Genomic DNA, 144,179 nt, shown 5'->3' on the forward strand with positions numbered 1-144,179 from the left:
GTATGGTCATTCACCTAATATTAAACATTTCAAATTGTTTGGTTGTAAATTCTATATTCTAAAAGACACTAGAAATGGCAAGTTTGATGCAAAAAGTGATGAAGGCATATTTCTTGGATACTCCACCAGAAGTAAGGCATATAAGTGTTTGAATACTAACACTAAAAAAGTTGTGGAGAGTGCAAATGTGAATTTTGATGAGCATGTAGAAGTCCAGGTTGATGTGTCAAAGCAAACAGAGGATTATAGATCCTTTGTATACTTCTACAAAGGAATGATAATTGAAGACAATGTTGCAAATCAAGTTGGGAATCAATAGCAAACTTTAGTATCTGCTAAGTCTCAACCAGTGAATGTCGAGTTGCATTCAAAAGCTGAGTTGTAGAATGTAGAAAATGCACATACTGATTCTGAAAATAGTATGCAAGAAATAAATGATGAAATTCTAGATGAAGAAGAATGAAATGACTCTGAAGCTAAAGGATCAAATATGGAAAGAAGGATTGAACCTAGATTAGCCAAGTATGTATAAAGACATCACCCTGCAGATCAAATAATTGGTGATAAGGATGCTAGATCAATGACAAGGAATAGACTAAGGAATGAATCATGTCTACTGAGCAAGGTTGAATCCAAAATAGTCAAAGATGCATTACAATATGATGACTGGTATAAGGCCATGAAAGAAGAGATACATCAGATTGAGAAGAACAAAACTTGGTCTCTAGTTCCTAGACCAGCTAATAAGAATGTGATTGATACCAAATGGGTGTTTAGAAACAAACTTGATGAGAATGGTGAAATAATAAGAAACAAAGCCAGATTAGTTTGCAAAGGCTATGCACAAGAAAAAGGACTGGATTATGGAGAGACATTTGCCTCTATTGCAAGAATGGAAGGAGTAAGAACATTACTTGCATATGCTACATATAAAAGTTTCAAAGTCTACCAGATGGACATGAAGTCTTCTTTTCTAAATGGTATACTGGAAGAGGAAGTCTACATAGAACAACCAGAGGGATTTTTTGATGAGAAGAACAAGGACATGGTCTGCAAGATGCACAAAGCACTTTATGGATTAAAGCAAGCACCTAGAGCATGGTATGAAAGGTTGCACAAATATCTTGTAAAGATAGGATTTGAAATAATAGATGACAATAGCAATTTGTACATCAAACCTAAGGAAGGTAAAGACATTTTGATATAAGAAATTTTTGTTGATGACATAATATTTGGAGGAAAAGATGTTTTATGCAAAGATTTTGCTAATCAAATGAAGCATGAATTTGAGATGTCAATGTTTGGAGAAATAAAATTCTTTATTGGATTACAAGTACATCAGTTGAAGCATGGCATATTTGTGACTCAATCCAAATACATCAAGGAAGTACTGAAAACATTTGGGCTAGAAGACTCAAAACCAGTTAGCACACCAATGGCAACAGGCTATCAACTATCCAAGAATGATGAATCTGCTAAAGTAAATCAGACATTGTATAGGTCAATGGTTGGAAAGCTACAATATGTTGTACATAGTAGACCAGACATTGCATTAGCTGTTGGAATAGTAGCAAGATGTTTTTCCAATCCAAGAGAAAATCACTTAATGGCAGTGAAGAGAATATTGAGGTACCTAAAAGGAACTAATGACTTTGGTTTATACTACAAGAGGAATGAGAAGTTTGAACTGAAAGCTTACACTAATGTAGATTGGGGAGGTAACATTGATGATAGAAAAAGCACCAATGGAGGAGCACTTTTCTAAGTTAAGAGGTTGATTACATGGACAAGAAAAAAGCAAAGTTGCACCTCATAGTCTATTGCTGAAGCTGAATATGTGGCAACTGCTATAAACTGCACCAATATTGTGTGGATCAAATATTTGCTGCAAGGTATGAAGGAAGAAGTAATTGAGCCTGTGACACTTTATTGTGATAATACAAGTGTTATCAATATATCAAAGAACCCAATAATGCATGCTAAAACTAAGCATATTGCAATCAAGTATCACTATGTAAGAGAGCTGGTGGAAGACAAACAAATGAAGATGGAATATGTTAGCTCAAAGGAACAAATTGTTGATATCTTCACAAAAGCACTACCTAAAGATGCTTTTGAGTATCTTAGAGGTAAGTTACGGGTGATACACCTAGCTAAGGCTACTTGAACCAAAAAGAAAGAATGCCCTACATCAAATAAGTTGAATGTTGAAGATTCTACACATTGATGCAGAGGATGTTTACTTTGAGATCCATGCCTAAAGTAGTAGAAGTGTTGAAACTTCAAATCAGTCACAAGCAAGGTGATAGAGGGAGACATTAAATGAACCTGTAAGAGCTACATCTACATATTAAGATGCTAATATTTTTTTGGCATTGTTGTCAAAGAGGGAGAAGTGAACAACTGATCAACAACTATTGAAGATAAAGGATCAAAAAATAAGAGGGAGATAGTAGACAACTAGAATAAAGATAGAGGGAGATTTCAAAAGTTGATCAGAATAGCAGAAGATGAATAATACAGAGGGAGAAAGATAAAGATAAAGAATACAGTAGCAAAGAGGAAGAAGTGAAATGAAACAATCAGAATAGTAGTAGATGTAATGTTACAATTTACTTTTTGGCATTTGACTCACTGTTCTAACCTAGTAAGCTTTTGGTGGAATAGTTTAGTCTGATGATTGATCAGTTTGGTTTGCCATCAATGCCAAAGAGGGAGATTTTTGGAAATCTGATTGAAAAGCTCATTGTTGTCAAAGATCAAAGAGGGAGATTGTTGTAAAATAATGTTTTCAATCATTTTTTTTCTATTGATGTCAAACCTACTATTTGTAGGGATGATATTTGCTTATAATATCCAAGCACTATCACTTAGTTGATTGATGAAGAGGATTTGATCAACAAGATGTAACAAGAGCACGTAAAGGAAAGGTTGAGTTATGATGTTGTAATGAAGTGCAAGGATCAGTTAAGACAATGGTTAAGTAATGTATTGATGACATACTCAAAGATACAGAGGTTGGTCACACTTAGATACATTGGAAGAAGAAGTTGTAACAAGGTTGACTACAAAGCTTTAACTAAGATCATCAGTAGGTTCCGAGCAAGTTAGTTGAAGCTGAACAAATTCTTAGTAGAAGCTGAGTAATAGACATTTCTAGTGTGTGCTAAGTGATCTTCAAGTGCCGAGTAAAGATTAGGGGCCAAGCATAAAAAAAATTTAGTTGATGTCGAGTGATCTTCAGGTGTCGAGCATGAGGAACAACATAGTTGATGCCGAATAACACAGTATGTATCGAGCACTAGTATTTCAATAGTGTCGAGCTACTACATTATTTCAAATGATGAAGATTCACCAAATCTAAGATGACATAGTGGTTGCATTGAATCTTGAGAATGAGTTGGAAGTTAAGGATGATGAGTTGTTGGCATAGAATCTTATGTAAACCATTTTTGGGTGAATTCTAAAGGATTATTCGAGAAGTTTTTGGAGCACAACATAAAAAACCATGCCTCATGTTGTGCTCCCATCAATTTTAAAGGATTCCATTGATTATCTTTATGTGGTTGCATCATTGATAGATGTTATCATTCAACATGGTTCATAGTTAGGTGATTTTCCTTCACCTATGGCACCCCAACCATCATCAAATGCACCTTTGGGGTCATCACAACATGTGACAGCTCTATTATTATCACCTATAGCACCAGGGTCATCACAACATGTGGCAACTCCATCATTATCACCTATGGCACCTTGGTCATCACAACCTATGACAACCCCATCAAGATCACCTACACCAATAGTGTCATCTCCACTTGCACATCACTTGCACCACTACTGTCATCTTTGCATGTGCCACCTACACCACTAGTGTCATACTCACTTGTGCCACCTGCATCATCATCACATGCATCATTACAGTCTTCGATGCCCAATCAATTTTTTTATTTTAGTTGTCAGCACATGTGTGATGGGATAGATAGGAGGCATCTCAGGATGAAGTGTCATCTCATCCATGTGTACATTGTGGACATACTTGTTATTCATATGGAGGTGGGGATTTCACAATCAGATGATTTGATGGTGATGGTCTTTGGTGGATAGGATACACAAGTTTGTTTGTTTGAATTTTGACATGATATTATTTAATCACCTAAATATTGTAAAAGTAAAAAAAACTATGTTATAGATTACTCTAGATTGATATGTGAATAATATGGAATGCAGGGTGTAACAAGTAGTTCAAGAATACCACATAGTACTCATTCTACTAGAGGTGCAAGGCTAGGAGCAAGAACACTCGAGGTAAAGTTTTTTAAATATTCTTAAAAGTACAATGATACATTAGCTTTAAACTATTGTTTCTTAATTGGTATGACACTAACAACCTACTTATAGATCCTCTTCCATCTCCTACCAATTTTGAAACCCTCCCATTCATCAAATCCATCCAATTCTAATCCACATCTCTTGCTCCTAGCATTACCCAAACCCCTTCTAATTTTTGGAATTGCAAGGGGAAAGAGTAAGCTTCTTGGGTAGGGGGGGATTGAATCAATAGTTTAAACTTGGACCCATAAAATTTTTACCATCCACTCATCACATGCATTCAATAAGTAAACTGAAATAACATGTAAATAATATGCATCTAAATCATGTAAACATGTAAGCAATCACACACACAACACTAGATATGATTACCTATAAACCCTCCAAGATAGAAGGTAAAACTGGGGCGGGGATGAGACCCACAAATCTTCAATACTACAGTAATAAAGTGTATCTAATGAAGGTCACAATGTTTTAACCATGAAACATCATCTACCCTGTGAAAGGTCTGCCATGTTAAAGGCTTACAAAGATTGTTAGGTCTCAACTTGTTAGAAGATTTCAACACCCTATTAGAAGTGTTCCTTGTTAGAGGACTTCAACTTAAAACTAAGTAAGCACCATTTTAAAGGATTTCATACAGCCTATTAGGACTACTCTACTAAGAGATTTAACTAAAATCAAATGTTAAAATGTCTCCGCATAGATCCTATCGTTGGAACTTGCTTGCCTGATAACATATCACCTCTAAACAATTTCTAATTGATCCTTCACAATCAAATGTCTCAATGTTGTGTCCTTTTTCTCTATCCTTTGTTCTTCTCTAAGTGATTATGTAATTCACTCTCACTTCTAAGTCACCATGAATGCTCTACATGCAAACTATCTTTTTCACTCCTTCAACTCTCCATACCATTCACTCCTCTGTCCATCCATCATCATAAAGAGTTTAGGGCTTTGTCCTTATTAAGAATAATTTGGTGGCTTAGGGTTGGGTATGAATCTACAACTGAGATTCACCCATTTTGTTTCTTAATCCTTCCCATTTTCTGATTGGATGCATGTAATTGCATAGGGAATCCAAATAGAGATTTGTCCTTATCTCCAACATATCAAAATATAATCTTAAGTCAGCTCAAAAATGGTTTACATAATATGTCAAAATTGTGTCACTCGGCATATGAAGTCTCTAATGCTCGGCATGCACTATTATATATACTATGACTCAACACCTACATTACTTGGCATCCATGATTTACTCGGCTCCTAAATCACTCGGCATGGTCTATCTACTTGGCACTTGAGTGACTCAACACTCATTGTAACTCGACATGGTCTAATATTTACATGTGCTTGACATGTATTACTAGTTTGGCATGAACTGAGTAAATGGCTTAAGTGTGTTGACACTCATTTGTCAAAACCAATCAGAGATCAAAAATCTTAGACTTTGACATGAGTGTCAAAAACACTTAAATATACAATATTATCCTTAATTTCTTGAGCATAACATATCCATGACTCGACATTTATACAAAACTTCAAATTTTCAAAAAAATTTACTAACTTGTATACCTCAAAATTTGAAAACTCCCCCTAAATTAATATGTTTGTATTGTATCCAAAACTTTGTGCTCCTCTCTAAGTAAATGTGTCTCTAATGATACACTTTGACTTCAATGCATTGCATTATTGATACTCTTTTATCTGATATGCTCTCGCTTAGCTAATATTTTTCCCTTTTTGTTGCTTTTTCTCAAATAAAGTATATCACCCCAATGATATATCTACTGCTATGCTCACCCTTTCTTATTTATTTTCCTTTTGTTCTTACTCCCCCATATTGTATGTCTCCCATGTATCTCCCCCTTTTTCACACTTATGTCAAACGGGTTATACACCTATGGTGTGTATGCCCAAAAAGGATTTATGGACATCCATTATTATCCTTAGAGTTGCATCCTAGTTATCACATGCAACATCCAATGACTTAATTTGGATTGCAAGCTCGGAAACAAGGTGTACTAGACCATCTAAAGTAGCAAGATTGGGGTCTTTCTTCAATAAAGTCTTGACATATCCTAGCTCCTTGTGCATTATCTCCATAGGTGGTGTGAGGGTAGCTTGAATACTTTTTAGTTTGGCTCTAATATTAGTCTCATCTGCCATTAAGAAAATTAATTGACTTTGTGTTTGAAGTAATGTTCTAAAATGTTTCTCACTCTGAGATGGATTTGTAGGTATACCTACACCTAATGCAGATATTTTTCTCTCCAGACTTAGAATGTGACTTCTGGTCTCTTGGGTGAAGAGTGTAGGATTACATAGTTTTGTGTAAAATGAGAATATATTCTCAAGTAACTTTTTCACATCCTAAACCTTTGTTGCCAATGCAACTTGTTGTAGTGCTATCTCACTCGATGTTTTCTCATTTACCTTGCCTTGAAACCTCTTTTTATACCATTCTAAGAGTTTTGCATTTGTATCAAGGTCTTCATTAGTGACCTTCTCCACTATATCTATCAGTTATTCTATGAGTGGCTTGGTCTCTTTACGAGTTGGCAGGTTGAATGCATCTAAAAGATGTCCTTTATATCTTGAAGTGCTTGCTTCAGCTTGTGTTCTCTCCTAAGAATTTCTTGATGTTTTTCCCTTTATAAGGCTTGTTATAAAATGCCTATTTGTTCCAAGTCATAGTATCATAATCATACTTTAGAATAACAATGTCTTCATCAAGGCTTATGTCCCTATAATGTATTATCTTTTCTACCTTTGATGAGCTTGGACTTTGCACTGAGATTTGCAATGGAATGGCTTCTGTGCCCAACTTTTGAAGAGCTTGTGTAGAAGGAGTACCAGATGCTAGTAAGGTTACCAGTGCTTGGATGGTCACTTGTTCCTTCATCTTTTGTGTTAGATCACTCTCTTCAGGTTTGCCTTGGTTTATCACTATGACTTGGATAGCACCTTGTTCCTGTACTGTAGGAACAAATGAATCTATCTATCTTGATTCCTTTTGTTGTCCTGTAGTTGTGTCCTGCTCTTCTACTTTCTTCTCAACAGTATCATTTCTAACACTTGTATCAACCTTGGTGGATGTGTCTACTATTGTTTGAACCAATGGTTGTACATGAGTCACTAAAGGGATGATTGAAGGTGGTTCATGTGGATTCACTTTTTGCCTTGTAACATCAGTTACTACTTTTTGTAGTTCTTCTACCCTAACCAAAATTGAATATTCACAAAGTTTAGCTTGGAGTATAGACTAATCTAGTATTTTCTTCAAATCTTTTGCAATAAGTGGATTGATGTTCTAAGCCGATGCATTAGAAACATCCTTGATAGTTATAGTTTCAATGGTTTTTATTGTGTCATGGGGAGGACTGACACTCGACACTTGTGTGTCCTACACAATTTATTCATCTTGTTGCTACTCAGTTGTTGCCTTATCGTCATCTTGCTTGTCATCATCTTTATCATCATCTTTACCCTCTAAAGGGTTAGCTTCTCTTTGCTTGACAGTGGTCAACCCATAAATGAGTTTCCATATTTGTGTTGAATTTTCACAATATCCTTAATATTATTTTGGAGAATGCTAAAGGCTCTGTATTTAGGTGTGAACCTAACTGCATATTTCTTTCAACCTTAGCAATTTGTCCCTTTGTTAACTCTGGCATTACTTGGGCTAGTGTTGTTTGCCTGGTCTGTCTTTCCAAATTTAGACAATAATGCCATTTTTTCTCAACAATATCATATAAGCCTTTTGGTATTGAGTTGGAAAATTCTAGTGGCATGTTCTTAAACTTTGGCATCTATTGGAGTTGATGAAATCCAACTCTGAAGACCCCCAAGATCACCTGCATGTAAAAACCTGTCAAAGAGAAGCCAAGGAGAGAAGAGTGTGGAGCAAGGGAAAAACCCTAAATGGACATGAGAGAGAAGAAGATATTGCAACACAATGAAATTGTATTTACAATATGCTAAATGTGTTGTTATGAAATACAATGAGGGAGAGGCTGCTTATAAAGGCCTCATGAAATCTTCCAGAACAAGCTAGAAGATGCTAGGAGATAAGTGTGAAAACTAAGCATACATCCACATAAGGTGAAAATTCCTCAAACAAATTGAGAGGATAAGTATGACTTAGGAGAGAAAAAACTCTTGTATTGTCAACAACTTATAAAAAACTCCTAGACTAAAACTAATTAATTAATGCATTTTCCTAAGTAAGCTTAAGTAAATATAATAAATAATTAACAATTAATTATTTACTCTAACACCCTCCCTTAAGTGCAACTTAGGGAAATGCCTTAAGCTCACAAAACTAAGATGAAATGTAGAAATGCATAATGCATAATGGGTCCCGGCAACAAGGCCATGTTAGTACCCATGAACAATGTAAAGAGAATGCAACCTCTGAAAATGGGGAAAGAGAGAAAACCACGTGGGAAAAACCCTCCCCCAAAAAGAGGTAAAAACCTAGTGAAGAACTGAAGAAGCCTCCAACTAGGGGAACTTTCCCCTAAAATAGGAACAAGGAGTGATCATGAAGAGCATCATTGAAGCATGAAGAAGCTGCAAATCTACCATCTAAAAGAAAACTAGTGATCTGAAGAACCTCCATGGAAGAAGAAGGCATGAACCAAGTGTGTTTATATGGTAGATGATCCATCTCATTGAAATGCATAGATAGCCAGCCACTGCAATCGCCTTGTATATAGGATCAACCACTAAATACATAGCTCACACTAATATACCATCGAACCAAGGATGCATTAGAACAACAGCATAACCCCCCCTTAATGCAGACAGGGTGAGATGACAAGCAACTGAGAAGGTGGGCCAAAAATCTCCTGCAGATGAACCAAGAATGAAGAGAGAGGAAGAGGTACAAACACCTATAAAGACACGGTCACACTGACGTTGCATGGGGCTAATGTCATGGAAGGGACACTCACTTGACAAAGGGAGAATGCCTAAAATAGCAGACAACTATTCCCCCCATGGTGCTTTATGAAAATAGTGCATGTACAACTGACTCAAAAATAATGTTCATGATCTCCGAAATGCAAAAGTGGCACTTTATCCTAGTGCAATACATAAAAGTGCTTCAAAATGATAGCTACAATGATCAAAACTGAAAACAAGCTGACACAAAACAAAGTACAGCTCAAAACAAAGGAAATCATGCTAGGAAAATGATCCTCATCCTAAAACACTCAATATATCCACCATATAGCAAAAATGCAAAAAATATGATAGAAAGAGCATGGGTCAAAATCTAAGAAAAAGGACCACATTTTTGAAAAGGTGACAAAGTCAGCTTTCCAAAAATATAATGTTTTCAAAAAATTGACATGGGACGCAAAAGATATGCTTACTGGAGTCAAAAACATAACTTCAAACTTTAACTAAAAAAATGGCAATAAAAATGCATTAAAACCTAAAAATACCTACACCAATTTCTCCATCTCGAAACCAACTTTTTGGTGCTTCTTTCAAATCAAAAAAATACTTCCATATGCTCAAGTTATGGCCAAAAAATTGAAGGTAGGTCAAAGACTAACCTAGGAGATGTGCAAGCACGGTGGATGATGCACTGTTGATGCCATGCTAATGTCATCATTTCACTGTGTTAAAATTGACGGCCCAGAGCCTGTCAACTCAAAAAAAGATGTCACATGGCACGCCATGTGGCAAAGATGAGGTGGCAGGGATGACATGGTGGGTCCATGTGGTAGAGTGCCATGTGGCACCCAAGCCACGTGTCACCCCCACACACTGCCAAGTCTACAAAAATGTTGACTGTGCCTTGGAAATTTGACTGGGTTGCTGCTAAGTTGGCAAAGTGAAGCACGAGCAGAGGAATAGTGCTGCAAGAGCGGTAGAACCCGTGGCGGCGGTGGAGAGGCTGTAGATCTGGGCAGAGAGGATTGTTCAACAGAGCTGCGGGAGAAGAATGGAGAAGAGCCACCAGTGTTAGGTGGTGCAAAGGAGGAGGTGGTGCCCGGGGCAGTGCTGCCTACTGTGGCTGCTACGGGTTGCACGCAGGTGGAGTGGTGGCTGCCCCGCGATGGCACGCCCAAAATTTTTTATTTATTTTTTTGTGCACGAATCATCCATACAGCCGTACGAAAGGGCCTGCAAGCAAAAAAAATTTGCCTCCCAGAGCTCTGTCTCCAAAATCAACAAGTTTTATATGAATCTTGACTACAAACAGCCTTTTGGATCCAATGGCACCATCTGTTTGGGCTAAAAGTGCTCCAAAAGTTTTTTGATCCCTAGATTTGAAGAAAAAAAAGCACAAATAAACTAGGGTTTGTGACTTCAAATCACGGCTTCAAAAATTCTTTAACCAAGCAGTAGCAGGGAGGCTCTGACACCATGTTGGAGTTGATGAAATCCAACTTTGAAGATGCCCAAGATCACCTGCATGCGAAAACCTGTCAAAGAGAAACCAAGGAGAGAAGAGCATGGAGCAAGGGAAAAACCCTAAATGAACATGAGAGAGAAGATATTGTAACACAATAAAATTGTATTTACAATATGCTAAATGTGTTGTTATGAAATACAATGAGGGAGAGGTTTCTTATAAAGGCCTCATAGAATCTTCTAGAATGAGCTAGAAGACACTAGGAGATAAGTGTGACAACTGAGCATACATCCACATAAGGTGGAAAGTCCTCGAACAAAGTGAGAGGATAAGTATGACTTAGGAGAGAATAAACTCCCATATTGTCAACAACTTATAACAAACTCCTAGACTACAACTAATTAGTTAATGCATTTTCCTAAGTAAGCTTAAGTAAATAGAATAAATAATTAACAATTAATTATTTACTCTAACAACATCATGGCATATAATGCCTCTTCCACTTGGTTTTTCTCTTCTTTTCCCAATTTATCAAAATCAATATGATTAAAACCTGATAAATCAGCATTGCTCTTGACATTTTCACATAGGTTCTCAAGATCTAAGAGAGGATTGTGACTTACCACCTTGAATTGGTTGTCATCATCTGATTCTATCTTGTCTTCATCAGAATCTAGTTGAGCCACATACTTCCTTCTCAGTCTTTTCTATTCTTTTCCTCCTTGCTCTATCTGCTTGGTCATTTCTATGGCCTTTTGGGTAGTTGCACATGTGGTGGCCCTTTTAGTAGGTATAGTAGGCTTTGGCTGACTAGGTTTTACAATTTTCTTTTCTTTTTCCTTTCTCTTCTTTGACTCAGTAGTAGTAGGTGCTTCCTCAGCTTCTTGTCCCTTCACACCTACAATCTTCTCTTCTTATTTATCTTCTCCCATGCCTTAAGTCAAAGCTAGAGGTTCTTGTGCTTGTGCTTGTGCTTGTGCTTGTTCTTCCTCTTCATCATCATCTTCTTCTTCCTCTTCCTCTTCTGCACCTTCTCCAAAAAAATTCTTTCAGCTTCTTAACTAGCTTATCTTTCTTCTTGATTGTGGAGGCAGTTTTTAGTTTCATGGCAATCTTTGATTTCACCATCTCATAATTTCCAAAAACTTTAGTAGTCTTATCTACTTCCTCTACAAGTAAATCTGTGATGGCTACAAAGGCTTCATCAAAATTGATCTCATAACCTAAGGGTCTTAACCATCTTACCCTTGGTGTAGCAGCTTGTACAAATGTGTAATCAACATTGACAAAAAAACATACATCATTATAATGTTTCTCCACTAAGGAAACTGGTATCCTCATTCTTTCCTTCATTTACTTCTTAAAGTCTTCAAATTAACTAGTCATTATGGTTTCAAATTTTTCTCCTAGTTGCTCAATGTACTCGTTAATCTACACTACAACTGATCTATTTGTCTTCCATCCTATAGTATCTAATGAGGGAAATGTATTCTATACATAAAAGAATATACAAACCAGCATGGAACCAAATTTGCATTGTACACTCTTGGTTTTCCTTATAGCTCTAAGGTTCTCCATAAGTTGTTGTAATTAAAGTTCTGCTAGATCATATGTATGATCTTTCTTGACAATCTTATAACCAACATCCATAGCTATGCAAGGTACACTATTCAATCTACTAGATTGATACAATTTATGTGAGATTACCCTTACAAAAAAATTTATCAATGGATCATTGATGGTGTCTATAGTCATATCTCTTTTATTCGAGATTGCTCCAATATTCTTTGTTAGATTGTGGTGACTGATCAGGAAAGCACTGAACATACTTCATAAATTCTTTGGAAAAAAAAGTTTTGGGCCCTATTTTATCAAGATTTTGGGCTGACATGTAATTATTAATTATAACCCTAAAGCAATTAAAATACTTGTATAAAAGGGTTTAGGGTTAGGGATTGTTTCATAAGGTGTGATGTGAAATCGGTTCTTGCGGTAGTATTGAGCTACAAGGGAATACAGATTGTAATCAGGTTGTAATCATTGGATCATAAAATATTGGACTTGTTGTTTGGTGGACATAGCCCAGGGATTGGGTGAACCACGTTAAATCTTAGTGCCTTGTGTTCTTTTTTGTGTGATCTATTACTTTTTGTTATTGGTTATATTTACATGTAATTGTTATTTATGTCTGTGGTTTAATCCTAACATTCTTCTCAATCACTTCCTTGGAATCACTTTTGAGTTTCTTGGGCTGATCTAGGGTTAGGTAGCCAGTAATCCTATGAATTATTCTCTTGGTAATCTTGATTGGTCCTCCTTCCAGCCACAAGGAACCGTCATGAATTTGGCTTAGCACAATATGTATCCACTCAGTCTTAAATACATTCAAAACATTTAGGGCTCGTGTTAAACCCTTTTTTTCAACAATTTTGTACTCTTCCTTCAAAACACCATTTTCACACAATATGTTCTATGCACCTCTTATCTCCATGTCACCAATGATTCCTATCTTACAATTGTAGCATTTCCTCACATCTTGCACCATTATCACATTTGGTGGGATCATAGACAATGTGCCAGAAGGGTCTTGTTTATAAGTGATGTCAGGAATGACTTTAGATATAGACTACTTAACTTCACTACTTACTAGCTGAACATTTAAAACTTCTTTCCCTTCAACATTTTTTGAAATTGATGCCATTGTGACAAGCTAGGGTTAATGAAAATTTAAACTGCATAGCTCATCTCTTGATAAATACCTTGGAAATTTATCAAACTAGTGATGAATCTCTACACAAGTCTTGTATAATCACTTCTGACAAGTTTTAGGTCTCTTCTAGCTCTTCTGGCTCTTTCTCAATTTTGAAATGATGAAAAATGAGCTCAAATTGATCATATACCCTTCGAAAATATTTCATTTAATGCTAAGTATTTACACAGCTATAAGCTTAGCAATAACCAATTTTGAGTTCATTTGGCATCCATTGATATTTCCACCACTCGATAGCTACTACGAGCTCAACATCCACTAACTAGTCTGAAAACTTGGCATCAACTAACATTCCACTTAGCACATACAAGAAAATTTTCATACTCGGCAACAACATGAAAAATTTAAAGATTTATCTTGAATTTCTAATAACATCTTGCATCTTTATTCATGTTAATTTAGTCTTTTTAGTACTATCTTGTGTTGGAACCGATGCATGATATAACCTTTAAATATCAGTCCCGCATACCTCTTGTTTGCCTAGTTTGATGAGGTGTGATCACTTGACCCATTAGGTGAAGTGATCCCTTCTCCATTTGATGTGTTGAAAATATCTTTCTTTTTCCATGTCTTGTCCATCTCATCTCTGATGTGTTCAACATCTTCCTTGCCTTTACCTTTATCAAATTCACAACTTGGTGCCTTTGACCTAGTTGGACAATATTTACTAATGTGACCAGTCTTCTAACAACTAAAGCATGTGATTTGACTCAACCATCTTTTGTAATTGCCATTGAAGTGTGTCCTAATACAATTCTTAGGAATATGTCCATATTCTTGACAATAATGACAGCTATACCTTGTATTATAATACCAATTATAAGAGTTGTCATTATTCCTTACCTTTGTTTGCCTATTTGATGACCACATGGATTTGGATCTACATTCAAAAGCTCTATGTCCATACTTTTGACAATTGTAGCAATAACCTTCAAATCTTTGTTTATGCATGGTCTTGGTTCTGCATTCATGTGCCTAATGACCTTGCTTGTTGCACTTATGACAATGAGTCATGTTGCTTGACACACTAATTTTTAATCTTGCTCCTATACATATTAGTAGTATGTCCTTTCTTACCACAATTATGACAAGTAGGTTTGGAGTTCTTACCTTTGGTGTTCCTTTCTTCTGTAACTTTGGATGATTCTCCTTCCTCAGTGCTTGTGTAGCCCAATCCTGATGTATCATTGTTCTATCTAAGGGATCTCAATAATTGCTCAAAGTATTTGATGACTTCATTTGGCTTGTTGAAACTTTCTGCAAATTCTTTTTCTCTCTTTAGGTCACTCTGTAATTGTTCATTCTACAACTTCAATGTAGTTATCTCAATATCTTTAATATTTAGTTCATAGTTGGCGTTCATCATTTGACTTAGACTATCCAATTTGGAAATATTAGTAAGCTCTGTTGACTTCTCTTCCAATTTTTTGGCCAGAATTCTTTTGTCTTTTTCAATCATGGCCTTGTCTTCCATAGCTTTCTTCTTTTGTTTAGTCACCTCACATAGTAGTATAGCTTGTGATTCTTGCTCTAACTTGAGATTTCTGATTTCCTCAGCTTGGACTCCATTCTGTTCCATTAGATCTACAATTGCAACATCAAATTCATTGGAGTCACCATCTACAAATAGCTTGGTAGTGTCTGTAGACACCTAAATTTGATTACACCGCTTTAGTAATCCTATTTAGTTAGCTAAAAAGGCATTATTAATTAAATTTCTATTTAATTAATCCTTTGTCATCCCCTAGTTGATTAATTTAATTAATCATCTATAGTCCTAATTGATAAATCAAATAATCTATTATTTATTAATTAAATCCTTTTCTCCTATCTAATTCCAAAAATCCCCATTTATTAAATAAATCTATTTGATAAATGAAATCCTCAAATTCAAAAACCCCTAACCTATCTCTAATCCTCTATTTAGCCTAATCCACCCCATCCACCCATACTAACCAAGCTTAGCCACTAACTCACCCACCCTCATTAATGCCATCCACTTGCACATCTCTAACATCCCTAATCTAATCCTAAACCCAAGCCTAATCCACCCCCTAATGTTGTCACATTCCTTAAACAAGTTTAAGACTTTCCTAATCCAAACCAAAGTCTCCCCTCAAAAAGCCAAACCACTAAGTCATGAGTGCTCTTACAAAATATAAAAGACTCTTACAAGCCCACTCATGACTCTTACATCCATCTTACACACTCTTCCCTCTTTCACACTCATTCCTCTTACATCCCTCTTACATACTCAACCCCACTCATCATGATTTTAACCAACCCTTTACCCTACCCTCTCACACTCATCCTCCTTGTGACAAGTGTCACCTTCCCATTGGTGCTAAAAAATCACAATCCATGTGCTCCCCTTTGAGTGCATCTTAGCCCTCCTTAAGCCTTCATCCATCCTTGCATCTAAGCCCTCCATCTCTCTACCCCTTAGCCTATAAATTGAATCCCATCCCAAGCCATTTAATCAACAATATTTGAGCTAAAGTTACCATGCTATTTTGAGAATCAAAGCCATCAATATTACCCTTATAATGCCAAATTGAGAGCTCAAAAAGCTACCAATTTGCCATTACCCATCTCCATTGAAGCAGCTTTTGAGCATCTTGAGCATACATCCACAGCAAAAGGACACATCTATAGAATCAAGAAAGCATGGAGTGCTTTTTCTTGTGAGGTTTGCACTTCTTATTTTCTTTCTTTGTCTAAGCATATATGTGGATTTAGTTTTTGGTTTGTGAATGTTTACTTTATTTTGTTAATGTTCTTTGCATACTGATTCTGGTTCTACAGTGTCTATCTCTTTGTATAGTGTGTCATTCTCTATAATAGCAATCTATTTCCTTCTTTTCAAGGATTTCTTTAGTTCCTCTCTTGCTTCAATCAGTTGATGTAGTATGAGATTTATTTCAATCTCCTAGTTTTCAATAGTCTTTCCCAACTTGTAGACTTCCATTTCAAGATCTTCCCTCAAATCTGCAAAGCTTCTCTTTTAGAGAACAAAGCTCTGATACCAATTGTTCAAATTACAAGGGGAAAGAGTAAACTTCTTGGGGGGGTGGGGTGAATCAATAGTTTAAACTTGGACCAATAAAACTTTCACCATTCATTCATCACATGCATTCAATAAGTAAACTAAAATAACATGTAAAGCATATGCATCTAAATCATGTAAGAAATCACACATATAACACCAGATATGATTACCCTGAAATCCTGCAAGAGAGAAGGTAAAGTTGGGGTGGGGAGGACACCCACAAATCTTCATTACTATAGTAATAAAGTGTATTCAATAAAGGTTACAATGTTTTGACCATGAAACATGATCTACCCTGTGAATTGTATGCCCTGTTAAAGGCTTACAAAGACTATTAGGTCTCACCTTGTTAGATGATTTCAACACCCTGTTAGAAGTGTGCCTTGTTAGAGGACTTCAACTTACAACTAATTAAGCACCCTATTAAAGGATTTCATACAGCATGTTAGGACTACTATGTTAAGAGATTTAATCAAAATCACCTCTTAGAATGTCTTAGCATAGATCCTACGGTTGCCACTTGCTTTTCTGATAACAGATCACCTCTAAACAATGTCTAATTGATCCTTCGTGATCAGATGTCTCAATGTTGTATCCTTTTTTCCATCCTCTATTCTTCTCTAATTGATTCTGCAATTCACTATCACTTCTAAGTCACCATAAATGCTCTGCATGTAAACTATCTTGTTTGCTCCTTCAACTCTCCATACCATTCACTCCTCTATCTGTTCATCATCATAAAGATTTTAGGGCTTTGTCCTCCTTAAGAAGACTTTGGTGGCTTAGGGTTAGTTATGAATCTACAGCTGAGATTCACCCATTTTGTCACTTAATCCTTCCCATTTTCTAATTGGCTGGCCATATTTTCTTCCCAACATGAGGCTGTCCGAGGTGGAGTTGTTACTTTTCTCTCTCCTCCTTTAATTTCTTCTATTATTTCACATGGTTCTAACCCATTGTAGAGGGTGCTTTGGATTTTGTTTTTTTTTCAAAATCATTCTTTTGGTATTGTTAATGTTTATGCTCCTAATGATTTTGTGGAGTGATCACACCTATGATGTTGGTTGGCAGATAATTTGGCACGTGCAACTTGGGTCTTTTGCGAGGATTTCAAAATGGTAGAGTTGACCACTAACAAGAAGGGACTTCTACCTTTTAGATGGGCAACTAGAAAATGTGAGGTCTTGTTTTACATATGGAACAAGCTAGGTCTTTTTCATCCCAATGCTAGCTGTTGCTGCTCAGATGGGGTTTGGTATAGATGGTCCAATTTTTGAGCTAGGTCTGACAAAGTATTAAAGAGGCTTGACAGGGCTATGGTTTCTACACAATCCTTTTTCTCTTTTTCCCACAAGTATGCCCTACCTATCACCCCTTTTCTGGATGTGATGCTATCAGATCACTCCCCCATTATTTTTTCTATCACTTGGAAAATAGCTCAACTTCATCCTTGTAAAACCCAATTTTACCTTAACATCTCATTGTTGTCCCATCCTCCCACTATTGCCCACATTCTTTGAGTGTGGAATCTTGAGCCTCAACTCCACACCCATGTTGGGTGGATTCAATGGTGGAATGATTCCATTCTCTATACTGCAAGGTTACTTTGCATTTATGGTAGACAGTTGGCCAAGTACCATAGAAGATCTTATGAAGCCACTACCAAAGATCTTCATACAACTTCAGAAGCTCTTGCCATGAATCCATTTGATACAAATTTCTAGATTAGGATTTCCAATATTTAACACCATAAGCAAGTTGCGGAAAACTATGCTGCTAGAGGAGCTCAGATCAAGGCCTGCCTCCATTGGTTGGAGGTTGGTGATCAGGCTTCCAAAGAATTTTTTAATGGTATGCAAGCTTTCCATTCTACAGTTGACATCAAACACATCTGTGAAGACCATCAAATATTTACTGATCTACTAAACATTATTCAAGCTTTTGTACACCATTATGAGCAGGTTTTCATAGCCCAAGGGCCCTCTATTGTACATTACCAAGCTCTTCAAGAATTCCTTGTGATTACTCTCGATTGGCTTGCTACTAAGAAATATGCCTTTTGTGAGAAAAAATTAATGCTTTCTAACTTGAAGGAAGCTATCACTTCCATGGTTGCTGACAAGGCTCCTAGTTGTGATGGCTTTCCTTGTGAATTTTTCAAAATCCCATGGGATGATATTGGTCCTGATTTGCTTCAGGTTTACCAAGAAGCTTACAATTCGAATTCCCTAGGCAACATTATCAATAAGGGAAATATTAAATTCATACCTAAATTTGGTGATACTAAGGAAATTTTCAATTGGAGACTCATCACCTTGTTGAATGTCTCTTACAAGATCGTTTCCAAAGCCTTATCTCTCAAATTTTGACATTTTCTTCCTCAGATTGTTTGGCCTGAACAAACTAGTTTCATCAAATCCTGCTATATTTTGGACAACATTGTTATTTTTTGGAAAGTCATGGAATGGGTTGGGAAATCTAAGCAACAAGCCTTATTTCTCAAAATCAACTTTTCCAAAGCCTATGACCGGATTGAGTGGCCTTTTATTCTGGCTATGTTGCAAGCTCTAGGGCTTGGGCCAATTTTTATTTGGTTTTGCAAATGTTTTTTGGGGATGCCCCTACTTGCATCACCATTAATGGAAGGTAATCTAAATCTTTTGGGATTTATAGATCTATCCATCAAGGTTTCCCTCTTGCGCCTTCACTCTATGTGTTGGCAGTAAAGGCTTTAGCTATCTTCTTTCCAATTCCATTTCTTATAGTATAGTTCATGGTATTTCTCTTCTAGAGTCCTCTACATAGCTTATGAATGGTAATTTTTCTAATGACTCCTTCCTTACTTTAATTGAAGAGGAAGACAATATAGTCAACACCTTGCAATGCCTAGACACTTTTTGCCTTTCTTTTGGGTCTATTATTCAATGGCACAAAACCCTTTATTACTGGCATTCCTTCTTGCCAGGCCCTTAGTGGATTCAATAATATGGGTGGAAATTGGTCCAACATGGGGAAATATTTAAATTCTTGGGCATTCCTTTCACTTTTCAAGCCTCCCCTGTGGAGTTGTGGAATGTTGTCCTTGCTAGGATTGAAAAGAAGCTAAAATATTGGATCACTAAACCACTTTCCCTTGTAGAAATGTTTCAAATTTGTTCTAAAGTGCTTGCTACCATCCATGTGTACTATTTTTCCTATTGGAATCCTTCCAAAGATTCTTATCTCAAGCTGGAGCGTCTCCTCTAGAACTTCCTCTAGGCCATTGATGTTATGCATCATTGCTTTCATAGAGTTTCTTGGGATTATTGTTGTTTTCCTAAAGCCCCAAGGGGCTTGGATTTCTCTACACTCAAAAATAGGGGATTTCCCTTTGTGCCAAGTGGGTCATTCAGGCTCTCACTAGAGATGAGGCCTAGAAGATTTTATTAAGACACTATATTTCTTCAGGCTTCTCGATTAACTGACTTGCCTGGAAGGGGATTGGTTTTCAGACCCTTCCTGTAACTCTTGAACCTATTCAAATTTAGGTCACTTTTGTTGTGAAGAGCAATTGGAAAGCCTGGGAAGCCCTCAAACCATGGCCTTGTTGGGTTGGTAATGGGTTTAGGAATAGGCTCTCAATGAACTAGTAGAACCTTTGGTGGTTTCCTTTGTTTGCCACTCAAGGTATTCCTTTAGCTAAGATTCAAGTAGCCAATGCTTTGCATTTATTCTATAGGCATATTAAAACTCCCAAGGACTTATTTTCTAGAGTTATTATGAGCCTTTACTCTTGGGAGGATCTGTAGGTTCAGTTCAAGCTCATCTGTGTAGATCGATAGATAATTGATCTTCTAGTTTCTACAGTTCCTACCAATGTGTTAAAAAATCTTGGTATTTACTCATCTCTCCCTTGGTGCAAGGATTAGAAGTGGTATCTTGCCACTCCTATGGCTAAATAAAAGCTTAAGTTAGAATATTAGTGGCGGGTGCCCCATCTTTTGATGGTCGATACCCTCAATCAGCATTGGCATTTGTGTTCTTCTCATTAGACTTGGAGTCTTAGATTTACTACTATTTGGAATACCATTATGGAGCTAAAGATTGCTCACTTTTCCTGGTGTCTCCTCTTCTAGGGCCTTCCTTTGGCCTTCAGCTCTAGCATTTAGGAGTTCAAGATCCTAGATGCCCCTTTTGTGGTTAGCCTAAAAGCTTCTTGTACATTTTTTGGTTCTGCAGGCAAGCCTAGAGATATTGGCTTTGTATTCATGAATTTTTCAAGCCTTTCCATCCAGAGGAGTTCACATAGCATATGGTGGTGCTGGGAGATCTGCCCAGACTTCCTTTTAGATATTCTTTTAGAATGGAAATTTTATTTACTATTTGGAAGGACCAAAATATTGTTCTATTCTCTCACAACTTTCTTTATATTCATGTTGCCATTTACTCTAAAGTACATATTTGTAATAATGTCATGATGTAGATTCAAGTACAAACTAACAAAGTCACACTAGAGGTAGTTCACTTGTAGGAGCTCCTTGCTCATTAGGGAAATGCGTCATGTACAGTAGCCCATGTGCCTCCGGATAAAATTCCTAGTGATCGCATTCTGCCTCATGGTCCTAATGAGGTTGGAGTAGATCTACATGCCACTTGCACACTCCATGGTCACAGCCACATCACCACTCTCCTAGTGGTGTTTTTGATGGTTTTCGCCGCTCAACCTCGCCTCCATAGAGTTTGGGCTTGGGCTAGTCTCTGGTGGCTCCCCATACTACCTCTATTGCGGGTTGGTCATCTATGAAATGTGATCCAAAGTGAACATTCCCTTGGCTAGACTTAGCTATCTCCTCATCTAGGCCTAAGGGAGATCAATATGCTAATGTTGTTGCTATTGTTGCTAATGATTGGGCTCCCTCTAAGCCAACTACTAACCCCAAGGATTTCTAGGGTTTTGATGATAAAGACCCTCATTTAGCTGGCACTGCTCTTGTCGCCTGAGGCTTTATGTTTTTCTTTAAACAATTTTTTTTTATGAATAGTTGTTAATCTAGCCTTGTTTCATTTGAACTCACAAGGTCATCTTGTATCCTATATTAGAGTACTTATATATTTTCTAATTAACTCTAGTCTACTTAAGCTAAACTTTAGGCATCTAATAATTAATTAATTTTATTAAATATTATGATGCAACCTAGTTTAGACCTTTTTAGGGTTTTGATCTTCTTTATAAGAACGATCTCTCATTGTATTTGAGAATTGAGATTAATTCATTGTTGATAATAGCAACCTAATTTTTTCTCATCAAGAATGTCTCATCTATGGATCTGGCAATTCCAACCTCCATAACTTTTTGCTTCTCTCTTTCTTTGTCACAGGTGTTTGCATACAGGTGATTCTTGGGAGCTATAAGGTTGACCTTTCATCAACTTCAACATGGTATCAAAGCTCTAGATATTCATGCTTATGTTCTATTTATGAGAGATCTAACATCAGTTTTCAAATTTGAGATTTTAGAGGATTTTGTATTGGATTTGGGGGGTGGGGGGCTATTTTTCATAGCACTGTGAGTCAAAAAAGACATCACTATTGAGCTCAAAGCACTAGAAAACCCCCATTTCCATATTAAATATGTCCAATTTGGATGTTATTTAAATCTAAGGCAAAATGTTTTTGTACCCAGATCATTTTGATTTGGGCATGCAAACCATGACGAAGCATTTTTTGATTTTTTGTAAATTTTATTTTTTACAAAAGTGCATGCAGAAGTGTTTGGATGAGCATGATTGTCAATGCATATTGGTGGCTCTCTTTATTAAAGGACCTTTTTAGGAGGCATTGATTTTAATGGAGAAAAGTAGAGATTTTGGGTACAGATTCGATCTCCTCGGCCTTGGCGTGCAGTTTTTGCAAAAATTTTATCTCCACAATGTTTTGTCAAATGTTTGACTTGTGAACCTTCACGACATGCATATTTGGTACTTTTATTAGAGGCTCCATTTTTTATGGGTAGATCTTGATTTTACTACCAGCAATTTGTTTTTGGTGTGATTTGGGGAACGCATATTTTAGAGTTTGGCAACATTTTTTGATGGCATGTTTAAGGTGCCTTTGAAGGCTCGTATCTTGCCTTTGGGGCTATTTTTCATAGCACTGTGAGTCAAAAAAGACATCACTATTGAGCTCAAAGCACCAAAAAACCCCCATTTCCATATCAAATATGTCTAGTTTGGATGCTATTGAAATCTGAGGCAAAATATTTTTGTATCCAAATTGTTTTGATCTGGGCATGCAAACCATGACGAAGTATTTTTTGATTTTTTTTAATTTTCATTTTTTACAAAAGTGCATGCGGAAGTGTTTGGATGAGCATGATTGTAAATGCATATTTGTGGCTCTCTTTATTAAATGAATTTTTTAGGAGGCATTGATTTTAATGGAGAAAAGTAGAGATTTTGGGTACAGATTCGATCTCCTTGGCCTTGGCGTGCAGTTTTTGCAAAAATCTTATCTCCAAAATGCTTTGTCAAATTTTTGACTTGTGAATCTTCACAACATGCATATTTGGTACCTTAATTAGAGGCTCCATTTTTTATGGGCAAATCTTGATTTTAGTACCTGCAATTTGTTTTTGGTGTGATTTAGGGAACGCATATTTTAGAGTTTGGCAACATTTTTTGATGGCGTGTTTAAGGCACCTTTAAAGGCTTGTATCTTGTCTTTGGGGCTATTTTCCATAGCACTGTGAGTCAAAAAAGACATCACTATTGAACTCAAAGCACTAGAAAACCCCCATTTCCATATCAAATATGTCTAGTTTGGATGCTATTGAAATCTGAGGCAAAATATTTTTGTACCCAGATTGTTTTGATCTGGACATGCCAACCATGATGAAATATTTTTTGATTTTTTGTAAATTTCATTTTTTACAAAATTTCATGTGGAAGTTTTTGGATGAGCATGATTGTCAATGCATATTGGTGGCTCTCTTTATTGAAGGACTTTTTTAGGAGGCGTTGATTTTAATGGAGAAAAGTAGAGATTTTGGGTACAAATTCGATCTCCTCAGCCTTGGCGTGCAGTTTTTGCAAAAATCTTATCTCCACAATACTTTATCAAATGTTTGATTTGTAAACCTTCATGACATGCATATTTGGTACCTTTATCAGAGGCTCCATTTTTTATGGGCAGATCTTGATTTTACTACCTGCAATTTGTTTTTGGTGTGATTTGGGGAACGCATATTTTAGAGTTTGGCAACATTTTTTGATGGCATGTTTAAGGCGCCTTTGAAGGCATGTATCCATGATTTACCCATGCATTTTTTGGAATGTTTCACCTTTGTCCATGTATGATGGATGTGATTCAAGGGCAGACTTTTTCTACTGTGATGGATTGTGATTGCAGTGGACTCCTTACCACTCGTTGCATCTGCACCTCTCCAACACTAATTTGGAAATAATTCTCTACACATTTTTTGTTTCTCCATGTGCTAGCTTTTTCCTCTTCCCACACACATTTGTAAAACCTAAGTGGGGTTTAGGGATGGTAGAGAATAAAGGACGATGTCACCTGCCGGAGTCATCTATACTGAATATGGACTCTTGATTAGCAATCATTATCCATGATCTCAATTTTTACGAATGATCTACATCCAAACCACCATCATTTATGGCTAGTTTCCAAGTTTGAATTACGAGCTTTGTCCATGCTTTGGGATCGATCCACTTCAACAGAGTCAACTTGTTGTCCTCTTTCCAAAAGCAATGAGGGAAATTGTTTTGGCAGCATTTTTTTTTAGGTCACTGATTGTTTGGAGCAGCTCCTTCATTACATCGACCTTCTCTCCATTATTTTTTGGAACCCCTATCAGTGGCCTTTCTTGGGATTGGCATCTCTTTTTGAAGGCATCACATATTTTTGTTTGATTGGGCATGTAATCAGTGGAGGAAGCATTTCATCCAAGCCAAAGTAGATCATAGAAAAAGAGATTTTTATGTCTTTTGATGGTCTAAGGATTTCAATCTATTGTTCAATTTGTCAATGGTGCATTGTGAAAACCTTGAATGTGAGGGTAGATGAGGTATTGATTACTATGAGAAGGTTATTGTAGAGGCATGGACATCCACAAGTGATTTTCCCTCATCTACAATCTCCATCATGGCATGATTTATGGGTTCTGATGGGTGTCATGCCTAGCTTCATCCATGTAGTTTGAAAACATAGGTGATGTTGGGTATTTTATCTTCATATGTCTATCTTTTTGATGATTAATGCTTGGGCCTCTATCTCATAATAGGCAAGCACCTTTTTTATCAACACATGCACATGTTTTGCATGGATTTTTTTCCTTGGAGGTGCTCTTTCTCTTACACCACCCATACCCCTTTTGAGGTCCATGCACTACCCATAGCCCTTTGTGTGACATTTGGTAATGTCTTCTAGCTTGACCTCTTCCATGTAGACCTACCATGTCACCTCTGGTAATTTCATTGATTTGTGCATGCTTTATTGAGTATTCAGTGGTTTTATTTTAATCATAGGCATTTTTTGAGATATATTCAGTGGTTTCTTCTAATGATGTTTTTCAAATCTCTCTTGGTAGTATTGCATTCATTACATGAAAAATTGGTGTTTAAATTTTCCATCGCATGCCTTTTTCTGGTGGATTGTGGACATTTTTAGACATGTGCTACATTGGCCACCAAATTTTTCTTCTAGCACTAGCCCTTTGTCCGACATTGTGTTTCTGGCGATCAAATATATTTTTTCTAATAGAGGTCATTTTTTAGACTTTTTTTTTGCCTCGATAGCTATTTGAATGTCAAATTTGGGCTCGTCACTTGCTGACATCAATGCCATGTCAACACTACATCAACATTCTTGTCACCTCCTTGGGCTCTATTTGGACCTACCTTCATATTTTTGCTCATATCTTGGGCATACACTCTCTTTTTTGAAAAAGAGATATTGCTGGAAAGATGGTTCTGAGCCTGTCATAGTGGTATAGATTTTTTTCAGTTTTGGTGCTTTTTTTATAGCATTTTTGGCTATCAAAGTCAGGAGTTCCTTTTTGCACTCTTGGAGACATATCTTGAGCATCTGATCTCTAATTTGGGAATTCTTTATATCATTGGAAAGGTCCTTCTAAGATCTTTTTAGTGATGTTGGTTGTTTTCCCAAATTCTACTCCAAGCTTATTCTGTTTAGTCTTTTGCATTTTTTATTGAGGTGGATATTTTTGTTGTTTTAGGTCCAAGGATCGATTTTGTTACTTCAGATGATTTGCCATGACTTCTACTATCTATTTTATTAGTCTTATGTCTCTTATGGTCTATTTTGACATAACCTATATGCATTCTTGAAAACACACAGAGATAAAGTTCCATACTACATCTGTATTTTCATTTTAGCTATTTTTGCCTTGTTATGCCTTATGATTCAAGCAGTGTCATCTGAGGACACTCATGCAAATAATTGTATTCTTAGGATTCATTATGTCTTGTTCCTTATTGTACATGAACTACTCATGATTGAAGTGCCATGGGGGGTTCATGTTTTTTCTTTGGTTTCCATTTTCCTTTGTCAAGTGAGCTTCCCTTTTGTGACATTAGCCTCATGCAGTGTCTGAGATTGATCACCTTAGTACACACATATGTACCCTTTTGTGCATCTTGATTGTGGTTCTTTGACTTGCAGTTCTTTTGATCCACTTTTTTAGTTGCCTGTCACCTCACCCTTGTCTGTATTAGGGGGGTTTTTCTATTGTTTATCATGCTTCCTTGGTTCGATGGAGTGAGCTATGTACTCAATTTTTTGTTCCTATGTACTAGGCAAATGTAGTGGTTGGATACCTATGCATCTCAGTGAGATGGATCGTTTAGCATATAAACACTCTTCTTTTCATTTCTACTTTGGTTGTAGCCTTCCATGTTTGATTGATCAGCTCTTTAGGCTTTGGTATTTCATGCCATCTGTATCTTCGAGTTCAATTGTTTTCCTTTGTGTGCCTCCTGATTTGATGTAGATTACAATCTTCTCTACCTAGTCAGGTTCTATTTCATTGGAGTTTCTTCAGATTAATAGTTAATTTTTACAGAGCTTTGTAGCTTCTACATGCTTTAGTGGTGTTGTTCATGATCATATTTGTTTCCTATCTTCTAGGACATTCCCTAGTTTGAATGCTTCTTTAGTCCTTCACTAGTTTATTTTAGCATGTTTTTCATCTCTTTTTGGAGTAGAGTTTTTCTCGTGTGGTTTTCTCTATTTCTCCTATTTTTAGAGATTTGGTTGTTCTTGGGTACCTCATCAGGCTTTGTTTGGCAAAACCCATTTCTACTTTCAGTAGTAGTTACTAGGTTATTAGCTACTCCCTAAGTTTATCTTAGGGGGGGGTGTTAGAGTAATTAGACATTTTCTAATCAACTCTAGTCTACTTAAGCTAAACTTTAGGCATCTAATAATTAATTTCTTTTATTAATTATTATGATGCAACCTAGGTTAGAACATTTTTGGGTTTCGGTCTCCTTTATGAAGATGATCTCTCATTGTATTTGAGAATTGAGATTAATACATTTTTGATAATAGCAACCTATTTTTTTCTCATCAAGAATGTCCCATCTATGGATCTAGCAATTCCAACCTCCATAAATTTTTGCTTATCTCTTTCTCTGTGACAGGTGTTTGCATGTAGGTCATTCTTGGGAGCCGCAGGGTTGAACTCTCATCAACTTCAACATCCTCCAGCCCCTTTTTTGTAAATATGTATCTTTCAATTATAGATTAATGGAAAAGGCCTATTCATCAAAAAAAAATTGTTTCTTAATTGGTATTCTTAAAAGTACAATAATACCTTTCCAATATCGTCCTTCAAGTCCTCCTTGTGTCTTCTTGCCCTCCTATGATATTATTGTTGTTATTGTGCCTTCTTTACATTTACAACATTATCTCATATTTATAACAATACTTTTTACTATTTTATAGGGCTTGTCGGGGGCTAAAATTTCTCAAATTGATGATGTCACACTTTCTGCCATTAACTTTGGCCATGAGAGCTATGCGGTATCATAGCTTGCACATCTATCAAGTTTAAAATTTTAGTTGAACTCATGATGTGTCTTATTGATTCCTCTTATGTTATATTTTTTTCTTCTTTAAGGTACTCGACATAGCTCGAGGTCTGGAGGAAAGGGAAGGAAATCAACAAGAACACCGAAACAAAAAAAGGTATTAAATACAAGTCAATTTATATTTTGAAATCTAATATGAATGAATGTATATACATGTACTCAATATTGATGAATATGTGTTGATTTTTTTGTTGTATATGTGTAGAAAAAAAAAATTGCAGAGTTCATGAATGCACCTAAGAGTGTCGATGTTGAGGCAATGGAAGAGGTAAAATTTCATATTTTCCTTCTAATAAATTTTAGGTTATAGTATACATTTGTTCTATATACATATTAAACACTTGTATTTACAAATGACTGCGGGTTTTTTTTTTAGTTTTATAGTTATTATCAATAATTTGTCTTATTGACATGTGTTATTTATCTTTTACCTATTATAACATTCTTTGAGACTTCGTGCAAATCCTTTCCCATTTCATTTTGTTAGGAGTTCCAAGCATCAAAGATGGTTTCAAACACAATTGAGGCTAGAGGCATGTATGTAGGGTCTTAGTTGAATCCCTCTTGTGATCTCAATTTGGATTGCTTGTGTGTGTGATGGAAATCCTTAACATCTTCTCTACAATTCTAATATTTTATCACTTACCATATAGGTTGTGCCTCATACAAGTATTGATTAATCAATGGTTGTGCCTCCTGCTAGCACGAGATATATAGCTCAGGTTGCAGTTTGTTTTTTGTTTTTTTACTCTATTTACAATCCCTAATGTCAGTCTATAATGCTGACATTTTATCGCTTACCATATAGGTTGTGCCTCATATCAGCACTGCTTCATTAGTGGTTGTGCCTCTTGCTAGCATGGGATATCCAGCTCAGGCTATAGCATGTTTTTTATTTTTTTACTCTATTTAGAATCCCTAATGCAACTATATAATGTTAACATTTTATTGTTTACCATACAGGTTGTGCCTCATACCAACACTGCTTCATTAGTGATTGTACCTCCTACTAGCATCGAAGATCTAGCTCAGGCTGTAATACTCTCTTTTTTAATTCTATTTGGACTCCCTAATGCCACTCTATAATGCTAACATTTTATCACTTACCTTATAGGTTGTGCCTCATACCAACACTAATTCATCAGTGGTTTTGCCTCATATCAACACTAATTCATCAGTGGTTGTGCCTCCCATGAGCATTGATTCATTGTCGTCACTCTATCTCATAATTTTGTTAGAAATCCCACCCATCAATGAAGGAGCCCAGATAAGATATTTGAGAGTGTATTTTAATTTTTCTTCTACAAACACCTAGTGAGCCACAAATTGTATCAAAGAGGCTCAATTTTGATGATCTTGCATAGTCATAAAAATTGGCAATGATATGCATATGTAGTTGTGGTCATCGCATGAAATTGACATATATTTGATTTTTTTATTGTTTATTTATCTTGTGTACATCAACATTTCTATTGTACACATTCAACATTTGTTGGGTATTCATTTTTTGTATTGTATATATTCCAGATTTGTATTGTGCTCATTTGACATTTCTATTTTACACATTCAACATCTGTCGGGTATTTGACATTTGTATTGTACTGATGAGACATAATATATTTTTGTATCTATATGATTGATATGACATAATATATAGCTCATTTTGATATACATTAAACTTGGATTTCTATCCAACTTGTTCAATGTATGCATGCAAACTTGTATTTCAGCTTACTTTCTTGCAATTAATCAAATACATGAACGTTCATTATTTTATATATAAAATGTAACATATTTATCAAATTCATTATAACATGTAATCATATGCTGATGTAATAAGACATGAAAAGTAAAAATATGTCATGATTTTTGTATTTGTGTCAAAGATTACAACCCGATGGTGCTAAGAGACCCTTAGGGACACTTCCATTTAGATTGGTCAATACCATTGGAGGGATGTTGAGGCTGAAATGAGGTTGGCCCTAGGCTAAACCCAACCAACTGGAGCTAACAGAGTAGGCAATTCAATCCTAGGATCAACTATTTGAAATCTATACAACCTTGCTCATTTTAACTAATGAACATTGCAACTTTTAGCAATAGGTGAGATATGGATGCCAAATCCAAACAAAGTTGAATCTCTAAAAAATGAGATAGGTTGTTGTAGGCCTAAATAACTCAATCCTATAGCACCTAATAGATCATCAATACCTCACACGAGGTTAGAGAAATGCACGATCAAATATCAATGGTGCTTAGAGACCCTTAGGGATGCTTCCATTTAGTGTGGTCGATACTGTCGGAGGGACATTGTGATTGAAATGAGGTTGGTCCTAAGCTAAACCCAACCAAATAGAGCTAATAGATTAGATGATTCGATCCTATGACCAATGGTTTGAAATATGCACAACCTTGCTCATTTTAACTCGGCAACATTGCAACTTTTGGCAATAGGCGAGATATGGATGCCAAGTCTAAACAAAGTCGAATCTCTAAAAATTGAGATAGGTTTTTGTAGGCCTAGATAATGTGATCTTGTAGAACTTAATAGATTGTCAATACCTCACACGAGGTTAGAGAAATGCATGATCAAATATCACAACCCAATGGTGCTTAGAGACCCTTAGAGACACTTCCATTCAATGTGGTTGATACCATCAAAGGGATGTTGTGGCTGAAACAAGGTTGGTCCTAGGATAAATCTAACCAACTAGAGCTAACAAAGAAGATGATTCAATTCTAGAACCAATAGCTTGAAATATATGCAACCTTGCTCATTTTAACTAAGCAATATTGCAACTTTTGGCTATAGGCGAGATATGAATGCCAAATCCAAACAAAGTCAAACCTCTAAAAATTGAGATAGGTTTTTGTAGGCCTAGATAACATGATCCTGTAGCACCTAAAAGTTCATCAATACCTCATACGAGCTCAAAGAAATGCATGATCAATTATTGCAGCCCAATGGTGCTTAGAGACCCTTAAGGACGCTTCTATTCAGTTTGGTTGATACTGTCGAAGGGACATTGTGACTAAAATGAGGTTGAACATAGCCTAAATCCAACCAACTAGAGCCAATAGAGAAGCCATGGATCATTAGGAAAATCCAAAATTTCTCATTAGGTCCTAAGTTGGTCAAAAGTTGCTCACTGAGCCAAAATTTTCTCAATAAAAGTTTTTAGAGATGGGCAACTAAGGTATTAGGTTACATAATAGGTCCTAAGAATCTTAATTAGTGTCCTAGAATATTCCTAGCTGGAATCTTAATTGCATATACATGACCTGCATTATATAGAAGGATAAGTTAATGCAAAAATTGACAGTAATCTATTTTAACCAAGTATTAAATTGATAACTTAGTACCTGGTTCAACTAGGTCAGATATATGAAAATTCGTTGATGCTTCAACCTAGTTGAGTTGTAGTGTTGTAATAAGTTGATATTAATCAATTGGATGCAAAGGTATACAATACCATTGGTGAACCCACTTTTTTGATTCACATTCATCCCAAAAATGATGCATACACGAAGAACAAAATCATGCAAGCTTTCTAGTATGAATGGCTAGTGAAACTGCATTTGAACTTTGAAATGAACGCATCTCACTTGATCCTATAAGTGTACAAAAATATTGCAAATTTTCAATGTTAGGTTCACATATCAACAAAAAATATCTAGAAACCATAGACTTACATGTATTACCTGGTCCCATCATAGAATTGCAGCATTGTACAACTATTTCAACATTTTGTAATATTGCACCACCTTTGAACTTTAATTCCTCCCTACTAAGGGCTCTTTTCACACATGCTCTTGCACCATCATGCTCTCCCTTTCCATGTCCCACCCCAATAAAATTCCAAACATTTTGTACTTCACTTGTCACATGCATTCTACTCAACCAATAGAAGATCCTAGCATTCTTGAATTGTGCAGTGCAATTGTCTGACCATATAATGTATTGATTGTATCTTTCATCTCTTTCCCTCAAATTGTCATAGAAAAATCTAAAAATTCTTGCAAAAACTCTGATAAATGAGTTTGATCATTGTTGATATATAAGTAATACTCTCTTAATACTTTTTTGTCATCCTCTGTGTTATCATGTGATGAATAAATGCCATGTGTAGAAAAATCGACACTTGTATAGAATTGTAATACATTGGTTGCACTTCATTTTGAGGTTTTATTGTATGGTTTTCAAAAAATTCAACAATCGACACAATCGTACCTGAGGTAAAAGTATCCTTACACAACTTGAATTGCTCATCTAACCATCTAGCTCTATTTTTATGACCTATGTAGTCATAAAATATTTTCTCTTGAAACAATTTCATAAAATCAGCTACACATACATCACTTTTCACTAATTCACATCTCTTAAATTCTTTTCCATCTTTAACACCATATATAATTGACTTGTACTTTCCAAGAGAAACTAGTGTCTTACCAATTTCATGTGTGTTATCTAGATGTAGGCATCTATGAAACTTTTATAAACCACCACATTGAGGGCAAAAACCTTTCAAACACATGGTCTTATAATAATTGCACCCATCATCTCATTTACATAGTACACTCATAATAAATTCTCTCAATGGCTTAGGAGATAATTGTAGACCACATTCCTACAATATTTTGTTAGTATGCAAAGTAAAACATATATAACAATAAACATCATAATGCATAGAAAGCTCAACATGTAGTGTGTGTATGATTTATCTTGACATAGAATGGTTTTTTCATCTCAAAAAACCTTTGGTTGATTTTAATTTGAGGAAATCTTTGAAGAAACATTTCATAAAATTGTGTTTGAGTCATATCCAAAAAAAGGTTTGCATGTGGCTCACGGTTTGTGTTTCCAATTCATCTTTTGACAACATCTTTTTGATTTGGTGAAGCCCTTGTGTTGTCACACCAATTTTATTTTTCTATTAATGTTCTAAGTGCATCAAAATTTTAACTTTATCCTTACATGGGATTCTACCTTGGAATGACCAAAAAGTAGTCTCATTAGAATTCTCAATTTTCTCTCACCTCACTAAGGCTTTGAGTAATGTTGTTCTACTTATCCTTAATGATTTACTTGTTTTTCTTACCATACATGTTTTTGCCATTTCCTTTCCCATTATGGTTGATGTGAGGACCCATCAACTTGTATTAGTATCTTTAGTACATTCTTTTGAACCAATGGATTGGTATGCATCAAAGAGATTTCTAACAATGCTTCTTTCAGTACTATTTTTAGATGTTAACCAAAATTCTCACTGTTGTCTGAATTTCAGATTTTTAACCATTTCAACAAGTTGGCATCTTCCACTTTGATTTAAATTTATGAAATCTTATTCCAAACCTTTTTAACAATTCTCCTACAATTTCTTTCTGACATTTTATCATGCATTGGCTTCAAAATATTTTCATCAATGTCAATTGAGAACTTTGGTTTTCTACAAATTATTCTAGGAGATGTTGATGTACACACATGCTCTATATTTTCATTACCTACATCATGTGCATTCATCATTTCAACTTAATATGTTGCATTAGGGGCATCAAGTGATGTAAGTGTATTTTTCATAATCATTTCAATTGGGGTATGTTGAAAATTTTTGTTTGTCAAATTAGGTGTGTTTGTGATGTCAATATCAATATGTAGATTTTCATCACTTACATTGGAGGCATTTGATGATGTACCTTCACATAATCTCCTCATATGCTCCCCTATTTTTGCCTTTGTTGCCTCTTGTATTTTAATTGGTCCTCTCTTGTTCTTTCCCATGATTGTAGATGCAAATTACCCTACAAACAATAACATGAATAAAATAAACAAGAAAATACTTTTTTTTTTAAAAATTCTTGATTATTTTATGCTCAATCATAAGATACTAACATAAAATAAGATCTTGGCACATGAAAAATACAAAATTTAGCATTTGCAAGCACAAAAAATCTTACACTTGCATACTTGGTATACAAATACATGTGAAACAATAGTAGAATCTAGTGGACTGCAATAAAATAACATAATAATTGTTGACATGTTGTTTTATGAACAATTTTTAACAACTCGATCAGGTTTTGTATAACCTAATTGGGTTATTGAGCTCTAACTGCACTGTCCATATGGACAAATAACCCAATCAGGTTTTGTATAGCTTGATTAGATTTTATAAAACTTGATCAAGCTATGCAAAACTCGATCAGATTCTATATTACTATCGAACAAAGGTAGATTGAATGAGGGAGTAATGGAGAGAATGAGAGAGAGAGGGTGAGGCTAGGATAAAGAGATAGAAGGGGATAGGAAGATGGAGAGGGAATAAGAGAGGGAGAGTTAATGGGCATGAGAGAGAGAAGAGGATAGGAGAGAGAGAGAGAGGGGGGGGGATATGAGAGAGAGAGAGAGAGAGAGAAGAGGATAGAAGAAAGAGAGAGGGGGGGATATGAGAGAGAGAGAGAGAGAGAGAGATTAGGGGATAGGATAAAGATAAAGGATTAGGGAATAGAATAAAGAGAAAGGATTAGGGGATAGGAGAAAGAGAGAGAGGAGATAGGAGAAAGATAGATAGGAGAAAGATAGATAGGGGATATGAGAGAGAGAGAGAGAGAGAGAGAGAGAGAGAGAGAAAGTGTGTGTGTGTGTGTTTGTGTGTGTGTGTGAGAGAGAGAGAGAGTGGAGGGGATAGGACAAAGAGAGGGAGGGGATAGGATAAAGAGATAATTAGAGAGAGAGATGATGGGATGGGGAGAAGAATTAGAGGATATGATAGAAAGAGTGAGAGAGAGAGAGAGAAGGGGATGGAACAAAGAGAGGGGGAGGGGGGAGAGAGAGAGAGAGAGAGAGAGAGAGAGAGAGAGAGAGATTAGGGGATACGATAGAATGAGTGAGAGAGAAGGGGATAGGAGAAAGAGAGAGAAGGAATGAGAGAGAGAGAGAGAGAGATTATGGGAGATTATGGGATATGATAGAAAGAGTGAGATAGAGGTGGAGAGAATGAATGAGAGAGAAGTGGATAGGAGAAAGAGAGGGAGGGTATAGGACAAAGAGATAATAAGAGAGAGATCAAAAGAGTATGGGATGAAGAGAAGAATTAAAAGATATGTGTGAGAGAGAGAGAGAGAAGGGGATAGGAGAAAGAGAGAGGGGAATAGGAGAGAGAGAGTGAGAGAGACTAGGGGATATGATAGAAAGAGTGATAGAGAGGTGGAGAGAATGAGTGAGAGAGAAGGGGATGGGAGAAAGAGAGAGAGGGGATATGAGAGAGATAGAGAGATTAGGGGATATTATATAAATTTTGTGTGTGTGTGTGTGTGTGTGAGAGAGAGAGAGAGAGAGATTAGAGGATATGATAGAAGAGTCAGAGAGAGGGGATATGATAGAAAGAGTAAGAGAGAGATGGGGAGAGAGAGAGAGAGAGAGAGAGAGAGAGAGAGAGAGAGAGAGAGAGAGAGAGAGAGAGAGAGAGAGAGAGAGAGATTATGGGAGATTAGGGGATATGATGGAAAGAGTCAGAGAGAAGGGGATAGGAGAAAGAGAGAGAGGGGATATGAGAGAGAGAGAGAGAGAGATTAGGGGATATGATAGAAAGAGTGAGAGAGATGGAGAGAATGAGAGAGAGAGAGAGAGAGAGAGAGAGAGAGAGAGCAGATGATAGGAAAAGAGAGAGGGGATAGGACAAAGAGAGAATGAGAGAGAGAGAGAGGATGGGATGGAGAGAAGAATTAGAGGATGTGATAGAAAGAGTGAGAGAGAGAGAGAAGGGGATAGGAGAAAGACAGAGGGAGATAGGAGAGAGAGGGAGGAGGGAGAGAGAGAGAGAGAGAGAGAGAGAGAGAGAGAGAGAGAGAGAGAGAGAGAGAGAGAGAGAGAGAGATTTGGGGAAAGGATAAAAAGAGTGTGAGAGAGAGAAGGGGATAGCAAAAAGAGGGAGGGGAGAAGTGGGTATCTCTAAAATAACCACCATAATCTTATATGTCTTCTTACCTTTCTAACCATATAATTTTTTCTTGTTTTGGATAACATTAACATTGTGAACTTTAATTACTTTTACCAATGCCTTGACATTCCTCATAGACATATGTCTACCATTTTTTTTTAAAAATTTGATACACTTAAGAAAATTCAAAATAAATTACATATTACTATTCTACACTTGATTATATACACATTTTTTTTTAAAAAATCAATTTTCATTCATTTTGATGTAAGTTATGCTCAGCACATGAACAAGTACCAAAATTTCAGAATGTAGTCTATTCAATAATTTATAACAAAACAAATACTCATCATAAAATTACAAAAAAATGCACAACTTCTAGATATGACTCTTAACTATCATCCTACCAAAGTGATATGCAAAATACTAAATATAACTATGTCTTTGGTGTTGCACACGAAAACAACTATGTTATGTTTTGTAAAAAAATTAGGAACTATTTTTCATTTGTGTAGGGTTTGACCCACCTAATCTTATCCATTTTGTAAAAATTCTAGTAGTTTAGAAAGTAGATTCAAATTACTACAATTTATATATTTAATGGATCTTATCATTTTTAGTGGATGACCCTCAAATGTCTCAACCAAGTTTAGGTTCACTTGGTTTCAGAAAAAAGGTGTCCACTTATACCCTCCTTTTTGTACACCATCTTGGTGCACTTACCCACATGAATTAACAACTATTGAAAATTATGAGTTGAATAGACAAGTACAAGAATTTCTTGGAAAGGGTCTGATTAGATAAATTTTGAGTCCTTGTGTAGTACCTACTGTATTGAAACTTGAGAAGAATGGGGAATGAAGAATGTGCACCAATTCTAGAGCTATCAACAAAATTACAATCAAGTATAGGTTTCCCTTGCCTAGGATAGATGATATAATGAATTGTTTGAGTGAAGAAAAGTATTGTACAAAGATTTATTTGAAAAGTGGCTATCATCATATCAGGATTAGAGAAGGAGACAAATGGAAAGCCACTTTTAAGACTAATGAAGGTTTATATGAATGGTTGGTTATACCTTTTATTTTAACTAATACAACTAGTACTTTCATGAGGATGACGAATGAAGTTTTAATGAAGTTTTTCAGTAAGTTTGTGATTGTATATCTTGATGACATTGTGATATTCAATAAGATTAAAGAAGAACACCTTGAGCATATCAGATAAGTATTGGAGAGACTAAATGAGGAAAAGTTACTAATTAAATTGACTATTTATGTTCATTCATAAAGTAAGAGATTGTGTATCATGGTTTTGTCATTTCAACTAATGGTTTGAAGATGGATTCTTAAAAGGTAAAAGATATTCTTGATTTTCCTACAACTAAGAATGTTGGAGAAGTTAGATCATTTCATGGATTGACAAGTTTCTATAAGAAATTTATAAGGAATTTTAGTTCACTTGGTTCTTCGAATTTTCTTATTAGTTACACTACCTTCATAGCGATTGATGAACTCTGAAAAAATGCATAAACAACTCCTTAGCTATCTCCACAACCTTTAAATCATGTATAGAAGTTAGCCAAAACTATTTAAATAAGTTTTTGTGCCATTCCAAATACATATACTAAAATTGGTTTACTTGGCACTTGAATACCTTGATGCTTGGTCATAACTAATATTCATGTTGTCACTTGGTCTTTGAATACTCGGTAATAACTATGTGATTTGAAATGAACTAACTCTATTTAGTTTGGAGTATGCTACCTTCTAACTTACTCGCCATAAATTGTCACTCGGTAAATACTGGGGTGCTTGACAACCTAAGACTTACTTGGCTCAAACTAAAATGTAAACAAGTCCAAAGTCACTTGGTCAAATGCTAGTAGAAATTGGAAGGTTGTTGAATGACTACAAGGAGACTATTGTATACCTAATGGTTTATTTCTAGTGAGATGAATAAGTTATTGTATGGATTTGATTCCTGGAGCTAGTTTTTGGAATAAAGCACCAAACAGATTGACACCTACAGAGAATGAAGAACTTAAGAGACAAGAGCAAGAGTTGTTGCAGAAAGATTTGACTAGATAAAGCTTGAGTCCATGTGATGTATCTACTATATTGGCACCTAAAAATAATGGAGAATGGAGAATGTGTATTGATTCAAGAGCTTCCAACAATATAACAATGAAATATAGGTTTCATATGCTAAGGATGGATGATATAATGGATTGCTTGAGTGGAGTAAAGCATTTTACCAAGATTGATTTGAAGAGTGGTTATCATCAGAGAAGGTGATGAATGGAAGATTGCTTTCAAGATAAAAGATGGTTTGTATGAGTGGTTGGTAATGCCCTTTGGTTTGACTAATGCACCAAGTTCTTTCATGAGGTTGATGAATAAAGGTCTCAAGGGATTCTTGGGTAAGTTTGTGATTTTTTATTTGGATGATATTTTAATATTCAATAAGACAAAGGAAAAACATCTCGATCATAACAGGAAAGTGTTGCAAAGGTTAAAAGAGGAGAATTTTATATACCCTTAATTTTGTCCTCCCCTCATAATATTGGAAGACCTCTTACTTGACGATATCCTTATAGACCAAGCTTTGAATCCTCTCTAAGGACACATCACCTGAGACGTCTTCTCTAAGCTCTACAACAATCCTATCAATAGATTGTTGCACGAATATAGACTTTGATCTAAATTTTTCAATAAGATCCCAAAGAATCTTCAAAATATAATGACAAATATCAATATATAGATGGTCTCAATATCTATCAATTGACTATTTGACTTGATTCATCTTTCTAGTCATAAACTAGAATATACTACCCAAATTAAGAATGTGAGAGTGGACAGGGGGTACATTTGCATGTGGTCGATGCCCCTAATATTTTCCATGTCTATTTCACTCTCCCTATCCATTTCCTTGTCCCTACCCCTGATCATGTCCATGTCCCTGGCTTTCTCCCTATCCCTAATCCTGAGGTTTCCATGATCGTGATCATGTCTCTTACATTGATCTTGTCCCTAACCTTGACTCTGTCCCAAAACTTCATCATGAAGTGTAAAATTAAGAATCTTGGGGTACATGATCTCTATCACATGATTTCATCTATGGGTAATGTGTGTGAACTAAATGTTAACTCAATTAAGTCCTTAAGTGTGTGTGTGTGTGTCTATAAAATTAAACAAGAGCATGTATTTAATAAAAAAATATTATTAAAATATAAAATATGTTATGTTTTGTCATATTAGGTATTAAGGGGTCCTACTAGATCCTAATAGGTGATATCTAGTCATGTTAGGTCATCTAAGCTCTTAAAAGGTAGAATATTGGGGCATATTAGATCATAATAGTTATTAGTCATGTTATGTTGAACAAAAGGTCTTGTAAAGTGTTATTATCTATTAATAGTTATTATTAAATGATAATAGGCCATATTAGACCTCTTATTAATAATCTAAGGTCTTAAGGGGTCTTATTATCTCTTAATAGTCATAAGTAGTCATGTGTTATATAATAATATGTTGTAGTGGGTTCTAATAGGCATTATTAGTCATGCTAGGTCATAATAGGTGTTAATAGGTGTTATTAAATGTTAATATGTCCTAGTGAGTCTTATTAGTAATGCAAGGTCTTAAGGGGTCATATTAGGTTCCAATAGGCATTATTAGTTGAATTTTGTTTCTTAACAGATCCTCTTAGCTACTATTAGGTCTTATTAGTCATCTAAGATCTTAAGGGGTCCTATTTGGTTCTAATAGTCATAAGTAGTCATGTGGTATGTAAGAATAGGTCAAATTAATAATCTAAGGTCTTAAGGGATCATATTAGGTTGAATAATAAGCGTTATTAGTCATCTTATGTCAAACTAGGTCCTTTTAGGCGTTATTAGGTATTGATAGGTATTATTAAGTACATTAATATGTTGCATCAGGTCTCATAAGTAATCTAAGGTCTTAAGGGGTCATATTAGGTTCTAATAGGTATTATTAGTTGAATGTTATATCCTAATAGGTGCTAATAAGCATTATTAGTCATGTTATGCCCTAATAGGTCCTATTAGGTTTTATTAGTCATTTAAGATCTTAAGGGGTCCTATTAGGTCCTAATAGACATAAGTAGTCATGTGTTATGCAAGAATAGGTCAAATTAATAATCTAAGGTGTCAAAGAGTCAAATTAGGTGGACTAATAGGCAACATTAGTTGAATATAATGTCCTAATAGGTCCTACTAATAATTCCTACTACAATCTAATATGACCTATTAGGAAAGAACGTGACTAATACCACCTATTATGTCCTAATAGGTCCTATTAGGCCCTAATAGGTGGTATTATTCACGCTCTTTCCTAATAGGTGTTAATAGATCCTAATAGGTCATATTACATCTTAATAGGTTTAATAGATCATATTAGGAGTTAATAGGCCCTATTAGGTCTTATAAATTCAAATAATTACACATGTGCATCAAAATAAATTAAATGTACACACATAGATTTTAAAAAATTAAATGTACATCTAAAAATGAGCAAAAAATAAAATAAAATTTCACATCTCAATATCTAAAATATTTAAACAATTGTATACAAATTAAATACATATATTAAAACATCTAAGTACAGGTATTTTAAAAATTCCTATGATTCTATAATAGATATATATATATATATACAGAGAGAGAGAGAGAGAGAGAGAGAGAGAGAGAGAGAGAGAGAGAGAGAGAGAGAGAGAGAGAGAGAGAGAGAGAGAGAGAGAGAGAGAGAGAGAGAGAGATTGTTCTCTAGACCTAGGTTTTTGTTTTTGTTTTCTAGACCTATGGTTTTCATTTTTATTTTCTAGACCTAGGGTTTTCAATTTTGTTTTCTAGACCTAGGGTTTTTTTTTTTTTTTTCTAGACCTATGGTTTTTATTTTATTTTTCTACACCTAAGGTTTTCATTTTTGTTTTCTAGACCTAGGGTTTTTTTTTTTGTTTTCTAGGCCCTAGGGTTTTCTTTTTTGTTTTCTATATAGCTATAATTTTTATTTTTTATTTTATATCGACCTCTAGGGATTTTTATTTTTATTATCTAGACCCACCTATGGTTTTTATTTTTTGTTTTCTAATCACCTAGGGATTTCATTTTCTAAACCTTTTTTTTCCTAAAGTTATAACTATGATTTTCCAATATTTTTTAACTATCATTGTGTGAAACTATCTAACATAATAAAAAATATTGATCTATCATAAAACAAGCTATGACATACAAAAGATTACATCATGTAAACATAAAACTAATAATTTATTAAAATAACTAAATATCACTAAAAATAACTAAATATTCATTAAAAAAACACAAAAAGAAGCATATTATGTACCTAGTATGTTGGATGCTCATAAGAGGTCAAAAATATTGTTGAGAATTTGATGCAAGCCACAAACATCACATGCTTCTCTCTATCACCATGGGCTCCACGAGATCCTCATAGTAAAAATGAATATGAAAATGTAAATCATTGCTTTTTTTATTTGAAATCTTGACAAGGAGCTTTGAGTAAAGCCCTACTCTTCATGTGAAGCCCCCTCCATAGTAAGCATCACACAAAGGGTAGATATTTTTGCAAAGCACCCTACATTGGGGCTTTGTGCGAAGCCAAGGCTTCGCATGAAGCCTCCACATTTTTCCACTTTTTGTCACTTTTCTTCATGCTAAAAAGTGGAAACTATTTTTATAGCCTTACCCATGTCTCTATCATTTATTTTCCTATAATATCTCAACATTTATTGAAAAAAAAAAGTCAAAAAGTTGTATTTAATTATAATATTATATTATTTATTATTCAAATATATCATGTTGTGTGTATTCTCTTGTATAAAAGATTATACAGCATCAAATTTTGGAATGAATATGAGATGGTATAATTTTGTAATATCCCTTGACAATTCGAACCTCAACTTGTTGAGTTATAGCTCAAGAAATATTGTCAAACACTTCCAATACAGTCTCTATGTTTTTTTTTTTTTTTTTTCTGAGTTTCAATCTGATTATGCTTTCTTGAAATGATATCAAAAGGAATCTAAAAGATTGTAATTGATTACTACTATATCTAAGAAAATAACTAAATGCATATGCAATCCTCTTTTGGCTTTTCAAATGCATATATATAAATCTAAATGAAAAATGTGTGCTTATAATGAATTGGTATTTTGTCAAACACTTAGCATGCATACTATTATGTCAATCATGAAAGATATAAATATGCACATTATTTCAAATATACGGGCCTACAACTTATCACTCCTTTAGTGAGATATTTTCTAATTCAACACTTAAAATAATATTCCAAGGCTGTAGGCTTTGTAACCCCTAAAATCTAAGTATAAATGACATTATAAATCTGATATAAAATGTTCATCTACATCTACCTTATGACAACCACTTTTACAATGCCAAATAACCAATTTAAATGATGCAAATTGAATGTAGAAACTGATATACAAATCACCCAATAAAGGCAATGAAATTGCAATCATAATCAAGCCAAGTACTCTAGTGCAGGTACTGTAGCGTGAGTATTGTTCATGGCACTATAGCAACCAACAATAAATGTATTGTCCAATTTAAGCATAAATGAAAGGACTAAAGAATCCCTCCCAATTTGTAACCCTTCGAAGGATTATTCACCACCTTAGTTATGCTAATCTATGGGAGTTTTTGTTCCCAAAGACCAAGTTGATAATATGCAAAAACCCTTGGCTCCACAAAACTCATCAAATGCAAATGACAATAATCGGATGATAAGAAAAGAACCTCTCATGTTAATTTATTATTTCCTTGTGGGAGCTCACTTAATTTTCTTTGCAATGTGGGATAAAATATATTCTTATATTTTTACTTTATTATAATATTATAATACAAAATTATATATCCCCAATAAAACCCTCTAACCACCATATTAGCCTACAAGGTTCATATAAAAGGCTAATCTCAATTACTAAGAGATGCCAAATGGAAGGGGACATTGTTAGAGTGGGGTTGTCATTGCACCAAAAGATTGGTCTATATATGTCTGATACAACTACTCAACTTATAGTACACATGAGGCAGTTAAGCCCTTGTCACAAATCTTGAGGGGAGTGCTGACCAAATTTCCAACAATCTCCCCCTTAGTGTTACTCAAGGGTCTGAGGATTTGAACTTGTGACCAAGCTCTGATAACACTTTGATCTATCAATTCCTGATACAACTACTCAACTTATAGTACACATGAGGCTATTAAGCCCTTGTCACGAATCTTGAGGGGAGCACTAACCAAATTTCCAACAGACATCATAGTCTACCCCTCCTGAAATCGCTTGTCCCCAAGCAATCTCAATTCAAAATGCTGCAAAATCTCCTCACTCTCTCAAGTGGAATCCTCCATTGGAAAATATCTCCACTTCACTAAATATTCCTTGATAGTCCTCCTATGAAGTTGTCTCTATCTATAGTCCATGATAGACTCAAGTACTAAGATCAACTTTCCCTCTTCATCTAAGGGAGGCAACACTACTGAAGGTACCACACGATATCCTAATGCCTTCTTGAGGTGTGATACATGAAAAATATTATGGATCTTACTATCCACTAGAAGCTCTAGCTCATAGGCCACCTCTCCAACATGTCTAACAATCCTAAAAGGACCATAGTATTGTGACATGAGATTCTCTAATCAACTCTTCCTAAGAGTAGACTATCGGTATGGCTACACCATGAGATATACCATGTTTCCCACCTCAAATGACCTCTCTATCCTTTCTTGATCTGCATACTACTTTTTTTGATTTTGTGCCTTAGCAATGTCCTCCTTAAGAGCTCTCATAATGTCTTGACTCTCCTACAATAAATCTGTAGCACTAGGCACTCTATTATCACTTAGTAGAAAATCAAGAAAACTAGGTGCCTCATACCCATATAACACCATGAATGGGGACATATGAACGTTTATGTGGTAAGTGGTATTGTAATAATACTCACATAAATATATCAACTTAACCTACCTCTTTTGTTTACCTGCTATGTAATTTCAGAGGTAACCTTTCACCCATTTGTTCATTATCTCCATCTAACCATTGGTTTTTGGGTGGTAACTAGTTCTTGGTGTAAGCTCAGTGCCACAAAATCTGAACACCTCCTTCCAGACATGACTCAAGAACCAATTATCCTTGTCGCTAACTATGCTATGAGGAAACCCATACAATTTGAAAGTCTCATAAAAAAATACCTTTGTCACCTATGTAGTTGTATGAGTAGTGGTGATCGAAAATAAGTTGGCATACTTCGTTAGCCAATCCACAACTACATATATGTAATCAAACCCTTGGGATTCAAGCAGCCCTATAATAAGATCCATCGACAAGCATTCCCACTTCTTGTCAGGAATCGGAAGTGGCAGCAACAAACCTATTGGATATGTGTTCTCCTACTTGTTCTGCTGAAAAATAGGACACTCTCGCACATACTAAAGAAATTCTTCCTTAAGCCCCTTCCATGTGAATCTCTCCCAAATCTGTCTATAAGTCTTAAAATACCCAGAGTGTTCTATCGTATGAACATCATGGAAAGCTTGAAAAATGTTTTTCATCTCTGAACCTGTAGACACCTAAAATTGTCCAAATCACATGTCTTGACCAATTAAATAAATATTTATTATTTATTTAATTCCCTTACTTTTAATTAAATAAATTTTACATTTATTTAATTATGTTCACCTTTTCTTGATTTAAACAAACTAAGGTTTATTTAAATCCTAACCCATCCCCTTTAATTAAGTACTTTGTTTACTTAATTAATCCTTGCCTAATCCCTCTTGGAATTAAATATTAAATTTAATTCTATTTGAGCACATGGCTCCTACCTTTAACCCTCACCTAACCTCACTTCCCTAACCTAACCCATCCTTCTAACTTAGGTCAATCCATTTATCCACTAATTAAACCTAGTTTCCCATCTAATCACATCATTAATCATTTGCACAATCCTAATCAAAGGATTAGCAAACCCTAGTCACATGTGACATGTGACTCTTACACACTTACAACCTTGTCCCCCTTCACATTTCATTGACCCATCACTTTCAAAGGTGTCTCACACATGTGTGAGGAAGCATGATCTTACACACCTCTTACACCTGTCATTGACATGTCACATCAAAGGTTGCTCACACATGTGTGAGCATCTTTCCCCCTTTGAATGGTCAAAACCCTAATCCACATGGAGTCTACTTGGCCTCCACCTCATGAACACCTCATTGATCCTGAGAGATCCTAGCCATCCATCTTGCATTCAATCTTAGCTGTCCATTGCATCCATTTTCCTATAAAAGGAGAGCCCTCTCCTCATTTTCACAAGCACCTTCTACCTCATTGTTATGCTGCTGGATTTGTGAGCAACCACATCCCATGAGCAATGAAATCATCTACACTTGATGGTTTCATGAGGTTTGCATAGTGCTATTTTGTTGTTCATTTACATGTCTTCTTTCATATTTTGAGGTTTTGCATGATAATGTAGGAATGTGCATTAGTTGCTTAGTGTTATTCCTTAGTTACATTTTTATGCAACACAGAACCTAGAATCAAGAAAATAATGTTCTTGTAACTGATCAAATCATTTATAAGTGTGTACCTGGTGTTCACAATAGATCCCTCAATAGTACCAATTGCCCATGTATCCTTGGCATACTCTGTCACAATCAAATGTCTCCAATCCTCTGCAATCTAGAGCATAGAACTCATATATATGTGGCATGAAAGAGAGTCAGCAAAAATATTCTGAGTTCCTTTAATGTAGGTGATATCAAAGTTTTATGCATGTAACTTACTAACCCACTTTTCTTACAGTCATTCAAATTTCATTATTCTAGGAAATGCCTCAAGTTATCATGATCAGTTTTAATACAAAACTTCTTGCTTACTAAATATTGCTTGAATTTGGCCAAGGCATGCATTATGGCCAACATTTCCTTATCATAGATAATATAACCCCTCTCTTGTCCTCTAATTGCTTCTCTCATAATAAATAGGGTGCTTGTTCTACATAAGCACTACCCCAATTCCCTCACTAGAAGCATCACATTGAAGTTCAAATGGCTTCAGAAAATCTGGCAATGCAAACACTAGACATGTAGTCATAAGCTCCTTAAACCTCACAAAACACTCCTACACCTCAGGAGTCCAAATGAAAGCACCTTTTTTTCAAAAAATATGGCATAGGGGCTGCATGGTGAATAACCATTGACAAATCTATGATAAAAGCCACATAACCCCAAGAATCCACACAACTTTGTAAGGTGCTCAAGAGTAGGCCAATCTATGATAGCACATATCTTCTCAAGATCCATCTGCACTCCCTCTTCTCTAATAATATGGACTAAGTATAACAACTCAATAATTCCCAAATCATACTTGGATTCCTTGGCATACAAGGACTCCCTATCCAAAATGTTGAATAGTGTGTCTAAATGAGCCAAGTGCTCCTACCACATCCTGACGTAGACCAATATATCATCAAAGAACACAAGTACATATCTCCTTGATTGTGAATGGAAGACCCTATTCATAGTAGACTAAAATGTTGTTGGAGTGAAATGTCATTGTGGACCACAAACTCAAAGTGTCCACAATGACAGCAAAAAGCAGTCTTCTCAACATCCTACTCACAAATTTGAATCTAATGATATCCTAATCTCAAATCTATCTTTGAAAAATAATAGGCACCATGGAGCTCATCAATAAGCTCATTTATGTGGGGTATAGGATATATGTTCTTGATAGTCCTCTTGTTTAGGACCCTGTAACCTATGCACATATGAAGAGCGTCATCTTTCTTCTTCACTAGAACAACTGAAGAAATGAATGATGACTTACTCTGTTGAATGTGACCCATAGAAAGCAACTCCTTGATAGTTTTATCTATCTCATCCTTAAGTCACTTTGGGTACTGGTAAGGAGTAATCAAGATAGGCTTGTCACCCTCCTCAAGCTCTACAATATGCTCAATACCCCTATCGGGAGGTTTCCCTAGTGGAATGTCACTGAAAACCTTCCCATACTTAACTCTCAATTGTTGAATGTCAGGATGATACTCAATCTTTTTTTGTCCCTCCTTTGTAGGCATCAAAGTACATGTGGCTTCCCACTCGACCATGTCATGATGCATAAGTCTCTCCACCCATTGGCAGAACATAGTCCTAATGTTACTATCTCAGATGGCCTTTCGTATATGAGTCTTCCCCTTCACTTCAAATGAATCTCCATGTGTTTAAGGTGAAGTGTAAATTCCTCAAGAGAATAAAGCCACTTCATACCCAAGACTATATCAATGTCACCCACATTCACCACATAATAATTAGCCTTGAATTCATAATTATTCAGGTGCAAAAGAAGATCCTTAATCATACAATCACACCTAAGAATGTAACCATCAGCTACCTTGAATTGAATACCCTCAAAATCCTTTGTTAGGATCCCATGTCTCTCCACAAATCTAACATTAATGAAATTATGGGTAGCACCTATGTCCAAAAGGGTGATAACTTTTTGACCAGCCAATATTCCACATAGTCTGAAAGATCCCTCCTGTTGAATGCTAGACAGCCATACCTCTTGAAGTTGGATCTCTAACTCTACCTCCACCTTAGGCTTTGAAGCATCTATCTCTGACTCCTCAAAATTCTCCTTCTATTTGGAATTTTCAGATTTTGAATCCTCATAATAAGCCCACATAACTCTATTGGCCTTGTCGTTAGACCATAAAGAACAATCATGATTAGCATCATAGGGTTCCTTGTAGTAGAAGAGAATCTTGTTCCTGCACAAATCATTAAGACTCTCATGATCCAAGGGTGATGCTGATTTTTCCTTTGAATCACTCTTAAAATTAGATTTCTCTCTATTTCTATTGAATTCCGCGTTGCCCTTAAATGAAGAAGTACTCCTAGGATTGAACTTGTTAGTTAGATCTGCTAGTTCCATGTTATGTGCCTTCCTCATCACTTCATGTAATGGAGGATAAAATGCTTTGATCAAACCTCTCAATAGTTCAAACAGTCTCTCCACAAAGAGCACAACTAGACGCCTCTCTAATATGTGGGGAACCATCACTAATAATTGTTGGAAGTCTCCTATGTAGGTCTTCAAGATACCAACTTGTCTCAATTGGGACAAATCTCTGAAGTAAGTCTCAGGATCCTTCTTGTCGAACTTGTGATGATCCCTTTTTAACCCCTTGTCCTAAAATCCAAAATTTAGGCATAAGTTAGGGAATCGTCCAATATTTACAAATATATGACCATCATTATTATTAAGGTGTTGAGGAGATGAGTGTTAGTCTAATGAACATAATCATTTGGAAAATTTTCTTCATATAGGGCACAGGAATCTTTCTCTCTCCTTATTATGATCATCATAAGATGGAAGACTTATAGTGCCAAAGGGCACGTGAAATAGACTACAAGTGGTTCCCTAGAGGATATCTGTCATGTGCCCAAAATTACTCTGCCTCTCCCTCTACAAACTCCCTACCTTAAGATATCAAAATGTGGACAAGAAATAGACCCTATGTACTATAATGAGAATATGTTCCTAATGTCATCATGATCCTTATGAATGTATCCTTATACATATATATATTATACATGTATCCCTTAATTCGATATTTATCTAGTTTTTATATTTCATATATTCATGTCTATACTTGTTTATACATACATACATACATACATACATACATACATACATACATACATACATACATACATACATATATATATATATATATATATATATATATATATATATATATATATATATATATATATATATATATATATATATATATATATAATGACTTGTATCATGTATTTACCTTTAATGAAATTTCCAATATAATTCAATGTTATTTCCTCTATGTAAGAAACTAATATTAATTGCTTTATTTAATTTCATTAATCACCTTTTATTTAACTACATCTATATTCTAAAGTATTGAATTGAACGAATATATATTCATACCTAAAATGTATTAATCAGCGAACTGCGGACAGTACCCGATATCAATCCTTTTATGCAAGGAATGTGGGTACCCAAGTGTACCTTGATGCAGAGGTTGTCTATACTTTGGCGCAGGTCTTTCAAGCACACTTGGTGAATATTTATAACTTGTTTCCTATTTTCTCCTGCACTTTTTTCATGCCTTTCAAAGTTAACCCTAACCCTAATAAATATCACTTGGAGAAGACGTGAGTGAAAATTCGTGCCCCAATATATATGTTTATCATTGTTTATTGAATATTATGTTGTTAATTAGATTTATGTTTATTTATTGCTTTTAGTATAGTTTATAAAAGTTATATTATATTTATTTGAAAAGTATTTATAGTTTATGGTAAGGATATTTGTAATATAATTTATATAAGAGTGATAGTATTTTCAATTGATTAGTATAATTTGGATTAGTAAAATATTTGTAATATAATTATGAGAGATGAGTGATCAACACCTTTTTCTTGGTGATCATTAGTTTAATATTAATACTATTAATTATAATTTTTATGCTATTGATTGGTATAATTTAACAATAGTGTTATCAATGATGTATTTAAGATATTAACTCAAAAAAAAAACAAATATAAGCATTATTTTTTTATAAAGAAAGAATACATTAATCATGGCTCATGACAGAACTATTCCACCAATCTGTCTACGAACTCCTAGTAAGTCATGATATGGTCATGTTGAAGTGTCACCATCCCATGATACCACTAGTCACAAGTTGCACCCTCAAGATGTGAGGTAACATATCTAATAGCATCATCCTCATCCATGGGTCACAAAGTAAGGAAGGTATCCAACTTATTGATCCAAACCTATGTTGTAATCTTACCACTGTCATCAAATATAACCAAGGTGAGCTTGTTTGTGGCTTGCTTTAGGTCACAGTTATGATGTCTAGGCCTCCTATCTTGCCTGTTACTGTAATGCTCTCTCCTCTATGTAATAAACCTATCAAAAGTAAGTCTCTCTAACCTCTAGGGTCAATAACTCCCACTCATCATTCTCTACCATAAGAGTATCAACAAACCCCTCCTCAGGCTCCTCATCTACAATAGCCCCATTAGGCTTCTATCTCATGTAAGTAGGTCGTGCAAGCCTATCTTTTGTTTGTCACATAGTCCTGGGCATCCTCTGTGAACCTACATCACTCTTGTCCTCATCATGGTGTGATGATGGTCTCCTATGTGTACTCAACCTCTATATAGCCATGGTCAACTACTATAATAGATCAGCTACATGTTGCTAACCTGCCTATAGATCTCTGAAATTTTTTCTAGCCTCTGAATTTTCATCTCAAGGACCTCAAGGAAACTTTGTTCTATCACCCATGTTTGTATCCTAAATAGACAATCCAGAAGATGAACCAGATTGAACACCTATCAAACCTATAACCGTCTCACCCGTCAAAATAAGTGGTGGTTGCCCAAGTTCTTTTGATTCCCTCTGATAATGCCTCTTTTCTCTATCACTTTGGTGCATGAACAAAATAATTTTCAAACCCCACAATGATGGCAGGAAACTGCTTTGATACCACTGTAATATCCCTTAACAATTCGAACCTCAACTTGTTGAGTTACAACTACCTTTACAATGCCAAATGACCAATTTAAATGATGCAAATTGAATGTAGACCCTAATATACAAATCGTCTAATGAAGGAGATGAAATTACAATCATAATCAAGCCTAGAATTGTAATGTGGGTACTATTCCTGACATTGTTCACAACACTATAGGAGCCATCAATAAATGTATTCTCCAATTTAAGCACAAATGAAAGGACTAAAGAATCCCTTCCAATTTGCAACCCTTCGGAGGATATTCCATCATCTTAGTTATGCTAATCTATGGGAGATTTCATTCCCAAAGACCAAGTAGATAATATGTAGAAACCCTTGGCTCCACAAAACTCATCAAATGCAAATGACAATAATCAGATGATAAAAAAAGAACCTCTCATGTTAATTTATTCTTTCCTTGCTGGAGCTCTCTTACTTTTCTCCCCAATGTGGGATAAAAGATATTCTCATATTTGCACTTTATTATAATATTATAATATAAAATTATGCCCCATCATAAAGTGCCAATCCCCAATAAAACCCTCTAATCACAATATTATCCTAATCTGAATTACTAAGAGATGTCAACTAGAAGGGGACATCACAAATTTCAAATTGTTTAGGAACAATGTAATGTTTAATACTGATGAACCTTGTGCATGGAAAAGATCCCTCTAGAACTAACCAAAGAACCTCGTACCATGTAGGTCTCCATAGATTTATCACTTCTCATAGGGACTCAACAGTAAATGTAGATTTAAACTCCATGTTCTTAGCCTTAGATCTCAATAGAGTATTTTTTTACACAATTCAATGTATTTTTATCTATCACATTCTTAAGTGGTCTCTTGTACTTTCTTTTTTATTGTTTTATTTTTTCAAGTTACATGGTAGCCATGAAGAACTCCTTTATGAGTTATAAAGGGATTCATGTTTAACATCCTTGGGATTATCAAGCTATACAGGGAGGTGCACAATTTTCAAATTGACTAAAATTTAGTAAAGAAAAAATATGATTTTAATAAAAAAATATATAATTTGAAACAATCTATTCTCAATAATATTAATTGCATGTTTTGAATTGCTATTAATATGGTTTTCAATATAAATAGTGACAATGTCATATTAGTATAATATTGTATTGTGACACTTAATATACTAAATTTATCTTTATTTTTAAAAATGTCAAAATATTCAAATTTCAATACTATGTTAATTTTTAAAAATGTATGAAACAAATTCATTGCCTCTCTCCTGCTTTCATTAATGCTAGATATATTTTGTAATCTAAACCGAAGAGAGATATTACTTCTTTGAGAAAAGAAAATCTTTATGGATTAATTTAAATTAAGCAAATAAATAAAACTAAAATTAATCAGTTAATTAATGATATTTTGTGAAATTTTATCCAGAGCATGTTGATTAACATTCAATTTAATAACTCTCACAAGATTTATAGTGCAAATATTCAAACATGTTAAGACTTTCTCGTGGGTTATCAACTATAATGCATTGTGGTGGTTATTATTATATCAGAAAAAAATAAAACATATGGAATAAACCAATTCATACCGAAAATAAATATTAGCGCTTGTTTCTAGAATGAAAATATGGACTGATCAGGTAACACTAGGGATTAAATAGAAATCAATAATTAAAAAGAGATGATTTTTTTGTCTTTATAATTTTGTATTTCTAAATTAGATGGATATAAGAATGTAAATTAATTGTTACAATTTATTCAAGAAGTATCTAATTGTCATAAGATACAAACTCAAAACATATTTTTAACAAGGAAAACATTGATATGTATGATCCCAATTTATTTCCCATATGTTATGATCAAACATAGATCAGATCTAATTTATGTGTGTATATACAAGTCTAATTTTATTATTAAGAATTATCGTGGAACTTCATGCATTTTTTTTTATATTCATTGCTAATAATGTTTGTGAATATTGGCTCATTTTACAATTGGTTGATTCAAGTTAATATTTGAATTTATGATTATAAATAATTAGATTAAATGTGATTAAGAGAATGCAATTTAGTTAAAACTTATGAGTGGAAATTGTAATCTACATGTCTAAATGTTGAAGTGAGTTTTTTAATTTAATGCATTAAAGTGTCAAGCTCTAATTATAGTCAAATAATGTCTCACAAAAAAGATATAGTTAGATCTTAAAAGTTTGAATAATGTATGCTAATGACATTGCAGTCAAAGTAAAAGATAAGGTGGACCTAGTCCATGCTCATGATGCATGAATTTTGAATGAAACTATTTCCAGGGTATTTGTACTTAGTTGACTATTGACTTATTCGTTGTTAATAATGCTTGTGAATATTGACTTATTCTACAATTGGTTAATTCATGTTAATATTTGGTTTTATTATAATAAATAATTAAATTAAATGTGATTAAAACAATGTAATTTAGTTAAAACTTATGAGTAGAAATTGTAATCTATATGTCTAGATGTTGAAGTGAGTTCTTAATTAAATACATTAAAGTGTCAAGATTTAATTATAGTCAAATAATATCTCACAGAAAATATATAGTTAGACCTTAAAAGTTTGAATAATGTATACTAGTGAGATTGCAATTATAGTAAAAGACAAGGTGGACCTAGTCCATGCTCATGATGCATGAGTTTTGAATGAAATTTTGTTTTGAGCGTACATTTGTACTTAGTTGAATTATTTGTGAATAAATGATATTATTAATTTTCTTTTCCTTTTGTTATTTATAAGAACTATGAACATGTTAATATTTTATTATGTCTAGAGATGTAAGTATTTACTAATGAAGGAATGGTATAATAATTAAAGCTTTAATCTTTATATTAGTTCTGTCAGATTTTGAACAAATATTCTAGTTATTAAAAAATGGCATGAGAATAGTGTGAAGTAACAACATGAAGTGTCAGATGTATATGATTTTAAGTATCTATACCTCGATATTAGAACTCTAATTACATGTGATAGTCACATAGATTTTACTACCTGACCTAGGTCACAACATATGCATTTTTGCAATACTAAAGAATATCCCCATTTTCAACAAATATTGGCCCAAACTCTTTTTATGTCACCCTTCTCCAATACTCACATGTAGGACAACTTTCTTTCTTTTTTATATATACACTCACAAACACCCCCACCCTGTATAGGCATTATATTGCCTTAGTTTTGGTCTATTTTAAACCTTTCAATATGAATGCATTAAAGGCCTAATGGTGATAGTGTATATATGTGTATTCCAAAATGTTGAAGTTTGTATAATAGTAAAATTTAAGGTCTACATGCATTAAAAAAATGTTTAAGTTCTTGTAAAAAGATCTAAATTATTATCCTAACTCAAGAGATAACAAGAAAATTAAATAAATGTGTGGATCTATACATGGTAGGATGAGAACATTATCTCCCCATTTATCAAGTTAATTCTCAACTCAATTTGTTCAAAGAATTAACATAAAATCGAATGAATTAGAGTATATTATTATAAAATAAAAATAATTATAATATCTTGGCCACCTTTGATGCAGGAGCATCTTGGGTTTTATTGCAATCTTGCATGTTTGGAGGGATTTTGATTAAGTGTTATGGAGCTTGGCAGATACTGGTGTTAGCATACACTAGGAGCTCGACATGGTCTGGGGACTTGGCATGGTCTTTGGTTGCTCAGCATGGTCTGGGAACTCAGCATGGTCTTTGGCTGCTCGACATGGTTTGGGGACTCGAAAAGGTCTTTGGTTGCTCGGCATGGTCTATGGAGCTCAGCCTTGCTTAGGAATTTGGTGATTGTTGCAAGCCATGTAACTAATTTTCTACAATGAGTTAGAGGATACAAATTTCAAGGGTCAAAGAGGGCCTAGAATAATAACTATAGTTTGAAGCATGAGTTCTAATTCAATTGGACCTAGGACATATCATGATTTTACTCAGATATCAATTTGGGCATTTAATTGTTGTTACAGGCTGACTTGTGGCATTTATTTTATGTATTTGTATTTAATTTATGTTTTGGGATGACTTGTGGCTTAAATTGGTATAAGTAGGGGTTATGAGGAAGTCTTTAGTCATTATTCATCCATCACAGAGAAGAGGAGGTGGTAGAGGAGCGAATTTGGAGAAGAGCTAGTAGTTGTGGCTTGGAAAACAAGGAGATTGCTTGGCGGGCTTGCGAGCACAAGTTGAGATCTTCCTTGGGGGTTTCTACTAGAGTGTGGATCTAGACTAGCTATTGTTTGGATTAGATCTTGAGGGATCTTGCAAAACTATTACTTGCTTTGTATTTGGCTGTAACTGAGAAGGCCTTACAGCTTGACACATTGCATGTAATTAGTTATATTTTATGAATATATTATTGTAATTTGGTATCGGATCTTGCATTATTGCTTCTTGTTATTGTGTTTCTGTTGCATGGTTATTTTTTGGGTACTAGGACATCTCCTTTGGGGATTCTCCTACTTTGTGTTGTGTCAGATGGTATCAGAGTGAAGTTTGTTCCTGAGTGTGTAGATAGATCACCGAAGTTGAGGCAATTTGCACCAGGACTTGGGTGGAGAAGTAGATCTGATTTGATCTTGATCTGGTGGTGGATTTTCTTTCTAGAGTTCTAAATCTCTTGGTTGCGAGGTGGTAGACTATGGTTCTAACTTGCAATTGCAAAGGGCTTGTAGATGGATCGATGGATGCAAAGATGGAAGACTAATCTTGTTGAGATATGATTGTAGAGAGTTTACGGATTACAAATCTGTGGTCCTGGACTTGTGATGCAGTTCTTGATTGTTCATGCAAGGTGGAAGGTTTTGATCTGACTTGCAAACAATTCAAGGTTATCACAAGGAGCATGAGAAGGATTTGTTGTAAAGGGTTTATGAAGATCTTGGAAGATGGCTCCAAGAGGATTGGACCCTGAGATGATTGTGAATCTTCGTGATGTGGTGGAGAGGATTTTTTCTAAGATGTCTACTTAGTTTGAAGCTAGTTTGGTTGATTGAGCTAAGAAGGTGGTTGCTCAGTTTGAAACTAGTTCAAATGATCAAGATAAGGAAAGGGTGAGGAAGGCATTCCATGGATGTTTGTGGAGTTGGAGTTTACTGATTCGAAAGAGAGTTGTTTGGCTAGTTAAGAGACTTGTTCGAGAAAGAAGATGGTATCGCAAGATCGAGGTGGAAGAGGTTGATTTTTTTTATCATTTTATGGAGTCTGATACAGAACCTACATAGAAGCTAGAGGTTATTTCTGAAGATATTCCTAACCTTGTTGATGTTGGGACAAAGGTAGGTTATCATGATCAGTTGGCTGAGTCTGACATGGAAATTGTAGAGTGCTCAGTCGTGGATGATCCAATTGTTGTTGGTGATGAGTTATGTATTTCAAAGCATCTTAGTATGAGCAATGAGATTGTTGGTGTTGTGAGTTTGGCATGTGTTGATGGAGATTTACATGTTATTTTTGATGTGGAGTTTGTTGATGTTGATATGTGGTTTTTTTCTACTAGTATGGATTCACTAGTTGTTGATGTGGATAAAGGTTTTTTGTTGAAGCATTATGTTTAGTTTTTTCTTAGGAGTGAGCATGTTGATTGCATGGTTGAGATTCTGGTGTTTAATGGAATGATACAGGTGTGGATGAGGTGCGAATTGGTTTTCTTCTCCCTGTTGGAGTTGAAGCCTTTGGTAAAGATGAATTTGGTTTTTTATCTTTCTTTGGGCATCAAAGTGTGGAACACACTTTTCTATTTACCTGGGGGCCCGTCTAATGTAGGAGCATCTTGGGTTTGCTTGCAATCCTACATGTTTGGAGTGATTTTGGTTAAGTGTTATGGAGCTTGGCAGATACTAATGTCAGCATACACTGGGAGCTTAACATGGTATTTAGTTGCTCATCATGGTCTAGGAACTTGGCATGGTCTTTGGTTTCTTGGCATGGTCTTTGGTTGCTCGGCATGGTCTATGGAACTCGACCTTGCTTAGGAATTTAGTGTCTGTTGCAGGCCATGTAACTAATTTTCCACAATGAGTTAGAGGATGAAAATTTCAAGGATTGAAGAGGGCCTAGAGTAATAACAAGGATTTGAAGCATGAGTTCTAATTCAATCAGAGCTAGGAGATATCATGATTTTACTCAGATATCAATTTGGGCATTTAATTATTGTTACAGGCCAACTTGTGGCATTTAATTTATGTATTTGTATTTAATTTGTATTCTGGGCCAACTTGTGGCTTAGATTGGTATAGGTAGGGGTTATGGGAAAGACTTTAGTCATTATTCATCCATCGTGGAGAAGAGGAGGTGGTAGAGGAGCGAATTTGGAGAAGAGCTAGTAGCTAGGGCTTGGAAAACAAGGAGATTGCTTGGCGGGCTTGTGAGCACAAGTTGACATCTTCCTTGGGGGTTTCTACTAGAGTGTGGATCTGGACTAGCTAGTGTTTGGATTGGATCTTGAGGGATTTTGCAGAACTATTACTTGTTTTGTATTTGGCCATAACCGGGAAGGCCTTACAACCTGGCACATTGCATGTAATCAGTTATATTTTATGAATATATTATTGTAATTTGGTATCAGATCTTGCATTATTGCTTCTTGCTATTGTTTTTTCGTTGCATGGTTATTTGTTGGGGGCTAGGACATCTCCTTTGGTAATTCTTGTGCCTTGTGCTACATCAACCTTTGTAAGGGTTTTAGTTTGTAAGATGAATGTCCATGATGAATGTCCAAATGAAGCCATCAAATACTTTGAGCAATTATTGAGATCTCCTAGATCCAACAATGATACATCAGGATTGGGCTACACAAGCACTGAAGAAGGAGAATCATCCAAATATGCAGAAGAAAGGAACACCAAAGGTAAGAACTCCAAACCTACTTGTCATAATTGTGGTAAGAAAGGACATACTGCTAATGTGTGTAGGAGCAAAATTAAAAATCGGAATGTTAAGCCTAAGAACATGACTCATTGTCATAAGTGCAACAAGCAAGGTCATCAAGCACATAAATGCAGAACTAGGACCATGCATACACAAAGATTTGAAGGATATTGCTACAATTGTTAGAATTATGGACATAGAGCTTTTGAATGCAAATCCAAATCCATATGGTCATCAAACAAGCCAACAAAGAAAGAAACACTAGGAACTCTTACAATTAGGATTATAACACAAGATATAGTTGTCATTATTGTCAAGAATATGGACATGTTTCTGAGAATTGTATTAGGACACACTTCAATGGCAATTACAAAAGATGGTTGAGTCAAACTACATGTTTTAGTTGTTTGAAGAATGGTTGTATCAGTAAATACTATCCAACGAGGTCAAAGGCACCAAGCTGTGAATTTGATAAAGGTAAAGGCAAGGCAGATGTTGAACACATCAAAGATGAGATGAACAAGACATGGAAGAAGAAAGGTTTTTGCAACATATCAAATGGAGAAGGGACCACTTCACCCAATGGGTCAGGTGATCACACCTCATCAAACTAGGAAAACAAGAGGTATGTGGGACTGATATTTAAAGGTTATATTATGCATTAGTTCAAAAAGGAGATAGTACTAAAAAAAATACATTAGCATAAGTAAAGATGCAAGATGTTGTTAGAAATTCAAGACAAATCTTTAAGTTTTTCATGTTGTTGACGAATATGAAAAGTTTCTTGTATGTGCTGAGTGGAATGTTAGTTGATGCCAAGTTGTTAAACTAGTTAGTGGATGTCAAGCTCGTAGTAGCTATCGAGTGATGGAAATATCAATGGATGCCAAATGAACTCAAAATTGGTTATTGCCAATCTTATAGCTGTGTAAGAATTTAGCATTAAATGCAAGGTTTTAAAAGGGTATATTATTGATTTGAGCTCATTTTTCATCATTTTGAAATCAAGAAAGAGCGAGAAAAGATAAAAGAAACTGGAAATTTTTCAGAAGCGATTAAAGAAGATTTATGCAGTGATTCATTTCCAGTTCATTAGATTTTCAAAGGTATTTATCAAGAGCTGAGCTACGTGGTTTAAATTTTCATAAACCCTAGCTTGTCACAAAGGCATCAGGTTTGAAAAATGTTGAAGGAAAGGAAGTTTTAAATGTTCAGCTAGTTAGTAATGAAGTTAAGCAGCCTATATTTAAAGCCATTCCTAACATCTCTTACAAACAAGACCCCTCTGGCATATTGTCTATGATCCTACCAAATGTGTTAATGGTGCAAGATGTGAGGAAATGTTACGATTGCAAGATAGAAAGTATTGGTGATATGGAGATAAGAGAAAAATACAACAAGTTGTGTGAAAATGTTGTTTTGAAGGAGGAATTCAAAATTGTTGAGAAAAAGGGTTTAACACGAGCCCTAGATTTTTCAAATGTATTTAAAATTAAGTGGATACAAATTGTACTGAGCCAAATTCATGATGGTTCTTTGTGGTTGGAAGGACCAATCAAAATAACTAAGAGAATAATGCATAGGGTTATTGGCTACCCAACCCTAGATCAATCGAAGACACTCAGAAGTGATTCCAAGGAAGTGATTGAGAAGAACACTGGAGCAGTCTGGAATAAGAGAGGTATGACTATAGATACAATCACAAATCCTCTTATCAACTTTGCAGTAAGGATAATCTCACATAAATTCTATCAATCTAGTAGACTAAATAGTGTACCCTACATAGTTGTGGATGTTGATTATAAGATTGTTAAGAAAGATCATACACATGATCTAGTAGAACTTCAATTACAATAACTTATGGAGAACCTTGGAGCAATAAGGAAAACCAAGAGTGCACAATGCAAGTTTGGTTGTATACTAGTTTGCATATTATTTTATATACGGAACACATTTCCCTCGTTTAGAATAGTAGGATGGAAGACCAATAGGTTAGTTGCAACACAGATTGGAGAGTACATTGAGAAACTAGGAGAAAACTTTGAATCCACAATGAATAGATACTTTGAAGACTTCAAAAGGTCAATGAAGCAGAGACTTAGAGTACTAGTTTTCTTAGTTGAGAAACATTATAATGATGAATGTTTTCTTGTTGATGTTGACTACACATTTGTGCAAGCTACCGCACCAAGGGTATGATGGTTAAGACCCTGAGGTTATAAGGTCAATGTAGATGAAGCCTCAGTAGCCATAATAGCCCTACTTGCAGAAGAAGTAGAGAAGACTGCTAAATTTTTTGGAAATTATGAGATGGTGAAATCAAAGATTGACATGGAACTGAAAACTACCTGTACAATCAAGAAGAAGGATAAGTTGGTAAAGGAATTGAAAGCAAAATCTAGAGAGGGTGCCAAGAAGGAAGAGGAAGAAGAAGAAGAGGACGAAGAGGAAGAACAAGCACAAGCTCAAGAACCTCTATCTTTAACTCAAGGCATGGGAGAAGATAAAGAAGAGGAGGAAACTGCAAGTGCCGAGGGAGAAGAATCCAAGGAAGCACTTACTATTACCAAGCCAAAGAAGAGGAAGGCAAAGGCACAACCAATGGGAAAGGAAAAGAAAATTTTAAAACCGAGTTAGCCAAAGCCTACTATACCTACTACAAGGGCCACCACACGTGCAACTACCCAAAAGGCCAAGGAAAAGTCAAAGCAGACAGAGCAAGGAGGACAAGAAAAGAAAAGATAGAGAAGGAAGTATGTGGCTCAACCAAATTCTGATGAAGAGAAGACAAAATCAGATGATAATAGCCAATTCAAGGTGGTAAGTCACAATCCTCTCTCAAATCTTGAGAACTTGTGTGAAAATGTCAAGAGCAATGTTGATTTATCAGGTTTTAATCATATTGATTTTGATAAATTGGGGAAAGAAGAGAAAAACCAAGTGGAAGAGGCATTATATGCCATGATGTCAAAATTTAAGAACACACCACTAGAATTTGTTAGCTCAATACCTAGAAGCCTATATGATATTGTTGAGCAAAAATGGCATTATTGTCTGAATTTGGAAAGACAAAATAGGGAAACAACATTAGCCCAAGTAATGCCAGAGTTGAAAAAGGGACAAATTGCCAAGGCATTCAAGAAATATGCAGTTAGGTTCACACCTAAATACAGAGCCTTTAGCATTCTCCAAAATAATATTGAAGATGTTGTCAGGAAATCGACTCAAATATGGAAACTCATTTATGGGTTGACCACTGTGAAGAAAGGAGAAGTTGACCCTTCAAACGGTAAAAATGATGATAGAGATGATGACAGGGAAGATGATGATAAGGAAGATGATGAAAAAGACAATATAGTTGGTGAAGAGACAGAAAACCAAGATGATGACAAGGCAACAACTGAGGAGCAGCAAGAAGAACAGAGTGTGCATGACACAAAAGTGTCGAGTATTAGTCCTCCCCATAACACAACCAAAACCACTAAAACTATAACTATTAAGGATATCTCTGATCCATCAATTCATAACATCAATCCTCTTACTGCAAAAGACTTAAAGAAGATATTGGATCAATCTACCTTGCAAGCCAAATTATGTGGCAATCTTGTTTTGGTTAGTGTAGAAGAACTACAAAAAGTAGTAACTAATGTCACAAGGGAAAATGTGAATCCACAAGAACCATTTTCCATCATCCCTTCAGTTGCCTACAAGCTTAATTCAAATGATAGTAGATACATCTATTAAGGTTGATACAATCGAGAAGAAAGTAGAAGAGCAAGACACAACTACAAGACAACAGAATGAAACAGAACAGATAGATTCATTTGTACCTACAACACATAAAGAAGGTGCAACCCAAGTCATAGTGATAGACCAGGGCAAGCCAAAAGAGACAGAACCAAAGGTGAAGGAACAAGTGGCCATCCAAGCACTGGTAGCTTTACCAACATTTGACACTCCTTCTACACAAACTCTTCAGAGGTCGAGCACAGATGCTACTCCACGGCAGATCTCAGTGCCAAGCCTATGCTCGTCAAAGGTGGAAAAGGTAATACATTATGGAGACATAAGCCTTGAAAAAGACATTTTTATTCCAAAGTATGACTATGATACTATGACATTGGAACAAATATGCATTTTGCAACAAGCCTTAGAAAGGAAAAAGCATCAAGAAATGCTTAGGAGAGAACACAGGTAGAAGCAAGCACTTCAAGATATCAAGGACAACTTTCTAGACGCATTTAGTCTGCCAACTCCTGAAGAGACCAAGCCACTCATAGAACAACTGACTGATATAGTGGAAAAGGTCACAAATGAAGACCTTGATGCAAATGCAAAACTATTAGAATGGTCTGAAAAGAAGTCTCAAGGCAAGGTAAATGAGAAAATATCTAGTAAGATAGCACTACAACAAGTTGCATTGGTAACCAAGGTTGAGGATGTGAAGAAGGCACTTGAGAATATATTCTCATCGTATACAAAACTATGTAATCCTACACTTTTCACCCAAGAGACCAGAAGTCACATTCTGAGATTGGAAAGTTAAATATCTACATTAGGTGCAAGACTACCTACAAATCCAGCTTAGAGTGAGAAGCATTTTAGAACAATTCTTCAAACAGAGAGTCAGTTAGCTATCTTAACAGCAGATGAGGCTAATATTAGAGCTAAATTGACAAGTATTCAAGTTACCCTCATCCCACATATGGAGGTAATGCACAAGGAGCTAGGCTATGTTGAAACTCTATTGAAGAAAGACCCCAATCTTTCTAGTTTAGATGGTCTAGTACACCTTGTTGTCAAGCTTGCAATCCAAATTAAGTCATTGGATGTTGCATGTGATAACTGGGATGCAGCTCTAAGGATAATAATGGTTGTCCACAAATATTTTCTAGACAAACACATTATAGGTGTATAGCCCATTTGACATAAGTGTCAAAAAGGGGGAGAAATATAATATGGAGAATATGAACAAAAGGGAGATAAATAAGAAAGGGGGAGCATAGTAGCAGAGATATATAATTGGGGTGATATACATTTTTGAGAAACAGCAACAAAAAGGGATAGTTATCAGCTAAGAGAGAGCATATCAGATGAAAGAGTATCAATAATGCAGTGCATTGAAGTCAAAGTGTATTAGCAAAGAAACATTTACTCAGAAAGGAGCATAGATTTTGGATACAAAACAAACATATTAACTCAGGGGAAGTTATCAAATTTTAAGGTATATAAGTTAGTGCCAAATTTTGAAAATTTGGAACTTTGAATATAGGCTGAGTCATGGATATGTTATGCTCAAGAGATTAATGATAATATTATATATTCAAGTGTTTTTGACACTCATGTCAAAGGGGGAGATTGTTGATCTCAGATTAGTTTGGACAAGTGAGTGTCAACACACATAAGCCATTTACTTAGTTCATGTCAAACTAGTAATACATGTTGAGCACAACATGTAAATATTAGACCATGCAGAGTTGCAATGAGTGCCGAGTCGCTCAAGTGCTGAGAAAATATACCATGCCGAGTGATTTAGGAGCCGAGTAAACAGTGGATGTTGAGTAATGTAGGCACCGAGTCATAGTATACAAAATAGTGCATGCCAAACATTAGAGATTTCATATACTGAATGACAATTTTGACATATTTGTATGTAATGGCACAAACAACTATGTAAACCATTTTTTAGCCAACTTAAGATTATATTTTAGAGATAAGGACGAATCTCTATTTGGATTCCCCATGCAATTACATGCAGCCAATCAAAAAATGGGAAGAATTAAGCAGCAAAATGGATGAATGTCAGCCATAGATTCATACCTAACCCTAAGCCACCTAAGTCTTCTTAAGGAGGATGAAGTCCTAAACTGTTTATGGAGAGATTATGGAATGTTTAAGGAATTGAAGGAGCGAACAAGATAGTTTGAATGCAGAGCATTCAAGGTGACTTAGAAGTTATGTTGAAAGAGTGAATAGTAGAATCAGTTAAAGAAGAACAGAGGATAGAAAGAGGGATACAGCATTAAGACATCTTATCGAGAAGGATCAATATAGCATTTTATTGTAGTTTCCTTGCTCTTTCTGCATTGTTTGTAACTTCATTGTTGCTCATCTTAAGGGGGGTGTTAAAGCAAAAGGTTAATTTAATTTCATTAATTAAATTACCTTTTATCCCTTCTTAAGATTTCTCTTTATGTGATTTTTGCATTCTCTATTTAATAATTAATTAGTAATTATTAAATAGCTTTTACCTTTTAGGTTACCCTTTGTAACTTTTTACGTTACCCTTTTTGAGTTTTGATCTCCTTTTATAAGGATTGATCTCTTTGTAATTCTACATCTTTTCTTTATCTGAGAATACAATTTGCATGTTTTTAGAGCAAACCCTTGCCTCTTCTTGTCTTTTTCTTCTCTGTGACATGTTTTCTACATACAGGTATTTGAGGGCTTCATGGATTTGATTTGCATATTTGCTCAAATCCTTCATATAAAACATGACCAGGTAGAAGACTAAGTCTGAAAAGTAGTCTAAAAATTTGATCAATCGAAGATGGAAGTTATCTTCAAGGCCTCCAAAAATAGGAATGAAATAATGTCTATATGGTAAATGATCCATCTCACCAAAATGCATAGGTATCCAACCACTGCAATCACCTAGTACCTAGTACATAGGATCAAATGTTGAATACATAGCTCACTCCATCGAACCAAGAAAGCAATAGAACCAACATAACCTCCCTATAATGCTGAGAGATAAGACATGAACATAAACTTAATGCAATATCTCCTACAGAAAGAAGAACCAAGAACATTGAGAGTGCAAGAGAAGTACAAACACCTATAATAACATGTGTCATCAACACATCATGAGGCTAATGTCATAGAAGGAACACTCACTTGACAAAGGAAAATGGTGAATATGGCCAACATGAAACTACCCAAGACACTTTATAATGTAGTGCGAGTATAACAAAATACAAAGATGTGCAAGATCCCAAAATGCAATAGAGTGGCACTTTATCTCAGTGTGTTTGCAAAAATACTACAAAAGGATGTCAACAAATATCAAAAAAGACATAAGGTTGATACAATAGATAGTACAACCCATGAAAAATCATCTGAAAAAATACAATCAATCCTCAGACCTAAAACAACCAAGATATTAATCAGAATGCAAAAAAAGAAAAAATTGAATGGGATGTGCGTGGAGCAGAATGTGGAAAATAGAATGTCTCAAGCTATGTCTCCCAAATTGCAAAATAGAACCTTTGACTTTGACTACATAAATCGACAACCAAACAAAATCAAAATTCTAAATAAATTGTACCATTGGAACAAGCTCAGAACCAGCTTTTCGGCGATATCTCGACTATGAAAAACAAAGTCTGAATGAGAAAGTTACGGACAAAATACCATAGGTAGGTCAAAAAAAGCGTTGGAATGGCAAAATAAAAAATGTATTGTCTGGGGATCCATGCCAAAATGCATCAGAAAGTGTGTCCACCAATACCATAAATTACCTTAGGAAGTGTACTAGTTTGTACCAAAACTATCACGATTTGCATACAAAAAATCATGATTTACATGCAAAAATCTTGATTTGCATGCCAAAAATAATAAAGCACCACATCGGGAAACATGCCAAAAAATCTCAATTTTTGAATCAAAAAATCTCAATTCACATCCCAAAGAATTAGAAAATCGTTATCTCGAGAAATGTGTCTAATCTAGGAGCAATTTTTTTCTCAAATTCCAACTATGTTCGGATTGGACAAATTTTATATGAAAATAGGGGTTTTTGTACACGCTGAGCTCAACGGTGATATCTGTTTGGGCTCAAAGTGCACCAAAAATCAGTGACCCCATATTCAATACAAAAATCCTCTTAAAAATGAAACCCTCTGAAAGAGAAAAAAAAAAAAAATTAAAATTAAAAAACAAAAAAGCACAAATCTGAAAGCCAAGACAAATCTCTCATTAACAAAACAGGGGCATGAAGATCTGGAGCTCTGATACTATGTTGAAGTTGATGAAAGATCAACTGCACAACTCCCAAGAATCACGTACATGCAAACACTTGTCACAGAAGAGAGAAGCAAAAGACTATGGAGGCTGAAATTGCCAGATCCATAGATGAGACATTCTTGATGAGCAAAAGGAGAAATTTTTATTATCAAAAATGAATTAATAAATTACAAAGAGATCAATCCTTATAAAAGGAGATCAAAACCCTAATAGGTAAAACCTAGGTTGCATGATAATAATTAATTATTATATGCCTAAAGTTTAGCTTAAGTAAACTAGAGATAATAAGTGACTTAATAATTAAAGGATCATTTTTCGTTGTTTTAGATGATTCATCTTGGGCTATACTTTCTGTTGTATCAAACTCATGTCTCTTCTGGCCTTTGTAGACATCTATTGTATGTATTTTTGCAAACGCACTGAGATAAAAATGTCACATTGCATTTGTATTTTTTATTTCGGTTGTTTTCCTTGTTTTTCCTTCTAATCTGAGCAGTGTCATCTAAGGGCATTCATATAAACTATTGCATTCTTGAGATTCACCATATCTTGTGTTGTATTGTACATGCACTACTCTAATTATGTGTCATGGGGTTGATGTTTTGCCTTTGTTTGTGATCTACTTTTGTCTAGTGAGTTTCCATCGTGTGACATTAGGCTCATGACGTGTTTGAGATTGATCACCTCAATACATATATATGTATTATTTCGTGCATCTTGATTGTGGTTCCTTAACATGCAATTTTATTGGCCCACTTTTCTATTTGCTTGTCACCTCACCCTTATATGCATTAAGGGAGGGGGCATTTTCTTCTATTGGTTCTTATGCTTCCTTAATTTTATGGAGTGAGCTGTGTATTCAGTATTTGCTCCTATGCACTAGGTGGATATAGTGGTTGGGTACCTTTGCATTTCGGTGAGATGGATCATTTACCATATAGACATTGTACTTTTCCTTCCTACTTTGGGTGCATCCTTCCAAGTTTGATTAATCAACTCTTCAGGCTTTAGTGTTTATGTCATCCATATCTTCGAGTTTAGTTGTTTGCCTTTGTGTGCCTCTTGATTTGAGTAGTATATGAGGACACTCATACAGATTATAGTCTTCTCTACCTGGTTAGGTTTTATTTCAGCAGAGATACTTTAGATCAACAGTTACTTTTCAACATAGCTTTGTAGCTTATGCATGCTTCAGTGGTGTTCTTCATGATCATCCTTCACTAGTCTTTTAGCATTTTTTCCATCTCTTCTTGGAGTACAATTTTTTCCCATGTGGTTTTCTCTATTTCTCCTCTTTCTAGAGATCTGGTTGTGCTTGGTTACCTCATCAGACCTTGTTGTCAAAAATTTTACTTTTAGTGGTACTTTCTAGGTTTCTAGCTACTACCTGATTTTAAGGGGGCTGTTAATAAGATATTTTTTTGTTATCTCTTGTTTTCTTAAGCTAAATTTTAGGCATACAATAATTAATTATTATCATGCAACCTAGGTTTTACCTTTTAGGGTTTTGGTCTCCTTTATAAGGATTGATCTCTTTATAATTAACACTTTTTGATTGAATAGAAAATTCTCTTTTGCACATCAAGAATATCTCCTCTTTCATGGAACTCTGAATTCGAGCCTCCACAACTTTGCTTCTCTCTTTCTATGATAGGTGTTTACATGCAGTGATTTTTGGGACCTATGGATTGATCTTTCCTCAACTTCAATACAAACAAAGAAAATTGTCACATTCCTAAGTCTAGATTGCACACCCTTAATTGTTTTGATCATTTCTTTGTTGGGAGGCAATGAGAGAATCTTCAAACCAGAAGAAGGAGACTTGCCATCTTTTCCTCCTTTGGGGTTGTCATTTTGGACGACGCTTATGCTTCCCAATCCATCTTCAAGCATTTGTGCCCCCAAATCTCCTGTGTTTCCCACTTTGGACACTATTGAAATTGCTATTGAATCCAACGTGGACAGTCAACAATTGAATCTTTTCTAAGAACTTCCCTGTAGGATGGTTTATCATCAACCTGAGTTTCTTGCATTTTATTATGTTCAATTTCTTTAGTTTCATCCTTCTTATCAATATCAATATCCATGGCCTCTTTATTACCTGCATTTAATGAATCTTCCATCAAACAATCAAACCATAAACGAAAACCTCATCAAACCAAGCAATCATACAAGAATTAAATTCATACAAGGAATGAAATAAAAGCAAGTACAAAAATCACAACACAGACAACATAAAAGAAATAGAGGGAAACAAGTATGTAAACCAGACTAAGTTGCACAAATACCCTACAATAATAGAACAAGAGAGATAGAATGTTGCCACCTCGCATCTCTGGCAAGCCTAACAAAAATCAAGAAGCCAAAATGACTCCTAGTTCGTAGAGCTTTCAGAGTTTAATCTTGTACGTGTTAACTATTTTCAATAAATATTTAAAAATAATTTAGCTATATATTATAATTTTACATTACATTTTATAATTAAATAATAAAATGCCTAGAAAACATAAATTTTAGAAGGCTTCTTCATGGGCACACTACACACTAAGAATCTCTTTACGTCTCAATCATCCATATCTCGTCTTACATATATTTATATCTCTATCTCTATCTATTTATATTTCTTCTTCCATATATTTATATTATTATTTTTAATTCTCTTTGTCACTTGGTCATTTATTTAGACTATAAGAACGGTTTTACATACCTTTTTTAAGCAACTTATCACACATACTTACGAAAAATTGCATTTTTTTGGTAACTTATCACACAAACTCAAGAAAATAAAAAATTCTTTGCATTTTGATTTGTAAGAACATTCACTCCGCCCTCTAACTGAAAATATAAATAACTCGTATTGCAACCAGCCTCTTTCACATTATTTTCTATCAATTTTTACTCGCAATATTTAATTTCAATTTGACTGCTGAGTGTTTCATCTTTAGATTCTCTATTTGATTTTTAACCGCTTGATCTTTGAATCCCTCAATTGTTTTTTCTGTCCTTATATATTCTTTGATCTTCCATCTACACGTCTTTAAAACACATAGGTTGGTCTAATCGAAACTCAAGGTTCCAAAGATTTCAAAGTACTCTGCTACAAATAATAAGAATATGGGATGACATTAATATTTTGAAAAAAAAAAACAAATTCAAATAAAGCATTCTTTTCAACCAGAATGATTATAAAAATAATATTAGAGTTCATTCATTGTTATCAAAACTATTGAATTTTACAATTCATTCATAAACTGCAGATAAAAATTCCACCAGAGTCGAAGTACTTATAGTAGCAGTCTTTCACATTACGAACCAGATAACAAAAACATTAAATGTAGGTGGTGTGCAGAGGTGGCATACGAATTAATGAGATCTATCTGCAATGAGAGCAACACAGACATTACTATTTCGTTTTCAATGACGTGAATACAAAATCCATATCATCCCATCTCTTCTGGTCTAGACATCATCAAATAATCTGAACAATCTGGCGAGTCTCTTTCAAAATAAGCCTGTCAGCTTAATTATGAGGTAACAGTAAAAGACCTCATAACGAGTGAAAAAAAAAAGTTTATCATACTTGTTGATATCTTTATATATGAACTTTTCCAAATATATATTGTAAAAAAAAAAATTCCATTCTAGAGATTAAAATTATTTATTAAACATTCATTAGATGCAATTAAAAGATATTAAATATATTAGTTTAACCAATATAAGATTCAAGTATTTTTTTAGGTTCTAAGTTTTTTTATTAACATTTTTACTATTTTTTGAAATAGGAAAAATCTATTTAACTAAAATCTTATTGGCTGATAATAGTAAAAGGGAAAGTTAATTTTTGAAACCAAAAATCAATAAAAATTTAAAGTTAATACCAAAAGTTAATAGTAAAATTTAAAGTTCTAACTTTTGGCATTAATTGTGCAATTAATATCTTTGAAAATATCATAAAAAATGATGTGACACTACATTTACTTTATCATTAAAGAATTTCAGAATTTAAATTCTTTATAAAGTTTGAACATTTTTATGTTATTTTTAACAAAACAAGAATAGTATTTAATTGAAATCTTATTGGGTAGTAATGGAGATATTTAATTTTTAAAACCAAAAATCAATAAAAATTTAAAATTGTAACTTTTTGTATTAATTATGAAATTAATATAATTATTATAAAAGATATGTCACACCACACTTTACCTTACCATCAGTCAAATTAATAATAATAAAATGTACTAACTTGATGCAGGAGCATCTTGGGTTTGCTCAGTGGCTACTTTGGAGTTCATGAGAGGAAGCTCGGTAGTTGCTTTGAAAGGTGCTTGGACAGGAGCTCAGCAAGGTCCTTGGTTGCTTGGCATGGTCTATGGTTTCTCGGCATGGTCTGGGAGGAGCTTGGCTTTGATTAGGAATTTTGTGTCTGTTGTAGGCCATGTATCTAATTTTCTACAACGAGTTAGAGAATGAAAATTTCAAGGATGGAAAAGAGCCTAGATTTCTACCTACAGTTCAAAGCTCGAGTTCTAATTCATCCAGAGCTAGGAGATATTGCAATTTTACTAAGACGTCAATTTTGAAAATTTAATTGTTGTAGGAGGCCGACTTTGGCATTTAATTTATGTATTTGTATTTAATTTGTCTTCTCGGTCGACCTGTGGCTTAGATTGGTATAAATAGGAGTTGTGGGGAAGTCTTTAGGTATTATTCATCCATGAAGGAGAAGTAGAGGAGCTTGGACGAGCGAATTTTGAGAAGGGCTAGTAGTTGGGGCTTAAAAAAACAAGGAGATTGCTTGGTGGGCTTGCGAGCACAAGTTGAGATCTTCCTTGGAGGTTTCTACCAGAGTGTGGATCTGGACTAGCTAGGGTGTGGGATTGGATCTTGCAGAACTATTACTTGCTTTGTATTTGGCCGTAACCGGGAAGGCCTTATAGCCCGGCACATTGCATGTAATCAGTTATATTTTATGAATATATTATTATGATTTGGTATCAGATCTTGCATTGTTGTTTCTTGTTATTATGTTCTGCTGCATATAGCAAGGGGCTAGGACATCTCCTTTGGGGATTCTCCTACATTGCACTGCATCATAACTCATAAAATTTTGATTCATTTTGTCATTAAAGCATTATCTTTTAAAAGAATTAAAAGTAATTTAAAACTAAAACTAAATAATGTAACAAAGAATTTTAAAATGGTAGTTATTGTACGTACAATTATGTTTATTGTTTATGTATTTAAAATTTAAAATATCTTATATCATTTTTGAGTGTCAAGTTGTTGATTAAATATTTAATAGTGTATAAAGATAACGATTGTAATTTTTTATAAAATAAAGAATTATTTAATGTTAACTATTTGTTAAAAAAAATATTTTTGTTTAATAATTTTCAATTTTTCTAGTTTTTTGATCATATAATTCTTTCTTAGAGGATAAACAATTGGTTTCTAATTTCTTACATTGCATGCATGCTAAAAGTAAAATAAAATCTATTGTACTACAGACTCTAAGACACAAATAATAAGCAATTTAAATTGTGGATATTTTTTCTATATGTAAAATTTAATTATAGCATGCTTATGCTTTTCTTAGGGTTTTGGTTGGTATTGTCTAATGTAGTACAACATCTCAATATCCATTTGTTCACAACATATTACAAGACATTTATGACAACTTTATAATTGCATTCAAACTAATATTGCAGAAATTTTATTTATTATCTCAAGACTTCTCATGGAAAAACTAATAATGCAAATAATGTGTTGCCTTGCAATGTATGCATGATTTTTTTAGTAAAATTGAACAACATTTCTTGAGGGCTTATGAAGATGCTTTCCAGTATCAAAACTCTTGAAGTTAAAGAATTCCATTTTGTTCTAAAATTCTTGCACACTTTTTGAGTTTTCCAATTTAGAGCTGCTTGTAACTTTTTTTGTGAAAGTGTTCATGTTAAAGTTCTAATGACACAAAGAAGTAATTTTGCACTTGGTAAGAGCTATCACTTATCTACTCACATTCAACTCTAAAAGATCAAAGGATATAAAGAATGTGGTTCTAATACATTTTACATTCCTTCAAATTAAAAAGTTTATTCCTCCATCTTAACCCTTTATTGTCACACTCTACAATACTATAATCATGACACATATGGCAGAAACTACAATGTGTTTTGTGTCTCTCATTTAGATTTATGTTTCTCTTACAAATACCAATTTTCTTCATTATGTTCATGTCAGCACTATTGTGTTAAATATGCATTCTCTGACATCACTTTATTATAAAAAGAATTGTTTTTATATTATATTTAGATTTTTGTTTCTTTTATATGTTGATATGATAGTCTTCATGTAAGAACTCCTAGGTAATGTGTTCTCTAGGTTTTATTTCTGAAATTATTGTAAAAATAAGAATAGACTGATTTTTTGAATCTCCTATGATTGATTTTAACCAGTAGAGTTGATAATATTAATTTATTGGTCTTGATTTTGGCTAAATCTTCTAGGGCATATTGATGCGCCCTATCACAATGGATCTTAATCAATGCATGCTTTGCAAAACTGCTCTTTTTCGTTTTCATGTTCTCTGAACTTTTCTATGGGAACCCAATTGTTATTTTTAATTAGTATAATTTAAAGAAAAACTATTAAGATTTGGCGTGTAATTTTAGAGTTGCCTATCAAAGAATAACGATTGACCCATTGCGTGCAACAAAAAAGGATGGTGCAAGAGCTCCATGCTCTATACTATATATAATCCTACTAGACAATTCATGTCAACAGAGCTATATGGCACTTGATTAAGACGATATGCCATACGCCGGAGAGGTACTTAAAATACTCTAGAAAATTCAACTACGTTAACTAGAGTCAAATTCGTTGCTCCATCTTCATTATTAGTGCTTCGCTGAAATCAACCTCTCATGAGCAAGAATGGTTTATTTGTCACTCATTGCCTCTAGGAAATGCCCATAAAAAGACTGAGACCCCCAAAATATCACCTTGAGTATACAGCTCCAATACAATGTGCAAGGTAAGCAAGCTTGGCCTTCGATGGTTTGACCCAATCAAACCCCACTTTGGTTGCAGACTACATTAGACTAGTGCTAAAATGGGTGACCCGCCATAAGGGAATATCAGTGCTTCACCCACATGAACATCCCCTAGATACGATAGTTCTAAACAGGACATTTACCCTAAGGAGATACCTTAACCACATCATAAAACATGACACACCAAATATAACTCAGAAAATAGCAGTTGATTATCATAATACATCATTACCCATTTAACAAATAGCTACAATTTCTTCACCAACCAAAATAACACAGATTAGTGGTAAAATTAAGTCTCGATTCTCCATTTTCATGCGAATTTTATAAATAGATTACAGGGGCAATCGACCAAAATTCATTTCAAACAGGCATCCCCATTGGCAGACCAAAATAAAATTTCATCTCTGTAAATTCTTATCTGCGTATCATCTTTGTATTCGCAAAAAAAAAATGAAAAAACTCATTCTCCAATCCCACATGCAGTCTAGGGAATGATGGAGACTGCCAGATGTATCACATTGTACAGAAATTTTGCCTGCATGGCATTATCAATCCTTACTGCTCTGTGCTTGTATAACAATGACATACTTGTGAATTTACTTGTCCTCTTGATATAGCTCTTCTTGGCGAACCTTACAAAGATGGCCAGACAAGTCCAGTCAAATAGTGAAATAATATCCAGCTTACATTTGTATTGCAGTGTGAGAGGAATTCTTCCAAAACCAATTTGAATTCAATACATGAATATCAAAACTATATTACTACACAAGATGTTGGGCCTTCGAGGCACCTATCTCCAAACAAAACTAAACACCACCTGTGTTCAATCAACAGCGCTTTTTATAAACAGGTAGCATCAACGACTGACAGACAATATGGTATATCGAAGACCAATGTTGGATATCTAAAGACCACTAGAAAACTCTGGACGTGTACAGTAGATGTTGCTTCCGTCACAATTGCCTTGGAACATTTATTCTAAAACCCACCAATAAAATTTGATGAATAATAAATGGATCAAGAAAAATCAAAGTGAAACAAAACTTTGGAATTTTACATAAATATTACTATGCCATTACACCACTAGCAGCTTTCTCCGACTTTTCCTTTTCAATTTCTGCCCTCCTCTCTTCAGCATGATTGACCACTGCATTTGCAACTGCTTGATAGTGAAAGTCTAGTGATTGATTCAGATTCTGAAACCTCCTTAAATCTGAATCTTTCATCCCTGATAACAGCACAGATGAAAAGTACCAAGTCACTACAAAGTTTAAAGCCAATGATATAATCAAATATTCAAAAAAATTACACCATTGTGAATTTGTCCTCAATAAAATGGGAGGTGTGCAAAACCTTTCATTATGTCAGAAAAGAACACAAAAGGATCCACATTGTCAATTGGAGACTGAAACTCTTCGTCATCACTGAAATCATCATCGGATACATCATCCTCATCATCGGTGTGTGACTGGAAAGCTTTGGCCTGAGAATTAAATCATACCATCAACCTAGTTAAATATTTGGACAGATTTAGTTATTTTACATTCCTGAATAATTTACACGCCCTCAGAAAAACATGATTGAACACTGTTTTCTAAGAAGGGGAGAATAAAATCATCAAGAACCTGGGCTGCCAATTTCTGAAGCCTTTGACTATTAGCTTCATCGCCATCTTCAGTTTCCACTCCCATTTCCTTGTCAGAATCATCCTCCTCTTCATCATCTTCTGTCTTCCAGCCATCCATGTCATCGTCTTCCTCCTCATTGTTCTTTGCTGCTTCTGCAACATTATAGATGCAGGCACATACCTATTCTAATTATTGTTCTCAAATAAATGATACTCTGGAAATTTACTACTATAACTAGAAAATACACTCTATTTCACGTGACAAGTCACTACCAAAAAAACCAATTACTGAACATCAATCACATATAGGGGCGTGGTAAATGTTACATTATATTATGCAACCATTTCTTGCTAGAAATGGTCTATCTAACAAACTAATTACGCACCAGCAACTTGTTCTTTGTATGCAACAAGTAGGTCAAGAATAGCTGTGAATATTCGACCAAAGGATTCTTCAGGTATCATTCCAGATGGAAGTGATAAGAGTGAAGTAAGACCCAAAATGCAAACTTTCTTATCATGTTCCCTGCATCAGAACAAGAAGATTAAAAACAGGACCTCAAAAATCAATGCCATTAAAAATATCCACTGAATTAAGAAATTAGAGAAAATTGATTACCTTCTGAAATTTGCTTTCTGTCCACTTTTTTTTGCTTCTTGGAGCATTTGAAACCACAAATTGAAAACTTGTGTAATTACTCCCAATTTTTGCATTATGCCCAGAGTCAGAGCTGGGTTGTAGTATAGAGCATTTGCAATCTGTTACAAAACCGACTGCATTAAAGTTTGCACACAATTAAGCCTTCTGCACAAATATGAGTAAACAGCAGCGTAAAATGGTTCGGCCGAAAAATTCAAAGAAACCTAGGACTACAGATTTTGGAAAACCCCTTTGTTCCTAAGAGATGACGGGATCTTTCTAAGTAAAACTTATTTGTCTACAGTATTTTGTAGTTTGTAGATGTTCTTTATGGGAATTATCCGTGTCCCTTGGAAGACATCAGAAAGACTGCAAACATTATTTATATAGACAATGGTATTATAAATATATACAACTCCAGGTCACATTATGAAGGGAAAAAATGATACAACTCTGGCAACTAGATTAAAGCTTTTGTGCTATTAACACAATAAGCAACTGCATTAAGGTTTTGTTCAGAAAAGTCAAAAAAACCTAGGACCCAAGAGATAATAATAAGCAACTGCATTAAGGCTTTATCAAGCCTTCGATTTAGATAGTAACAAAGCAAATACTTCAGTGTTCTCTTGATACAAAATTCCTTTTAGATCATACGAGTAAACAGTGCGGTACCATTCTTCACAAAAATCTAAATTAACTAGAACTATTTGTTTAGGAATGCCTTTGTACCTGAGAAATTGCAGGATCTGTATAATTGAAACCAAATTGTCTATAAAAAGTTTTAACTTTGCAGCTGTTCACTATATGAATTATTTGTCCCTTGGGGCACATACTAGAAAGAGTTGTGACTGCAAGTATCATAGACATGGATAATTTAAAGCTCCAAGTGACTGAACATTCTAAAAAGGAAAAATGTTGTAAAACTCTGGCAACTAGTTTAGTAATTAAATCTCAGTGATCTTTTGTTTCCAATTTAATAAAAATTGATTAGCTGCAAACCAACTTGCCTATTGAGAGCAAGGATAGCCCATGTTAACATTTAAAAAATAAGTTGATTAATTCATCAATAAAGAATTCAACACAATATAATTTGGCAGGACTTGGCATATTTCAGCAAATGCTTACATCAAACATCCAACCATAAAAGTTAATCGTACAATACAAAAGTCAAATTTCAGATGACACAAATCATTTTGTGTGATGCTTATAATATTTCAAGCATTGACAGGCAGATGATTCTCACCACTTCCATCAGCAGATCCTTCAAATACTTCTTTTCCGTTCGCCATAGCCTTTCAATTGTAATTTTAAGATATGGCTCCACCCATTCGTCGACTCGGCCTTTGCAATTCTGTAGCACTGCCTCAATAAGTTTTGGGGCAGGCTCAATATCATGGTCTTCTATATTTTTATCTGACATCACCTGCAAAGGTTTGAACCAAAATTAATGAAATTTAATAAATTTCCCAAAAAATCATAAGAAAACATTTCCTTCTCCTTAGAGCATATGCCAATTACTGAAGTTTCAATGGAAAAATGTAGCATAGATTACATGAAACTCGTCAGATATTAAATGAGCACTTACAGATGAAAGCATTTTAAAGAGACTTTGTTGATAGTCTGGATCCTTGCACGTAAGAAAAATTTCGGTGCTCCTGGATATGTAGTTATCCAAGGGAACAAGAATATCTGCAACAACAGACCTCAGAAATGTTACTAGGGTAGATAAATAAAAGCAAAAAATAGATAGCAATCCAAACTGACAAACTTAGTGAGAACAGAATCAATATTCTTCACTTACTACAAATCTTTATGATCTTGTTACATTTCTAACAAGGCATTCTAGGCAAGCTAAAAAGCAACTAAAGGTTGGTTCGGTATGTTTGTTTCAGCTTGCAATAGATTTTCTAGTTTTAAGTACAATATGCTAATTGAAGATAGCCAGTTGCATAAGGTCCCATCAAGATAACCAAGCTCCTTTCATAGCTTGGGTAGAAAAAAGCCGAGTGTTACCACGTTTATAACTTTATTGTTTATAAATTTCTAGTTTACAATTTATTTCAGATATCTGCACTATGACATTGGCAGGGTGCAATAACCATGTAAATGGAATTCAATTACCCGTATTCAGTACAACACAGCAAAAATCCAGACGCTTGTTAAGAATATTAACCAAGATAAACCTACAGGTCTGACAGTACAGACCGCACTTCCTCTTAATAGTAATATATCTCTACTGTTGGCATTTAATGATATATATCTCTCTCCTATAGGTGCCAAGTTAGGAAGGGTTATGGGTTATGTCCCTTGAGGGACATACCCTTTAGAAAGGATATATAAGTAGGTTGTAAATGCAGATTATAGAATACACGGTTATAGCAGTCTGCTCCTATAAGCATTTTATATCCTGCAATTTATATCTGAGATTCTCTATAACAATAAAAAGTTAAATATTTAGTATTGCATCTGCATTATAATAAGCACTAATTTCATCAATATTCATACTACTTAGAAGATCATTCTCAGCATATAAGACTGGATTAAAAATCTGATTAAGAAATAAGGATTTAGCAAAAAGTTTACATAGTATCAGAGCTCTGATAATCAAACCTAAGCTCTCCTAAATTTCATTAATCAGACTTTGTACACATCAAGCAACAATCTTCTATCTTCCATGGCTTACACAATTAGACCCAAGGTTTGATGGGAAAGAGCACTTTGAAGCCTAGAAGTTCAGAATCATGATGATTCTTGAAGAGAACAATCTAAAACAATTCATTGATGGAGCATCCAAACAACCCCCAGTTGAACCTCACAAATCTATTTGGAGCAAAGGAAATAGAAAAGCTATTCAAATCATCTTGGATGGAGTTAAAAATGATATTGTACTTATGCTTACAAAACATCAAACTGCCTTTGATATGATGAATGCATTACGAAATGCCTATGAAGTAAACAATGCAACCAAGGTTCTTGCACTAAAAAGGCAACTAAATCACATTCAAATAAAGAGAGGAGAATCGATAAGTTCTTACTTCTTAAGTGTTGCCGGCATTAGAGATGAACTATCAAGCATAAGAACCATCATTAGTGACACAGAATTAACACTTATGGCTATAGATGGATTGCCAAATTCATGGGAGACATTCGCACAAGGAATAAGTGCCAGAGATCAGCTCCCGGACTTTAATAAACTCAAAAATGACTGTCTTCAAGAGGAATCCAGAAAACTAAAGAAAGGAGGGAAACCAAAAGTAGAAGATGAAAAACTTCACGTTCTTAATACAAACTCCTATAAAGGCAAGAAGAAGCATTTCAAGAAGAAAATGGGAAATCAAAAGAATGGAAAGCCCAAAAAATATCTATCTAAAATAAAGTGTTTCAAATGTGAAAAATTTGGACACTAGAGATCTAATTGTCCTGAAAATTCCAAATAACAGGCAAATTGTACAAATGTTATTAGAGAAGAAAATACTTATGATCCTGAGAATCGTGTTTTGTATTCCTCTCTATCAAATGAAATTTCAAATAAAGCATAGTAAATTGATAGTGGATCTTCTAGACATATAATAGGATACAAAGAAACTCTAGATTCCTTATCAGAGAAGGTTAACGGTGAAGTTACCATTGGTGATAACTCAGCACACTCCGTTGAAGGAATTGGAAATTGTACTTTGAAACTAAAATCAGGAAATACTCTTCTTCTTAAAGGTGTACTCTATGTACCAAAGATTAAAAGAAACCTAATCTTAATTACAGCACTTGAAGATAATGGACATAATGTTGCATTCGTGGATGGCAAAGTATAAACTTGGGCTAAGAACTCTTCCATCAAAAAAGCAAAGTTAATTGGTCAAAGAAAGGGATATTTGCATGAATTGAATACAGAATCTAGTCGATCCATTCAAGCCCTAGTCCATGAAGCTAAAGATTCAAATGAAATATGGCACAGAAGATTAGGGCATCTAAATTTTAAAACTTTATCAACTAGGGAAAAGATGGTTACTGGATTACCCAAATTAAATAAAGACCACCCTAGTATTTGCAAAGGGTGTGCTCTGGGTAAAAGCAACAAAAGTCCCTTTCATGATAGTACTAGGAAAACAAATAATGTACTAGAATTAATTCATTCAGATTTATGTGGACCTATGTCTGTTCCTTCTCTTGGAGGATTCTAGTATTATATCTTGTTCATAGATGACTTCTCTAGGAAAACATGGATTTACTTTTTTATATGCAAGGAATGAAAAGAAATCCTACAAAGATTTAAAGAATTCAAAGCGTTAACTGAAAATTTTTCAAGGCATAAAATTAATGCCCTTAGAATTGATAACGAAGGAGAATAGACCTCAGACTTGTTTAAAAGGTTTTGTAAAGAATCAGGGATTAAGAGGGAGTACACTATTCCTTATAACCCAGAGCAAAACGAGGTAGCAGAAAGAAAGAATAGGACAATTATAGAAGCTGCTAGGGCTATATTTTTTACCAAAACCTAGAATATTATCTTTGGGCAGAAGCCTCTTGAACTACTATATATGTTCAAAATAGAAGTCCTCACTCCTATCTTAAAGATAAAACACCTGAAGAAGTATTTACTAAAGTAAAACCCAATATAAGTCATCTTAGATTTTTGGATGTCCTGTATATATCCATGTTCCAAAAGAAAAGAGAACCAAGGTAGAACCCTCGAGAGGAAAGGTATTTTTGTAAGGTATAGTGAAACTTCTAAAGCATATAGGATTTTCATACCTGGACAGAAAACTATTGAACTTAGCAGAGATGTAATCTTTGAAGAAGATCTTGCATTCAAAAGAGCCATAAGTTTTGATAAACCTTCTCCTTTATCTAGTTCTAAAAGAAATAGTGAATCTAGATCCTAGAGGGAGAACTTAGAAGAAATTGAAGATGAAATTCAAAATATGAACCTTGAAGAAAATTCAAAGAAAAGGCCACTTTGGGCCATTAAAACAATTGAAGTAGCCGAAGACTTTGTTGCACCTTCTACAACAGTCAGAAAAAGCAAAAGACCTAAAAGATTCTCTAGTTATACAGCTAACATAAGTGATTTATCCAAAACAAAGCCAACCAATCCCTCTGATGCTATTACACATACAACTTGGAAAGAAGCTATGACAAAAGAAAATCATGAAAAATGATGTTTGGGAAATTGTTCCAAGACCTAAAGGAAAATCTGTTATTTCTTCCAAGTGGATATTTAAAATAAAGCATGCTACTGACAGTAATATTGAGAAGTATAAAGCCAAATTTGTAGCCAGAGGATTTTCTCATAAAGAAGGGATTGATTATGAAGAAACCTTTGCTCATGTTGCCAAATATACATCCATAAGAGCAATCTTCGCAATTGTTGCATCAAAGGGATTGAAGGTACATCAAATGGATGTGAAAACAGCATTCCTAAATGGAAAGATTTCAAAAGAAGTATATTTGAAGCAACCTGAATGATTTGAAACTCATGATCCTAACACTTTTGTTTGCAAGCTCAAGAAAGCTCTCTATGGGCTTAAACAGGCTCCCAGGGCCTAGTAAGAAAGAGTTGATAAGTATCTCACCAGCTTAGGATTCTCCAAGAATGAAGTTGATCCAAATTTATTTTATAAAAGAGATAAAGATGATATGGTAATTCTGATACTATATGTTGATGATCTACTAATAACAAGTGATGATCATCTCATAGATCAGTGCAAGAAAGATCTAATTGGAGAATTTGTGATGAAAGATTTGGAACTCCTTCATTACTTTCTAGGACTGGAAGTACGACAGCATTCTAACAGTATCATACTAAATCAAGGAAAGTATACATCAGATATTTTAAAGAAATTTGGAATGTGGAATTGCACACTTATGTCTTCTCCAATGGAGACTAATCTACATAAACTTAAGGAAGCAGCAGCAGAATCACCATCCATAGATTCTACTCTCTACAGACAGATGATTGGATCTCTTATGTACTTAGTAAATACAAGACCTGATATTTGCTATGCAGTTAATGCCTTAAGTCAGTTTATGTGTGAACCGAAGGAGATTCACCTAGTCACAGTTAAACACAATATGAGATACTTACAAGACACTCTTAATCTCAGACTCAAATATGAGAAAGTTGCTTTAGACTTGCATGGATTCACTCAGTCAGATTGGGGGGGAAGTGTTAAAGACAAGAAAAGTACTTCAGGATGTTGTTTCAGTTTGGGATCAGCAATGATATCTTGGATATGTAGAAAGCAATCTTCAGTAACACAGAGTTCCACAGAAGCCGAATACATTGCAGCAGCGATGACCTCCCAAGAAGCAATATGGCTTAGGAAGTTACTTGTGGGATTATTTGGGCAAGCTATGAATCCCACGATTAGTCATTGTGATAATCAGAGTTCCATTAAGCTCTCAGTGAATCTAGTTTTCCATGACAGGTCCAAGCATATTGAAATTCCTTACCATTATGTAAGAGATATGGTAGATAGGAATTCTGTGAAATTGGAATACATTTGCACTACAGATCAAACAGCAGACATACTCACCAAACCTCTATTTAGAGTGAAGATAGAACACTTCAGGAGGAGACTTGGTATGGTTGAATTGTAATCCATTTGTACTCTCTTGATTATTAATAAAATGATTTTATTTTGTCAGGCTATTGACTGTTATGGCCTCCACCATTTGTATTCATTTGTATTCATTATTTTAAGAGGTGACAATCTCTGAAAATAATGAACACTTGTATAAAACATTATGAGAGGTAACGATCTCTTAGATAATGTGCTAAACAGTAGAATTCTACTATAAGATCCAGATGAGTTCAAGATCATATTGTGATGTTAACATTGCTATATTCATGGGTCACAAATTGGATAAAAGAAGAATCTTAGTATTCTCCGGATTTATCATGTATTCTGGTAGATCTTAAAACTTAGGATCATGTTGTGATATGGAAATACCAATTTCTATGAAATCATAACTTGGATAAATGAAGACATTACTCTTCAGATTTATCTTGTATAATATCACTAGTGGCAGTGACTTGTCATATCACAAGTTTGGTAATATGACTTTGTATCATGTGTTCTATGATACCACATACTAAGAAGAGACAGACAGATATAGAGTATTAATTCTTGCTTACTCATCTATATTGGTGTTGCTAGATATAATATCTCTCTATAGGATTATCAGGTTAAGAGGGAGTGTTAAGAATATTAACCAAAATAAACCTACAGGTCTGACAGTACAGACCGTACTTCCTCTTAATAGTAATATATCTCTAATGTTGGCATTTAATGATATATATATATTTCATATAGGTGCCAAGTTAGGAAGGGTTATGTCCCTTGAGGGACATACCCTTTAGAAAGGATACATAAGTAGGTTGTAAATGCAGATTATAATATATATATATATATATATATATATATATATATATCCTATAGGTGCCAAGTTAGGAAGGGTTATGTCCCTTTAGAAAGGATATATAAGTAGGTTGTAAACGCAGATTATAGAACACACAGTTACAGCAGTCTGCTCCTATAAGCATTGTATATCTTGCAATTTATATCTGAGATTCTCTATCACAATAAAAGGTTAAATATTCATACTAAGCACTAATTTCATCAACATTCATACTACTTGGAAGATCATTCTCAGCATATAAGACTGGATTAAAAGTCTGATTAAGACATAAGGATTTAGCAGAAACTTTACAACGCCAAGCCCAAAAACAAGTTAAATGCTTACCCAGAACTGCCAAGACTCCGAGTCCCAAGGCAATTGAAGCTATAAACAAGGCCAAAAGTCTAGTGACCAAGTTACCTAGCAAGACTGCCAGACTCGCCAAAGTCCATAGTTCCAAGAATCACGGCGATTCATGCGATTCACGCGATTCGGCGATTCGATTCAAGCCAAACGATTTTTTGTGAATCGGTGAATCGAATCAGCAATAAAGGGTTTATGAAATAAGTTACTCACTAAATTTCAAGGGTTTTTTAAATTTTCCGATTCATGGCCGATTCGATTCCGATTCATGGCCGATTCACGATTTGATTCGGCCTTGCCGATTTCGATCCGATTCCGATTCTTGTTACTTTGCGCCAAACCCAGAGTCGCATCCCTGAGACTCATCTAAATTAGGTTTAGATTAAAGAAAAAAATAAAAGGGATAAAGAAAAAAGAATTAAAAAAACACTAACATAACGCTCTACAGAAGAATATATAGTTTGAGCCTCATTACAACTATAGCTTTAACAACCGTGATTTTCTAGGGTGTGATCAACTGCTGGAGCTTTGCTAAACACAATAAAATTACCATGAGCGTCTGAGTGGTCTAAGAGGCTTTAATTTGGGAGTGTGCTGCCCCAAACCCACACTCTAGTTTTTAAAGCTAAATATAAAAAACATTAAATATGAAGGACCCTTTCCCAGTTTCTTAAGATGTCAAATGATAAATATTTATCATCTGAATCGTGAAAATTAAAACATATCTTTGACAGAGGCAATAGCCCTTATCATTCGCATGATAATTCCAAACAAATTATGAGCATATGCCTCAAAACCTGGCACCACAGCATCTCTTCCAAATGTGATCCACTTATCAACTGAGTTGCAAAAAGATAATGCCTCAGAATCCGGGACCGAAGCACAATAAAAAATTATTCATGCTGTTGTTATGAAATAATAAATTACTTTCCCAGGTTATGGCCATGAAAATATAACTTGGAGCCTAACTTTTCACCGACAGTCTAGCTTTTGTCAGCTCTTGGAAGTCAGGTTCACTAACTAATAAGATCTCCAAAAAATAAATTGTTTTCATACAAATTTTAGACTTATTCCTAACATTTAATTCAATGTACTTCTTTTTTTTTAACCAAAATAGTTTGCTAAACTTTTGATTTTGTAAGATAATTTCAGCCCATGAAATTTTACCTATTTGGTCCCTTTTCAGGAACATATTAATTTGACCATATTGTCAGCAATATATAGAAGAGTAATTAATTAAGTATACTCATAGATCAACTAACAGAAAATCCATTAGCCAAATAGAAAAATAAACCTGCAACTTAGAAAAGAACAGGTAGAGTTCAACACAACCGTTCATGCTCTATTTTTTCCATGGTCTTTTTTAGGGAGAGTCCACTATGTCTGGTTCCCATAGCTTTGTGCCATCCCATAATGTTTGGTTGATCTTTTTACCTGTCCCTGTAACTTATTCATTTATAACTTACCTTTCCAAAACCAAATCCTGTAGTAACATCCAGCTATATGCGCATTGTTCCAGTAACAGGATCATCATATCTGCTGTACAGCATTTACTCTGTCCTCATACCCAAACCTTTAGACAATGTAGAATTATATACTCGCTGCTCTATCAACAAACGGATCAGTCGTAACTCGTATCTATTGTACACCATGGATTAGGAACCAAGTGAACCGAATCAGAAACAAAGTAAAGTCACATTTTGGACAATGTAGAATTATATACTCACTGCTCTATCAACAAAAGGATCAGTTGTATCTATTGTACACCATGGATTGGGAACCAAGTGAACCAAATCAGAAAAAAAGTAAAGTCACATATGTTACCGAGAGCTTGTTTACCAATATTTCCGGGAACAATCCCAGAAGAATTATCAACAACTGCAGCTCATAGAGCACTGTACAAATACTGACCATTAATTCAATTACAATGTCTTGAACTAATGCTCAAGCTCATATGCTGCCCATTAGACAAGAAAAAAAGAAATTTCTAAAACCCTCTTATTTGCATAAGATCAATGTCCACCTTGGTGATTTTCAGGTCAACTCAGTGATTTAAGAATTTGCATGCAAAAAATATACTAGTCTGTGTGTTATATTGTGAGAAAAGTTAACCATTCGGTACATGACTTGAATTTATTCAAACAAAAGCAATGGCACTTTTAAATTCTTCAAAAATATAGTACAAAAAGTTAAGAGTTTGCAATTAATATTACACAGAAAATGGATTGGATGAGTAGATCACTTCAACTTACTTTCAAAAAAATCAATAGCCCAATCATCCAATGCATTTATCATTAGAGGCCAAAGACTCCACATTTCCAATGAGATGGTCTCGGAAAAATATGTCATGTAAGATACGATCTCCAAAACCTCCTCAAAGACCTCTGCAGGGAAAATAAAGAGATATAACTTAGAAATACAGTTACCTATTAAATTAATTATTAATAATTATACTTGCTTTGAAACCACCATGTGAACAATATAACAATCTTAACCAACATGACATTCCAAAAGTAATCATCATCGTATTTGTTCAGCTTCACATCAAAACTAGATGTGCCTACAATCAACAAACAAGAAAAAGATAACTCGACCACCCTAGGTTAATCAAAAACAATTATAAATAGCATAGAAATCTAAAATACATCCAACAGACGAGATAGCATCTTTTACAATATAGATACATGTATTTAAGATATCTATCCTAGTTTATTAGGTTTCTATATATGTGCGTATACAAGTAAGCCTAATGAATGTTTGTTGTGTCAATAAGGGTCACATTTATGTCAAGTGAGATTTTGTTGTCCAGTCACTCCTTTACAACCCCATTTTCTGCCATTGTAATTACATTTTCCAGCAACAATAAGGACACACTATCAGAAATGTGCATTAAACCAAAAAAGGGGCAGAAGAAAAAAAAAGGGAACTCAAGCTAAAGAACTGATGTTTTATCACAACAATTTTAACAAGCACAGCCTTGTTCATAGCCACTGAAACTCAGGTTCAAGAAGAAAGACCCCGCCACTATATCCACATCTTCTTTACTATTTTAAATGAAATTGATGTAGACAGCCAATGATCCCAATGAAACAACGCCTAACAATGCAGCCAATAAACTTGTCCTCACATGCCCATGCAACAAGATAGATTGGAGACACTAAGCAATAGACAACAACAATCACTACTTTCTACTTGAGATTTATATATTCATTACACTTGCAACCACCTTGGCTTCAAAATACATAGTCCACACAGAGGTGGTCATCCTCAACCTTAGCTCTGTCTACATTATTCTCCTCAAAAGATCTAACCCTTACACTACCTTTTAGAAGTCTCTATCTTGTACCCTTGTAATGACCACCAATTTCGTACTCTCAAACACTGTTACCGGACTTCCAAATTACCCACTAAACTGCCCCAAAGAATCAGCCCTTCAACATCTGCCCACCTAGCCCTATCTTCAGCCACCTCCTCGGCTTCTATAACAATACCCACAATTTTCAAAATACCATTATTTACCTGTTTGGTGCCCAAATGCCTTGGTTGTTATGTCTACTCCAAGGCCGATACTTCTTATTTTGGTCATTGATCCAACCACAGATGCTGTCCATCTTCTAACAAGAGAACCCGGTTGATAATATGAAGATTAGTTTCAAAAGAAAATGACACATCACTAGTCTTCAACCTGTCAATTTAGTTGTATCATCATCTGAGATCATTCAAAATGTGCTCAAGGTGAGAAAATAAAGTATTTAGCCTACATGCTTTCAAAAACTAAAAGTGTATCCTTCTAATCATTTTGGGCATGCTAGTTGCTTATGACTAAGTTGATCCACAAGCTCCTTAAAGAGCATTCAAAAACACTGGCAAGGCATTGAACAAGTGATTCAAAAGCTGGATATGTATCTTTTGATTCATTTTTTGTAATTATTTTGGTACGTTTTGGTTGTTTATGACTTTGAAGAAGCATAAGCACCTTTAAGTGCATTTGAAACACTGGGAAGACATTGAATAAGCGGCTATCTCTAGGTGCCTCCATACCCAGACCAACCATGTGAAACATGTCATGGCAATGACTATGAACATACATTTCCAAAACATGCTAGACCACAAAAAAGATGATACAAAAAATAAAGTCTGCTTCAAATTAACTTTTGAAGTAATCCTAGTCTCAAGGTTATAGAAGCTTATTGCTAAATTCTCATGAATTTGTTCTAGTAATAGAGGACGAGTAGAAGTTTTGAAGGTTTTTCAAAAAAATGACAGTTGTCTTGAATTCAAGTTAGTAGCCTTTATATGAGGAGGGAGAAATTTGAGCGCCTTCTTTTTTTTGGAGCCTCAGGGGATATCCAATTTTTTATTTGAAAATGATATGGTTAACTGCACTGATCACTTTCACACTACCCTGCTCTAAGCTTTCACGCATTTTTCACAGTTTAAAATACTGTAAATGATGCCACTTGCAATAGCTAAACACTGATGTCTAAAACATGGGCTAACATTAACATGGAGACGTTTACAACAGACCTTTATGCATAAATCTGAAACACTACAGCATAGGAATGGAATCCCTCAACGTAGAAGACGCAGAAATGACACTTAAGTTTGAGCAAAAGCTCAGGGATGGAATTTCCGAAGAAGAAAACTCAGAAGAAAAATATTTTTTATTTTCAAATGTCTTCAGCAATCTTTACAACGGAAAAAAAAACTTTTATCATTATCTGAAATCACTTAGCTCAAAATGATGAACTTCCCAGCTGACTCAGAAAGACTTTCAACTGTCCAACATCTGCTGACCACGTTGCTGCTGGAACCAGTCCGACTTCTCAGATAATAAGAGTCTCCTTCTGTCAAGAAGATTCTTCTCTCTTCTCTCTGCTGTGTCTGCGGTAGACTTTTTTTTGTCTCCAACTCTTCTTCTCCTCATTCGATGCTAATCACAAATATGTTGCAGAAGACTTTCTTTTGTCTTCACCTCTTCTCATCCAATACTGCTCATGACTATGTTACACATTGTTGCCTTGCCACCTCTCTACTTTCATCCAAAATTTCACTCACCACCTAAAACACTAAGCCTAAACATGGACAGTTTGGTCTAGAGCAAAGGAATGGTCAGGATAAAAAATTAGAAAGTACATGTCAGAAGGCAAATCCTGATGCACAGGGGATGGGCCCACATTAACCACTCAAAGTCACTGGCAAATACACTTCCAAGCATTCACTTTCCATGGCAAGAATTTAACACAAGGTCACCCTGAACTTCCAAAGCAAGAAAATTTACACATCATCCCACCCTTCCTCAAAAGGATGCCAAGAAAATTTTATTAAAATGTTTTCTATAAACCACACTTTTCAAAATTAGCAATATAATAAACTACTCCAAAAATTTCAAAACTACCTTTTTCCTCAGTTACCAGGTTCTGCTGTTTAGGCCTGGGTCCTGGTACTGGTACAGTTTTGGTACCGGTTCTTCCTGGGTACTTCCTGGGTTCTTTGTGGGTCCTTCTATGAAGGACCTAGAGTGAACCTAGGCACCCAGGATGTACCCCAGGGCGGTAGGTCAGTTTATGTATGTACTTCTGATTTGTTCATTAGCATGTTCTTTCTATCAGCTTTAAATACTCTCTTGCAACAGCTTGGTAATATTATTCAATCTAAAATTGTTTTTATGTAATGCGCTTAGTTTATGACAGTAGTGAACAGCAATCTACTTTGATTCATTTGAAGGTCAGGGTTTGACTTTATTTTATTTGTAGATCTAAGGACATGACTGTTGATAGATTTGTAAAAGCCAGCCAATAGTTATGTTTTTTGATCATGTTCGGATTGATGTCAATTGCTAATGCATTTAATTTAAAGCTATATCAGCAATACAATTATTTTATTTATAACTTTGTTGGCCATTATTGATTTATAAGTACCACTTTTCTTTTACATTTGTAACTTCAATGTTTTAACATACATGCATGCATACATATACGAGGAACCCAAACCCACAAGGGAGAAAAAATTGTCGTACCCACATACCCGAACCCCGTACCCGTACCCGAACCAGAACCCGTATCGGCAACTTAGCCTTTTTCATAACTTCAATTATACTATTAAACCCTAATTGTGGCGTACAAACCCCTGGTCACAAGTTTGTGCTTCAGTAAAAAAAAGGGGCTCAAACAAGTCTACAAACCAAGAATCCACAATGAATCGTGACCCACAATTTCTTTCATTAATAGAAAATCATCAAACTGAAAACGCGTATAGTACATTCCCCAGCTATTGCTGAAAAAGATCCATCCTTTCTGCCATAGCCACACTCTAAATCTACCATACACACATGGTGGAAGTCTGGTAAACAAAACTCTGCAATTTCTCCACACTGTCGGTGGTGATTTTTCTCCTTCAAATGAACTCGTAACTCCACAAAGAACAGTTTGTTATTCTCTACCCTAAATGTTGGGATTCCACACAAGTTTAAAAGAGGTTGCAACTTCTATACACAAAATCTTATGCTATCTATCCTTGCTCTAACACCAGATTAAAGTTTTTCGACTCACAATAACCAATTTCTAAGTGCTTGATAAATATTTTTTTAAGGCTAAAGTATTTTTTTTTTAATTATCAAGCATTTGGAAATTGGGTCCTGTGAGTGGAAAACTTTAATATTCGGAAATCGATTACTGTGAGTGGAATGCTTGATAAATATTGATCAATCACAAAAATCATTGAGATACAAAATGAACTGTGTCTTGCATTCCTTTGAAAGCTTACATGAAAACCTCCACAATTGTCAACTACAGCTGCATGGAAGTATTACACTATATTAATTAATAAACTTCTCTCTTGCATCAATGTTTATACTATTCAGCTAATAAATCATCTTCCGAAATAGAAATCTTAACTCACACAAGATGACTTGGAAGATAAGACTAAATGCATAGTGATTATCTAAACTTTACACTAAATTGACTCCCCCGCTGAAGTGAATTATAAAACTCGAATTACTTGCATGTTCACACTGAATTTGTACAGAAGTTCAAACAATTCCAACAGGTGCTTAATGCAACATGTGGATAAATCAAAGGTTATGTAAAATTCTAAGCAAATGGCTATAAGCTTAAAAAGTGGTTATTATGATAGAATCAATATCAAAGCTTACATAGAATTCTAAGCCAATGGCTAAAAACTAAAAAGTGATTACAGTAGTAAAATCAATTTTGTTTTCCTTGGCTTTCTTGCATCCTGATGATTGGATCATGTAGTGTAATCCGAAACATTGATGCTAAAAAACTGTTAAACAATTGAACCCAGAAAAAAGAATACATTGATAGGGTTTGTGGAAATCTGATAATGTTAGAAAAAATAAAGATATTCGAAGACACCCAACTTGAGTTAATTAGTAGCTTATTGATCAAGTGGAAGGGAAAGGGGTCTGCTCCCAAGGCTCCTACGATGTCTTCTAAGAAAAAAATGAAAGCTTCTCCAGGTAAGAAGGACAAGAAGGCCGTGGGCTATGATGATGATTACTATGATGAGGATGAAGATATGGGAACCGATGTTGAAGAGGTGGGCTATAGCAGGAAGAAGCATGGGAAGGGGTTAGAGAAAAAGCAGAAGGGTGGCCCGGCTACAAAAACCCTTAGAACCCCTGTGACCAAGAAACATGCCAATGTTGTCATCTCGTCTGATGATTACGATGAGGATGATATTGAAACTGGTAATGAAGAGGAGGGAACTAGCAAGAAGATTCAGCCTTTAAGGAAAAAAACTGAGAATTGGGAAAGGATATGATGGAGTCGGTAAGGTCTCGGATTCCCCATTAAATCTTAGAAAAGACCAGTAAAGAGATGCTTCCCCTGATGAGGAGATCAACTAGGAGACTAATGCCACCCACACTACTCAGACCCACGACACTAATGTCACCCAGGCTGCTAAAGTCTCCCCTGTTATTCCTTCTAAGGGAAGAAAGACGGACTGGAAGAATATGAGTATGAGCTCGGTGAGGCTCGGCATTGCTAGAGAAAAAATAAATCTTATGGTTGGTGAGGCAGTGCCATGTAAAATTGAATTCCAGGAGCTTATTGATCCTTCTATGCTGATTCATAGCGACTATAGAAAAGAGGAAAATATGGATGTGCTGAACAATGCCAGAAACAGCATGTTGGATAATTTCAGATCCATCAAATGGCTGTTTCATCACATCATGGATTTGAATGACAAGATAGGTACCTTGGAGGGTAGGATGATTAATCTAAGGAACCTTGATTCAGGTGAGAAGGAGAGTCCTATGTGGGCTCCTTGACTCATATGGCAGCTTTTTAGAAACTGAAGGCCAAGGTGCTGAAACTGGACAACAAGGAGAAAGGCATTGAAAGCACTCTGAGAGGCATTGCTAATCATAGCTACAAAAACCTGAAGGCATCCAATGAGCACATTAAAATTCTCATCAGTAAGTTGGAGAATACCGCAGGGGAAAAGGCCATTGTTACAGTTCCTGAGGACCAACAGGGTGCTACCGACAGCAAAGATGGGCTTGGTAAAAGGACTAAAGTCAGTACCAGGAAGATGGCTGCCGCTGCCTCTACTGATGTTAGTCAACTTAAAGATGCTGCTCAGAAGATGGATCACCTCGAACTGCAGGCTGCGGAGCTCCTAAAGAATACGGGTTAGGTTCCTCCTGGTGTCTTGGTGTCCTGGTGTTGTCGGTGTTTTTTTATGTTTTCTGTTTGTTGGTTGGGATGCTGTCCTTTTTGGCTGGTTTTTGTTCGTGCATTGGCTCTGTCTTTTTTCTTTCCTGTTTTGACTGCTGGGATTAATGCTTACTCTTTAAGGTTTCAATGTTGAGGGTTTCAGGGGCCCTCCAAAACCTGTTTTCTTAATCAAAAATTTGAGTTTATTAGTATTAATAAAAATTGTAAGGTCTCAAATTAATCAAAAAATGATGACACTTTCACTTTAACACAAAAGAATGTTTGAGTATGATTACAATATAGAGAACTCTTTAAGACAAGGACAGTGAAAAATGCTTGTGACAAAAATGAACATTTTTCCCTACTACGAGACCAGAACTATAAAAAGTCATATGCTATATTAAATAGACTGAATTCAAGTTCCATCTTCACAAGATAGAAACAGGCAATCTACACCAATGAGCCACAAATCAAGCATTTTAATAAACAAAAATAACTTGTAAGCATTTGATTCCTTTGTACTAGGCACAGAGAATTAAATACATTATGTATGTCAATGCAACTGTTACATAGCAGAAATTGAATCACAGAGGAATGTCATAGTAACAAGTACAAAAATCACAGAAAAGACTTCCCAAAATGACAATCTACACAATATTTGTTCCTACAGACAACTGGCCTGTAGACAGCTTATGAAAAAGGAGGGGGGAGATACCTTGGCCATCAGTTGTAAGCATTCTTCGCATGATGGGCAACAATATTGGTTCCACCTGAGGGAAAAGGTGAGGAAGCCTGCTAACAGATTCCAGAATTGTACTTATAGCACGCAAGCATCCTATAGCAGCCAATGCACCTGACTCATCCAGCTCTTCATCAGCTTCAGCAGATTGCATGCACTTCCAGAATGCCGCAGCCTATAAATAGAGTAATATATTTTATTAAATGAAGTAGTATGTGCTGAAAAGGGAAAAACCATAATAATTAATATCAAACCAAGTAACTTAACAACCAGGCAATTACAGATTAGCTGTCATCTTTTAATTAGGCATAACATAGTGAAAAACAAACCAGGTTCTGGCATAATCCAAGAGCATAAGGTGCCATCTCTTCCCCAAATTTATCCACAATAGTTTCAAGAGTGAACACGAGATCCTCGTTCTCAACTTCATTCATAAGCTTGAAGAACTCTGAGAAAATAAAACAAGACCAACCACTATCAACCAAATTGCTTTGATGAAACCAAATTATGCAAGAGTCTTAAGTTCTTAACTATTACTCACCATCAAGCAGTTGCGGAAGGATCGGTCGAATTTCATTCAAATCTGTAAAAATAGTATGACAAATTCAGATCAAACATCAGTGTTCAATAATATTTATAAGACTTCCAGTAGAACTGGCAACTAATCTGCTCATTTATTGATTGAGAAAAATAGAGTATTATTAAATTGATCCCAAAATATACCTTTGCAAGCCTCCACAAAAGATCTCAAAGCAAAAACAGAATCTACACGCACTGGCAACTCAGGATCTCGTAATCCAGCTACAACACTATGTAAGGCTGCACTGAAATTTCTCTGGTCTGCAAAAGTGATACTTGCATACTGTCCTGCCACCCATGCAGCCTGCCAAACCAAAGTGAAGAATTTAGGTGTCAAACTTCACACTCAAATACCTCTACCTAAATATGTCAACTAAAATATGCCACTATTCTTGTAAAAATGTTTGAATTATTTTTCAATGTAAATGATATATGACAATCCGTAAATAGTAAATACCATATTAAACATGCATTAAAGGGGATACCTGTTGGACAACAATTATTTCATAACTAAAATGTAACTCTACTAGATCATATTCATTAAACATAGACAATTGTAGTATCTGTCATTTTCCAGAACTGAAAGAAAATTTCTAACATTACAGAGTGGCAGTAGCAGTAAGATTTTAAAAAGTAAAAGATAAACTGCATTACCCGATTTCTTTACAATCCAACCATATTTCACAATATCAAAATTAAAGCCAGAGGCTGGTCTTGTTCAAAAGATCATAGGAAACTACAACAGTGACAATTAACCTCTAAAGTTCCATCTAGGAGTACATGGATTTCTCCACTTCATAGTTTAATGTGCAGAAAAGTAAGTTCTTCAAAGCTTACCCACATCGTGAATTTTTGTCCAACCTCTCTATTCATTGATTCAAGCACACTGTACATAAATTATCATTGTCTATAATAACTAAAATAGAATGCAATCCCTTCAAGTCACACAAATGCAGCGTGTAACTTTATGTAAAGGAATAATTCTTTTTTTAATATTATTTTCTATTTCAGCATCAGCCATATGAAAGTTGAGAGTGCTACAGATGCCAAATATAAGTAAATGTCCAACAATCAGGTAAACCCAAGTAGTTCCAACTTTAGAAGTCTATCTTCTCACCAGGATGACATCTTAATCTAAAGTTTAAACAATGCCATTTAACAAGCTACAATAAGAGTTCCATAGGAGCACAAGATACAAGCAACAAGCTTAGAGGTGTTATTTTTCTAATGCAAAGGTTTTTTTTCACTTTGCAGGAAGAGAAATATAATTCATAAAAAAATGTTTTTAAGCATGATCCTAAAGAGCTATGTTGCCTGATCCAGGTTTGGTTCGAGCCAAATCCATGCTCCAGTTTGATCTGTGTGTAGCTATGGACAGGATGCAGGAGAGTGGAGTTGGATTTGTTTGAAATAAACCAAGCAAAGCCGGGAGGATCCTACAGAACGCAAGGAACCTAGGTCGAATACATTCATTTTTTCGGTTTCCCCTTATTTTTAAAAAAAATGCTTTTTTATTAATTTCCACCGACCTCAATTTTGGTCTTTATTTGGGCTTGGTGACAAGGGCTATGTGATATTCTTAATTCTTGTTTTGAAATTGCATATATAACGTGCTCTGAATGAGTTTAAAATGCGTCTATGTTTTTATGGACGTACCCAGCCCCTATCTTTTTTAAACAGTTCAAGAAACCCAAACCAAGTCCCTTACCCAAACCATTTATAACAAGCACAGAAGTTTTTTCTTATCCAAAGAGCATTTTAAAGCAAGCACAACAAAAGCATATGTGGGATGATATACACAGCTTAAACATTATGCCTGAACAGCAAGGGTAAATGTAAGCACTAAAACAAGCAAAACACAACTCATTGGTCTTACAGAATCACCCTATAATTTACATTTCAATTGTGCAGCCAAGCTTTCAAAAAATCCGGATGCAAAGTTGCAAAAAGGCCAAAGTTCATTTTTAAATGCTGACAGCAGATTCGACACTGATAGATGCATTATCACCAACTATGCAATTGAGTGGTACTGTGAGCTTGCCGCATAATACTCAAACTGACCTGAAGCTGAAAGTGTAATTGGAAACGAATTTCCATTTCCATAAAATAGATGAAAACTCTTGAAATTTTCCACCAACTTACAAAACTCTGTAATGGAAAATGCTAGATGTTGAATCATTTAGAGCTGTAAGAAATATCAAACAATTTTGAATTCCTGAAGATTTAGCAAACCAAAAGATGTATTCAGATTATTCAAGAACCAAACTGAGTTAATGTTAATGTGAAAAGGCTTAAGTTCTACAGTTCAGAAATATGAAAGAGCAGCCCAAAGACTTTCGTGTATATTAATTTTTCAACCAATAAGAAGAGTAAAATAAATAAACTAACCTTTGCTCTCAAATGGCCAACTTGGCTTCTAAACTCCGGAAATACATGTTGCACTAGCATTTGTTCCAGCTGAGATTTGTAAGGCTCAGTCTGCTTCAGCTTATCACATAAGGCCCCAATGGCTAAAAGGGCACCATCTTTCTGCCTATATGGTTTGTAGCCTGGAGCTGCCTCCTCATAGCTGCAAAGAGGAATTGAAATTTGAAACAACATATTTTAGTAACCTTAGAATCTTGTCATTGTGCAATAGCCAGACAGTTGCACTTTCAACATGTTCAATTTTAAGCACAAATTCCTCACCTGACAAAGATTTTCCCAACAAAGGAAAGGAATCTCTGGAGGTTTTCTTTCCCACGTTTCCGCACCAGCTCTGCAATAAAATCAATGGATGCGGTACGGGGACTGTACAGATCTTCAATAATATCTGCAACAAGTACAACCAATACATTGTAAGGAAAAATAGCTTTCAGAGCCATTAGATTTCCATAATCCATATGAAAATCAAAATACCAAAGTTTCTGGATTCAATTGTATAAGAATTTTTTATCATAAACTCTTCAGATCACACTCCGTGATCCATCATCTTTCTGCTCTTTTTTTCTCTTGCAGCATCCTGATGGTGAATCACAGTGTGATCCGAAACATCGATGGCTAAAATTTCTTACACAATTGAATCCAGAAACTTTGGCATAAAGATAGCTTTGCCAAGCAGATGATATAGAAGAAATGAATTTGCTAACATGTTCTGGGCAACTAAAAAATATTAGGAAAGGCAGCAACCCACCATAACCTTTTCTGACGTATTCATGAGGGTCCTCACGCCAGAGAGTTTCATCATTATCATTGAAGCACATAAGAGGAAAGATAATTTCAAAGAGCACAATATCAAGTTGTGGTTTTAGGAGTTGATATGTATTGGACTTGGAAATGCTGCAAACAAACAAGAAATAAATTAGGCACACATTTGCATTGTCAAATAATGGATCAAAGCAAAGACCATGTGCATAAAGTTCTAAAAGTTACTGGATCAATGCATTGTCCATAAGCAATCAATTTTAAGTTCTTAATGCATCTAATTTATCAAATTTTTAAACTTTTTGAATAATGTAGCTTTAATAGCATCAATTCATGAGCTTTCATTATGTTGCTTTGATAACAATTTGACTTGTTGTGGAAAATACCCCGTACTTATCAATTGATGAGTTAAAGGTTTATAATGAATGGTCCATAAGGCACAGCACTTTCTGACAGTTTTGCAAATGTGATTGCAAGCAAAGAGGGCTTAACATTGGAGGAGACTTTGTCGTTAAGCGTGCTTGAGCTGAAGTAACACTCAAACGGATGACCTCAAAAACCTTGGTGCTTCACCTATGTGAGCATCACCTAGATGGAATGAGCGCTGAGAGCTCCATTCATTCTCATGAGATATGGGTTCTTGTGAACCGCTACTCATGAAATATGGATCAATAATTTTGACATGCTTAGCAATATCACAATTTGACTTGCTATGGAAAATATCTCATACTTATCAATTAATGATCTTATGGAGCTTTACAATGAATGGTTCAAAAAGCACAACACTTGCTGAAACTTTTGCAAATGGGGTTGCAAGCAAAGAGGGTTTAACCTTGAAGGAAACTCGATCATTAAGAGCACTTAAGCTAGAGTATTACTAGGATGGGTGACATCTCGGAAAGTCCGGTTTCTTCACCTCTGTGAGCATCACCTAGATACAATGAGCTTTGAGTGTCCCATTCATTCTCATGAGAGATAGACTCTTGTGAACCACTACTCATGAAATATGGGTCAATGAGTTTGACTCAAAAACTACACAGTTGAATCCTAGTAGCAATATCACAACTTGACTTGCCGTGGAATCCTACTTATCACTTTATTATGTTCTAAAAAAGTACATATCTAGCAGATTCTCAAGCTAGAAAAGCAGCTTTGAATTAAACATTACTAAAACAGTGAAATGCTAATCAATAGGTATCCTTCATGAATAAGTATTTCCATAGCAGAATTTTCTAAAAATGCTATAAAATAAGCAGAATTGTTCTTTGACAAACTTTCATAAAATCCAATTAATTTAAAAACAGTATCTATTCCCCTACAATTGATGATAACTGTATTTTCTATATGCAGATTTTAATCAGTTTCAAAACAAGCTTGAAAAGGCATAATTAACACTAAAATATTCGGTGAACACACAACCAATCGGCACGTAAGCAATTCAGTCAAACAAAAGCAAAATTCTGTTCATTATGTTTATAGTAAGAGAAACATAGTTTTGTTTGTAGTTTCAGTTTCCAAATTCCACTCCGATGAACAATCATAATTCTACACTGGTCAAAGACTAATCTTTGAAATGTTGTGGCGTTGTCAGTACAATTAGTCCTGACTTATAAAACCACTGTTCCAGGGATCGTGGTTTTAATATTTTAAACTTCTATCAATCGCAAAGCAATTCCATATTGTGCATGTGCAACCTTCATCCATGACAAACCTAGCTATACAAAAGAGTGACCTGAAAACTCTTGAAAACGTTTAGAAACCTAGAAACTGCTGAAAACCCTTAACAGAATTTTTGAAACATACATGCAGATAATCAGACATCGTCCCCATATTTTTCGCTGTCACTCAAAACAGGATATGAGTTTTCAAATTTTCTTAAAACAATAATTTGTAGCCAGATCAGAATTAGCTAAGTAATCAGAAATCTAGAAACTGCTGAAAACCCTTAACAGAATTTTTGAAAGATACATGCAGATAATCAGAAATCATCACCATATTTTTCACTGTCACTCAAAACAGGATATGAATTTTCAAATTTTCTTAAAACAATAATTTGTAGCCAAATCAGAATTAGCTAAGTAATGAACCCCAGATTAGACAGGTAGAAAATATTGATCAATTGAATTTGGAAATGTGTGAAATATTCACACCATCCCAGTCCTTTTTTCATTTTTCATATATCTGTACCATTTTGAACTGCATGCCACGGTTTGAAGTATGTTCTTGAATGAGGAGGCCTTCTATTTTCTTTTATTGTAAATAGAAACCACAAAGAGAAAAAAGTACAGAAAGACTCTGGAAAAAAAGAAGAAATTATATTCAGTTTATTCTGCAGAGATAGCTCTCCAAAGATCACTTAAAGACCCAAAGGCCCTTTTTAATTTGGTGACAACAGACCAAGAATAGCACATGCCCAGTTTCCAAAGGTTTTCATTTCTTGGAAAGCATATACTTTAGATGAAAACTCAACTTGTGAAATAAAACATATAGAATTTGGTGGCATTAATCAAAAACATAAAATATAATATATGAAGTCATAAACTAGTTGTATGTTTACAGGCAACACACATCACATTAAAGTATAATTTACAAGAACTTTACAAAACATGCATTGTTTATGCAGAAACTTAGCAAAACCTACCTGCTGCTCAAATACTGGAGGATAAGATTCGTTACCCTATCTGGAAGGTACCCACCCTGACGAATAACATTCAACAAGTTTAGATGGCATTCTAAAATTTTCCCTGCAAAGTGCTTCTGAAACATCTGAGCAAATGGTTTGTTTTCTGGCTTTAGAAGCTTTGGATCTCCAAATCTGTAGAGCACAAAAAACTCATTAGTGTCTAATCACATTCTAGCATGATTATCAAGAAAAAGCAAAACTTGTATATGCGGATAAATTAATCAGATCTCGTAAGAGACAAACATATAAACAATATCTTGTTAAAATTTCAGATATTATAATTTTTACTATTGTCTTATGACAACAATCTCTGTAGAATAATTTCTGCAATAAAGATTGTCAAAGGCTAGATGGTAGATTCTAGTATTGCTGATTTTCACTTTCTCAATTCTGATTAAACAGATTGTACACCTTAAAAAACATTAGAATAAGCACATCTCTTACACAGTCCATGAAGGTTAATAAACTTGCTTAAGCTCACCGTGTATATAGTCGATTCATAATATGCACTGTCCACTTCTTTACTTTCCACCATTCCCAAGATTTGCGTTGTTCTGGATCAGCCGGTTGCCCTTCCGCAGGAACTGGTCTTTCCAGCATAGCTAAAAACAGGACCATCCAAGCATTAAAGATGTTGGGATCAAAGAGTTGCTTGGGCACCTCTAACTGCATGGCCACATCACTACATAAATTCAACATTTAAAATTGCAGCGAGCAATAAAGTGCACAGTGAAAAATAAGTTAAGCAATAAATGTACATTCTGAATGCAGAAGAATACATACATATATAGATGACCAAAATATTTTACAAATAAGCTTGATAAGCTCTGCTATCTCCAATGTCGGATTTGAAACTTGAACAAGACGATTGAAAATATTCAGTAGAGGAGGAAATGCCTCATCAATGATAAGATAAACAGGAGTCCGCTCATCCTCAGACTTGAACCTTGACATACACACATCAAATAAATGACTCAAGTCACGTGGAGAATAATAGCTTAAATAGAAGGGAAATTCTAAGTCAATGTATGACCTAAAGAAGAAGTCAAACTCAATAAACAAATACTTACTCATATTTCCTTGAAAGAATTCTTAGTACATATAAAGCAGCATATACTTGCTGATCTTGCAAATTGTGTTTAACCCAAGGAAGAAGGCCAGGCCATTGCTCTGGATAATCTGCATTTATAATAGTTTTAAGACATTCTGCAAACTGCGCTCTGTACACAGAGACACGATATGCAAATCAGTTATATTACAGCCCTCAAAAATGACCAAACAAGATATTTGCATCTACAATTTGTAATATTGATGAAAATGACAAATAAAAATAACACCAAAAGGAAACTGCCAGAAAATCTAAACACCGCATAAGCAAAATATAGATTAGAAAAACAAATCCTGTGATTTTGACATCACTTAAAGAAAAATGCAGTAAAACATAAAAAACAAAACATATGGTTACATTTACAAAGATATCTGCAACCAGATCAGAAAAACAAAAAGAGCACAAATGTTTGTAAGACAAGAATTCCAATGAGTTTGGCACCCCTAGGATTAAAAAACTGCAATTCATGCACAAAATGAAAGTAATATGTTAAATAAGTAGGCGAGAGTCAAATCAAGACACACCTAAAGCAAATCAGATGAGGGGGAAAAAAGAGATTGTACAAATAAATTTCAAGCCAAATTAGAAAAAAAATCACTCGAGCAATAGGCAGTACAGCATGCACAGATGACAATATGCATACAAAATAGGCATGTGTGCATTCGTTGAAGTCCTTATTTTGAGTTATCAAATAAAACATTTCAAATTGTGTACTCTGGTACGTAGAAAACTAGTGTCTGCACAAGTGAGATACAGCATGCACAATCTGCATGTAAAATACTGATACTAAGAAGGGAATTTCTCTTCATTAAATTAAGATAAGAACATAGATTTGTGCTAATTAGATATCAAAATTTAACAAAAAGAAGAGTCAAAAACGTACATGTAGTAAAAAAAAATCAAGATCAATAGGTGGAAGAAAGATAAATTGGTTATTGGAAGTATCATTCATAGCTAAAAACTAATGACTGATCAAACATGTACCTCAACAAAGGAGGAACACGGGCTATGAATTGAAGCAAATTTTCTCTAACTGTTGCCTTATCGGCTGGTGATATCTTCTGCTGTTCTCCTGCCAGCAATTTGCTCAATTTTAGAAAATCACAGATGCAAATAAATTCAAAGAAAACATAAGAATGGGATATAACGCACCAGGTTCATGAGGTGCCCAGTTTTTGCCTATAAAGTTCTTGAAGTGGATACTTGCAACTTGACGTACTGCCAAATCACAGTTTCCATCGACAATAATTTGTAGAAGCCTAACAAGATGCTGAGGTGTGTACTGATACTGTAACATAACATAAGAATCTCGAATGACATGTAAAGTATAAACAGTAAGCAAAGACATCTTACAAGCAAAAGAAGTATAATACCAAACCTAAAACTTATTTCATTAGTCAATTCCAGGGCCTGCCAGTAAAATAGATAGAGAATACCAAAAGACTCCAAAATTAGAAAACTAAACTATTGTAATTTGCTTCATATTAACACTATTAGATTCCACAAGCCATAAGAATGCTGCTGTAGTTTCTGGATTCGTTTGTGTGAATATTTTTAACATCGATGTTTTGGATCGCACTCCGTGATCCATCATCAGGATGCTTCATATTCAAAGCATATTGTTAACGTAATCTGAAGTATCAAGTGTCATGTGCCATTACTACAATATTCCTTCCATTGTAACATTAAATTTCTGAACATTTGATTAAAATATTGTTTAAATTATTGTGATTTTATATATTATATTACCACGCACAGAGTAGTGGAATTGGCCTGGGTCATGAGTTTAGTCCCCACTGGTTCCTGGTTCGAATCCGAGGCCCAGTTTGTCCAACGCACATGGTTTGCAGGTGATTGTGTGCATTTGCAGAAGATTAATGTTGCCCTGGCTTGCCCCTTTGTTACCCCAACTTTGCAGTAAGACCAAGGCAAGGCAAGTTGGGCGTTAGACTGGGTCGGGGGGATGCCTCTGTGTGTGTGCACACATGTGGGTGTGTGTATATATATATACGTGTGTGTGTTGGTGTACACGTATATGTATATATATAAATAGAAAGATAGATAGATAGATAGAATAAGTATGATTATGACCCATAAAATAAAATATATGAAATATAAATAAGACATTAATATTTAGCATTAATTTATTGAATTAATAACTAATTTTCTAACACTAATACTGTAATACATAATATAAAATATATATTTACTAGTAATATCAATAATAAATTTGTTCACACTTATGATTATAAATTTATAATTCATTATTCCATACATAATAAATTTGTTCTTGTCCAACCCGTCAACGTCCAGTTATTCTACTAAATGCTATGAGGAATCATAGAAATGCCAAAAACTTTGATGTTAGCAGTGAATCTGCAGAAAACATGGAAACGGGATCTATAGAAGATGACAGTTTGGAAAGATTAACAACAACAGTCTACAGAAGCTAGCCAATGGGAGACTCTGGAGACAGTGGTCTAAAATCCACACATCCCCTCGAAAAACAGGGGAAATTCTTGGTGGGCCTTCTCCAGAGCTCATCTAGGATAAATCCATGGAGCCAACAACTAACACTAGCCCCAACTACATCAAAGCAGCCCCGAACCCGAACCCTGGGACCCAAGGGGTCAAGGGAGAGAACCCAGTATTGTAGTTTTTTTATGTAATTTGAGGATTAGGGAAGACTACATCATTGCGGTCCCAGATTTGCCTGGTAGGTCCACCACATTCTACTTGGTTCTTCATTAGTTTGCCTAGGATTGATATGATATGATATGATAGATTTCAATGACGTCCACGCGACTAAAGTAGTCTATGGGACCCATGCAATCGCCCTCCCGAGTCAGGAGCCAAACTAGTCAGTTGCAAAGTTTTGGTTAACTTGTCTCTTCTTCTCTGAATTTTGATAATCAAATCCGCTGTTCTCTTCACTTGATCTTCCTCAAATAAATAGTTGAAGTCCTTGTTCTGCAGAATTTTTGTATAATCAGATCTGATGTCGTTGTAAGCCAAGCATTCCATGACAAAGTGTTGCTCTGTCTCCACTGTTCCCATATTGCAGAATAAACATGTTCTGTCTGCCCACTCTTCCTTTGGAACTTGCCATCTACCAGTTTCACATCGCAGCTGATGTGAACTAGTTCTAATTTGTGTCATAACTAGAAGTGGGATTAAATTCTTTAATGTAATAAGATTTTTTCCTCCCTATGTGTCTTGTCCACAGAATATTGCGAAATTTTTCATTGACAAACTTTTTTATTTCTTTAATGTTATCCGAGCAAGCTTGGATGTTGATATCCCATTTTTGCATCCATTTGTCATTTTGTTTCATCCATGTGCTTTTCCGCCTCACAAGTTTTTCCTCTATTACCAACTTGGGCCAACGATGTGTTTCTAGACCTTGGGTTTTCTTTAAATAGCTTAGCATTAGGATCAATGCAACGGCTTCTAATGGAAAGGAACCCACCTCCGCCAAAAGGATTTCATACGGAACTGTGGTCTTGACTTTAAGATTGCATGTGATAAAGTGTTTTTGAATTCTTTCTACTTGCCGCCATTTCTATTTGGACATACTACCGCCCCACACTTCACATCCGTATAGAATAACCGGAGTGACCAGCAAACCAAACAGAGTTTTCATGGTCGTCCAATCCCATAATTTTGCGTTCCTGCACTTGTTTTGTAAAGAGTATAACGCCTTCCAGCCCCCTTGAATCCTTTTCGATCTACAAGTATCCCAGTTGAGTTTGTTATGAAAATCGATGCCCAAGTATTTGTACTCTTCCACAATCTCAAGGGGGCTATTTTCAAACAGAAACTTGTCTTATATGCCCCTATTCTTCTTTAGTGAGAAGATCATAATTTTGGTTTTGCTAGTGTTAACTTGCATTCCTACATCATGACAAAAAAATTCTAGTGCTTTCAAGTGCTCTTTCAAACCTTTAGCTGTTCTAGCAAGAATTATGAGATCATCTGCATATAAGAGCAATCTTATCACGAAGTGGGCCAGCTGCACCCACTCACCATTGGTCTTGTTTATCCACTCTTCTAACTTGTCAATATAGAGCCCGAATAGTGTTGGAGAAAGCGGACACCCTTGTTTAACCCCGATGTTGCTGTCAAAATCTTCCGATATCCCTTCTGTCGTTCTGATTTTAGCTTTGACCTGCTCATATAATCTGTAAACCGCTGACCTAAGTTCTTTAGGGACATCCAGCTCTACCATTATATCCCATAGTTTATTACGTGGCACTGTGTCGAAAGCTTTTTTAAAGTCCACGAAACAACAAGAAGCCTCGTTCCCCGGAGTGTCTCAAACTTTCTCTATCAAATGCCTGAGAGTGATGCCGTGATCTATAGTAGTGTTTCGGTCTAAAGCCTGCTTGCCCTTTTGCACGTTTGCCTTCTGTTTCAGCCTAGTTGCTGATTTTTTGTTCTACCAAACTACCAAATAACTTGCCAAATAGTGGATTGATCATGATGGTTCGGTAATTAGAAGGATTGTTTATATCTCCACTTTTGTGGAGTGGGATCACCACACTTAAAGTCCATTTTACAGGGAAACCTTCTCTATTGGCTCTGATTAATCCACAGTGTTTTTGTTGCCTCCTTGGCAAATCCCTGGCCACACAAAATAAAGTTCAATCAGAGCCACATCGAGGAACTCTGCTGGACAAACGAGAAACTTAGTAATTTTGGCAAAGATCTCTGTTTGTGGAGATTTTATGAAAAGGAAAAGGATACAGTTGATTATGGGAAGTAGTTTGGCTCTTGTGCACGCTTATATGAATTCCACTTGTCATTATGTTAAACCTATCTTACAGAATGTTACATAGAACTTTGGAAGCAGAAAATTTCAAAATTTTAAAAATTCTTGTTTTCTCAGTTTCTCAGCTGTGCTCATTAAACCTTATTTGTATCTACTTTTATTGTTCTGAAGGATATTTTTGATATAATGAAAGCTGTTTATAGGCTAGAGTAGTTAAGATTTTGATTACTGAAGACAGCATGCCAATTTAATTTTTTTCTCATTGCTCTTCTGAATTTTTTAATTTTACTTGAAAGATACTTTTGATGTGCAATATACGATGTATGCATGCTGCATCCGACATTGCAGTCAGCAATACAGTTTGTTACTCCAAAAATAGACTTTTTGGGATTCAAAGAAATCCCCTGCATCCTGCGTCTATGAAGAACACACTCTATAAATATTAAAATACAATTCATTTGCATTTTAATTTTGTTTGTGAAAACTAGAAATTGTGGGGAGTATTGAAGCCAAGAGCTTTCAAGAGCTCAATTTTTTAAATTTCCACAATACATTTTAAAAATATTAATATCTTTGTAATATTAAAGCTAGTAGTTATTTTTAACAAGTAACAAAGGACCATGACCTCAATGTTCATTCTCTACAAACTTTGCAACTCTGCATCACATGCCTCATTGAAATATATTGATTAAATTGACATTAAAAGTGTAAATATTACAAAACTAGAGCCTATTTAGCTTGTAGGATGGGAAGGATCTCTTTTTCATTGTCATTTTAAGCTTGTGGTTTTCCCAGACTGTTTAGGGCTTACTTTCCAGGTTCATATTTTTATTCTATAAAGACTTTACGCCTTTGTATGTGAATTTTACATGCATAAACAGTTTGTATCCATTCTCAGAGCTTTCAAACAAGTCCCTACAGCATGTTCTTTACAACGAACAGTATCCTTGATAGAGTAAGCAGCATAAGTGATATATTAGCATTGTAATAAGGCCAGGTATCCTATTGAAGGTATCACAGAGGCAGAATCAATTTTAAAGACAAAAATGCACCTCATCAATAGTTCAAACCTTCCCCTGCTTTACACTGTATGGTTTGATAACAATCAACATTTTCAACAGGCCGGGTAATCTGGAAAGTGTATATTCTCATTAAACAAGGAGAAAAAAATTGCAGTTTGTCAGTTTAGAGCCATAAACAAGTGTATAATACACTTTATACATTTAATGTCTGGGTAAAATAGGAAAATTCCTAGGGAAGATTCCTAAAATTAACAACAAATATCCGGCTTTGAAGGAATTTCTTTTAGAAGTCAAAGACGTTTCAACAAAAGACAATTGCAGCTCACTATGCCAACAGCATCATTTACTCAGTTTCAATAATCATGCACATGACAAGACCGCAATAACACAATATTACAGGAGAAAACTAGGGAAAATTCAAAATTACTTGCATATATAATAATCTCTTACAAATTTTGTAGCCTCAACTTTCTAGAGGCACCAATCCCTCATTCTATTTCTAAGCACTTGCTTCCTACAGGCATCAACCTCTCATTCACTTAGAGGCGCCAACCTAGGTCAGTTTCCCACTTTGAATGTTGCTTATGCAACAGATGATGGTCATTCATATGTCATGTTTATTGCTCCACATCTATTTGAATGGTCTTCATATAGATTCTACTTATTCCATTAATCTTTTTCTAAATGTTCTCTTCAATAGATGAGAAAGTCTACATCAAATCTAATTGCACATATCTTTTCTTTGTAAGATTTGTTCTTTAGTCATGTATCGTATATCGCTTTTTTCAAAAAGAAATACTACTCTAAGTCTCTGCTCAAAACTCTCTTATAAATCTAGCCATAGAGTCTTCAAAAGGCCTTCACAAATTTGCTCTATCTTCTTCTGAAATATGCTTGCTATTTTCCTCACAAGGCTTCATGAATCTGTTCCAAAAATACGTTTTTATCTTCTAATATATATCAGCTTCAAATCAAAAAAGAAATTTGATTATATCATAGTAATGAGAGTCATGGCAATTCACGTGATTCACGCGATTCGGCGATTCGATTCAAGCCAAAAGATTTTTTGTGAATCGATGAATTGAATCAATGATAAAGGGTTTATGAAATAAGTTACTAAATTTCAAAGGTTTTTTAAATTTGCCGATTCGATTCTGATTCATGGCCGATTAGCGAGTTGATTCGGCCTGCAATTCCAATTCTCATTACTTTGGATCATATACATCATTTTTCTTTCAAATTTGCATATAACCTTTTTTAATCTATATGTTCATGCTTATACTTTAGCTGGTGTATTTGATTTATCTTTTTTACTCAGCACTTGCACACCTTTTCTTAATCTCACTTCTCATCCTTTATTATATTCTCATGTTCCTTTTGAAAGAGAGTGAATTCTCTTAAGAAATACTGCTTCATAATAGATGTACATATCTTCTAAGAAATTGCAGCACCTTTGACAAATAGTTACTGCCTTTTAGTTTACACACAACCATAACCTTAGTTAACTAACTTCATCACTGTTTTATAAGAGCTATTAAACTGATCAAAAGCCAATCATTGCCTTGATAACAAGAGCTCAATCTTTCACTTAATTGCTGATGTAAACAAATTAAAGTTTTATATATGTGTGTGTAAACATACATACAAACAAACATATATACATCATGATCACTGTCCATGGTAAACATTGATATGTTAGTAACATGTCGTATCTTCTTAATCAAATCACTTCCTTCACTAATATACTCACTTGCCTTTCAATGAGAGTCTCCTCTTAATAAAATAGCGATTCCACTTTGTTATCACTGCTGTTTATTCATATAACTTAATTTTATGGTTGGTTATTTGTTTAATTCCACCTCTGGTCAGCCAACATATTACATCTTGCATCTGAATGACTTGAAACCCTATTGAACTAACAGCAATTTTCTCCCTAACATAAGCTAACAGTTATTCTTCAAGATAGGAACTTGCCACCAATCTTTGACATCGATGATAAATATTGCCACTGGTTATATACCTTCGACAACATTTCTATCAACAAATTCTTTGTTATTAATGCCACTTATATTCATTAATATGCATATAAAATTTCCACCATTATGCTTACATCTTTAGAGTGAAATCCATACATGCTTGATCCAGTGAGCAGTATCCAAGATACTTCACTAAACTAGGTAATTCTAAGGATATATACCTACAGTATAATAACAAAACATCAAGACCAGAACAAGTTCTCGCATCTCAGGTGCAATCTGCCCAGATTTTTTAAATTGAACAACAAAACACAACACTTAGACAGCATCGGATACAGAGAAAATATCCTAGGCAGTTCAGATCCAGAACCATATCTTTGGACTTAGAGCTAACCATTTGTTTGACACAATGAACTATATCTGTAATACACAAGAATCAGCATTAAACTAGGTACTCCAGGGTAGATTCTTACAATATAACATCAAATTTTGAAGTCCAAATTTATCACAGCATCATTAGAATAAATCTGAGAAGATTCCTACAATCTAATAACAAAACATCACCAAGACAGAGTCCAATAGAGAGGAAAACCACAAGGACACTTCAGATCCATTCCCACATCTTTGAACCAAGTGTTTATCACACACATGCTACAATAAGCATTGAGCTTAACACTCTTGATCAGCTTTAAACCAGGGAAAATTCTTACAATCTAAGAAAGATATCAAGTTAAGGTTCATATCAGCGTATTTGAACTAAGTCTACATCATCTGTTTGGTACAATGAACAGTAAAATTTCAACAGCCAGCATTAGACGTTTGACTAGGTATTGTGAGAGCAGATTCCTACAGTCTGGTAACAAAACATCTAGTTTAGATTCATTCGAGCACATATGAACTAAGCCTGGACTATATACTTAAAATAACCACAACTATACCCACCAAGAGCAAGATCAAGCATTAGACTAGGTACTCTGGAGGCAGACTCCTACAATCTAACACAAAATATACAAGTTTAAAATCCTTTGGCATATGTTAACTAACTCTACATTGTACAATTGAAATAATGAACAGTATACACACCACTACCAGCATCAGGCATTAGACAAGGTACTCTGAGAGCAGAATCCTACAATCCAATGATAGAATATCTAGTTCAGATGCATTCCAGCATTTATAAACTAAGTGCATACTACATAGTTACAAGACACTATTGGTAGCATCAGACATTAGACTAGATGCTCTGACGACAGATTCCTGCAATCTAAGTAAAAGAAAATCAAACTCGGATCCATTCCAGCATCTTCGGAATAAAAATCTAGATTCTTTCAACCTTATAACAAAAGGCCACTGGAAAAGCATCCAGAGAAAGGAGAAAATGCACTGCTTGCACGTTTCGGATCCGCCCCCACATCCTCGGAGCATATTTGGGCCATTGATGTTGCAAAATTCTAACTCACACGAGAATCCATGGTCATGCATGATCTCAGCTATTTTTGTCAGCAACAAAACAATAAAGCAAAGCAATCCCCCTGCCCCGGGGAGCAAACAAACAAAATAAAGAGCTAAATTTGTAGTCTTCGTGCTTTCCATGTGACCGAATATTTTAACAAGGACCAGTGAAGTCTAAAGACGAAAGCAAACATCAATGCTTTGTACCTGATTGAGGCTCTCTTCCGCCGCCTTTCTCTCGTGTGGATTGGGGCTGAGAGCCGCCTGAAGAATAACTGCCAGGCTCGGAAGATCCATCTTCTCAGCAAATGCAAAGATTGGAACTCGCAAACTCCCACCAACAAAGATCGGACTATATGTCTCTTCGTCTTTTGTCTTCCTTCTGCGAACACCCCGAGATTTCGGTGTTTCGAACACGCGACCTGGAGCCGATCAGTGTGGAGGTATGAGTGAGCTTTGAAAAACCCTCGCTCGAAAAAGTATGCTCGAGAGAAGAATAAGACATATGACAGGTTATTAACTACGAAGGTTAGAAGAAGAGGAAAAACGACGGAAGAATTGGAAAAGAATAATATTTTTGATATGATTGATATGTATGTATGTTTGTTTGTTTTTGGTTCTCTTTATCATCTGCCCGCCAGCCTGCCATCTAACCCTAGGATTGTCGCCTAGGGTTTAGTAGCCCGTACTTACTCCCAAGTGTGTTAACTACGATACGACGACGACTCAGATTTTTAAGCATTATTTCTCAGTTTTATCATTTTCCATTTTGTTGGGATTTTTAAGGGCCCTCCTAATATTTCTAATTGTTGAGTTGGATGATTTTCATTGGTTGAAAGGTATTTTTTTGGATTTTTCTTTTCTTTTATTTTCTTTTTTTTTTTGGTTCTTTTAGGTTCAAGTATTTTTCCAATTTAAGTGTGAAATTAGAAGTTGTGACTTTTAGCCTTTCATTATGTAGAGTGTAGTTTTTGAAGATATTTGTATCGATCATATCCTAGTACTAATATCAAATACATCTACCTAAAAAATGTCAAATGATAATAGATTTTGAACTATTTAATGTATTTCATAGTTCTTTTATTATTAACTATTTATATTTTATATAATTAAAATGGTTTCCAAAATTAAGGTTAGAGATAAGAACATTTAATTAATGTAGTCGTGATATTATATACTACTCTTTGTTGTCATTGTATTAATCTCTTTGAAAGTGATTAGCACTTGAATAAGATTCATATTAGTCTCGTGTTAATGCTTGGGGAAAATACAATTTTGGTAGATTATATATAAATTAAGGGTCTGTAGTGATTGAGCCACAAAAATACAATATGAAGTGATTATGAAAAAGAAAAATGTGTACCTTTACATTTTTTTTACATTTTTTTTGTTATTTTGGGTCAATTTCGATGTGTGTAATGACCTTGAGTTTGAACCTTATGCTTTGATACATAGTATCTTCAAATCAAAACTTATGTAGCCCAATTAAGCATTAGTTCATATTCTTCAACTAGATTGCACCTACAATACTATCCTAAATTAAATACACCAATAACTTAAAAGTATAATATGGATTTCCCTAGGACTAGCACTTATTGGGCTTTATAGTTAGAGTTGATTTACATAGGATTTGTTATGGGCTCTATCTTGAGCTTCAGTTCCACTCTCGGAAGAGATTCTGTTATTATTTGAATCCCTTCAATGACAAATCATGTGTATACTTGGATTCATTGAATCTTTATATAGTAGGAAGAGATTATTATGTTTGGATAGAATTATGACTCTTAGCATTGCATATTTCATTTCCCTCTAAAAGAAAATAAGGAAAAAGCTCATCAAAGACTCAACCTCTATCTTAACAAATCAAGGATCTATATTTGTTTTAAAATCCTACAAAATTGATATACATGAATTTCAATTAACATGGTAAAATTTCTCCCCTTTGTGAGTGAACTCTGCCATCATTCTCTCTCAAAAGAAAAATTTGTGAGGCTACTCCTCTTCTTGAGTGAGTTCAATCTCTTATCCCCTGTCTTCTAAAACCCTCAAGAATTAGTGAAGTTTCTCCTCTTTATGTGTGAGATCCATCATTCACTCCCTTTATTATATCCTCATAAATTGATAATTTCCTCTTGAATTATTATCTTTGCTAGAGGAATTGCCTTTTCTTGTCATTTCTAAAGTTCTATAAAATATTTACCAAATTGCGTTCATTATAGTTTCACACTTTGGTATTTTTCATTGCCATTGAGCTCAAGACAATATAATAGTGTATGTGTAGTGCCTCCCGTGTTTGCATTATGTACCTTGTTATATTTTGGATTCGAGAGATACTTTGTTACTCATGTTAGATGATACTCGAAATGACCCGATGGTTAGATACTATATTTTGATTGCCAATATTATAGATGTTAGATGCTACATTGTTCAGTTTGATCATATTTGCATGATGATGCTTATTGATGTGACATGATGCTTTATGATGATATCTAGTTAATTTGTATTCGAACATATACTCTGTTTCTGATTATATGATGGACATATTGGATTTTAGATACTTTGATTTGATGCTACGGTTATTTACTTCATTCTTGCTTTGGGATGTTTTATGATGCAGTGAGTGATTTAAATAGAATATTTTAATGTGATTAAATAAATGGTTATTAATGTGATTTAATGCATTTATCGATTGGGTTATATTAATATATGCAATTGCACTTGATTGTGTTATGTGGTGTGTAGGATTTATATCCTCGGTTATGGCACATGGAGTTAGTGATTCAGTTATTCTTACCTAGCCAATGTCATCCCTGTATGGTTGATGTATCCAAATGTATTTATTAATTAAACCCTTCGATGATTTAATAAATCTAGACTCATTTGCATTATGTGATTAGACCTGTGAGCATGTCTGTGCATTTAGAGTTTCGCATTTGTCGTGAAAGTTATTAAGGAATATTGTGATTTAATAGTTTTTGGGAATTTTATATTTGATTTAATTATTTCTATTCCCAATAGCTTTGTCGTAATTGAATTCCATTTAATTGGAACTACACAATTTTGTCTGGGTTGAGAAAGGGTTGTTTTAATGGGCCCGTTAATTTGCTAATATTATAATTCACTTTCAAAAGTGAATATATATCCCAAAAGGGAATTATTTCCTCATTTCTCACTTGTGAAATAGGAAATTGGAGAGCTAATTCCAAAATCCTCTCTGAAGGATTTATTGTTTTATTCATTGTAGGAGCTATGGGCGTGGGATCGTCGCAAGATTGAGCTCATTGGATCCAACTCGGGGAGACCTTTGCTGCCAAGACTTTCGGTGTTGACTAGGGAGTGATTATTTTATTACGTTTGTTCCTGTTTTAGCCCTTTTGGCTGTGAGGTAGGGCTCTCCCATTTTATTGCTTTCACTCTGTTTGGAGTCTGTTTCTAGTAGTAAACTTTTGGAGGCTGAGAACTAGTGTTCCCCTTCATTTTTGTATGCTAACTCTACCTGGTTGGACAGCTATGAGCGTTTGTAGCTTTTTGGACTTGAGGGTTTGGAGTTTCGTGTCGTTATGTTGGCCATTTTTCATACGGATTTCAAACCCAAATTTTATTTGATATTTGTGACTTTTGTACCCAATGACATAATGGGTTTTAATTTTGAAGTTTTTGGCCATTTTGGGTTTTTACCTCGATTTGCATGTCGCCTAACTTTATCAAGTTTTCTTGGCACTATAGTTGGTTGTGGATCCAGATTATCTATAGGGATATCAAACCAACCCTGCATGTATTTTATTGCATTGGGATTTGTGCCAAGTCTGCACTCCCAACTACATGCTCGGTTGATTGATTTGAATCTTTATATTTTACTTGTTTCTCATCCAACTCTTGTTATTTATGATCATCGTGCAGTTGGTGTGCCCACACACAAGCACGTGAGCATGCACTTGTCAGGTTCTTGCGAGGCCTGAGCTCCTAGTTACTTGTTGGTTGAGTTATGTTCATTAGGGTTGGCTTGGGTTGAGAAACTGCATTGATTACTAGCACTCACCGTGTGATGAGCATGGGTATGTAGGGTAGACAAATAGAGGAGCTTCTCTCATATACCTCAGCTATTCCAACAAGGTATACATGAGGAAGTTTCTAATAAGTGATAACTAAACAAATTCATGGGTAATTAACTAAGATAAGAAAATATTGTGTACATGTGTGGCTCATCTGAAGGTATGTGCTCGTTAGTTTATCCAAGGGCCAATTATCTGCACGGCTCGTCCAGGGACATAGCACACTAGCCTCCTGAGGGAGTCCTAAGGGGAAAGGTTTCATACAATGTTTAACTTGGGAGTCCCAAGCGATCTACTCTCCACTAGAGTCCCTACATAGTAGACCCATAGAGTGTCTGACCAAGATCTGTTGTATTGCATTGTCTCGTGATCTTAGTTTCAATCCTCTATCTTATTTGGCATGAGTGTTAGCCATGGATGGTTGTATTGTGTGTGTGAGGTCAGATCGTTATCTCCATCAGCATGGAAGAGTGGGCCTATGGGTTCCACGTGATTGGGAGGCGTAGCTACCTTTACCACTATTGGGGATTGGCGTATAGAGTTGGCATTCCTCCATGTTCAATTCTGGATATGGATGCTTGCATGGTTCTCTTTATCTTTCAGAGTATGTTTCCATGTGATTTATGTTGTTTCAGTTCATAGAGATAGTGAATTTAAGCAAATGTATGTTAAGTACGATGTTGCTTTCCACATGATTATATTAGATGCTTGGATTATATGTTATGGTTGAGATGTTGGAATAATGCGATCTTCGTTATGCTTTGAGTATTTACTCCTACTATTATGGATTTGGTACTCCCCAGTGTGGAGGTTCTAACTCTTTCCCCTTTAAAATTCCTTGTCAGGTTGTTTCTTTATAAACCTGAGCAACATGAGTTCAGCATTGGGTGATACTAGAACAGTATTGCACACCTTAAAGAGAACTATCGTGCAATATTGGAAAGTGTCATGCGGTAGTAGTAAGTTCTATCATGTGACATTGACAAAGTATCACACAGTAGTAGTAAGTTATATCGTGCAATATTGGAAAGTATCGCATGGTAGTTATAAGAAGTATCACGAGATATTGGAAAAGTATTGTCTGATAGTATTGTATAATGTCGTACGATACTAGAAAAATATCGCCTGAATTTCATGCAAAAACTTGCTTGGGCAAACAATAGGTATCTTCGAACTTGTTAGTGGAGATTCAAAGGGTGTTTTAAATACCCTCTTGGGTTGCGCCCCTTCCTAGGTCTTGACAAATCAAAGATTAATGGTTTCTTGTTTGCATAAACTTTCATAGTTGGTTATGGACACGTTGGTAAGTAGTGACGCTTGGGGATTTGTTGGATGTTTGGATTACTTGGTTAAGTCTTTCATTGTGATCTTTTGATCAATCACATGTTGATGTTGTTTGCTTCCATGCTTGTTACGTTATATATTGGCTTTTATTTATCCTTGTTCCAATGATCTCCAGGTGGGGCATTACATCTGGTATCAAAGTCGATGTTACAACATTGGTATCTTTATGTTATGCTCCCACTATGATGTTGTTTTTATTACATGTTGTGGTATCTTATTTTAGCTTATGCTTGTGATACTTATGGTTGTTGCATATGACTCTAACCCTTATCTTATTGTTCCTTTAGTGATGCCTCTTGCATGTAGACCTGGTGGTCGGAGGAATAACTGATAGAATAATGATGAAGAAGAACACCATGAGGAAGAATGTCAAGAAGTTGGGGGAGGAAAAGGTGATAACTATCAAGGTGATGTTAGGGTACTGTTGCCTTTGTTACAGGAGATTATAGCTCAATTGGGACCTCAAGCTAAGGAAAACTGATAGGACCATGGCTAGGAAGAGGAATCTCACCATGGGGACTCCCACATGTTAGAGCATGGAGGTGGAGAAGAGTGTGGGCATGAATGTGAGCTTTCTCACATATCACCTGGTGGTGGAGGTAACTATAGGAGAGGTCATGGTTGGGATGATGGAGATTCCATCCAAATGGATGCGATGAGAGACTTTCAAAGGTCTAAACCACCACTGTTTGATAGCCTAGGAGGAGGTCTCAAGGTCAAGACATGGTTATTGGATATGGGGCGTTGTTTCTCCTTACATCCATATGAAAGTAATGTGAAGGCCCGTTGTGTTGTTACACAACTGAGAGAAGATGGATCCATGTAGTGGCATATGGAGAGTGAGAAGCTCTAGATCAGTCTAATGGATCCCACTTGAGGGATCTTTGAGGAGAGGTTCAAGGAGAAATTCATATCTCCGTAGTACCGAGAGGCTCATGCTGATGAGTTCCATGAACTCAGACAAGGGAACATGTCAGTGGACTAATATGAGAGGTAGTTCTTTGGGATGAGACAATAGTCCAGTTAACCTTACGATGAGGTAATCCTCACACAACATTTTGTCAGGGGTCTTAGAGACTCTATCATTAGGGATGTCCATCTTCATAAGCTTGAGACACTTGCACTCAGACTGAGAAGACAAGGATTGTTGAGAGTAATGTACCTACATAGTAGACCCATAGAGTGTCTGACTAGGACCTATTGTATTGCATTGTCTCATGATCTTGGTTTCAGTCCTCTGTACTGTTTGGCATGAGTGTTAGCCATGGATGATTATATTGTGTGTGTGAGCTTAGATCACTATCTCCATCAACACAGTGGGAGTGGGCCTATGGGTTCCACATAATTGTGAGGCATAGTTACCCTTACCACAACTAGAGACTAGCTTATAGAGTTAGCATTCTTCCATGTTCAGTTTTGGAGATGGTTTCTTACATTGTTCTTTGTATCTTCCGGAGTATGTTTCCATGTGATTTTTGTGTTGTTTCATTTCATAGAGATAGTTGATTTATGCACATGTATGTTCATTGCGATATTTCTTTCCACATGATTACATTAGATGCTTGGATTATATGTTATGGTTGAGATGTTGGAATTATGTGATCTTACTTATGCTTTGAGTCTTTACTCCTCGATTATTGTGGATCTGGTACTCCCTAGTGTGGAAGTTCTAACTCTTTCCCCTTTTAAATTGCTTGTTAGGTTGTTTCTTTGTAAACTTGGGCAACATAATTTCAACATTGGATGATACTAGAAAAGTATCACACACCTTAGAGAGAAATATTATGCGATATTGGAAAGTGTCGTACGATAGTAGCAAGTTCTATCATGTGACACTAGTAAAGTATTGCATGGTAGTAGTAAGTTATATCGTGTGATACTAGAAAGTATTGCATGATAGTTATAATAAGTATCACGTGATACTAGAAAATTATTGGCCGATAGCATTGTATAGTGTCATACGATACTAGGAAAATATCGCCTAAATTCTATGCAAAAACCTACTCGAGCAAACAATAGGTATCTCTGGACTTGTTGGTGGAGATTTGAAGGGTGTTTTAGATATTCTATATCTATACATATGTATGTATGTATGTATGTATGTATGTATGTATTAGCCTTTATAGATCGTTATTTCAAGGATCTCTAGGTGGGGCATTATATCTGCTATCAAAGCCCATGTTGCAACATTGTGATCTTTGTGTTATGCTCCCACCATGATATTGTTTTGATTATGTGTTATGGTTTCTTATTTTAGCTTATGCTTGTGATACTTATGGTTGTTGTGTATGACTCTGACCCTTATCTTGTTGCTCCTTTAGTGATGCCTCTTGCATGTAGACTTGGTAGTCATAGGAATAATCTATAGAATAATGATGAAGAAGAACAACACGAGGAAGAATGTCAAGAAGTTGGGGGAGGAAAAGGTGATAACAATCAGGGTGATGTTAGGGTACTGTTGCCTTTGTTATAGGAGATTATAGCTTGGTTGGGACCTCGAGCTAAGGAAAACTGACAGGACTGTGGCTAGGAAGAGGAATCTCACGATGGGGACTCCCACATCTCAGAGCATGGAGGTGGAGAAGAGTATGGGAATGAATGTGAGCATTCTCACGTACCACCTGGTGGTGGAGGTAACTATAGGAGAGGTTGTAGTCGGGATGATGGAGATTCCATCTGAATGGAAATGATGAGAGACCTTCAAAGGTCTGAACCACCACTATTTGATAGCCTATGAGGAGGTCTCAAGGCTGAGACATGGTTACTAGATATGAGGTTTTGCTTCTCCTTACATCCGTATGAAAGCAACGTAAAGGCCCATTGTGCTATTACACAGCTGAGAGAACATTGATCTATGTGGTGGGATATGGAGAGCAAAAAGCTCTAGATTAGTGTAATGGATCTCACCTGGGAGATCTTTGAGGAGAGGTTTAGGGTGAAATTCAATCTCCACAGTGCCGAGAGGATCATGTTGATGAGTTCCATGAACTTAGACAAGGGATCATGTCAGTAGATCAGTTTGAGAGGCAGTTCTTTGGGATGAGACAATACTCTAGTTAATATTACGATGAGGTACTCCTCACACAACATTTTGTCAGGGTTCTTTAAGACTCTATCATTGGGGATGCCCATCTTGATTAGCCCAGGACACTTGCACTACCCACTGAGAAGGAAAAGATTGTTGAGAGAAATGTCCCTATATAGTAGACCCATAGAGTGTCTGACCAAGACCTATTGTATTGCATTATCTCATGATCTTGGCTTCAGTCCTCTATACTATTTGGCATGAGTGTTAGCCATGGATAATTGTATTGTGTGTGTGAGGTCAAATCACTATCTCCATCAATACCACAAGAATGGGCCTACATGTTCCACATGGGTGGGAGGCATAGCTACCTTTACCACTGTTAGGGACCAACGTACAGAGTTGACCTTCCTCCATTTTTAGTTCTAGAGTTGGATGCTTACATGGTTCTCTGTATCTTCCAAAGTATATTTCCATGTGATTTATGTTCTTTTAGTTCATAGAGATAGTTGATTTACGCACATGTATGTTCATTGTAATGTTTCTTTTTGCATGATTACATTAGATGCTTGGATTATATGTTATGGTTGAGATGTTAGAATTATGCAATCTTTCTTATGCTTCGAGTGTTTACTCCTTAACTATTATGGATATGGTACTCCCCAGTGTGGAGGTTTTAACTCTTTCCCCTTTTAAATTGCTCATCAGATTGTTACTTTGTAAACCTAGGCAACATAAGTTCAGTATTGGGCGATACTACAAAAAGTATCTCATGCCTTACAAAGAAATATCGTGCAATACTGGAAAGTGTTGTATGACAGTAGTAAGTTCTATCATGCAACACTAGTAAAGTATCACATGGTAGTAGTAAGTTATATCATGCGATACTGGAAAGTATCACACGTTAGTTACAAGAAATATTGTGCGATACTAGAAAAGTATCATCTGATAGTATTGTACAACATCGTATGGTATTGGAAAAATATTGCCTAAATTCTATGCAAAAACTTGCTTGGCTAAACAACAAGTATGTCTGGACTTGTTGGTGGAGATTCAAAGGGTGTTTTGGATACCGTCTTGGGTTGCGCCCCTTCCTAGGACTCAACAGGTCATAAATTAATGGTTTCTTACTTGTGTAAACTTTCATAGTTGGTTATGGATGTATTGGTAAGTAGTGGCTCTTGGAGATTCTTTGGATGTCTAGATTGCTTGGTTAAGTCTTCTATTGCGACCTTTTGATCGATTACATGTTGATGTTGTTTTCTTCCATGCTTGTTACTTTATATATATATATATATATATATATGTATATATATATATATAGTATCATCTTAAAATGGAAGCACTTCCATGTTAAGAGAGTTTAGCGCTCTGAGTAAGTGGTTTGGGATCATGTCAAGTGCCTTGAATGGGTCTTTGCATGGATCTGGTTGTTTTCCCCTTGTTTTGCTTCTCTTTCTCTATTTCCAACCTCTTTCTGATAATTTTCTCTATGAAATTGAGGATTTTGACTTTATGGGTCAAGGATGACCTAAAGGCTCAAGGTCAACCTCAACCCTAACCTAGGTCATGAATGACCTTAACCTTGACCTAGGGCAGGGTTGACCTCATCCCTAACCCCAGGTCCAATTTTCATGTTCTGGGAGTTTCGAGATAGTGGGCTTTGAAAAGTTTTATTTTCCTACTTTCGGGTCAACTGTTTTGGGTTTCGGAATGGTAGACTCTTAAATTGCATTTAATCTAGGTCTATTTATAGGGGTTAAGGTTAATTGGGATTTAATACTCCCATGTCAACCTTCTCTAGATGTTTGTGCCTTAGATCTCTATATAAGGAAGCCTCCTCTCATTTTCTCCATCAATAATAACACATAAGAAGACTATATCGGACAATCCATTATTTCAAGCAAGATCAAGCAAACATTTTCAAGGAAGCATCCAAGCCATTGTCTTCATTCAAGTTTTCCATTGAAGATCAAGGATTGAAGCATTCAAGTCTTTGAAGGGATTTGGTTCAAACATTCAAGATTCATCATTCAAAACCCTAGATCTATCCATATCTTCCTTCAAGATCCTTTGTTCATCTTCTAAGATTTATTCATTCTTCTCTCAAGGTGGTTTCCAAGCATACAATCATGGAGGTTTTGATTTACATTTGTTAATATCATGTTCAAACTTTCATATCAATATACTTGTTTACATTTCAAATACAATTGCATATCTATTGAATATCATAGCGTCGTTCTTATATCTACTTCTACTACTTGTTAGCATTCTTTATTTCAATTAATTATTAAGGGTGATTCCAAACCGAGGTTTGACTATGGCAAACCCCTCATCCAAATAACCAAACCCTTTTTTCTTGTAGGTATAGGTACAAGACAACAAATTAAAGTGTAGATTTGGATACCCTTTTAGCCGAACTTGCAGGATCCATGAACAAAAATTTCATCGAAGCAATGCATGTCAAGCTCAACTTTTTGGGGTACAATTGTGCCCTGAGGTAAGATTGTGCCCCGCTATCTGGGTCAAGGTTGACCTACCTTCAAAAGGACAAAAAAATTATCGGTTTTCTTTGTCTTGACATTTCCAGTCCAGAGCAGGTTGTAGAATTCCCTGAAACTGTGCACAGACATTAGTATTTTCCAGATTCATCCTATTTTGAGGTTAGTATTTGTCTTTTATTCATTCAAGATTTAAAGTACCTATAGTAGATTATAGGATTTCCTCCTTTCTTCAAATTCTTCAGGATTTGATTCATTTGTGCATTGATCGCTTCTTTGTGATTGATCAATTTTCATTCCTTTTAGGAATTTGGGTTAAGGATAGATCCTATATCCTCCCTTCACACACATTTCTTTTTATTATCCATATTTTCCTCTATTCATCTAGGTGAACACATTTTCATCTTATTCATATATATCTCTGTATAGGCTTTTATTTATCCTTGTTCCAAGGATCTCTAGGCGGGGCATTACATCTGGTATCAGAGATCATGTTGCAACATTGGGATCTCTATGTTATGCTTCCAGTATGATATTGTTTTGATTATGTGTTATGGTATCTTATTTTAACTTATGCTTGTGATACTTATGGTTGTTGCATATGACTCTGACCCTTATCTTTTTGCTCCATTAGTGATGCCTCTTGCATGTAGACTTGGTAATCAGAGGAATAACTGAGAAAATAATGATGAAGGAGAACAAACTAGGAATTTGGGGGAGGACAAGGTGGTAACAATCAAGGTGATGTTAGAGCATTGTTGCCTTTGTTACAGGAGATTATAGCTCGGTTGGCACCTCAAGCTGAGGAAAATCGACAGGACCATGGCTAGGAAGAGTAATCTCACCATGGGTACTCCCACATGTTAGAGCATGGGGGTGAAGAAGAGTGTGATAATGAACGTGAGCATTCTAACACACAACCTGGTGGTGGAGGTAATAATAGGAGAGGTTATGGTCGAGATGATAGAGATTCCATCCAAATGGACATGATTAGAGACCTTAAAAGATCCAAAACACCATTGTTTGATGGACTAAGAGGAGGTCTCAAGGTCGATACATGGTTACTAGATATGGGGCGTTGCTTCTCCTTGCATATGTATGAAAGCAATGTGAAGGCCCCTTGTGCTATTACACAAGTGAGAGAACATGGATCTATGTGGTAGGATATAGAGAGCGAGAAGCTTCAAATTAGTATAATGGATCTCACCTAGGAGATCTTTGAGGAGAGGTTCAGCGAGAAATTCATATCTCCATAATACTAAGAGGCTCATGTTGATGAGTTCCATGAACTTAGGCAAGGGAACATGTTAGTGGATTAGTATGAGAAGTGGTTCTTTGGGTTGAGAGAATACTTCAGTTATCATTATGATGAGGTACTCCTCACACAACATTTTGTCAGGGGTCTTAAAGATTCTATCATTAGGGATGTCTATCTTCATCAGCCCAGGACACTTGCACTCGCCACTGAGAAAGAAAGGATTGCTGAGAGAAATTTAGCTAGGGGACTCAATGTTAGATTAGGGTCTCATAGCCATAGTACACAACCCACAGGATAGAGTGTACCACCCCCCCAAACACAGGTCACAGGGCATGGTCAAGCTTAGTTAGCACCTTCACAAGGTGGTCGCAGTCATCAAGATCGACAATGCCAACATTATCTAAAAAAAAGTGGACAAAGTTTAGGTACCATGGGAGGAAAGGGGTGTGACTAGAGTCGAGGTCAGCCATCCCAATAGAGTCATCCACCTCAGGGTAATCATCATAACTCTAGTAGAGGAAGTGCACCATATTCTAGTGCTTCCCAATGTGTGTGTAGATATGGTTCCAGTTTTGGAGTAACATGTTTTTCATGTGGTAAACTTAGCCATAGATCAATGTAGTGTCCTATAAAGACATCTTCAGGACCTAGCATGGGTGATGCAAACAAGTCCCATAGAGTTTTTACGACAGTTGAAAATTGTCAAGTTGAGCATCAAGGTACCATAGTTGAGGCTATAGTTACATTGCAAGGTAATTCTTTTATAGTATTAATGGATTTAGGTGCATCAAATTCTTTTATTTCACCATCCCTTGTTTAACAATGTGGGCTAGTGGCTACACAACAGGTTGATAGGTGGCAAGTTCAGTTAGCTATAGGTTCCAAGGTGACTGTGGATTCCATAGTCAGTGGTTGCGTGTTGGACTTGGGCACCTTCACCACCATAGTGGATCTCTATATCTTATCCTTAGTGTCTTATGACATCATATTGGGTATGGATTGGTTAGCCAGCCATTAGGAAAATATAGACTACCAACATAAGTTGGTTCAGTGTGTGGATGACATGGATAAGTAGCTAGAACTTGTAGGGTTCCAGAGGCCAGTCTCACTTTGGATGATCTCAAGTAAGAAGATAAAACAAAGTGTGTGACATGGATGTCAGATGTTTGCAGTCACTAAATGACCTTGAGTAGGCTGAGAGCTATGAGGTGATGTTGGACAGTCACCCACTCCTTCATGAGTATGTAGACATATTCCATGATGAGATACTAGGTATGGCACTACAACATGACATTGATTTTTGTATTCATCTCATTCCAAGAGCAGAGCCTATTTCCCGATCTCCTTACCATATGACTACTCAAGAGTTGAGTGAGCTTCGATTGCAGTTGGAGGAATTATTTTCCATGGGCCATATTCATTCTAGTGTATCCCCATGGAGTGCACCAATCATCTTTGTGAAGAAGAAAGATGGATCATTATAGTTATCCATTAACTACTGGCAATTGCATAAGGTGATGGTGAAGAACCAATATCCTTTGCCAAGAATATATGACTTGTTTGATTAGATGATGGGAGCTCAAGTGTTCTTGAAGATTGATCTTAAATTGGGATACCATCATCTTCGGATTCATGAAGCTGACATTCATCAGACAACTTTTCATAAACACAATGGGCATTATGAGTTTATAGTTGTACCCTTTGGGTTAACCAATGCACCATCGATGTTTATGAGTTTGATGAATGGAGTATTTCACACATACCTCAATCGATGTGATCTTATTTTCTTAGATGATATATTGATCTATTCTAAGACTATTGAAGAGCATGAGGTCCATTTATGCCAAGTGTTGCAGTGCTTACGAGACCATCAATTGTATGGAAACTTGGGTAAATGTGGATTTTTCCAGTTTGAGGTGAAGTATTTGGGGCATATCATCACACGTAATGGTATTGAAGTGGACCTGGAGAAAATCTGAGCTATCATGGATTGGTCGACACCCACTAATGTTTCAAAGGTTTGTAATTTATGGGATTGGTAGGTTACTATAGTCATTTTGTGAAGAACTTCTCATGAGTGGCTCATTCTATCACTTCTCTTCAAAGGAAAGGGAAGAAGTATGTTTGGTCAAACTAGTGTGAGTCATCGTTTGAGGCTCTGAAGGAGTGATTGACCAATGCACCAATCCTTGTTGTGCCTAATCCTATAGATGACTTTATGGTTTGCATAGACGCGTCGTTGGAGGGTGTGGGTGCAATGTTGATGTAGGATGGTCACGTGATTGCATATGAGTCTAGAAAACTCAAGAGCCATGAGCTCAACTATCACACTCATGATTTGGAACTTGCAACCGTTATGCATGTGCTTGTGCGCTAGAGACATTTCCTTTTGGACACAGGTTTGAGCTACATAGCTGATGCAGGAGCATCTTGGGCTTGCTTGCAATCTTGCATGTTTGGAAGGATTTTGGCTTAAAGTTGTGGAGTTTGACAGATACTTATGTTTGATAGACATTGGGAGCTCAACATACATTATGGAGCTTGCCATGGACTTGGAGCTCGGCATGGTCTTAGAGCTCAGCATGGTTTGGGAGCTCGACATGGTCTTGGAGCTTGGCATGGTCTGTAGAGCTTAGAATGGTTTGGGAGCTCGACATTGCTTGGGAATTTGCTAATGCTTAGTTTGGTCTTTCTGACACTCGACTTTTTAGTCTTGGTTCCTGTTGATGCCGAGTTGTTTATGAGCCAACCTTGGCATTTAATTTGTGTTATAGCCAACCCGTGTCCCAACATATATTTAATGTAAGGGATTTAATTTAGTTTGTATAAAATTGGCCAACTTGTGGCTTAGTTAGGTATAAGTAGGTAGAGTCTTTAGGATCATGATTATGAGGATCTATCTTGGACAAGAGGATGCAAACTTTGAAGAGCTAGTAATTACTACTAAAGAACTAGAGGATTTCTTGGTGGACCTAAGGGTACAAATCTGGATTCTTCTTGGTGTTCTTATCCGATTGTGGATCTATACTAGCTGGGATTGAGATTATAAGTTGGGTCTTGTGGGATCCTACAAAACTGATATTGTAATTGATGTTTGTATTTGGCCCTAACTCGGAAGGCCTTATAGTCGAGCATATTGCATGTAATCAATTATTTTATAAATAAAGAGTTGTGATTTGGTATTAGATATTGTATTATTCTTGCATTGTTGTTGTGTTTTTGTTGTGTGGTTATTTGTTGGGGGTTTGGACATCTTTTTTGGGGATTATCCTGCCTTGCACCGTGTCAGGTGGTATAAGAGTGAAGGTTTTCCTAAGTGTGTAGATAGATCACTAAAGTTGTGGTAGTTTGCACTAGAATCTTGGGTTGGAGAAGGTTGGTCTCGTGGGGCTGATTGATCTTCTGAATTGGTGGATCCATTGCTTAGGGTTTGCAAAATTTTGGAAGATGCCTCCAAGAAGATTGTACCCTAGGGCAATTGATGATCTTAGTGATGTTGTGGAGGAAAGGATCTCAAAGAAGATTAGAGCATAATTTAGATTTGAGATTGCATTGACAAAGAGTGACATGATTGCTGAAATTGTGAGTGCTTTAGGTGGTGTACCTAGGCATGTGGGTACTAAAGATGGCTATGAAAAAGTAGTTGAAGACTTTGAAGTTGTTGGATCTAGTGGTGAGGACAAAACTGATTGTGTGGAGAGACCTATTAGAACTAGGGCTAGTCAATTTGCTAGACCTGGATCTTAGCTGAAGCTGAAGCATAAGATGAAGGTTTCTAATTTATCAAGTACTTTAGATCCTAAAGACCTAATTGATTGGATTGGTGAATTGGAAGACTACTTTGAGCTTGAGGATATTGAGGATCCACTTAGAGTGAGATTGGCACAAACTAAGCTGAAAGGATATGCTACTCTTTGGTGGAAAGAACTACAAAGTGATAGAGAAGAAGAAGAAGGTGAAATGAAGATCACTAGATGGAGATTGATGGTGACTAGGTTAAAGACTAAGTTCATTCCTGTTGATTATGAACTTGAGTTGTTTAAGAGGTTGCAAAATCTAAAATAGAAAGATATGACTGTGAATGATTATAGCGAGGAGTTTTTCAAGTTGACTATTCGGTCTAGTTATAGAGAATTGTCAAAGGAAAAGGTAACTTGATACATTAATGGTTTGAGATTTAGTATTCGAGATAAGGTTGATATGCTAAATATTTCTTCAGTTGAGGATGCTTATCAGTATGCTCTGAAGGTAGAAGATAAGTTGAAGAGGAAAATTCAAGGTAATGTCAGAGGGAAGGAGAAGTAGGATAACCCGACAAAGGCTAAACTGAGTGTAGAAAGTGAATTAGAACCTGTTGAGCAGAAAAGGAGGATAGGTGGAGGTGATTTTAGAGATAATTATTTTAGATGTGGTGAAGAGTAGCATAAATCTTTTGAATGTCCTCATTATAAGAAAGTTGTTGTTGTGAATCAGGTTGCAATCCAAGATAGTCAACCTGAGCAAGGAGAGAGTTTGCTAGCTCAATGAGTATTGGTTGGTCAGAGGACACTGGATCCTTATCAAAGGACTAGTTTGTACAAGACTTGTTGTAAGTCTGGCAGTAAATTTTGCAATGTAGTTGTGGATGGTGGTAGTACTGATAACCTTGTTGTTGAGGAGATGGTTTCGAAACTTGGTTTGAAGAGAGTGAGACATCCTTATCCTTATAGGATTAGCTGGTTGCAAGGTGAGAATGCTTTAGAAGTGAGGGAGCAATGCCTTATTAATTTCCAGATTGGGCAGTATAAGGATCAAGTGTTGTATCATATTGTGGACATGAACAGTTGTCATGTGTTGCTTGGTAGACCTTAGCAGTATGATTGTAGGGTTTGCACAATTGTGTCAAGAATGTGTTTACTATTGAGAAAGGTGGTAGCATGTATTCCATGACTCCTTTGCAGAATAAAGAGCTCAGTAGGAGGAACCTGAGTATTGGTAGTCAAATTGAGTTGGTAGATTCTGAGAAGGTTGGAGATCAAAATGGAAGACTGACTTGTAGCACACCGAGGATGGACATGAAGAAGCAGAAGAAGAACAAGGAAAAGAGTGTACAAGTTGAAGACTTGGAGGATATGTATGTGAACAACCAATTTGGGATTTATGTGTTGAATCCCAAAAGATGTTCTTCCAGCTACTAAGAACATCTTTTTGAGCCTGGGGTGTCCTATGTAGGAGCATCTTGGGCTTGCTTGCAATCTTGCATGTTTGGAAGGATTTTAGCTTAAATTTATGGAGTTCGGGAAATACTGGTGTTTGACAAACATTGGTAGCTCGGCATACACTATGGAGCTCGACATTGCTTGGGAAATTGTTGATGCTTAGTTTGATCTTTTTGACACTCGATTTGGTCTTGGTTCCTATTGATGTCGAGTTATCTGTGAGCTTACATTGGCATTTAATTTATATAGGGGTATTTAATTTGTGTTATAGTCAACTTGTGGCCCAACATATATTTAATGTAAGCGATTTAATTTGGTTTGCAATAAATTGGGCCAACTTATGGCTTAGTTAGGTATAAGTATGAGGCTTTGTGAAGTCTGCAGGATCATGATTATGAGGATTCATCTTGGACAAGAGCATGCAAACTTTGAAGAGCTAGTAGTTGCGGCTAGAGAACCAAAGGATTGCTTGGTGGACCTAAGGGTATAAGTCTGGATTCTTCTTGGTGTTCTTATCTAGTTGTGGATCTAGACTAGTTGTGATTGAGATTGTAAGTTGGGTCTCATGGGATCTTGCAGAACTGATATTGTAATTGTTGTTTGTATTTGGCCCTAACTCGAAAGGCCTTACAACCAGGCATATTGCATGTAATCAATTATTTTATGAATAAAGAGTTGTGATTTGGTATCAGATCTTGCATTATTGTTCCATTATTATTGTATTTCTGTTGTGTGGTTATTTGCTGGGGGCTTGGACATCTCCTTTGGGGATTATCCTGCCTTGCACTACGTCAATAACAACCATCATAGCTTGCAGTGTATCTTTACTCAGCCAAACTTGAATGCACAACAATGTCGTTGGATGGAGTTTATGTGTGAATATGATTTTGATGTTCACTACATCAAAGGGAAAGAAAATGTTGTCACAGATGCCTTGAGTAGGAGGCAACATGAGATATCAATTTTGTCATTGGGAGTGGATTTGCAAGGTTATATCTTCGAGGCTTTTCCTAATGACACATTATATTAGGAGGTGAGGGAAAAGATTGAGTCTAGACATACCCTTGAGGAGAGGTTTTTAGGTTATTTGCTAGAGTTTGAGGGAGTTTTGTGACACTTGGGGGTGCATTTATGTGTCAATGTCTAGTGATCTTCATACCTTGGTTTTGTCAAAAGCACATCATGCACCATATTCTGCACATCTCAGCATCAAAAAGATGCATGCCAACCTTAGACAATTGTACTTTTCGACAGGGATGAGGCACAATGTTACTAATTTTGTTTCTCGATGTCTTTAGTGCTAGAGAGTGAAGGTAGAGCATCAGCATTTAGTGAGCCTTTTGTACCCACATACCTTTCCAAAGTGGAAGTGGGATACTATATCTATTGATTTTATTATAGGGTTTCCAATATCATCATAAGAAGATGATTGTATCATGGTGATAGTGGATAAGTTGTCCAAGGTAGCACAGTTTTCGCCCATGAGAGCATTGTACATAACTTCTTTTGTAGTGCATGTTTTCTTGGAGGACATTGTTCACTTGCATGGAATCCCTTGATGGATTATATCAAATAGAGATCTAGTGTTTACTTCATCGCTGTAGACATCTCTCCAGCATGCTTTGGGCACGTAGCTCAATTTTAGTTCAACATACCACCTAGAGACCAATGGTCAGATAGAGAGAGTGAACTAGGTTCTGGAAGACATGCTTCACATGTATGTGATGGACATGTAGGTGAAGTGGGGGGACTATTTGTACCTTGTTGAGATTTCCTATAACAATGGGTACCATAGTTCTCTTGGAATGTCACCTTTTTAGGCCTTGTACGATAGACCATGTTGTGTCCCTTTAAGTTAGAATTGTTTAGAGGACCGAGCAATTTTAGGTCTAGAGATGCTTCAAGATATGGAGCAGTAGATTGTTCATATTAGAGAGTATTTGGTTACTGCTCAAGACAGGCATACGAAGTATGCAGATGCCCATAGGTTGGATTATCACTTTTCAGTTGGTGACCAAGTGTTTTTGAGAGTGTGTCAACGGAAGAGTCCCATCTGTTATGGGAAAAGCTCTAAGCTAGCACCACATTTTGTTGGATTGTTTGAGATCCTCAAGAGGATCAATCCTATTTCTTATTAACTAGTGTTGTCACCTAGCCTATCGCGCATCCATGATGTTTTCCATGTTTCTATTTTGAGGCAGTATATTCCCAATGTGACCCATGTACTTGATTGGGATGCTTTTCGAGCCAAGGACAAACAACTTTCTTTGGAGCCGATCTATATCCTTCAACATCAAAGGCTAACCCTTAGAGGTTGGGATATAGAGCAAGTAAGGGTCTAGTGGGACCCGAATGATGAGACTTCTGCTACTTGGGAAGATGCTACACAATTGAGAGATTTATACCCTTATCTTTTTGCAGGCTTCCAAGAGTAAGCCTATGCCTAATGGGGGAGGATGTAGTGCCTCCTATATTTGCATTCTGTACCTTATTATATTTTTGATTTGAGAGATACTTTGTTACTCATGTTGGATGATACTCAAGATAACTTGATGGTCAAATACTATATTTTGATTGTCAGTATCATAGATGTTAAAAACTATGTTGTTCGATTTGATCATATATGCATGATGATGCTTATTGATGTGACATGATGCTTTATGATGATATCTGGTTATTTTGTATTTGGACACATACTCTATTTATTATTATATAACGAACTTATTGGATTCTGGATACTTTGATTTGATGCTACAATTATTTACTTCATTTTTTCTAGGGATGTTTTATGATGCAGTGAGTGATTTACATAGATTATTTTAATGGGATTAAATAAATGGTTATTAATGTGATTTAATGCATTTATCGCTTGGGCTATATTATTATATGCAATTGTTCTTGATTGTGTTGTGTAGTGTGCAAGATTTATATCCCCACAGTGGCACATGGAGTTAGTGATTCGACTGTTCTTACCTAGCCAATGTCATCCCTATGTGGTTGGTGTATCCTAATTAATTTATCAATTGAACCCTCCAGTGATTTAATAAATCCATATTCATTTTCATTACGTGATTAGACCTGTGAGCATGTTCGTGTGTTTAGAGGTTCGTATTTATCGCTAAAGTTATTAAGGAATATTGTGATTTAATATTCTTGGGGAATTTTATATTTGATTTAATTATTTCTATTCCTAACAGCTTTGCCATAGTTAAATTCCATTAATTGGAATTGCCCAATTTTGTCTAGTTTGAGAAAGGATTGTTTTAGTGGACTTGTTAATTTCCTATCACTTTTAAAAGTGAATATATATCCCAAAAGGGAATTATTTCCTGACTTCTCACTTGTGAAATAGGAATTTGGAGAGCAAATTCCAAAATCCTCTTTGAAGGATTTACTATTTTATTCAGTGTAGGAGCTACGGGCAAGGGATCATCGTGAGGTTGAGCTCGTCGGATCTAGCTTAGGGAGACCTTCATTTGCCAAGACTTTCAATGGTGATTGAGGAGTGATTATTTTATCGTGTGCGTTCCTGTTTTAGCCCTTTTGCCCACGAGGTAAGACTCTCCTGTTTTATTGCTTTCGCTCTATTTTAAAGTCTGTTTCTAATAGTAAACTATTTGGAGGCTAAGAACTAACATTCCCCTTTGTTTATGCATGCTAGCTCTACCTGGTTGGATGGGTAAGAGCATTTGTAGCTTTTAGAATTGGGGGTTTGGGGTTTCGTGTCATTATGCTAGTCGTTTTTGCATACAAACTTCAAACATAAATTTTATTTGATATTTGTGACTTTTGTACCCAATGACATAATGGGTTGTAATTTTAAGGTTTTTTTTTTTTCCTCAATTTGTGTGTCGCATGACTTTCTCAGGTTTTTTTAGCACTTTGGTTGGTTGTGGATCCAAATTATCCATAGGGATATCTATCTGACCCTAGATGTATTTTATTGCATTGAGATTTGTGCCAAATCCATACTCTAGACTGCGTGTTTGGTTGAGTGATTTAATTCTTTAGATTTTACTTGTTTCTCATTCGGCCCTTATTATTTATGATCATCGTGCAATTGGTGTGCCCACATACAAGCACGTGAGCATGCACTTATCAGGTTCTTGCGAGACCCGAGCTCTCAGTTGCTTGTTAGTTGAGTTATGTTCATTGGGGTTGGGTTGGATTGTGGTGTAGGAGCACCTAAGGGCTAAGGAACACCATTAGGGTCACATGGAGGATCCATGAAGGTTACATGATCAAATTATTCCTATAAGGCCATTTATTAATGTAATTGGGCTATAAAAGAGATTTGGAACTCACCTTGAGTCATTTTGATTAAGTTGTCAAGATGTTGCCATGTTATGCAACTAAGGCCTAATAAGGCTATGTAATGGGGGTATAGTAACTTAATAATCTTAGTATTATCTTGTGTTATTATTTATGGTTATAAAGTCTTTAATAGACCATGTCAATGCAGTAAAGAGGGTTGTCATGTTTCAAGTTGGGAAAAAGTCATTAAAATTGCCAAAATGTAACAAGTATGGCTTAGAGAAGATCAACGCCAAGAGGTAGTTTTGGGTAGTTAATTGGCTGGTCAGTTGGAACAAATGGTTCCTTGTTTACTTATGTATTGTAATTCCAAAACAAAGTGGTGTGGTCAGGATTTTAGAGAAAGAAGTTGATGTAACAAGTTTGAAGATCAATGAAGTCATTATTTCTACATTTTCCATGTTTTGACAGTTAAAATGGTCTCAGTGCAGAGACCATAACTTTCTAATGCACTGTTGGAGTTCTTTATAATTGAAATATATTTTGTAAAACCTCATCATGCCCCTTCTCACTAGAGTGATCTTTGATATAAGATCTCTTTCAAAAATTATTGGATACAGAGTAGATGTCTATCAAAATTGTTTTATTTCTCTCAGATTGCACTATCAGAAAGTTTACAATTTGGGGTATTAATTGAAGCTTAATAACTCTGAGGTTTTGTTTGGTTATAGATTTTTATGTTACCAAAAACTTTATTAATTTCTAGAAAAATGCATCTCATCATCTTGAAGGTCAAATAAATAGATCTCATAAAACTATCTTGAGATAGAAGGAAAATGGCATAGGTTGTGGTTTGCATGATTGGGTGTTGTTTTCATGGTGTTGATAATTCCTTGGGATGGGATGTAGAAACATATCAAATTTTGGAATCTTTGATTCTACATCAAGTTGGGAAACTACATGGTCTACAGGCACTCATTGTGTGATGAACATGGGTATGTAGGGTAGACTAGTGAAGGGGCTTCTCTCCTATACCCCAACTATTCTAACAAGGTATATGTGAGGAAGTTTTTGATAAGTGACAACTAAAAAAATTCATAGATAATTAACTAACATAAGAAAATATTATGTACTTGTGCAGCTCATTCGAAGGTATGTGCTCATCGATTTATCCTAGGGCCAATTGTTTGAATGACTCATCTGGGGACAACACGTTGGCCTCCTGAGGGAGTCCCAAGGGGAAAGGTTTCATATGATGTTTATCTTGGGAGTCCCAAGTGATCTACTCTCCACTAGAGTCCATAAATAGGAGACCCATTGAGTGTTTGACCAGGACTTGTTGTATTGTATTGTCTCATGATCTTGGTTCTAGTCCTCTGTATTATTTAGCATGAGTGTTAGCCATGGATGACTGTATTGTGTGTGTGAGGTTGGATCACTGTCTCTGTTAACACAACATGAGTAGGCCTAGGGGTTCTACATGATTGGGAGGCATAAAAACTGTTGCTACTACTAGGAACCAACGTATAAAGTTAGCCTTCCTCCGTGTTCAGTTCTGGAGCTGGATGCTTACATTGTTCTTTATATCTTCCAGAGTATGTTTCCATGTGATTTATGTTGATAGATTATTTTAATGTGATTAAATAAATGATTATTAATGTGATTTAATGCATTTATCTCTTGGGCTATATTTTTATATGCAATTGCACTTGATCATGTTGTGTAGTGTGGAGTATTTACATCCCCGGTAGTGGCACATGAAGTTAGTGATTTAGTTGTTCTTACCTAGCCAATGTCATCCTTGTATGGTCGACGTATCCTAATTAATTGATTAATTAAATCCTTCAGTGATTTAATAAATCCAGACTTATTTGTATTATGTGATTAGAACCCATGAGCATGTTTGTGCATTTAGAGGTTCACATTTGTCACAAAAGTTATTAGGGAATATTGTAATTTAATAGTTTTTGGGAATTTTATATTTGATTTAATTATTTCTATTCCCAATAGTTTTGCCATAGTTGAATTCCATTTAATTAGAATAACCCGATTTTGTCTGGGTTGAGAAAGGGTTATTTTAGTAGACCAATTAATTTCCTAATATTATAATTCACTTTTAAAAGTGAATATATATCCCAAAAGGGAATTATTTCCTTACTTCTCACTTGCAAAATAGGAATTTGGAGAGCAAATTCCAAAATCCTCTCTAAAGGATTTATTGTTTTATTCACTATAGGAGCTATGGGTGTGGGATCGTCGTGAGGTTGACCTTGTGGGTTCTAGCTTGGGAAGACCTTCATTTGTTGAGACTTTTAGCGGTGACCGCAAAATGATTATTTTATGGCGTGCATTCCTATTTCAGCCCTTTTGGCTGCGAGGTAGGGCTCTCCTGTTTAATTGCTTTCACTCTGTTTTGGAGCTTATTTTTGGTAGTAAATTGTTTAGAGGTTGAGAACTAGTGTTCCTCTTTGTTTCTACATACTAGCTTTACCCGGTTGGACGATTATGAGCATTTGTAGCTTTTTGGACTTGAGGGTTTGGGGTTTTGTGCTGTTATGCTGGTTATTTTTGCATACGGACTCATAACCCAATTTCTATTTAATATTTGTGACTTTTGTACCCGATGTCATAACGGGTTTTAATTTTGAGGTTTTTGGGCAATTTTGGGTTTTGCCTCAATTTCTGTGCCACTTGACTTTCTTGGGTTTTCTTGGTACTATAGTTGGTCATGGATCTAGATTATCTGTAGGGATATCTATCAAACCCTAGATGTATTTTATTGCATTGGATTCATGTCAAATCCATACTCCCGACTACATGCTCGGTTGAGTGATTTGATTCTTTATATTTTACTTGTTTCTCATCCAACCCTTGTTATTTATGATCATTGTGTAGTTGGTGTGCCCAAACATGAGCACGTGAGTATGCACTTTTTGAGTTCTTGTGAGACCCAAGGTCTCATTTGCTTGTCGGTTGAGTTATGTTCATTGGGGTTGGGTTAGGTTGGGAAAATGCATTGCCTACAGGTACTCATTGTGTGATGAGCATGGGTATGTAGGGTAGACAAGTGGAGGGACTTCTCTTGTATACCCTGGCTATTCCAACAAGGTATATGTGAGGAAGTTTCTAATAAGTGATAACTAAACAAATTCAAGTGTAATTAACTAAGAGTAGAAAATATTACGTACCTATGTGACTCATCCAAATGTTGAGCTCGTCAGTTTATCCGAGGGTCAATTGTCTGCATGGCTCATCCGTGGACACAACATGTTGGCCTCTCAAGGAAGTCCTGAGGGGAAAGGTTTCATATGATGTTTATCTTGGGAGTCCCAAGTGATCTACTCTCCACTAGAGTCCCTACACAATAGACCCATAGAGTGTCTAACCAAGACCTCTTGTATTATATTATCTTATGATCTTAGTTTCAATCTTCTATACTATTTGGTGTGAATGTTAACCATGGATGACTATATTGTGTGTGTGAGGTTGGATGATTGTCTCCATCAGCACAATGTGAGGTTGGATGACTATCTCCATGTGATTGGGAGGCGTAGCTACCTTTACCACTATTGGGAACTGGCGTATAGATTTGGCCTTTCTCCATGTTCAGTTCCAGAGCTGGATGCTTACATGGTTCTATGTATCTTCTGGAGTATGTTTCCATGTGATTTATGTTGTTTTAGTTCATAGAGATAGTTGATTTATGCACATGTATGTTCACTGTGGTGTTGCTTTCTACATGATTACAATAGATGCTTGGATTAGATGTTATTGTTGAGATGTTAGAATTAGGTGATCTTCCTTATGCTTTGAGCATTTACTCCTTGACTATTGTGGATCTGGTACTCTTCGGTGTAGAGGTTCTAACTCTTTTCTATTTTAAATTGTGTGTCAAGTTGTTTCTTTGTAAACCTAGATGACATAAGTTCAACATTAGGTGATACTAGAAAAGTATCGCACTCCCTAGAAAGAAATATCATGCAATACTGGAAAGTGTCACATGACAGTAGTAAGTTCTATCAGGTGACACTAGTAAAGTATCACACAATAGTTGTAAGTTATATCATGGTAGTTATAAGAAGTATCACGCGATACTGGAAAAATATCATCTAGTAGTATTGTATAGTGTTGTACAATACTAGAAAAATATCACCTGAATTTTATGCAAAGACCTGCTCGGGCAAACGAAAGGTATCTCCTAACTTTTTGGTGGAGATTTGAAGGGTGTTTTGTATACCCTCTTGGGTTGCACCCCTTCCTAGGTCTCGACATGTCAAAGATTAATGATTTCTTGTTTACGTAAACTTTCATAGTTGGTTATGGATGCATTTGTAAGTAGTGACACTTGGAGATTCGTTGGATGTCTAGATTTCTTGGTTAAGTCTTCTGTTGCGATCTTTTTATTGATTGCATGTTGATGTTGTTTTCTTCCATACTTGTTACTTTATATATATACACGAGGCTTTTATTTATCCTTGTTCCAAGGATCTCTGAGTGGGACATTACAGTATGATTCTAACAATGTTAGTTTTGTAATATATAATATTCTTGTTTAAGTATATTCCCAAAATCTAAGTGCACACACAAATATATTGACTACGTGTGAAGGTTAAAAGACTAGAATTGGACCTTCATCATTTAGACCAACTCCTAAGTAATTTGAATCAAATCCACTCTTTTTTACACACACACACACACACATACATGCATATACATACATACATACATAGAGGCTTTTATTTATCCTTGTTCCAAGGATCTCTGAGCGGGACATTACAATATGATTCTAACAATGTTAGTTTTGTAATATCTAATATTTTTGTTTAAGTATATTCCTAAAATCTAAGTGCACACACAAATATATTGATTACGTGTGGAGGTTAAAAGACTAGAATTGGACCTTCGTCATTTAGGCCAACTCCTAAGTAATTTGAATCAAATCCACTCTTTATACACATGCGTGCACACACACACACACACACACACACACACACACACACACACACACACACACACACACACACACACACACACACACACACACACACACACACACACACACACACACACACACACACACACACACACACACACACACACACATCCTTGTTCCAAGGATCTCCAAGCGAGAAATTACAATATGATTCTAACAATGTTAGTTTTGTAATATCTAATATTCTTGTTTAAGTATATTCTTTAAATCTAAGTGCACACACAAATATATTGACTATGTGTGGAGGTTAAAAGACTAGAATTGGACCTTCATCATTTAGGCCAACTCCTAAGTAATTTGAATCAAATCCACTCTTTATATTAGATGCCACTTATACTAATCCAACACTTGCACCAAAAGAAAATGCAAGGGATCAGTCGATAGATTTTTATTATGAAAGTATAATAAAAAATTCTCTTATTAAAAGAAAAAGTATTTAAGTTTTGTTCTACAAACAACTAATTATAGTATAGTTTAAATACTTTGATTTCATAAAAATAGTAGATTATAATATCTTTAAAAAAATAATTTATTTTGTTTGGTAATTTAGACTTGTATTAAATAATTGATTTTGTTGTGCATACTTAATTATACTGCAAATGCAAGATCCACATACTCTAGTTCTTACAAGAGTTTAATGTGTGGCTTTTTAAGAGTACATCTTTTAATCTAAAATTGTTTCATTAAAGAACATCAAGTAACCTATTCCTTATAGGAATTCAACAAACACATGACCTCTTTTTTTCATTTATGCACCTATCAATCTAAAGTTGTTTCATCAGTTTGTCTAACAACATACTTATAGAAGTTGAACACGTGACCTCTTTTTTAAGAGTATGTCTTTCAAGCTAAAGTTCTTTCATTAGAACGTCAAATAGCACACCCTTGGATTTGCATAGGTGACATCCTTTTCAAGAGTACAATTTTCAATCTAAAATTGTTTGGTTTATAAAATCAAATAACTTACTTGGAGAGGCAAACATTAAAAAATAATGTAATAGAATTTGTATGAAATTTAATCAATATTTAACTATTTGTACTCGATAATTTTTTTGTGCATGTAAAAATGTTAGTGGCTTGTCACTTTTGGCTTTCAAAAAAATATTATATACATTTTTATTAAAAATAAAAATAAAAATTATTTTAGATAATTTGTCTCTAACATCATTCTCACATATTATTTTATTTGAAAACCCCTAAATGATGCAATACGAGCATTACAAAATAAATACAGTAATGGACTATGACAATATTTGAGATACTTGTTTGAGAATTATATTAGACTATGAATCCACATATAACTACTACTACCATACTTCATAAAATAAATTGCTTCAAATTCAAAGTTGAAATACAAATAAGTATTGTCAAAATGTATTGTAACAAAATATATGTGAACATTACTTCTAATATTGTGAAATAATGACAATATACATCACAATAGTGATCTAGGATTCTTGAAAAAAAGAGTAACGAGTGTAATGGTGTATTAAATCACAAAACACAAAAAAATGATGTGATACAAATAACACAAAGTTAGTAAACAAGAAAGAATGAGAATCACAAGTAACAAAGAGATGTTTTTTAATCTATATGTTATATCTTAAAATGAACAAAGTATCCTTGTATTTACATACACTAGAATGTATAACTATAAGTGAATAATAAGTTTTCTAGTACATTTTACAATTAAAAAATATGAATAATTTTTTTGGTTTTCTTTTGCTAAATAATTAAAAAATATGAATAAGTTATCAATTGATAAGTATATGCTTTATCTATTGATTGCATAAAGAAGGCTTCAAATTAGTAGTCAAAACTCGAAATGTGATGCAAATTTTTATTGCTTCATGCACTTTTTCTCCTCGTTCAAAATATTTCTTCAATTAATATTTCTTAAAATTCCTCATCTCATATTGAAAAAATTGAAGTTAACAATAATATCTCAAAATAGTATAACACACTTCTTAATATAATAGGGTTGATATTATGATAGAATGGTCCATCAAAGCTTTTACATAAAATCATATGTCAAGCAATACAAATATTATTAAATTAATAAAATGACGTACTTAAAATTACTATCCTAAAGCTTAGTAAGGTTAATCTTACTTCTTTTGTTGGTCCAAATGAAGCTATAGTTTGGGAAAACCCACTTAAGGGATGGTGGAAATGTTGTTATGTGGAGCATGATCAGACTTGAAGGTTAAATTTTTCCACTTTAATTGGTGTAGTTTCCCCCACACTATTTCTATAAGGGTTTGGGGGTAGTATCCCAAGATGGGTCAAGGGGTAGTGCAGGGTCTTAGGGTAGAGTCAGAGCCCCAGGCACACTCCTTGACTTTATTATTGTAAAAGTTGTTGGCTATTATTTTTCTATTGGACGACTTATTTTGGACCTAATTTTTTAAGCAACAAAAATATTGTATAAAATGGCTTAAGGTTAGGTATTTTATTATGTCTATGACTGAGTAGCTTCTTGCAACAATATTGAGTTGTAAGGGATTGCATATTGTAATCTAATTATAATCACTAGATAATAAGAATACTGGACTCACTGTTTGGTGGATGTATCCCACTAATTGGGTGAACCAAGTTAAATCTTTTGTCTCGTGTTCTCTTTTGTATGGTTTATTATTTTTTGATATTGGTTATATTTGCTTGTAACTATTATTTCAATCTCTTTAATCCTAACGAGAAAGGTAACTTTGATGGGGCCTCAAAAGGTAACCTAGGACCCTTGGGAGAAGGATTTATAATTAGAGATGCAATGGGAGACTTAATTTCTCTAGGAGGTAAAAGATTATGAGATGGAACAAATAATGTGGCTAAAGCAGAAGAAGCCCTATTAGTCATCAGAGCATCCAAGAAACTGGGGGTGTTCAAGCTTCATGTGGAAGGGGACTCCCTTATCATCATAAATATAGTAGTGAAAGTTTCATTGGATGCTTGACATATTTAAAATTGTCCTAAATATCAAATAGGAACTTTCCACTTTGGAGGATTCCAAAGTCACACACATCAAAAGACTAGGTAATCCAGAAGTTGACTGAATGTCCAACTGGGCTCTAAATTTGAACTTCAATGAAGTGGTGGTAGAAGAATTCACAGAGTTACTTTTACCTACAAGAAATGATATAACATTAAGTAACTAACTAGAAAATGTACAACTTTACTAAGAACCTATAAATTTGAGATTGGTTATTAGAGGTGTTTTTTAGTGGGCCAAAATTCGCATGCACCAAATCATTAAAAAATCATTTATTTTAAAAGAGATTCATTTTTTAATTTTTTTTTTCAATTAGGGATGGTGTGTACTTTTAGTTATGTGTGCCTCATTAAATGAGTAGAGAATGATGATTTACCACACCATAAAGAGGTCATTGCTAATTTTTGCTTCAAATCCTAGCCTTATATGTCGCTCATTTATCAAGGAAGATGTTGGTGATTCTTGGTTTTAAAAAATGGAGATTTCTTTTTCAATGACTAGAGTGAACTAGTAAAACCCCTTCTATGGTAGAGCTACAAAATAGTGCATTTTTGGCATGTTCAACTTCAAGCATGAACTTCTTACTAAGGTAGTGGAGTGAGTGGTGGGAGAGATATTTTTTTAGGTGAATAATATGCATCGCACAAACACATATGGTTTTTTAAAGATCATGGCATGGGATCTCTAGTTGGGTGAGAAAAACACAAGGGTTAGGTATGTCATGACAAAATTGGTGCTAGATCGGTCAAGAATTGGAATGGAAGAAATTACTCATTTCTCCACTTCCAAAAGTGGGGTTGTGGATACCTAACAAGAAATTAGGGATTGAGGGAATTGAAGGTAAAAATTAAGTTTCCTTTGTGTGGAGATTTATTAAAGGTCAACTGTATGTGAGGTTTAAACAAGTGCGGGAAGGTTGGTACATGCTTAAAATATTGGTCATGATGCATGTTCTTGATGAAGATGCAAAGACAATGCAAAAAAGATGGCATTGGAGCAGTGAAGATGAAGTGAACATGGTGCACAATTTACAAGTTGGAGCTCAAAACCCACATAGGAAGAGGGAGGATGAGAAGTGGCTTGAATGTAAGATTAATGCCTTGATGGATGAGAGGATCTGAGGTTTTATACCCCCTGTGCTCAAAGAGGGGAGACCATAAAAGAAACATCCATTTTAAGTCCTTGCATGTCATGGGTAATGCAAGTTGTTTTTGTGTTTCCTTAAATGATTTTCTTATGAAATTAAAAAAACAAAATGAAAACACAATTTTGTTTGGTGGCGATTGAAGGTTGACAGTTAAACCCTATAGAGGAAGTCTCCTTGGTCTTTTATTTTTGTTGGTCATGGTGGTCTTTTTTGAATTAATTAATTGTACTGGTTTAGAGCATGATTTCCAATTTTTTAGAAGTTTTGGTTTTATGAGGTTGCTGATGTACCAAGGGCTTCACTTTGGTGTGACTTTTGGTGATGATCCTATCTAATCAGGATATAATTTTGGAGCTAGATTTCAGGAAATTATAGGGATGACAAATTTTTGGGTTCTTGTAGAGATTTCAATCTATTGGCTTGTTGATTTAGATGCAACTTTGAGTTTTCATGTGTAAGGCTGCTAGTTGAGATTGATGGTTTTTTGGATTGTGTTTAATGATAAACATTCTTGAAAAGTTATAAAGGGTCCACCTATTAGGTGGGAATTTTTTGGGTTAGTGGTAATCTTCCCAGAAGGGACCCTCAATGTCTTTTCCAAGGATGCTTATGCATTGTACTTTTTTTTAAAATTATTAATAAAATTGTATCTTACTGTCGATAAAAAAAATTTACTAGCCTAAACATTTAAGAACATGAATATGTAAGACATGCTAATTATATACTTTAGGATTGGTGGTTCATCTTCATTCACTATTAGTTATGTATGCTACATATATCCATCTGTTGATGTGTGTTTTATTGGTTGTAAACCACTTAGGAGTGGATTTTTTTTTAGCCATTGCATAAAACCAAATTAGGTAGAAAAGAAGAATGACATTTATGTTAGAAATTTTTAGAATAACTATTGGGGGGATGTGAATCAATTACTCAAGGTCTATATGTACCACTTGAACTATTAAACATTAAACACATCAATGTTCTTTTGATCCTGCTTAACTTGCTATTGCTCGGTTTGTACTGTAAAATTGTCATAAACTTAACTTGTATTGCATAATGAAAAACATTATCACATGTAAAACATTCATAAGACATTCATCACAGTTTGACACAAGGATTTTATATGGAAACACCATTTGGGAAAAAACCACCAACAACATGTGACTCTTTTTCACTCTTTCGAAGTGAGCTTTGTTAGGAGCCAACCCTGTTAAAGGTTTACAATACACATTGTTAAATATGATTTGGTTAGAGGATTTAATCACCCTATTAGGAGTATCCTTGTAAGAGAACTTTGATCATTCATTTAGAATGTCACCTTGTTAAAGGATTTATACAGACTATTAAGTCTTCCAATGATTGTTAGGTCAACCTCTATTAAAAGGATTTAAATACAAATCGTTTACAATGATAAGAAAGAAAATGATAGGTTTTGATCTATGTAATTACAACTACAACTCACTTTTTCTAGTTCAAATCTCTGTTCAGTCCTTATGTTGGTTCATTGATAAGCCTTTCATTGTCATCTTTGATCTTGATCTACTTAGACACCCTTCATGCAATCAATCTATACTTCTCATCAACACTTAAGCCTTTTTCTCAAAATCACTTATCAATAACAACATCACATCTGCAAGCTTTCTCCTTTAGCTTTACATTCACACTCTTGTGTGTTTTTGAACAACTTTTATTTGTACATAAACTCGCTGATACAGATTGGCTGGGCTTGGCTAGGCTTGACTGGACACAACACCAAAAGCTCAATTTAGTATCTCTAAATAGGTAATTTTTGATTTACCATTTTCTACATCCACCGTAGATCTTAGGGTTTACGACCAACTTCAACTCAATTCAATGTTTCTATACAACTTCTTAATCATCCTCTAGAAACTTCTCTAGAATCCTTATGTTAGGTCTTTACCTAATCATTACCTTGAATTTAATGATCCAACTCATCAATGTAATCCTCAACACATTTCACATCTCTCAAGAAATCAAATGAGTTGGCTTGATCTTATAATTCCTTCGAATTTGATCTTTTATTAGTCACTCGGTAATCACTAAATTTTGATAATCAGTGATCACTAAAATACTCAATTGTTTTTTAAGCTTTTTAGCTTGGCATCAACTAACTTTCTCAGTTGATGTTAATGCTCAGTCAAGACTGGATTTTCTTGGCACTAACTATGGCTCGGTTGACACTAGCATTACTCAACACTCCTTAATAATTTACTCTTTTGCTCTGCGTGTCTTAGCTTTCTTGACATAAATAATTACTTTGCTTTAGCAAAGTCTATCTAATCAAATATCCATTGCAACTTCCTTTTCATGACTTCAACCGTTCCTCTAGGTACTATAGTTATGAGTAGCTCTCAAATCATTTTCATCAATCAACTAGATATGACATTTAGATTAGGTAGCAATATGTCTCATCCATAGATTTGACATCAATGACAAAACAATAATTGTTCCAATAGTAAGTTTCCAACAATCTCCCTCTTTGGCATTGATGGTAACATCTCAAATATACAAAGTACTAATATTAATCTTAATTACCATACAATCCAAAAGATTTCACTTCCATGAGTGACCACTATCCTTAGTTTGATTTTGATTCTCATCCATTCAAATTGTCCAACTCCATCTGTCAGTTTGCTCTCTTTCATGATTCAATCTCTCCCTCTATCATCTTAGATTCTTTCATCTTATTTCTCAGTGGTCTCTCCCTATTTTACAATAATTCCAAATATGTGTAGTTATCTTAGCTTCAAATTCTTCATACATCTGAATTATGTATATTTTGCATGTTTGGTTGATACTTGTCATCTGACTATGAATGTCCTTTGTATGTTGTACTAAAGTATTCTACCTTAGGCATGTCCTAAAGTGAGTTCTATTGCACCACTGTGTAAAATATGTTGTGTAGTACATGTGATGCAATGCACCTTAGCTTCTTAAGTAGCCTTAGTTAGGGAAATGTGTTAGATTGTGGTGACTGATCAGGAAAGTATTGTACATACTTAAAAAAAATTTGGGCCATGGCCAATGTTGTAGCCGACATATGGCCGACATGTTGTAACCCTAAAATAGCATAAAATACTTGTATAAAGGGGTTTAGGGTTAGGTATTTTCATTATGTTGTGATGCAAAATTGCTTCTTATGGCGATATTGAGCTGTAAGGGATTACGGATTGTAATCAGGTTATAATCACTAGATTGTAATAATATTGTACTTGTAGTTTGGTGGACGTAGCCCAAGGATTGGGTGAACCACGTTAAATCTTGGTGCCTTGTGTCCATTTCTATGTGATCTATTATTTTTTATTATTGGTTATATTTGCATGTAGTTTTTTTATTTCTGTCTGTGGTTTTATCCTAACTAAATGACCCCTACTTTACTGGTAAGATGTTCATGAACATCTTTGGGTAATGATTTTGTGAAAATGTCAGCAATTTGTTCCTTTGCATTCACATATTCTAGCTTCACTTCTTTGTCTTGAACTAGTTCTCTCAATTAGTGATACTTGATAGAAATATGCTTTGTCTTAGTGTGCATTAATGGATTCTTTGAAATGTTAATAGCACTTGTGTTATCACAATAGATAACTACTAGATCTTTAATATCTTCTTTCATGCCTTTCAGCAATTGCTTAATCCACATTATATTTGAACAGTTCACTGCAGCTAACACATAATTGGCTTCATCTGTTGATTGGGAAATACAATTTTGTTTCTTGCTTGTCCATGACACCAATCTCTTTCCTAGAAAGAATGAACCTCCACTAGTGCTTTTCCTATTTTCCTATCATCAATATTTCCTGCCCAATATGAGTTAGTGCAAACCTTCAATTAAAATCTATCACTCCTTCTATAGTATAATCCATAATCTTATGTAACTTTTAGATATCACATTATCATTTTTACAATCATCATGTGATTCTCTTTAGGATTTTTTGAAAATCTAGCAATAATCCCAACTGCTAATGCAATATTTGGTCTGCTATGAACAACATATTGCAATTTTCCTATCATGGATATGGATAGGGTCTGGTTTACATTAGTAGAATCATCAGTTTTAGATAGCTTATGTCCTGTAGACATAGGTGTACTTATTGGTCTTGAATCTTCCATTCCAAAAGTCTTCAATATTTCCTTGGTGTATTTGGTTTGTGAAGTGAAAATACCAAACTTCATTTGGCACACTTGTAAACCAACAAAGAATTCGATCTCACCAAACATAGACATTTCAAATTCTTTTTTCATTTCATCAGCAAATGATTTACATAACACTTCTCTTCCTCCAAATATGATATTATCAACAAATATCTTAGATAAAAATACTCCATTATTCTTTCCATTCTTCAAGTATAGATTGTTGTTATCATTTGTCCTCTCAAGACCAATTTTCACTAAATAGTTATGTAACCTTTCATACTATGCTCTTGGTGCTTGCTTTAATCCATAAAGAGATTTTTTAGTTTACATACCATGTTCCTCTTATCGAGATCTAAAAATAATTCATGTTGTTCAATGTATATTTATTCCTCTAGTATACCATTCAAAAATGCATATTTGACATCCATCTGATATACCTTAAAATTCTTGTAAGCTGAGTATGCAAGCAGAGTTTTGACTCCTTCAAGTCTGTCCATAGGAGCAAAAGTTTCTCCATAGTCGACTCCTTGTTGTGCATAATCCTTGCATAACAACCTTGCTTTGTTTCTTGTTACTTCACCATTTTCATTGAGCTTGTTCCTGAAAACCCACTTTGTCCCAATGACATTTTGGTCTTTAGGTCTTGGCACTAAGGTCCAAGTATTTTTCTTCTCAATCTAGTCAATTTCTTCATTAATAGCATGTATCCAATCTTCATTATCTAAACCATCTTTTATTGATTTAGGCTTGAAATCACATAATAAGCACGTGTCACCTTTGAGTTTTCTCCTTGTCATAACACTTGATTCAACATCTCCAACTATTTGATCAGGTTTATGATGTCTTCTCACACATTTTGTTAATACATT

General features: G+C 35.3%; 1 protein-coding gene across 1 annotated transcript; it reads right to left on the reverse strand.

The window, feature by feature from the left end:
- Positions 1–72,446: 72,446 nt before the first annotated feature.
- On the reverse strand, positions 72,447–109,119 carry SAD2 (ARM repeat superfamily protein). Its single transcript, XM_089832651.1, has 22 exons — positions 108,602–109,119; positions 100,326–100,461; positions 100,158–100,245; positions 99,136–99,285; positions 98,849–99,011; positions 98,547–98,731; positions 98,024–98,197; positions 95,372–95,517; positions 94,888–95,011; positions 94,588–94,768; positions 92,344–92,503; positions 92,162–92,203; positions 91,950–92,068; positions 91,597–91,795; positions 84,450–84,581; positions 76,022–76,125; positions 75,680–75,859; positions 74,416–74,555; positions 74,183–74,322; positions 73,795–73,949; positions 73,523–73,652; positions 72,447–73,397 (listed from the first exon to the last, which is right to left on the reverse strand). Exons 1-22 carry the CDS (start codon positions 108,689–108,691, stop codon positions 73,237–73,239), a joined length of 3,099 nt encoding a protein of 1,032 aa, XP_089688777.1. The 5' UTR covers positions 108,692–109,119; the 3' UTR covers positions 72,447–73,236.
- Positions 109,120–144,179: the final 35,060 nt, after the last annotated feature.

Source organism: Cupressus sempervirens, chromosome 5, assembly GCF_028749045.1.
Source record: "Cupressus sempervirens isolate cs-2001-9-10 chromosome 5, ASM2874904v1, whole genome shotgun sequence".
Lineage (NCBI taxonomy): Eukaryota > Viridiplantae > Streptophyta > Pinopsida > Cupressales > Cupressaceae > Cupressus > Cupressus sempervirens.

What these genes read in the sequence shown, in the direction of transcription:
- SAD2 (XM_089832651.1), bottom strand. Translation starts at nt 108,691, where the DNA reads ATGGATCTTCCGAGCCTGGCAGTTATTCTTCAGGCGGCTCTCAGCCCC. An exon ending in GCTTACAACTGATGGCCAAG is followed by an intron (nt 84,582 to 91,596) that starts GTATCTCCCCCC and finishes TTTTCCCTGCAG; the next exon opens with AGGTCTTTGAGGAGGTTTTG. An exon ending in AGGATCTGCTGATGGAAGTG is followed by an intron (nt 74,556 to 75,679) that starts GTGAGAATCATC and finishes GTTTTGTAACAG; the next exon opens with ATTGCAAATGCTCTATACTA.